The following is a 104,249-nucleotide window of genomic DNA, read 5'->3' as shown; positions in this document are numbered from 1 at the left end:
GGGAATGGGAGGAAGAATTGGCCAAATCCCAATGGTATACCTCAAAGTCAGTTTAAAAAGAAAGAAAAAGAAAGAAAGAAAGAAAGAAAGAAAGAAAGAAAGAAAGAAAGAAAGAAAGAAAGAAAGAAAGAAAGAAAAGAAAAAAAGAAAGAAAGAAAGAGAAAGAAAAAGAAAGAAAGAAAGAAAGAAAGAAAGAAAGAAAGAAAGAAAGAAAGAACGAACGAACAAACTTGCCTCTCAGACCAGATACATTTTTTTTTTCAGCTGCAAATTACTAAGCATCGGCTGTAAGGCTACAGATATGATTAAGACAAGTAGATGTTGTCTACAAAGTATTGCAAGTTCAAATGCCCACCTGGACTAGGCATGTAATACAAATGACTGAAGTGGCCCAAAAAACAAACTGGGGTGGTCCCTATGAGCTCCACCATATTGTTTCTATCTGGACCAAATATTTCCAAGGGAAGCCATACATTTATATTTATGTCTTTTGTATGAAACAAGTATGTGGGCCAAGCAAAATTCATCTGCAAACTGGATTTAGCTCATAGGCTACCAGGTTGAGATCTCTGGCTTAAGCAATAACACACATAAATAAGGATAATATGAGGTAAACAAGACTGTAATTACCATGCAAAGATTGTCCATATTCAGAGAAGTCAGAGATAATTTCCAGCTGGAGCATCAGAAAAGACTCTGTGGAGGAAGTCACCTTTGAGTTTATCTTCCAAAATCGGTCAGCTTTGGAGCCACTATGATGGGTAGGAATGCTGCTTCAGCTGCCAGAAACTAGGAATGAAAATCTGCAGATGGGAAATGATGGGTCAAGGTCAGGAACCTCTGAGTTACATTACACTCTACTATGTTTTTTGTTTTGCTTCATTTTTAGTTTCTGACTGAAAAAAATGTACACGTCATCTACAGTCATCAAACTTAGGAAAACTTTTGTGTGTTTTCAATAAGCACAGTTAGCACAGAGGAGATATGGAGGCTGGACATTGTTAGGGTCCATAAATTAATGGAGATTTTTGAGGCAAAGGAACTCTCACTGCTTGTAGTCTTCTGCATGGTGTGTGGTAGGACATGAAGCTTAAAAGAATATCTGAGTCTTGGAAGGGGTCCAGCAAAGGCACCAGGACTAATTTGGGAGATGAAGGGTATGTCTTATGAGAGGAGGCTTAGAGAGCTTAACATGCTTCTGCTTTAAAATAAGGCGGGTGAGCAGAGTTCTATTGATAGCCTGCAAGGCTTCCAGCATGAACTTGTACTTGGTGTGAGATGAAATTCAAAGTCACACTAAGGAATGTCAAGAAGGCAGGTTTCTTTCTTTCTCGTTTCAAGAATGATGAGTCCAGGAACATTTTGTGCAAGAAAGTTTTTAAAAACGGAATAGATTCCCATTGAGTATTTGGGGGGGGAATCTTTCATTTTATAACCATCTATTCATTAGCAAGCTAAATTTAAAGATCGGTTATTCATAATATCAATTTATGATGTCGTGGGTAGAAATATCACTGTCCTGGTAGCTTTAAGGGCACATAGAACAAACCTCACACACACACACACACACACACACACACACACACACACACACACACGGAAAGAAAGAAATAAAATTCACTTTAGTTATTGCTTTGCAAAACTGCTGAAATTTTGCAAATTCGCCAAACTTTTATCACCTTTGCCACTTATTCCTTCTTGTTTCTCATACAATGAAGCAGTTTATAATTGGGAGAATTGATAGACCTGAGAATGTCAGTAATAATTCTGTGGGATCAAGCTTCACATTTTAAATTACTAGGTAACCTGCTTTCTGTTATATTTTGACTCATCTCATTTTGGATCCTGGACCTGTGCTTTTCACGACTTAGTTAAAACTCAAAACTCTCCGTAAAATATGCATGGGAAGAAAATGGAAGGAAATATAACAATTTTAGTAATTATTACATCTTTAATGGGTTAAATTTTTAATATTCAATACACATGGTTGGTTCAGAAGTAGAACTGGGGAATGAGGTCAGAGATGGGTTCTGGGAGTCTTTCACAAGTAATAGCTGAGGATGCAAGAGTGGATTAGCTCACCAAGGGAGAGAATGTACATAGAGAGCAGAGGGCCAGCAACAGAATCTTGGGGAAAAACCCCCACCTCAAAACCCCAAGGGGCCAGGCAAAGGAAGAGAGGAAAATCAGGGGGAGAGGTAGGGTCTGTTTCTGCCACTTAGATCTATGGGCCCCTTCTTCCTAACCACTGTCCTCTTCTGAAATTTAAACAAAGCCCTGAAGCTATTTTGTTCACATACCTTTTGCTATGAACTGAGTCGTGTGCCTCCAAAATTCATATGCTAAGTCCTAAGCCTAAATTGTTGGTATTTGGAGACTGGGCCTTTGGGAAGTAGTTAGGTTTAGATGAGGTCATGAGGATGGGATCCTCATGATGGGATTAGTGCCCTTATAAGAAGAGGCACCAGAGGGACACCTGGATGGCTCAGTTAGTTAAGCATCCAACCCTTGATTTCGGCTCAGGTCATGATCTCATGGTCATGAGATGGAGCCCCATGTCTGCTCTGTGCTCAGCAGGGAGTCTGTTTGAGGATTCTCTCTCTTCTTCTGCCCCTCACCCACTCTAAAATAAATAAATCTTAAAAAAAAAAAAAAAAGTGGCACCAGAGAGCTTGCTCTCTGTCTCTCACTGCTATGTGAGGACACAATGAGAAAGTACTTGTCTGAAGGTAGGGGAGAGGGCCTTCACCAGCACCTGACCATGCTGGTACTCTGATCTAGACTTCCAGCCTCCAGACTTTGAGAAATAAATGTCTGCTATTTAAGACACGCAATCTACGGCATTTTGAATTGGCAGCCTGAGCTGACTAATGCACCTTCAAAGAAAATTTTGGATGATCTTAACAGATTTTCAAAGTGCTTTTTTTTTTTTTAAGTAGGTCCACACCCAGCGTAGAATCCAACACCAGGCTTGAATTCATGACCTTAAGATCAAGTCCTGAGCTGAGATCAAGAGTCATACACTTAGAGGCACCTAGGTGGTTCAATGATCAAGGGTCAAACACTTACGGTGGTTCAGTCCGGCAAGTGTCCTGACTCTTGATTTTGGCTTAGGTCATGATCTCAGGGGTGTGAGATCGAGCCCTGAGTTGGGCCCCACACTGAGTGTGGAGCCTGCTTAGGATTCTTTCTCTCTCCCTCTCCCTCTGCCCTGACCCCTGGCCCCCCGCACACACATGCACTTTCTCTCTCTCTCTAAAAAAACAAAGGGGGGGGGGTCAGATGCTTAACTGACTGAGCCACCCAGGCACCCCTTTCCAGTTGCTATTTAAAACTTTCTGTCATAAGCTTAAATAGTTGCAAAGAATGCATTTCCAACCTTCTATAAAAGTTGGCATCAAAAATAAAAATAAATCTGTAACCTCATTATTTTAAATATCTCCATGGAATAAAAGTGTCAGTGATATAATACCTATGATAATGTCTTCAAAACGTGTAAGTAAGTTCTTTAACCCCTGGAAATATAACATTATTCCTTTTCTCCCTGAGTAAATATTTTCATTCTATAGGATTCTATTCCCACTTAATAGAATTTCTTACCTTTCATTTTTAAAAATATTTATTTATTTATTTGAGAGAGAGAGAGAGAGATCATGAGTGAGAGGGGCAGAAGGAGAGGGAGAGAGAATCTCAAGCAGACTCTGCGCTGAACGCTGAGCACAGAGCCCGATGTGGGGCTCAATGTGGGGCTCGATCTCATGACCCTGAGAGCCAAAATCAAGATTTGGACACTTAACCTACTGCACCATCCAGGCGCCCTACCTTAAGTTTTAAAAAATTTTTTATCTTATATTTCTCTGCCTCAAAAGTTATATTAGAAATTTTTAAAAACTTTTTTTCTGTGACCACAGGTCTTTAGAGTGTTAGCAATGTATTTGGAATTAAGTTATTGTTACGAGTATTATTTATATACAATTAATTAAAGTAACATAAAAGATATTACTAGATAATTATTAAGCACAAAGTAATATTTTATTGGAAATGTATCCTGTAGGTGAAAAATACTTTTTTCCCCCAATTAATTTATTTGTTCATGGTTGGAGATTATTTGTTGTCAGAAAGGGACGGAATTCAGTATGAATTTCAGAGAGAATACCCCATCCACAAAAGGTCACATACTGTATGATTCCATTTATATAAAATATTCGCAGGATAGGTAAATCCACAGAGACAGAAAACAAATTGTTGGTTGCCGAGGTTGAACAGAGAGGTAAACAGGGAGTAATTGCTTAATGGGTTTATTTATTTATTTATTTATTTATTTATTTATTAAAGATTTTATTTATTTATTTGTCAGAGAGAGAGAGAGCGTGAGAGCACAAGCAGGGGGAGCTGCAGAGGCAGAGGCAGAGGGAGAAGCAGGCTTCCCGCTGAGCAAGAAGCCTGATGTGGGACTCGATCCCAGGACCCTGGGATCATGACCTGAGCCGAAGGCAGACGTTTAACTGACTGAGCCACCCAGGCGTCCCTGTTTAATGGGTTTAATAAAGAGAAAACACACCAACAAGTAAAAAATGTATGCCGCATCTATGAATAGATTCAAGTTTATGTGGGACTTAACATAGACTCTAGGTAACATTTCAAGTCAGTGGTAAAGTAACAGTGAAATGGTGCTGGCATGAGTCCCTGTTAAGCTGGGGGGAGGGAACTCAAACAGATTTATAGCCCCTAATTCATACAATAAAATATTTTATATTTTAAAAAATTTGAAGAAAATTTATAAGAGTATTTGAATAATCCTGGGTGGAGAGACTTTTTTTTAAAAAAGTAAGACAGGAAATCCAGAAGCCATAGAGGAAAAGACAGATTTGAATAAATACAAATTTTAAAAATTTGTTTTAGCAAAAGACATCATAAAATCAAAAGGCAAAAAAGGGGAAAGTATTTGAAACATACGACAGAGTTCCTATCACTAATAAAAACTAAAGGATTTGAAAAAAGCAATTCACAGAAAAAGAAACAGATCACCAATAAACATGAAACTCAAATAATGAATAATAATTTCTTATGCATTGAGTTGACAAGTTTTTTTTTTAAAGATTTTGTTTATTTATTTGACAGAGAGACACAGTGAGAGGGAACACAAGCAGGGGGAGTGGGAGAGGGAAAAGCAGGCTTCCGGGGGATCCCAATGCGGGGCTCAATCCCAGGACCCTGGGATCATGACCTGAGCTGAAGGCAGATGCTTAATGACTAAGCCACCCAGGCGCCCCAAGTTTTTGGTTTTTTTAATGATAACATCCAGGGTATGAGAAAATAAGCAATCTTCTATATTGCTGATTAACCTGTTGCATAGGCAACCTTTTTTGGGGAGCGTATTCTAGTAAAAATCTATTAAGATGCAAATTAGGCATCTGAACCAGCAAGCTCACTATTAAGAATCTATCCTACTAATTTGAAAGTATCAATATATAAGGTTATATTCTACGATGTTTACTACAGTGTTAATTGTGGTGATGAAACACTGAAAACAACCTAAATGTCCATCAAAAGGGAAGTTAATTGAAAAAATAAGGCACACAATGGCATATCCATACCATGAATGATTATTCAGCTATTAAAAAGATTATGTGTGTGCGTGCATATATTTACATATGTGTGTATGTATATATGTAAATATATGCACGCACACACACATATATTAGCATGAAGGGATGTCTATGACAGGTTAAATGGAAAAAGCAAGTTGAAGAGTAATGTAAACAAAAAATAGATGAATAACTCCCTGTATATGAATATATAAGTTTGTACTTTTATATGCAAGGAAATTTAGACCTTTAGTCACACCATGGAGTGAGAACAAGGTTGGACAGAGGGTGAGGCTTATATTTATACTTCTCTGTATTCTCTGGTTGGGGCACGGAACATTATTGCTTTTGTTTTGGAAGACATGGCAGAGATTGATATTTGCTTGTCCAACAGCCATTCTCTTCATTCTCTTTAGCAATAAACGTCCATTGGCACTGAGAATAAAAAACTATATTTCCCAGCTTCTTTTGTAGCCAAATGTGGCCATATAATCAAGTTCTAGCTAATAGAATGTATTAGATGTTTTGTGTAGAGCTTCAAAAAAGTCTTCTTAAAATGGAGAAAGTGAGACTTTTTTTCTTTTTCTCTGCTGCCTGGAATGTGGACATAATGGCCAGAGCACTAGTAGCCACACTAGGGCCATGAAGTTACCTGGAGGATGGTGGAGAAAGAAGAAGGAGCCTGGATTTCTGATGACACTGTGGAACCACTATAAATACTCTAAACTAGTTACTTTTGGATTTGCTTTAATGTGAGCAAGAAATGGCTTTATCTTGATTTAACTGTTGTTATTTTAGGGCTATATTCACCCAAATATAACCCTAAGTAATAAAAAAGGAAAAACCCAAAACGCACAGTGAAAGAAAAAAAGAGCCTTGTTGACCATTTTCCCCACTTCCTGACAGTGATGTTGGAGTGAAGTCTGTAACCTACTAGATGGATATGTAAGATCTGAAAGAAGGGTTATGTGTTCCTAAAACAATACAGTCCTGGAAAAATTACACATAATCTACTTATTATTCTAATTTAAATCTTACTTCCACCATCTTATACACTTCACAACCATTTATCCTAGAATTTGTCCATAATTCCAATTCCTCCAATAAGTTTTTTGTCTTTTTATAATCAAGTCCTGTATCACTAAAAGTTTTCCAGGTCATAAAATATTTTCTCCATGGGTTGCAATATATCCTGGCATTAGCTCACTTCAGTAAAATGATCAGTGCATTAAAGACCCAATGGAGTTTCTGCAGAAGCCAATGTGGCATGGCACCTCTTTTGTGGCATGTGTGAAATCTGTCCATCACTATAGACATTCTTCTGCAATATGACACTTTATCCTTATGTCCATTTCATATGTGGTGTTCAGTGTGCTGGGAATGTTGGCGGAAAAAAGGATTCTTTTTTAGGGACCACTCATATAGAATCATGATGTTAAACCTAGAAAGGGCTTCAGAAGTCATTTTTTTTTTCAGCCCCTCATTTTACACAGAAGGAAACTGAGGCCTAGAAAGGCCACCTGACTTTCTTAGAGTAACTCAGCTGGTTAATGGTAGGTTGAAAAATAGAACCCAAGGGTCTGACTTCTGATTCTAGCCTCTTTAATTTGTTTCAGCTGTGAATTGATACTATCATGGTAGACTCAGGGAAAAAAGTTACTGTATCTTTCAAGGCACTTCTAACTTTGTATTATAGAATCTGCTGTTTCCTGGCTGACATTTAGCTGTTTCATGTCTAAAAGCATAAGAATATAGTAAAAAGCAGAACAATGTGCCCAGTCTCGCTATGTGGTTGAAAAAAAATCTTTCGTTGTAGAAGATGTTCACCGACCTTCCGAACTGGCTTTCCTCCCCCTCCCCACCACATAGCTAAAGCATGATGCTATTGAGTTCTAAGTTGAGTTTCCATCCTTACATGAAAAGTTAGCTTGGCACAGAGTTTGGTAGAGCTAAGTCTGACCAGCTGCACTCTCAGCCACAAGGGAAATTAAATGAGACAGTGTGGCTGGTTCAGTACAAATCAATCAAAGTCCCTTGAAGATAATCTCAAAAACACATACCAGTAAACATACGTGAACAGGCATCTTGTCACATAAACTAATTTTAGTCCTGGTCTTTGAGGTGCCATGCATGTAGACAAAGAAAGCAAGGTGTCTTTTTTAGTTTGACCATGGGGCGGTTCATATTTCTTTGTCAGTTCCATGAGAGTTTTGGGAGAAAGTGGCCAAATCTGATATAGTCTGCCAATATGTGAGGTTACATTTGTGTGTCTGTTTGGCATCCTGAAGCAAGACAATGGCTACTGGTCTATCTGACTGTCTTTTCTCACAGTCCATATATTTTTAAGTGTACAATTCCATGGCTTTTAATATATCCACAAAGTTGTACAACCATCACTACCTAATTCTAGAACACATTTTCATCATCCCCCAAAGAAATTCCATATCCATTAACAGTGACTCCCAATTCCAGCTCCCTTCAGCCTCTGGCAACCACTAATTGACTTTCTGACTCTACAGATTTGCCTAACATGGACATTTCATATCAGTGGAATTGTACGCTGTGGTCTTTTGCACCTGGTTTCTCTCACTTAGCGTATCGCTCTTAAGCCTCACCCATGTTGTAGCATAGATCACTACTTCATTCTTTTATATGCCCTGTAATTTTTTTAAAGGACATTTCTTGAAAAAAGGTAAATGCTAAGTATTTCTCAACAGAAAGACTTGCTATTCTTGGAAAAGAAAATGAGACAGGATCATCAGTATAATTTGGCTTGACAGGGACCCTGGGTGGCTCAGTCTGTTAAGTGTCTAACTTCAGCTCAGGTCGTGATCTCAGGGTCCTGGGATGGAGCCCCAAGTGGGGCTCTCTGTTTAGCAGCGATTCTGCTTCTCCCTCTGCCCCTCCCCCTATTTGTGCACTCTCTCTCTCTCTAATAAATAAATAAAATCTTAAAAAAAAGAAATTTGGCTTGACAAATTAATATTAGCATGTTAATAAAAATAGAAAAGAAAATTAAAACCAGAGCACCTGGGTAGCTCAGTCAGTTAAGCGTCTGCCTTCAGCTCAGGTCATGATCCCAGGGTCCTGGGATCTAGCCCCTCACAGGCTCCCTGCTCCGCGGGAAGCCTGCTTCTCCCTCTCCCTCTGCCCCCCCTCCCCACTCATGCTTTCTCTCACTCTACTCTCTCTCTCTCAAATAAACAAATTAAAAATCTTTTAAAAAAGAAAATTAAAACCAATAATTAAGAACAGGTGAATACGGAAAGCTAATGGGAGCATAAAATTGTTCTCTAAACACAGAGATTTTTTTTCCCTTTATAATCTTAGTGAAAATTAGGGTGTATGTTGAATTAGCATATTATGATTTTTAACTTAATTTTTTGTCATCTGACAAACATTCTGCGCTCCTGAGTTGACACATGCCTCTGTTAGACAGAAAGAGAAAAGTAAGAAGGAACACGACGCTGCAGCTGAATTTAGAAAGTTAGAGGTGTTCTCATAGCCACATGAGATGGACAGGAGATTCCTTCCAGTAGGCGAGAGAGCAGACAACAAATGTGAGAAAGGTCCTCATAGCTGTCAAGTTCCAGCATCCCTGTGTTGAAGAAAGGGCGGTGCCAACATGATTGCTGTGCGGAGTATAAAAGCCCTGGACTTCTCCCCAGCTGCTTGTCACGCTGACCTGCACCATCTCTGACTGCTTGTGGGGTTTCTGTCAGCCGGTGTCAGAGGGGAACAAACTCTTTGGAGAATAACGTTTCTTTTGGTCATGCCAGAACCCACTAAGAAAGAGGGTAAGACTCATCCATAAATCTCTTTGTTGTGCTTTTTAATAAAATATGTTTATTTCTTAAACAGACTATAAGATAATAGAATCACTGTGATTTAAGGAAAAGATCCTTTAGAATAAACAGACCAGAGGCAAAATATAGGAAGAGCATAAGCGATTGAAATATATCTGATACAGATAGTTTATGAAGGTATATTGACTAAAATGATCAAATTATAATTTTATCATTCAGTTGAAAAGGATCCTCACAACGTCATGTAAAGATGTTAATTGCTCATGATGAACAGATTGCATTTTCAAGTCTATTCTCTTAGATTCAGTCACAAATTTTTCAATATGTATTTGTAATTCGTGGGTGGTGGGAGGGGCTTGCAGTGCTTTCTTAGTTAATAAATTTGATCAAGATTTCAAAAAAGAATTTATGACAATATCTCCAGATTTGCTATAGTTTTTCATGGAAAGACATTTAAAATATACAGATATACAGATGCAGGTATTTTTTGTTTTTATCGGTGCTTTTGAAACTTCATTACTTATTATGTTGCTAAATTCTTGCATGCAAAAAAAAAATCAGACAACTGGGTAAAAGAGAATGTCTTTGAATATCACTGCTAGATTGTGTTCTTTAATGAGTTTTGTTGTAGAATTATTCATAATATACAGCCTTTTAAAAATAATTACACTGAAAATGTTATAATATTCTTCTCTAGAAGAATGCTTCCTCCAATAAGTAGTTTCTCCTTTCTATGAAAAAATCAATATTTGAAAACTAATTAGCAACATAAATAAATTGGAATTAGAAATTACTAAAATAAATAATGAAAAACACAAATTAACAGCACAAGTACATTGAGTTTAATTTTTAATGGAAATATCTTTTTAAAATATTATTTCATTCATGTTAGTCTTCATTAGTGCTTACTGAATCTTTATTTTTGACTTCTGCAAATAAAAGCAAAAAAAAAAAGATGAGCAGGAAGCATAAAAATGGTATTTAGTATTTTCAATTTTAATTCTTAAAACTGCTTTTAAGCATTGTTTTGAAGAACCTTGAAAAAGATGCTAGACATTGAACCTAAAGTTGAAATACTACCCAAATTACCAAAAGTCTTTGAAATATATTTTCTTTATGTAATTAAGTAACCAGTGTTGACAGGCTGTGGTGATCAGTTTACAGGTTGGCTTTACTTAGTGGTGGAGGGCATTGATGGATGAAGTCTTCCACCCGAAATAACCACACCAAATGCATGCATTAATATGGGAACTTAATCCCAACTATCAGGCAGTGAGTCCAACCCCTGCTAAAGTGTCTTATTTGTAATGCAAATGATTTACATGTGTATTAAGTGTCCTTTTTATTTGATCTGTCACTTGACTAGCCTTTTCAGGGCTTATTTGGATGAAATGCATTCTATGTTTCCTGACTAAGGACAGAATATTGTTTTAATTATCCTGCATTTAATGGATGAATTTGCATGTGTTATTTTAATGCTCCATTGAAAATGACAAGCTGAAAAACTAATAAATAAGATGACAGACTGTAGAGCCTATAAAGCTAATTAACTTATTTTGGTTGCTAGATGTGATGAAGTTTTACTCTTGGTCTGACAGCTGAATCTGACCCACTCTGCTTTTATTTTATTTTATTTAAGATTTTATTTATTTATCTGACAGAGAGAGACAGAGTGAGAGAGGGAACACAAGCAGGGGGAGTGGGAGAGGGAGAAGAAGGCTTCCCGCGGAGCAGGGAGCCCGATGCGGGGCTCGATCCCAGGACCCCGGGATCATGACCTGAGCCGAAGGCAGACACTTAACGACTGAGCCACCCAGGCAGCCCCTGACTCTGCTTTTAGAGACAATGAAATTTTAGAGCTACAAAGAGGAAGATCTATCTTTAACTTCAGCATCCCCCCCCCCAGTTTTTTTTTATTTTTTCCTTTTGAATAAATCAATACAGATGCCAAAGTCCCCATGATCGTCTTTTGCCATAAAAGCACTGTTGATATTCTGTGTTAGAGTCCCCCCCACCCCAGGACAGTAATTTTATACTCATAGATTCTTCAATTAGTTTAAATTTGGACGGTGGGGACTGCAGGTAAAAAGAGGGTTACTGATATATTTAAAATCTTTCGAGGAAGGACAAGGATTTTGTTTGTTTGTTTATTTCCTTATCAGCAGAACTGATTCTTAAAGGAACTGCCCCTTACACAATATTCCTGGTGAAATCATTGCCTTTTAATAGTGTTTCCTTTAAGGACTAAGGAGTATGGCAATTCAAGAACTATTCTGGTCCTCATACCTTCTCCTAACTGATTTCATTTTCACCGGGGTGGTTTTGTTCCATAAAAACATCCCTCTGGAAGACAGCCCCAAGAATAAAACATGCCACCAAATCAATTCTTCAGAGACATTGTATTTTATTTTTTTTATTTTTATTTTTATTAACATATAGTATATTATTTGTTTCGGGAGTACAGTCTGTGATTCATCAGTCTTGCACAGTTCACAGCGCTCACCACAGCACATACCCTCCCCAGTGTCCATCACCAGCCACCCCATCCCTCCCACCCCCCACCACTCCAGCAACCCTCAGTTTGTTTCCTGAGATTAAGAATCAGAGACATTTTAAACTATGGGCAGAAACACTCCCAGGGGACAGGTTCCTCCAGTCCCTATAGATCTCCTTACATCTCCTCTCCAGCTGGGAGAACCATGCCCAGGAAGGACATTATTACTTGCGGGGAATCTTGATAGGATACATGCCTAGGATCCAGGAGGACATGGCAACTTGTCAAAAGAGGCTCAGCTTTCAGCACCTGTAAAGATGTCTCTCTTAACCGCCTCCCAACCTACAGCGGCCGAATTCTGGGAGCTTCATGTTAGGTCTTGCGAGAACTAAAATCTTCTGAGGAGGTGGAGGAAGGGCAAGTGTAAATTTGGACATCAAGGAGGAAGTCTAATGGAAGTCACTAGTCAACAGTCCTGACTTAGACTCTTGAAAATATTCTGGATGGTTCAGTAACCCCTTTTGGAAAAAGAAAGCCTTATTTTTGAGGAGTAACCACTTCCCATTGCCCTCCTTTCCACCTTCATCAATTGTATATTTATTCATTAGAGAACTACAGTATCTGTACTGTCAGTTTGAAATAAAAGACCTGTCTTACACTGCGGATTCATGCAGAACCTGAGGCCTAGCAAAATTAAGTTATTCTAACCAAAGAGTAACAGGATGTGGGTGGAAGTTTCAGATTTGTGGGAATCTCCCAGAATGCCTTACCGATACATGTATTTATATATGAACTATTAATTGGGCACTTAATGTTACCTAGTCTCTGGGATTCTGTTCTAAAAGCCCTCATGGTTAGTTGCCTCTGGGTTCTACTATGTAAAGGAATCACTTTTCACTAGAAATTCCTCCTTTCCTGTCAAAAAGTGATTTTTATCCACATGAAATCAGAAATTTCTAATTAGAAATTAGAAAATTCTTCTGAGGTAGAATCTCCTGGTTTAAAAATATTATGAATGGCTTTTCAACCCACAAAAATGATTTCCTCAGAATTCTATCTCTGCAGTATGTGATCATTAAAATCTGGTTCTTTAATACACTTAGACGGTTGTTAACTGTCAGAATCTATAGGACTTAGAAAAATTATCTTCTAAAAAAACACTAAGTTGAGGCCTTAACACGAATTTCACTTTTTGTTCTGTGATATATCAGGCCCTATTATACTTCATGTATTTCACTTATAAGGAAAAGGCCTAAGTTCTCCTTGGTGCTTGGGTGTGACTCATAAAACCTTGGGAGAGACACTGTAGCCTTCTCATCTTCCATGTAAGATCTCTTCTTGAAAACTCAAACATATGACAAAACATAGGTTCATTTATGACCGTGACTTTAAGGGACCATTCTGATAACTCCAGGAATCAAAGGTATGGCATCGTTGCTACAGACTCTTTTGTCACGTCAACATACAAGATCTATCTGTCAAAACTATCTTGGCTTTTTTCAGTAGGAATGGATGGGAACATGGTAATGGAGGAAAACTTTCTTTCAGTCCATAGGAGTTTTTCCCTTGCTTTATCTTCCTTCTTGGTCCCTAGAGATTTCATCACACTTTAAACTTCTGCCCCAAACCTATCTGAATATAGAGCAGGATTCATTACCTCTTGCTTATTCCTCAGCATCGCCCAAGCCTTAGTCATCAACAGAAAAGGTGACCTGGTGATGGCAAACCTCCCTCTCAGATTTGCTCCTTGACCTTCAAGTTCTACCAGCATGAGACTAGATGGCCTATTTCAAAGAGCAAAATAAATTTTGGGAGGGGAAATGTCATCTCACAAAAAGAATACGAACTTTCATTCAAATTGGGGGAAAGTTAATTTGGAGGAAGAAAGGGAAAGAATGGGAAAAGAGGGAGGAGCTATCTGATCAAAGGCAACGATTTTCCTCCAAATTTGAAATGGTTCATTTAGGCCAAGTTGTAGATTTGGATGAGGAATAAAGAAGTTGTATGAATGAATACCATGATGTTTTTCCCCCTGAAAAAATTTTGCCACACTCTACAGGAGATAAGCGGGGCAGATCCGAGCTCTCTGCTGTGAGTAGGGGAATGAGTGAGTGAGGAATGATTGAGAAGGAATACTCTGGGGCAAATGCACACCAGAGAGGCTTAATACTTGGCAAAATCATTCTTTTTCAGTAGCCTGCTTTTATGACTGCCTGGGCTGCACCTGTTAGGAAGATAAATAAAGGACTGGCCAATTCTTTCCTCTCAAGCGCCCTAAATATATCGCTTTAAAAGAACTTTAGAAAAACAAGTTGTATCCTTGCTTATCCAGTAAATCTGAAGACGTCTTCCCCAGGCCTTTCAAAGCCCAGCAAAGTCAGTGGTAAGAGAGTTCCTGAAATGAACAAAGGAAAATGCTGGGCTCTCCAGTGGGTCTGAGGGACCTAAGACAAAAGAAGAAGGAAAGCACTTACAAGCCTCCATTCCCTCAATGACTCCCTTTATTTTGGACACAAGACATGGCCTTGAAACATTTTATTTTAGGCCCCTTATGGACACACAATTCACACTTTCCTTATTTATAGCAATTTCAAAGGATCTCTGAATCCGCCATGAACGCTGAAGAAACCACCCAGGCTGAAGTCACTTTTAGAAATGCACGGGCACAATAACTAAACAAATGGTCTTTTTAGAAAGTTGAACAAATATGAAAACAATGTTTTTGCAATACTTTTGTAAGCAAATATATCCTTTTTTAAAATGTTAGAGAGCTGTGGGATGAAACTGCCATGAAACAAAATAAGTATTGTGGTTTTTTACTGCCCTAGAAAGCTTTTTTGTTATTTTTGCTGAAATTTCTTATAATTATTTTCTCTAAAATTTACTTCTAGGCTCTTTATGCACACACAGAGAAGAATTTTTATTATTGTTAATAATTACTATTTTTATCTGCACTCCTCCTTAATTAGTCTTTGAAACCTATATTAAGAGACACAAAATATTCTTGGCAACCTATGACTTCTGGTAATTCTAGACCTCATCTCTAGACATACTTGGGTATGTTAGGTAATAAAGAACAGGATTAAAGAAAGCTCGAGCAATCAAAAATAAGCAGAAAACTTTTATTTTATTACCTGAGGGGATATGGCCATGTCTTCTTTCTTTGTTTTTATTCCATGTCAGTTCTTGACAGGAACAGATGTCTTTTCTGGAGTCCTTGTTGGTCCAGCCCTATGACACCCGAGGAAAACCCAAAAAACATGTAGAAAGGCAATGCCTGATTTACAGTGTTCCTGGTTAGGGTAATCAGGAAGTAGCCATTGTTTACTTGAGAGCAGTTTCCTCAAATTTGAAAGTGTAGTAATTAAAGAATATGAAACTGTGAAAAAGACTTTACCACTTCCTCTAAATAGGCAAATTGTCTCATAACCAGAGAGAACAGGGCTTCGGTCCCCACGGCTTTTTACAGAGATGGGCCCAAACTATCAAAGTGACAATATTGTCTTCCCTCCTCTGCGTGGCTAGGACCAGGTTTAATTTATGAAAAGTACATTTGTTTTGGACAGCCTCACCGATAGACAACAAGCCGAATTTCAGGATGTTCCCATTCACGGGGCAGATTATTTATGGGCTTTCCACTCCTATGTTATGGGCAATGCATTCTTTATGCATTTCCAGAGTAAAATTTTAGATTCCATCAGACTGGGGTGGGGAGTGGTTGATTTGGCAAACCAGGATCATTTAATCACACACTTACTTCTCTCTCTAAAATGAGTTCATAAAAAGCTAACTGTAATCTGACTTTCGTTATGCCTTTCAAGTCTGAAATCCACTTTGATAAGTCTTTTGCCCTTTGACACTCCTCCCTTAGGAATCTTTTTATGGGCCAATTTGGCACATCAATACAACACCTAAAGTTATGTTTAATATTATGTCAGATGTTAGATCTTACAATTTTGTTTTATTCATTTTTTTGACTTGTACTGTAGATATTTACAAGAACCAAGGCTAGAAAATGGGTGTTTTTTTCCCCCTCCAAAATCATCCAATTCTCCCTCTAAATAATATCAAATCTCTTTTTAAACTCCTCAGGAATTCTTTGCTTTATCAAATATCAGCTTTTGCATGTAATAAAATTTCTATATCTTGCAACAGAATGTTTACTTATAACTAAAAATTAGTCTATTTGTATATTCTTCATTTTAGTTTCTCAGTTTTTTAAAAATTAGATGTCCTTAGAATTGTTCTGCATACAGTCTGCATTTTGGCTTTTTCCTTATGCATATTAACTAATATTCATTATTAAGTGTAGTGACATAAAGTGTACTATTCACAGAACATTCTAGACTGTTCCAATTCCTGCTGCACCATGTATTGAGTTAGTTACATTTCATACGCCTCAGCTTCCTCCTCTGTGAAATATGAATAATAATAGTACCTAACCCATTAGGTCTTTGCACGAAGGAAATAAGTATATTCCTTCTAAAACAGCAAACTCAGAATATAGCGTAAGGTGTTAAATGTCTTCCTCTTCACCTAAACTTTGAGGGCATTTCCACCAACCCGAAACAACCACTGTAAGGTACCTAATAACGCCTGCTCTTTTCCTTAATATTTATTTAATAAATATGGTCAATATTTAGAATGCATTCCCAAACAGTTGCTGTTATTATACTAGCCATCATCACCAATAACATGAGTATTTCCTTTTTTTACTTGTGAATCATCTTTGCTTTCCCCCACAGAAGCCCAGATCAAATAAGAGGTCTGTACTCCAGAGACTCTGTTGTGTTCCCCCTGAAATGTGCCATGTCCAGCTGGGGGTCTCCAGTTGTTAAACAGATGAAGATAACCAGTTGTTTCTTCACTGTCCCATTGTGGGAGCATGGCCTTTCCCACTTAGATGAAAGAGTCACCCTGCACAGTTGACCGTGTAACTATATCTACCCCCAAAGGTTGAAAGGCTTGGGTTTGTGGAACATTAAGATTTCTCTCCCCACCAGGGGTGCTTTTAGCAGGTGGGGTCTTCCTCAGGTCTGAATATTTCTGGGATATCCACATAAAGAACTCTCCAAGACCACATATGGATGTGATTGATTGACTGCCACTGTGTTTACTGCTGTGGAATTTTATTTTTATGACCCCACCTGGCAGCAGGCCTGTCCTTCCTCTATTTTTAAAAAGTCACCCAATGTGAGGCCCAGCAATGCCTTGGAGCAAAGCCTTTAAGGGATTTATCTGATAACCATAGAACCACATAAGAGTGGTGTGATTGTGGTGATGGTCTGCCCAGGAACAGACCCCTGGGAGAGGCATAATCAGGTACTAAAAGGGGACATTGTTAACAATTCGAATCACTTTTGCAATAATTTCCTTGTGACCTGTGCTAAATTTTTAAACTTTTTCATTTGAGTAAAGATTTTCCCACACCACCACCCACATCTATGCTGCTCCAACCCCTGTTTGATTCTTACTTCAAGATATGGTAAGAATAATGCAAAAGAGACAATTCATCAGATCTTAGCAAGCCCCATGTTAACAGTGAGAAGCTGTCTGTTGCTATGCAATACTAACCATATCTTAATCCTCTTCCTGTGTGGAATGACATCTGGAAGTTGAAACATGTGTAATTAGAAAGACATAAGAACAATTTGACTAGGAGGCGGAAAAAATCCTGTGGGTTCAGGGAAATTCCATCAAGCTGAATAATGAGTCATTGAAAATTTGCATACTTGACGCACAATTGGACTTCATCTCTTCAGAACCTTAAAATACGGTGTGGCAATATTTAGCCACAGTAAATGAATATGGATTTAACTGACTGAAGAATTCTGAAACAGCTGGTTTCCTTGGATATCTAAGAGTTTATTTCGCTCTTGAACCTTATTATTTCAACCAATTTGGATAGAAACATACCGAAAATACAACATATTACTACTTACTTTTAAAAACAAAGGACAGTCGCCTATAACTTAACTGTGTCTTAAATTATAAATGTCAGTTAGTGTATCCCGAGAGCCCAAATTATTTGCTTTTGTATTAAATGAGCTTATATTACTTGTATTTTGAATTTGTGTCCAGTTTTTCATAGCCCTCCTGTTTCATCCCTTGCTATAAGTCTGCCGTCTTCTTTTATTACTCTTGTCAGTATGTGAAGCTGCCCTCTCTTTTCTTTGTTGTTTGTTGTGGACCCAAGGCCAGGTCTTTAATCCCCCTGAGTGGGGCTGCACTATGGAGTGTCCATGGGGCACCTGCAGCATCATGTTTAAGGAGGCACTCACTCTCAGGGTCCTGCAAGTGCTGGCTTGGCACTTATGAGTGAGTGCTTCCTTAAATCTGGCCCCTGGCCTGCCTCACCCTAGTCCCAGTTCCCAGGCTTGCTGAGGACCTGGGTGGGCTCTCTTATGAGAAAAGCACTTGCACTCTCAGTGCACAGGGCTTGGGGAGCTGGAGACAAATCCAAATTTGCATTTTGGAGACCCTTCTAAATTGGCTGGTCAGCAGCTGTTATCTGGACAAGTGAGGTTGCTAGATAGCTGAATTCTGAGTAGGGGCGGTGGTACTAGACAATATTGCCCTTTTGTCTGGTACTGTACACAAAGGAAAATAAGTTATATTTCAGCCCACCAAATCAGTTTATGGCTTTTATTTTGACTGCTTCATTCGTTTTATTAATCAAGGCTACAGATTTTTCCTAAATGAAGCATGTGACATGAGTTTATTTTTTCTGAAGTGCACAAACACAAAATAATTTTTTAAGAAGATTTACTATAAATTCTAAATGTTTCTCAAACTTGTTGGTCTCAGATACATTGGCACTTAATAATTATTGAGAAACTAAAATGTGTTTTTTTACACGCATTATATCCATCAATTTTACTATATTAAAATTAAAATTGATAAATTTTTTAAAACATAAAAATACACAGTACCCGGTCTATTAACTTTCAGAGCACTGATGTCATCACACATTATATATCCTCTGCATATTCATGAGAGAATATGAGTGAAAAAGGCAAATAATGTCTTAGCATTATTATGAAAAGAGTTTTGACCTTATAGACTCCCCAGAAAAGTCTCAGGAGCTCTTGAGGATCCCAGACCATACTTTAGGAATCACTATTATAAATCAGTAAAGAATTGCCTCTAAAAATATGTCTAATTTCCTAAATCCCAAGGTATAAGATATCCACACCCACAGCCTATAATGAATAGAATAGGGGACAAATTAAGCCTATAACTATGAAAATGTTACATTAAACATTCATTTATGTCCAAAATCTAGATTCTGATGCATAAGAAATATGACCAGTACAAATGCATCGTCATTGTGTTTGCTGATATTTTTGGTGACGCTTATAATTCATATAACCAAAACCCCTCCTAAGCATTATTAACACCTCCATGCAAATAATATTTTATATTAAAGCAGTTTCCATTGTGCTGGGCCTATGAGGTCTAGACTGCCACACGCACACAGTGCCAAACCCCACTATCAACAGGGGATATGCCAGACAGTGTTTAGCCTATTTAACCTACGAAGAAGGATAATTTGCGGTACTACCAAAAATGACAAAAACAAGAGTTGGCCAGATACAGCCTTATTCACCACAATGTTCACAATATATAAAGGATTCACGTAGTTTATTTCAAACCACGAGTGCGACTTTGAGAATAAATAACAGTTAGGAACAACAGTCTTCTCCTGCACACCAAATCACCAAAGCATGCCTTTCGTACATTTATTTTATCCCAAGAAAGCGACAAGAAGAAAGCCACAAAAAAAGGCCTATAATCCTACCACTCAGTGATAACAACCATTATTATATGTTCTTCCTGTCTGTTCCATGCCTATACAACATATTCATATGTTGTAATTATGCTCTCCAAGCTAGCAAAAGGCTAAAATTACATTGCACCTGAGGGCCCATAAAATATTTTTAAGTAGGTCAAACAATGTATTATATGAGCCCGTGAGCCCAAGGGAAGGAGAGAGCTGGGATGTTTATATCATTTTGGTGTGGAGACACATACAGGTTTATTAATGCCTCCTAAGACTGAAGATTTTTTTTTTTCTCCTTCAATTTACTCACCGTGGAACCCTTGATCGTGGAAAATAGGAATGGACTGCATCGGAGAAAGCCGAACCATTTATGGAGTTCCTGGGTTCCTGGTCTTCCGGCAGAGCACCAAGGCCACATAGGGGCTGTCTGTTTGCTAGCTGCCACCAGCGCCTGTCAGCTAGAATACCTTGGCACTCGGTGCAGGCATGCCATTGGTAGCATACCTGTGCTTCTTACAGTAGGTGGTCATAGGAAAAACCCACCATAAATAGATCAAGCCCTTTGAACGCGTTTCAGTGTTGCAGAGGGAGAGAAAGTCTATATCTGTGAACTAGAAAGGATCAAAGAACAGCCGTCCTTGCCTAAGGAGGAAGGAGGTAGCTTCACTTGCTGGTTCAGAATCTAGTTAGTTTTTATGTTGTCCATAAAAATATTTCCTTGGGCTTATTATTTTCTGGGTTTCCGAGTTTCTTCCTTTTATTAAAAAGAAGTTTAAAACAGCAATTTATATATCCTTTAGTCCATCCTTTCTGTGTGTTTCCTAATCAAGACCATGGGGGAGGATGGAAGAGGGAGACAAAAACCCGACTTTACTCACCTGGCACAAAAGTCTTACAAAATTTGCCTTGGGGTTTTTGAATAAGCACAAGCATAGAAGGGCCTCCATTCAATAAACAACCTTTTGCTCTAAATGTAAAGACGTGGAGAGCTTCCCAAGGCCGGGTGCTTCCGGAGGGCTAAGCCAGTTGACCGTGGGTGGAGCTGGCAGGGCTGATTGAGGATTATTTGCTAAGAAATGCAGCTCAGATTTTGAAAGGGGGAATTCCTTAGAAAGGCAAGAGTTGTATGCGCACTGAGGGCCAAAACTCCAGCCTGATCGCTCTCCTGCCCTTGTTAGAAATGATGGGGTGGGGCGGATGCCTCTCAGCATTCAGCCAGCAGGAGGGTCGCCAATGGAAGACATAGTGTTCCCTGTGGGTAACGCAGATGAAGAAAGCCGCCCCGGGAGAGCCAGCGGATGGCTCTTGATTTCTTGGCAGCGAGGAGGAGGGGCTTTTGTGCGGGTAGGAACAGCCTGCCAGTCAACTATATTTATAGAGCACCTGCTGTGCGGATTCTGAAAAAGGAGGAGGAGACAGGCCTTGTCCTCAAGAAGCTTGTGATCGGAGAGAAGTGCCCATGTACTGTAGACCCTTCACCATTCACAGTCACGTTTGAAATGGGACAGCATTAGGTGATATTTAGGGCATAGTCTGAGCCTACCTGCTCAAAGTGTGGGCTGTGGACTGGCAACATCAGTATCACCTGGGAGCCTGTTAGAAACGCAGAAACTTGAGGGCGCCTGGGTGGCTCAGTTGGTTAAGCGACTGCCTTCGGCTCAGGTCATGATCCTGGAGTCCCGCGATCGAGTCCCGCATCGGGCTCCCTGCTCGGCAGGGAGTCTGCTTCTCCCTCCGACCGTCTTCCCTCTCGTGTTCTCCACCTCTTATTCTCTCTCTCTCGAATAAATAAATAAAATCTTAAAAAAAAAGAACCTTTAAAAAAAAAAAGAAATGCAGAAACTTGAACGCTGCCACAGACCCCCAGGATCAGAATCTGCACTTGACTAAATACCCAGGTGATTCCGATGCGCACAGCAATTTCAGAGGCACTAGAGGAACTACAAATGTTGTGAGTCTCGAATGTTTTGAGAGTGCAAAGCCACCTGGTTTCATGACTAACTTGATAGAAAAGAATAGTTAATTTACCTGTGAGCTTCTTTTTTTTTTTTTTAAGTAATCTCTATACCCAACGAGCGGTTTGAACTCACAACCCCAAGATCGAGAGTTGCCTGGCACTGAGCCATCCAGGCGCCCCAACCTGTGAGCTTCTTAAACACAGGCATCTTATCTTATAAATGCCCACTCTTGTGGGATTTATAATGGATTTATGCTCAATGAATCCCGTTGCCTGGGACCTTCTTCCACAGTCCCCATTCAGTGGGGACTGTGGAAATCGTTACGAATGAATCATTGTCATAGAAGCAGCTAATGAATCTGGGGAACATGCAAATGCTCTTAGAGGCGTGGGTGAAGCTGGGCATGGCAGAACTTGTCGGTGACAAAAGATGCCTTGGAGTAAGAGAAATGCAAGAGCAGTTCCTTTAAGGCAAAAGGAGATGCTTTGGGGTCCTGAGACATACCTGCAATTGTGCATTTTCAGTCTAATTCCTTTAATGCATGGCCTTTACCTTTCCAGTTTTCCCATTTCTCCAGGTTTAGGACAGCTGGAATTCTTTGTTTCAAATGCCTTGAAAACTATTGCGGGTTCATCTTTTTACTGGCTGGTCAATTTATCTAAGTTGTACAGACTCTGCAGTGTATGTAAATTTCATCAAACATCAATTATTATTACCATTTTACAGTAGGAGAGTGAGGGGCCTACCTCCTCTGCTTCCTCAGCCCACACCCCAATTCCAAACATGTTCTAACATGATGCAGCCACAGACCTAGAAATAAAGCAAATCCCTAGTGAGTGGCGTGTGGAAAGACAGGAGTGTCATTCTCCCAGGTGTGTCAGAGTAAAATGGTGACAGTAACGATGATAACCATAGAAAGAGAGATTAAAGTGTATATAGTGTCTACCACATTCCCTACTCCCACAGGAATTCATCCATTTCTGCCAACAACTCTTAAAAGACAGGTTATGCTATTGTTTCCACTGCATAGGAAAGGAACTTGAGGCACATACCACTCCTACAGATAGGACAACGTCCTTTGGAGGTTATGTGGCCATGGCGATAAGACCAACCAATTCTGAAAAGTCCATCTATCCACTTCTGCCTCCACCAAGTATGAAAGCTGTGAAGGGAAATGCAGCCCCATGTGGCAAAGCCCAGTTTCGGACAGGCAGACTGGGGGCAGAGCCTGGCTCCACCCTTCATGGGCTGTGGGACCTCGAAGGGCCTCACTTCCCATCTGCAAAATGGGGATGATTAAAGCACTGATTTCAGAGAGTAGTAAGGATGATAAGAATGAACATACATCAACAGACACTGTGCCCTTCATGCAGTGGGTGCCAAAAATAGTTGTTACCTATATATTCCTCCGCTAGCTATAAAGAAACAGGGTTTTTATGATTTTAAGAAGGAAAAGTTCTGGCTCTGCCTCCATACTAGGCAGGCATGTATTTTCCTACTTCCACTTTCTGCAAACATTCTAAAAATACCAGCATTAATATCCTATAATATTTCTGTAGTTCTGACTATAATACAGTTGGCTGTTAATGATCGAAGTTCTGTGGATTTCTTGGAAGTTGAACTAAGCCCTTTAAGTTCTCATTTTGTTTTGATTTGGGGGCTTTTACTTAGAACACTGGGGCTACAAACACAATGGAAATGGACAATTCACATTCAGAACACATTTACAGTTTCAGTATCCAGAATAATTCTCTTTTATTTATTTGATTAGATTTCACCCTTGGCCTTACTTCCAAAACAGGATTTTAAGTAACCACAGCTCCCCTTACAAAAAATGGACTTTTGGGCGCCTGGGTGGCTCAGTTGGTTAAGCGTCTGCCTTCGGCTCAGGTCATGATCCGGAGTCCTGGGATCGAGTCCCATATCGGGCTCCCCCTTCTCTGTGGGGAGCCTGCTTCTCCCTCTGCCTCTGCCTGCCGCTCCCCCTGCTTGTGTTCACTCTGTCTGTCTCTCTCTCTCTATGTCAAATAAATGAATAAAATCTTAAAAAAAAATGGGCTTTTGTTTACATAGATGCTGAGAAAGCATGGCCAATGTGATAGTCCCTACATGATCATCAATGAAGCCCTTTGAATTCTTTTTTATCAATTCACTATGCATTTAATGTGTTTTCAACAATAAAGTGAGGTGCTTGGGAGATAGGAAAAGAAATGAAAAATCCCTGTCCTTCCCTACTCATTTGGGAGGGAAAAGAAACATAATACACTGAGATAAATGGAAAATAATTTTAAAATAATCAGTGAATAAAGAGTATATTATCATGTGGTCCAGAATGCCAAGAGAATAAGGAGGGGAACAGAAGGGAAAATTAGCTTCGGGAATCCTCAGAGAAATATCAAAAAGATAGACCAAGACTGACAAAATAACAGTAGTAGTTATTGCTGTAAATTATAGAGCCCTGTCTAAGTGCAGGAGCTGTGCTTACACTTTACTTAGATTAGCACCTTGCTTTTATTTCACACATGAGGACACCAAGGCTGACAGAGATTAAGGAATTGCCCCAGATTACCCAACTAATAAGGTGTAGAGTCAGGATTCAAACTGAGGTCTACCTGACACAACCACATTCAGAGAATAAACAAAAGGTCTGTTGAGAAGAAGATCATCACTCTTCTCAGGGGTAGAAAGGTCAGAAGTTGAAAAGAGAAACTAGCTCTAGAACAGAGGGGGCCACTAGGGTGGGCTAAGGAGAGGGAAGGAGGAAGTGCCCACTGGCAATGGCTTTGAATGTGAACCTCAAGAGTGTAGACCTAACCAAATAGGTAAGAGAGACCCTCTCTGGTAGAATAACAGGATGAAACACAGTTGTGGCATTAAGTAATCCTTGCAGCTGTGGGGAAAAAGAGGCTGCAGGGCAGAGAAACTTGTTTGCAGGGAGAGCCAGGCAGAGGTCCTCAGGCATTAGGCAACAATGACACTGTCCAAAAGATAGTATGCCAAAGAAGTTGGCTTCTTGCTCTCTGTATTCTGATATCCGTGTGCTGCAACAACTCACCCAAAGCCAAGGGGTCAACATTAGATTTCCATTTCTGCACTCAGATCTCTGAAAATAAAATGCTTTGGCCCAGGGTTTTGTCTTCTGGTTGACTTGGCACTACAGATCCTTTCCATGACGTGGTGAAGAAACTAAGGCATTTCCCTCGATGCCATCCAAGGGACACTTGTTTCACTATATCTTCAAACTAATTGCTCCTCCCACGTTACCTTCTGCCATAAGGTTATATGTTTTCTCTCCTTTAGTTTTGTATTTTTCTCCCTCTTTAGTAAATAGCAACATATTTATGGTCATCTGAATGAAAATAGTTTGTTGTTTTTTTTTAATTTGGAGTTTATACCCAGCACACACAAAAAAATTGTGATGGAAGGAGACATTGTGGCATCCTGACAATCTTGTGTTCCTCCTTTCTTGATTTCTGTTGGGGTGCAGTCAATTCTTTCTTTTATGTTCATTCCAGCCTGCCTGGACTACGCATAGTGATGACCTTTGGGCTAAACTGTTTGTTGTGAGCTATTTTCCTCTTTGCTTGGAAAGAGCCAGCTGTGGGGAAAATAAGTAGAAAATCCTAGATCTGGACAAAGACAAACCTCCTGGGATCCCACATGTGCTTATAATATGAAAACTTTTCTTTGATATTTATTTATCAAGCAGAAAATAAGTTTAAAAGAGATTACCTTCATTAACTGTCCTAGAGTAGGAGAAGCTGATTCACATACAGGTCACTAATTCCCAGTTCAGGGAATCCATGGGGATTCAACAGGGGAAATTCCATGCCTTTTGGTCATGGGATATGCCTTTAGCTACTTGGACATAGTATATTCTTTTTTTTTTTAGATTTTATTTATTTATTTGAGAGAGAGAATGAGAGAGAGAGAGAGCATGAGAGGGGGTTGGGTCAGAGGGAGAAGCAGGCTCCCTGCTGAGCAGGAAGCCCGATGTGGGACTCGATCCCTGGACTCCAGGATCATGACCTAAGCCGAAGGCAGTCGCTTAACCAACTGAGCCACCCAGGCGCCCCTGGACATAGTATATTCTTTAACAGAAGTTTCTTTAACAGAATTCACTGCCAGACTGCTCTATAATTCTGGATATCCAAAGCCAGATATAAAACCTCAAAACCAAAACTCTCAAAAATTTGGATAAGTGTGGATAGAAATCTACTCCAGGGAGTGTCTGGGAGACTCAGTCGGTTAAGCTTCTGAATCTTGATTTCCGCTCAGGTCACGATCTCAGGGTCGTGCAGTCAAGCCGTGCACTGGGCTCCGTGCTGGGCATGGAGCCTGCTTGAGATTCTCTCCTTCTCCCTCTGCCTCTCCCCTCACTGTCTCATGCACTCTCTCTCTCAAATAAATAAAATATTTTAAAAAAAGGAAAGAAATCTACTCCAGGTATGTGCACTCCCAGAAATGACTGGGAGAGGGTTGATTGTGTTTCCCAATGAGCAGTGGTTGGCCTCATGATAAGAGGAAACTCTGCAGAGCCAGAAGACTTTGGTCTCAGCACCATTCAGGAAGTATGTCTCATGAGGGTAGGATGATGTCAGAGATGCTGCAGTGTCCTTGCTCTCTGGGGAAAGCGGGCTCTCATTACCGAGCACCATCCTCACCTCAGGCTCTACAGGATGTGAGTACTTTGCAACCTATGCATCATCCTCTTTGCAACCTATGCATATGGGATGGGTGTCGTGTCCACTTTTCCAGAAGAGGAAAACAGGCTCAGTGCCATTAAATGCTCTGCCTGCTGCCTGAGGTGATAACTAACTGGCAGGGACACCCCAGATCCCCATTTTATCTATGCTCTGTCCATCAGTACACCATGGACGTCTACAGAATACCATTTAGATCCTCACCTCACACCATACACCAAAAGGCAGTGTGACTTGGTCACAGGTTGATGCTTTTCCTGCTTCATCCATCTTGTCAGTACAGGTGAGTTGCTGCCTGCAGTTGAGTGCAGCCTAGGGCTGTGGAAAATAGCTTTTGCCTGTGAGAAGTAAGACTAACACTTCCATTATTCTTTTCGTTTCCAGAAAATGAAGTGTCTGCCCCAGCCCCAGCCCCAGCCCCAGCCCCAGCCCCAGCCCCAGCCCCAGGTGAGTAAAAATACCACTTCACGTGTTTGGACCGCAAATACAGAACGTCCATCCCAGCATGATCTGGCCTCCACTGAAGCTGTGAGTTTTAACTTAACTCCTATGGAGAAGTTGGATGACCACACTTGTCATAAGTTTATAATAATAATAACAGTAGTAATAATAACAATAATGCATTGTGTTTATATAGCCCTCTCATGTTAACTGATTTGGATAGCATGTCATATACTTATGAAACCCTTCTAGTGATGCCAAAGTTGTTGTTATGCCCATGTTTTAGCATTGTGGAGCCTGAGCCTCCAAAGGGATGAAGGATTTGCAGCACTTTCTCACATAGAGCTAAAGGCAAACAAAGTCCACATCTTTCTTGTGAGAGTAGGGAACGCTTTCGAGCTCAGTCCTGGAAGATGAGCAGTCCTCTGCCCACTCGAACTATGTCACCATCAAGCACCTGGAGAAACAGTTTCCAGGACAGTTTGGTGGCCTCTTAGGCTCCACTCCTCCAGTTCTTAGTACCCTGTTGTCCACCAGATGGTAACAAAAAAGCAAGGCATAAGGAGTTGTAGGGAACTCCTGGGCGGTAGAGGGAATGCTCAGCGACAGTGGGCATTACCACTTTGCACAGCAGGTGAAGCCCTATGGAAGCCCTTCCATAGACCTAAGGAGGAGAACAGTATTGGAACTCTAAGTGGAAAACATTTCCCTGGATTCTGTTTGCTTACAACCAAGTAGAAGATAAAATACAGCCTGGAGAACACCTCAGTATAATACAACCACCATATTGAAACACAAGACAATACTAGGAGAACCTTACAAGGCCATCTGTGATTTAATGCAGATTTCTTGAATTGACAATATGATGTGATGAAAAGGGTTGAGAGGTCACTGTGGACCACAGTCTAGCTGAAAGCAGAAACTAACTAGGCCTCATTTGCTGGTGATCTTTTTGCATGGACATTTATAAGGGGATTATGAAGCTTTTCCATCCTGGAGATCATTTTCAGGAGGGCACTTTGAGAAATCTGACTGTTCACAGGAGCCCCTTTGTCCAGCTAAGAATACTAGATTCACACATTCAAAAACCCTTAAACAATATAGAAGAATATTGAATGTGTCAAAATGTGTCAAAATAAATGAATGAATGAGGCTCAGCACCATGTGAGTTCAAACAAGGACAAGCTCAGTTTAGTTTCCCTTTAGCCAATATAGATGTGTGACATTCTTCTTAGGGTGTTCTTTGGTATGTTTTCTCCTTGCACATACCAATTTATTTTTGACAATATTGAGTACACTGAGAACCTACAGGCCATTACAGACATAACCTTTCCCTTCTATTCTTCAGATCAGTTGCTGTCATTGGGCCACTCTAAAGTTTCCCTTATTATGGCATAGGCATATTTCATATTCATTGTATAATACTGACCTCCTGTTGCTAAAACAAGTCTCCTCCCAAACTCTGCTAAAATAGTTATTAGTTAACTGAGATTCAGACCTCTGTTCATCAATCCAAGAAAGAGAGAGAATTCATGCTTAAAATAATTATTTTCCTACATATATCACAAGTCAGATGCCATTTGCAGGCATCTAAATTAATATGATTCTGGACAGAGAGAAGTGAGCTAGATGGTCTGTCTCAGCTGATGAAATCGGATGTTACTGCTCTCAGGTTGCATTTATTGCCACTCAACTCAACCTAGAAGATTAGTACTTGCACCAAAATATTTTCCTTGAAACTACTGGACAATTACAGATTTTATACCCTGGTTCATTACTATAATATTAACTAGAAGTCCAAACAATTGGAATCATTACATGGATCAAGCTTCCTTAAAAAGTCAGTCCCTTTTGGGGTCTAAAATGAAGTAATCCACATTTTATAATCACTTCCACACCAGTGTGTTTAACATAATCCCACATAGCTAAGTATATTTTAACAAAATCTGTATTGCATGTTTCTATGTATACTTTTTTCAAAAGTGATCAGATTTATTCATTGCTTTTATTAAAAGTTTAATGTGATTCTACATTATCATTCCCAAATTCATAACCCATGTATAGCATAATGAATGAATATGTAGCATCATTTATGATCTCTTCTGTTGTCATTAATTTCTTCTCTCCCACCCTCCACCCATTGCTCATCATACAATAAAATGCTTCCTTGAAGACACTTTTAAAAATGTGCTTGTACTTTCCACACAGAACCAAATAAAGAGAAGGAGGCTGGAACTACACCAGCAAAAGGTGAGTTGGAGGGAGGGAAAACAAGCTGAATTCAACAAAATTAGAAGCAGAAAGAGGTCAGTAATGATTGCCATTGTGGTCCCATAGAACTTGTCTGCATTACCTTTCATCAGTGTGGTTTAGAGTTCTTTGTTTGCATCTTATCTGCATGACCAGTCAGCATAATGAATGTATCAGTTTTCATGATACACATTTTGAAAAGAAAAATGACAATGATAAAAATATCACAAGCATTTGTTGAGACGTCAGCAAATTAACTGGTAGTTTGCAAGTTACGTGCATGTGAAGGAAAAGAGGTGTCTGGTCTTTTGGGGATTACACCAATTTGGAAAGTTATCTGGATTACACATAATTTTTTTTAAAATGAACTGTTTTTGTGTTACTGTGTGAACTCATCCAGGTTTCACTAGTAATTTGGAAGGCTAGCATCTCATTTTGTAGCACTGTGTATTTGCATAGACTTACATAATGGCTTATATGAATTGACAGTACAACCTTAAGCAAACATTATGTTGTTCCTTATAGAATTGGAAAACTCATTTATCACTATAATATTATCCTATTTTTACTTTATATGAAGATAGTCCAATCTGAAAAAATGAATAATCTTTATCATGTACTGCTGTGGATCCATGAAATACTCATTCCTTTGTCTCCCCATGGAGGAAGTCACTGTCATTACTGACCAACTGTTCTAAGCTGAGGAGCATTACTCTTCCACAAAAGAAAGTTTTCACAGAGGTAGATTTGACAATTCTGCCTATGTGTTTGTATCATCATTTGTAAGCGTTCGTCTTTTATTTGTGAATTGAATCACATAGTTTAAATTTTGGAATAACCAATTTTTTCCTGATTGCAATAAGATGTTTCTCTGTGTTTTGGATGCTACTCAAAATTATGCTAAGTATTTCTTTGTTCTTACTATGTCATATTCCATTACCTAATTCCTATGGTATTATTGTCTCCTATACATTAGTAAATACTTTTTTTTTCTTTCAGTACACTGGACCTCTTTTCTTTAGCTACCTTGAACTTACATTTTCATAAATGAACACATAATGTTAGTGCACTTACTTTGTCCTTGACCTTCAGTGGCTCCCATGGATAGTAACATGAATACTAATCCTGGCCATGTGGGCTACAGTCTGAAGATTATTTGCTTATGGAATGCAGACAGTGCAAACTCCTAGAACTCCTTCCATGAGATGGGCTCAAGGATGTTTAGGCATCCTGACTGAAGCTATTGTAACATTATTCTCTACAAGGCCAATGGCATACACCTCTGTTTCCAAATTTGGAAAGGTGGTTGGACTAGGCTGTAAGGCTCAACCAACAAAGTAGATGATTTAATCCCAGAGGGCAAGTTGTGGGTTTAAACAAAGCCTGCGCCTGACCCGTAATGTGAAAAGTCAACATATTATATTTGTATGCTTAAATGAGAAAATGGTTAAAATCAACCAGTCAGCCAATCAAGAAAATCTCTTTTCTATATGCAGAACACAATATGATGAAAGAGCAAGGCTAGATGACTAGGGAATCCTGAAATTAGCCTCACTTTTTCTGACATTTGCAGAAGTTAAGCAAGGCCATGGCCACATGTAGTCATGTGCCCAACCACATAAACCACCATGTTTATATTTGCTCTGCAAGACTAGGAAGCCAATCAGTTTATGATACAAAGTGACATCCCTAAATAAAGAAAGTAAGTGGTTGGAAGTTATTTCCTAATACACAGTCCTCTTCAACTATTTCTCACTTTTATCAAGGTTAGGGAAATTTCAAAGAAAATGCTTAAGTAAAAGGTAGACACAATAATCATGGCTGTATGTATTTCCCTGGCTGAGAAAGAAAGCTTGCATGAGCATAGACAAGATTGACAGGTGCAGTAAGAGCTGCTCTCTAGCACTGACCAGAGTGTCCCTCCCTGCCCTTCACCCTCCCGCAGCCCTCAGCCCATCTCATCGTTCTTTAACCAGTCAATTCAGGTTCCACTCCTCTGTGCAGCTTCCACCTGACTGTTTTAGCTCACTTTCATGTGCCCTTCCTCTTCCTAATTTCTCTTGGACCTATTGCTTCTGTTACTAAATCACTCTTTTCTCCACTTAATCACGTATTAGTGGTTCACGCCTTTCCCTAACAGGTTGTAAGTTTTCTGACCGTCAGGCACCATGTCTTAACACCTCTTTGGTCCCCTTAGCTCATTGCTTCCAGTGTTTGGCAGAGAGCTGCGTGTGGTAATCTCCTAATAAATACTTGTAGAATGAACAACTGAATTTCCAGGCGGGCTTAGCTGTTGATCATATAGACAGTGGTCATCTACATAGACTTGTATTTCCATTTACCATGTTTGCTGGACAGGAATATGAATATCCCATGCATACTCTTAGTCAATGAGATTGAGGATGAGACGTTGGTGCTGTGCATTCTGAGTGTTCTTCTTCAGAACAGAGGGATGATTTTTACTGTAAGGCTAACTCACTTAAAACTATTGAAAATGGTCATGCCTGGATGTTAGTACATTTTCAGCACTTTAATTAGTCCTCTATCGAGTTAGCTGAAGTATATTCAGTTAATAGCTCCAAGACAATCACCAGTAAGAACATTATTCACAGCAATGTAGCCTTAATATTTTTCTCAGATTGCCCGAATTTTTCTGCAACAATCTGGAAATGTTCTGAAAACTTTTTTTTATAGCTGCAGAACGTTGTTTGGTTCCTATATCAATCTTATAAGTAGTGTTTGTGGTTAGATTTGCCAAATTTTTCACATTTACTAAAGGTCTCTATCTGGTAAATAGCTGATTTCCCAGGAAGGGGTTTTAATATGTGTTTGTTTATTTGCTTGCTTGCCTCTGGAGTTGTCTATCCAGCTACCCTGCTCCCTAGTACTGCCAACTTTGTCCTGGAATTGAAGCAATAGAGATGACGATATAGAAATGTGTGTAACCAAACAGCAATACTAGAAATTAGATGCACAAATCTCTTTTAGAGTAATCATACTGGGAAGCAATGTCCTCATAAAAACAATGCTGCCATGGCTTAGAATTCCTCCAAATAATACAGGTGGCAATCAATGGAGAACTAAGTATCGGTTCTTCTTTTCTATATGCTCAGGGGGACCAAAGTTCTGTCTTTTATTTGAATGTCTGTTTATTCAGCAAGTTTTCACCAAGTGTTGGCTCTGTGCCAGGCACAGTTCTGGCTGCTGGGTCCTGTGGTCCTGAAGCCAACTTTAGGGAGTTTTGGAGGGGAGATCGACCATCATTAGAGGACAGTTTTGAAAGCAGACAATTGTCACGGAGGGCTATGTGTAGAGAATAATGTGGGTGATCAAGTAGGATCATACTTCCTTTAGTCAGCCAACCTTGGTACATGTGAACACAGGGTAATGAGATTGGGTCTCTTCTCTACCTTAACAATTGGCCCTAAGGGAAGTTCAAAACTGGTCTTGGGAATACTTCCAGATGTGTCAGAACATTAGAATCAGAGACCACTTTGAAGAGCAGTATTCATTTCAATGCCTAACTTCTGACATTTAAAAACAAATTTTTTGTTTTTGCATCTAAATAGTTTATAGTCTGTCTATATTTTGGTAAGCTCAACTGGGATATTTACTGCCTCTTTTTATTTTTCTTCCAGAAAAATATTTGGTTTTGGTAATCACTGCAAGTGAATAAAGTCTTATTTTCTTTTTCCAGGCATTAACATTAATATTACCACATAAACTATCATGAATGAACTTTGTACATATTAAAGATCTCACATAACTTGAGATGAACAATCTTTCATTTGGCACGAATGTGGTTGGCAGATGAGGAAGTGAATCAGCACAAGTTCCAGCAAGTTTTCTCCTAAATGATATGAAAACTTTTAAATTAAAAAAATGATTAAACTTTTTTTCTTCATTTAGATCCCTTTTCTGCAATAACTTTATTATTCTGGTGCTTTTTATTCACATGCCAAAATTTTTTTCGTGCAATTTTACCTTTAGGTATCAGACAACCAGCCATCTCATGGACTTTCTCTATGCTTTCTAATTACATTACTTTTTTGTAATGATCTTTGTTAAAAGCTAATATTACCACACTTTTCAAATCTGGGACACAACCATTGTAAGTTGCAACATTGATTTAATAGATTTGGAGGAGAAAAAACTCATCAAATTTATGTATTTACTGTAGGATGAATTCTGATTTTAGAAGCATCAAGGTGTGAAGGCATGTGCCTTTTCATTAAGAAACTATGATAAATTAATCAAATGCCTCCAAACATGATGAATTCATGTTAGCTGTTGATGCTATTGCCTACCATACATGGTTGTTTGCCGCTGTTGTTATTTTGGTCATGGGAGCCAACGTTTTCCACAACTGATTTCTCTGCTTGAGGATTCAAAACTTGGTCGCAATCAAACAAGGTATCATATCAGCAGTTAAGTGAGGTTTGTTGAGAGTCACATATATTTTAATTTTGTGTGCTTTTGGTCTTTTCAAAACTCTCATCAATTGTTCCAAGTTTGTATGACTTAAAATTAATTTAGAAAGGCAACTTAAATCAACCATAGGTAGAAGTTATTTTATGCCAAAGAGAGTATGTAGAATCATAAGAATCTATATATTCTACTGTCTCTGCAGTTTTCTCCCTGCATTCCAGATTTCCTGCGTGCCCCCCTAAAATCCCAGGCTTGTAATATGAGACTGAGTTTCTTCTCTACTCTCCAGGCCTTCTTCTCTGGGAACTTCAGTTATTTCAAGAATCATTTTTATGGTTTTACAATTGCTATTTTCCCATGACTTAAAGACAAGTAAAATTCTGCTTTGGTAAATTTCCGTTCCATGAGCTAGGGGAGAGAGTCTGCTGCTCTGGTCTGTGGTCTTCAGATATACTATATACTAAGGAGCCAAAAACAGATGTTTTTCATCATCACGATAGTCACTTGGAAATAGAAAAAAAGAAAATATGACTTACATATTGTATTTTTTGTTTTGTTTGAAAATATTTTTTGTATGATGCCATGCCTTTCATATATGTGTTGTTGAATTAGGCACAACCCAGAAAAGTTGGATATTCGGTTTCCCTTCTAGCAGTAGAACCTGTTTTCCCACAGTAAATAAGAACAATTAGACCTTTCATTCTTATCCAATTCAACCAAATTCAAGCAGGCAACTTTTCAAGAATTTAAGGTCAGGATCCAATATCTTAACTACATTTCCCGATCTAATGGGACGCCAGGACCAAAGCTACTTTTGAAAGGGAATCAAAAACTTTGCCCCTGGCCAATTATATTTTCTAGCACTTCAGTATATTTGAAAATGTATGCACAATGAATCGCCAGTTGAGAAGTAATTGCTGTTTGGAAGTAATTTGGATCATCCAGAGTATCATTTCATGATACCTTGAAGCACTGCTTTAATATGTGGTGCATTAATAGTCTAAAATAATTGGGCATGTCCCTCCAAAAGTTTTTTTTTGTTTGTTTTGAGTTTTTATTTAAATTCTAGTTAGTTAACATATAGGGTAATACTGGTTTGAAGAGCAGGATTTAGTGATTCATCACTTCCATCTAACACCCAGTGCTCATCACAATAAGTGCTCTCCTTAATGCCCAACTCCCATCTAGCCCATCCCCCTGCCCACCTTCCTCCATCATTTAGTGGACTTTGAAACTACTCACCTATCAAATTTTTGCCCAACAAGTGGATTCTCCTTTCATATGAGTCTTATGAAAGTATGTAAATACTCTTTTCTCAGTCATTTTGCATTCCAAACCATTAATTCACTATGTGCAGAGCACAAAGCAAACAAGCAACCACAAAACCTGCCTAAAATGAAGTGATCATTTGACTCAAAATGGTTCTAGCTTCTACTTTACATATAATAAAGAAGCTCCTTTTTAGGATTTGCTTGAGGTTTAAAACTTCATTTTCAAGAATTTTGACAGGACTTTAAATCAAGATTCTTTACATATTTCAGTAAATAAAAGCCTCTGGATAGGTTACAAGAATAAAATATTAAACACTGAATTAAATGCATGGCAAATAATATAGAAAAATCTCAAGATATTTTATTTTTGGTTATGTAAAATTGTGATTTTTTTTTTAAAGATTTTATTTGTTCATGAGAGATAGAGAGAGAGAGGCAGAGGGAGAAGCAGGCCCCCCAAGGAGCAGAGAGCCCAATGCAGGACTAGATCCCAGGACCCCAGGATCATGACCTGAGCCGAAGGCAGATGCTTAACCATCTGAGCCACCCAGGTGCCCAAAATTGTGATTATTTAACAGGGTTCTGGAATAGCTCAGATATACCTATACTTCCCTAAATGCACAGTTTTGTGGAATGTTAGTGGATGTTCCAGGAGAAAAGGATTGAAAAATGAACAAAGTTTGGGAAAGGCTAACTGCTGGATCATTTTTTGTCTCTACCCCTCAGTGTCAGTGCCCATTAGCACAAGGCAGTCTTCGTGATTCCCTTCAGTAAGGGCACACCCATACAATACAGCAAGATACATGCATTTAACTTTATTTAGTTTAGCATTTTCCAAGCTTCCTTGACCCCAGAGAATTTCCTCTGAAGAATCCTAAATCTCACAGTGTTCAGTGAATCCCCTCTTGGATTTCATAGATATGACATTAAATTTCTTTACATGTTACATTCGTTATTTTGTTAAAAAGTAATAAAACATATTCCTGGGTGGCATTTTTAGAAAAGAAACTTCAGGCTAGTAAATAATCTTTGTAGTAACTATTCTAATAGATTATATAAAAATGTGCTATTTTAACTCTTGGGAATTTTTTAAAGCACTTTAAAATTAACAGCTGTGTGCGTATGTTTTCTGTATCCTATTTTATATAGTCATATAGGTTTGTGCTTTGAAATTCACAACTATTCTAGTATTTTAAGTACAAAGATTAATTTTTATGCTTTGGGAAATGAGGGGCAGAGATTCAGATAACACCAAATGCCTATTTAAGCATCTAAAATTGTAAAGACACTTTGAAATTCAGACATTTTGGAAACAGAGAATATTCGGTTCCTCTGCACATAAATACTATAAGGCATATTTTGAATTTTACAAACCTGCATTCATAAAGATTAAAAAAGTATACAGCATTGGCCAACACCAATATAATCATGGGAAAATGCTCTCAAATTTCCTAAAATAAGTATTGGTAAATTTAGCAAGTATGACAAATTTATTTATCTTAGTTAATGTAGTCAACGTTGCTTTTTGTCTCCTAAATATAAAAAGGGGAATTAATCACAAGGTTTTCAGGGGCAGGGGAGAATGAGTTCTCATTCATTTATGCTTTTTTATGTCTATGTCCAAATGACTGTGGTATATGAATTATATCTGACATTGACTTTAGTTGCAAAATAAGAACTTGAAAACACCTCTATTGACGGCTTTGTCAAGGGTTTTTTTTTTTTTACAAGAGAACAAATCTACACCTTTATTTACTTTTCATTAAATTTAAATCCTCGAGGGGTACAGCATCACACGGATTCTGTGGCCAATGGCTTTAGCAGGAAGGTTGCTTTGGAATTTGGCACAAACCGTGCCACTGTTTCCATGAGCTCGAGTTACTTTTCCCCAGATTACTCTGGTTTTGTTTGGTTTGCCACCAGGAGTCACTGTGTTGTTCTTTGCTTTGTACACATAAGCACATCTCTTGCCTAGATAGAATTCCGTTTCATCTCGAGCATAAACACCTTCGATTTTAAGAAGAGCTGTGTGCTCCCTCTGGTTCCGGAGACCCCGCTTATAGCCTGCAAAAATGGCCTTGGACCACAGCCTTCCAGACATTATTTGGCGTTATAGGAGTCCTGTTCCCAGCAGGCCTCCACAGACTCCAAGATGGCAGAAAAAGCAAGGTTTGGTTTTTAGCATTAATTTTTTTCCTAATGTACAGTTACGTGAGACATTTGCACAGAGTTTCATTTCTCAATCTACACTTTCATTGGATTTCTCTATTCTCTCACCCATTTACTTACTTATTTTTCTCTTTGGTCTGAAATATTGAGTTTAATCTTTCAGGTACCGAGTCTTCTAAGGCTTACTTATCAGTTCAAAGTGTTTTGTGTGTTCTCTTCTTTTTCAGCTTTCTCTTTTTGCAGGCTACTCAGGACAAAGTCCTTTTCTTCTTGACTTTTTATTCCTATTTCTTGTTTCAGATGAAGAGGAAGCCTCCCCGCCTAGTGCCCTGCCTCCAGGTTAGGATGAGTCCAACCCCTTACCCCCACATTGTAATTATTGTTAACTGACAGTAAAGAAAAAGAAAAGGCAGAGAAACTTGATAAGACAGTGTGCAGAACAGGGGCACCAGGTTTTGCCCCTGCCAGGAGGGAAAACCTTGGCTTTAACGGTGATTTTTTTTTTTTAACAAAAGGAGAATTTCTTTGTGAAATAAATAAGATTAGTAAATCTTGGATATAAATTTTAGGGACAAAAATGTTTGTCTTCTATTTCTAGCTATATGCCATTATCCCCTGTTCTTTAGACATTTGACTTCTTTTACTTTATTATTGTTTCTTAAATAAGACACATACTTTTTTTTTTAAAGATTTTATTTATTTATTTGAGATAGAGAGAATGGGAGATAGAGAGCACGAGAGGGAAGAGGGTCAGAGGGAGAAACAGACTCCCCGCCAAGCAGGGAGCCCGATGCGGGACTCGATCGCGGGACTCCAGGATCATGACCTGAGCCGAAGGCAGTCGCTTAACCAACTGAGCCACTCAGGCGCCCAAGACACATACTTTTTATAGATGCTTTCAGAGTTGAAGCTCTACTGATTTTCCACCCAAGCTGACTCTAGTTCTTTCTCCCCATTATGAGGGGAGACGGGGTTTGGGGGAATCCAGGAAGGTTGAAGTCAGCTTTCCATTTTCACTCCTTGCCCTTGTATCATCCAAATCACGCTTTCCTTTCAGGTATGGGTAGTCGGGCCCTCGAAAGAAAAGATTCAGGTGAGCACTCGCCTGGAGTAAGGCATCCTGACCCTATCCTAATATAGTCACTAATGACCTCATTTCTTGAAGCTGTTTTGATTCTAATCTTTGTTTTATTCGGTTTGTAGCTTTTTTTTTTTTTTAGCACTCTTTCATTATGTATCCTCTTACAAGAAAACTAATGTATTGAGAAATAATTAATTTTGCATGACACACACACAAATACAGGAACTTAACCATATATACCACAGATTTGTGGTCATTATAACTATCTTTTTTAACATTAGCAAATACACAGAGATTAAGAAACTGAAAATCTCCACTTTGGGGATGTGCTAAAGTTAGAGAATAATTCACATTTCCATAGAACTTTATTACATTTTCTAAAAGCCTCCAAATTCTTGTCAGCAATCACTACAATTCATTCAACAAATTCATGTTTAGGCCTAGTACAATCCTACTGTGGGCCTTATGGGCCAGGCACTTTTGCAGGTACTTGTAGGTATAAAAAGGAAAAACAATACAAGCTCCTGCCCTGGTGTTACAAATACAAGTGGCCACAATTCATTGTTACTCTGAATTTCACAGATATACACATACCCCAACCCTTCCCCCGCTCACACATAATCATGTGACTACATTGTATAACTTCATTATGAAAATGATGATCTCCATGGATAGTATGATTGATACATAAAACTAAAATAACTAAATGTATTTTCCTTCTTTTCAAGAAACATTAACAGAGAGCTGGCACCCATGCATTTTTTTCCCAGTTACTAAGTGGCTGAAACTGAACTTCTCTACATTTAGCTCTTGGAGACAGAGGGAATGTCTACAGTTCTCTCTCCTGCCCTCCTCAATGAAGTTGACTGCTGATTAATACCAGCTAAGCACCTGGAGGCAGCCTAGACAATGAAAATAAACTTCACTTTCAGCTTCACTCTCTTCACGGGAAAGCCTCAAAGAGTTGACTTTTCTTTTTCTGTTTCTCCCCTCTTGCAGGATGCACCTAGTATTCTTGAAATTTGTGCCTGCAGGTCATGATCTGTTACTTAATTGTCGAACTATGGCCTTATTTATACAACCCTAATGGAATCATCCAATTATATAACAGCAAGGAATCTAGAAATACCAGGCCAGGTTTGGCTGTCTGACCCTTCCCAGTTGATCAGCAAACTGACTTATTCCTTTAGTCTTTTCCAGTTCTGTTGTTGTATAGATGTGGCACGCTATAGTCATTTACCTAATATGACATTGTACTGCCTTAATATACTTCCCACCTTGTTTATCTGTTAAGGGACAGACAGAATGGGGAAACAAAGAAACCATGGCTGGCAACAAACACAGAGTAACAATCTACGTGGAAAGTTCTACTATTTCTAGGAATAGAAAATGTTCTTTATCCTGTCATGAAAGAGGCATCCCTATAAGAGTGGGAATCTGTCACTCTCTACTGATGGCTGCAGGGGAGATGGATGGAGAGAATGATGTTATATTTATCCAGGTTTATTAGACAAAGGAAAGCTTCAGCGTTGACGAGAACAACAAACCCAGGTAAGTCTGCCTAAGAAGAACTTGGTCCTGAAATGATCCTTTTCCTCCCTTCTGCTCATTAGAATGGTCTCTTGGTGAATCACCTGCTGCGGAGGAACAAGACAAGCAGAATGCCAATTCCCAGCTGTCCACCCTGTTCGTGGAAAAGCCTCAAACAGGATCAGTGAAAGTTGGTGAGTGCCACGCATTAAGTCTTGCTTTTCTTTTTAAATGGAAGTGAAATTCACATTGCATAAACTTTACCAATTTAAAGTGAACAACCAGTGGTTATTAGTGATGTGCAACCGCCACCTCTATCCAGTCCCCAAACATTTTCATCACCCCAAACAGGAACCATGTACCCCCCTACACCATTACTCCCCACTCTCCCCCCCCAACCCCTGGCAATCACTAATCTGCTTTGTTTCTATGGATTTCCCTATTCTGTATATTTGGTATAAATGGAATCACACAATATATGACTTTTGAGTCTGGCTCCTTTCCCTTAGCATAATGTTTTCGAGGTCCCTCCAAGCTGTAGCATGAGTTGGTACCTCATTCTTTTTTATGGCTGAATACTATTCTACTGTATTTACATACTAAATCCTGCTTTTTAAAACCTGAAAAGGAGAGTGACAGCTATCACTTCAGGAACCCTTAGTACATAGTAGTTGAATGCCTGGACCCTGGAGCCAGATTGAGTTCAAATCAGTTTCTTCATCTGTAAAATTGGGATCCTACCTGTGAAGTACTTTGAACAGCACCTGGCATATCTTAAAGCTCTGAGGCAGTGTTTGCTGTCATTATGACATGCTCATTCCATAAGATGATTACAAATCTGTGTACACACTGTATAATAACGTGTAGTATCTCAGAGGAAACTAGCGGGACAGGGGTTCAACTTTGGAGCTACTAATTAAAAAAATATTGATTACACACCCTATTTTAGGCACTGTGCTGAACACTGAGTATAGCCTGTGAGCATTCAGAACTTACCGTCTTAATGGGAGGAGAAGAAAACAAGAAATTAAACAAACAGATAATCACAAAAGCCAAGTGCCATGAAGGATATAAACAGGGTGGTAAGTTAGAGAGGACTTGGGGGTCCAGGAATTTTGGTGAAATAAATTTTTTTAAAAAAGTTTATTTATTTATCTGACACAGAGAGAGCACAAGTAGGGGGAGCAGCAGAGGGAGCGGGAGGAGCAGGCTCCCCGCTGAGCAGGGAGCCTATTGGGGGGGGGGCTCTATCCCAGGACCCTGGGATCATGACCTGAGCCAAAGGCAGATGCTTAACCAACCAACCAGGTACCCTGTGAAATAAATTTTTATAAGGAAAATATTGTGATCAGAACAAATGAGCACAAAGCTGACTGACTATATTCTAAAATTATTCTTTCAGGTCTAGAATATAGAAGCACACTGCAGGTAGATGGAAATATTTGCTCCCTTGTGTTTCTGGAAGACACCAAAGTGCTGGGCTAGAGTTTTGGTGTCCTTAGGGTCCAGTCAGTCAATACAAACAGATAGGCAGGTTGATTTCAAAAAGATTAGTTTCATTTAATCATAGTTAGTCATGTAAGTCTAGACTTCCCATCATCCTACCTAATAAGGATAGAAAAAAATCCATACATTTGTGAGGCTTCCTATTTTTATTTCATATATATATGACAAAGTCAAACAGAAACTATTTCCACTGATTAACCCGTTTCTCCTTTTCTGCCTCATAAACTTCAAAAGCAGAACAAGCTGGAGTATCCTAAGGACTCCTAGGACATGCATAAAAAATTCAGGGCACAACTCCAGGGGCACCAGGCACATCATAGTCTATACAGTGTAATCCTCTGTAACTCCTTTCAAAACAAATAGCAATTTTTAAGCCACAGTCTGTATCACTTGTGCTTTTTCTAGGTGAAAATATCACCTTTATAGCCAAAGTCAAGGCTGAAGATCTTCTTAGAAAACCCACCATCAAATGGTTCAAAGGGAAATGGATGGACCTGGCCAGCAAAGCTGGCAAGCACCTCCAGCTGAAGGAAACCTTCGAAAGGCAAACTCGGGTATGGCCCTTAACTCCTGGCACAGGGGCTTGGCTAGATCGTTTCTTCTGTGTGGAGAAAAGGTCATTTTCAGGTTCAGCTTTGAGAGATTTCAGTCCCAGAAAACTCTCTAGAATTACCATTCCTGGTGTCTACACTCAAGCATGGTTGCCCTGCTGTGCCCAGGAGCTGAGAAGCACATTGACCCCTCCTATGCTGAGAAAGCTGGGCTGGAATGCCCAGATATAGACACAAATTTAAGCCAATGCTGAGGAATTTTGAAAATCATCAAAATGTGATAGCTTCTTTCTGTCGGCAAGGTGGGGCTGAAATGCGCCTGATGCGTTTCATTGCAGATGTACACATTCGAGATGCAGATCATTAAGGCCAAAGAGAACTATGCAGGAAACTACAGGTGTGAGGTCACCTATAAGGATAAGTTTGACAGCTGCACATTTGATCTTGAAGTACACGGTAAGAGAGTCTTCTTGTCTGGATAGATGCGGCTTTTTTTCATGGTGTGTGAGGGGATAGAGGAGAAGAAGGCATTTAATACTATGAGATTTTGAAAATAAAGTTTTCTTTCAAACTGGGTGTTTCTGATTGTGGTAGCCTCAGGAAGCCTGCTGAGTTAAATTGTTTTTTTTTTTTTTTAAAGATTTTATTTATTTGAGACAGAATGAGAGAGAGAGAGCACATGAGAGGGGGGAGGGTCAGAGGGAGAAGCAGACTCCCCGCCGAGCAGGGAGCCCGATGTGGGACTCGATCCTGGGACTCCAGGATCATGACCTGAGCCGAAGGCAGTTGCTTAACCAACTGAGCCACCCAGGCTCCCTGCTGAGTTAAATTGTTATGAAGTGATTTTAAAGTGGAATTTCAGGGATTTTACTGCTAAGTATCTCTTCTCCATGCTATCTATATTCCTTCAATCTCCGAAATAAGGCCTGGGGCCATTTTTTCTTCTACTGAACATGCCTTGTTTCATTGGGTCCACTTATTCCCACCCCAGTTTGGGAATAATTTCATATGGTACAAGGATGTCAAGATATCCAGGTGGAAGGGAGGATTTCTTTTATAAGGACTAATGTCAGATGGGGAAGTTCTCCATCCATATGTGCTGTGTACTGTCCAGAGTGAATTTAATAGGAGTAAATGTAAAGGTGTACATGTAGATTGGGGAGGGGGAGAAACAGTTCTATAAGTATACAAAGGGAAAGTTGACTTGGCAGCAAAGTGCATAAACTTAAGGTGAATCTGAAGTGTGATAAACCTACAAGAAACAAAGCTGATATAATTTAATCCTGGGCTATTACAAGTGGTATAGGACCTAGGTTTAGGAAATAACACTACTCTCTGCAACATGCTACTTGTTCCACATTTGGAGTAATGTCTATGGGCATGGTCACCACACATCAACCTGGATCTCTTCTGGAGTACGGTACCCAGGAGGCTGAAGAATGCAGAAACCACACCCTAGTCAGCTGAATGCGAAGGAGGCCAGGCATACACAACTCATAAATAGGGGAAGTGCTGTCACACAAAAGTGTTTCAGACAAATTAGAATCTAAAGGTAAGAATTATGAGGAGCTGAATTTTTTGTCTTAACTTTAGCATGAGCTCTTTCATTAAAGCTCTGTGAACAGCCTGGGAAAGGTGTGAGTGAGAGCCCCATCTCAAGAGATGTCAAATAAAGGCTGGGTGATCCTGGAGGTACTGTAGAGATTTCTGTATTGAGTGGGAACATGGTGTTAAGCGGTACCTCTTCAACCTGACCAGGCATCTCTGAGAATCACCTAAAAGGCTTTTGAGGAATATTGACTTCTTGGTGCCCGTCGCTGATCTGGTGAATCAAAATCTCCAACAAGGAGATCAAGAAGCTGATTTTTTTTAGAGTTCTTCAGATGATTCTAGTGGGAAGGCAGGTGGAGTGACAACTGGATATGGTAACTACTGCAGTCCCCACATTGATTCTGTGTAAGGGAGGATGAGGTATGAGACCTCAGCAGCTCAACCATCCAGGAGCAGAGCCATCCCCTCGCTCCTTTCACCTGGCGTTCCTTCCATCCAAAGAATCCCCACAGCCTGGAAAGGAACTGAGCACAAAATTGCCTACTTAATGGGTATTTATTTTGTTGTTTTCTTTCCTTTCAAAGAATCTACGGGGACTACTCCAAACATTGACATCAGATCTGCTTTCAAGAGAAGGTAACTTCAAAAGGGGAATCTAGGTAGCTTTTGTATAATGTGCAAGTGGAGAGTTTTCAAAGCACACATTCCCTTCCTCCACACTCTGTATTTCAGAGAGAGCACTTCTTCACTGTAGTCAAACATACTCTGTACCCAAAGGTTAGTGTTCTAGAAAAGCCATAAGTTTAATGTCAAATCAAGCATATACTGATCATTTTTTAGAATATTCTTGTCATGGTGAAGCTCCCCTTTTTTCAGGTTTCACAGTTGTCTTATAAAAACATACTCTTAATGTCTTCATATGTGGCTTTTTCCTTAATTGCATTATTTTTCACCAGCTGGCCAAGAAAGATATAAAATAATATAGCATTAGTTAAGTAATGTCAGAAAACTTTTATTTATATTGCTTTTCATCTAGAAATTATTTATAGAGTTATTTAACCATGTGTCCAGAAAAACCACAATTAAGTAGCTATTTACTGAAGTTAGCACTATTTAAATATTGGATTACTAAATGAAAGACCACTGAGTCTGCCAGAATAAAGAACACTATAGAAAGACAAAATATAGATACCTATTTGATTTATTTTGCAATTGCCTAAGTTGAAAAAAAGGGGCAGGGGAACAAGGAAGAAAAATGAAAAAAATTTTCTAGACTATGAGAAATGTAACTAGCCCCTTCCTGACATTATTTTACTCTCTGCACTTAATTTTTCCATAATATAAGTTCATTAATGAGAACAGATATTTTGTTCTTCTTAAGACTGAATCTACTTAGTTTTGTTGAATAAGGAAAGTCATCCCAAACTATTATAAAGCAATGATTTAGTCTGTTAATAAAAGGCATATTTCTCTCCTAAATTATGAATAAATGAAAAGTTTAATTACTTAAAAATATATGTAATATTACCTGATCAATCAGTTGATATTTTTAAGTCATAACCTTAATTCCTATAACTTTCCTTCCACCTTCCCTTCACCCCATGTTCAGCAAATGCAAAGGGTCCAAAAGTTTGCTCATCCAATGTACAAGCATATTCTAAGAGAGGGAGATGTAATCTACTAAGTTTTGTGCTTTAAAAGAATAGAAATGGGTTTACTTCAAAAGGTCTTCTCTATATACCTGCTATTAAAGAAATTTTGATAAAACACATTATTTGAGTTTAATTCTTATAACTTACGTGTTATACACACTGTTTTTAAACCTGCAGACTCTTTTTTTAGAAACCATAAGTAACATTTGTAAAGAGCAGGAAACAAAATTAAACATGTAAGTAAATATGTAGTGCCACTGAAATGTCAGCTCCATAACTTCTATTTAGAGTTTATATGAAATCATGAAGGTGGCAGCATGCCTAATTTAAGATGCATTTCTCGATAGGAAAGTACTCCTAGTAAAGGGCTCATCAATAACTCAAAGACAAATTTTTGAAAAATACATTTTAAAAGGTATAAATATTAACACGAGAATGAAAAGCTTGTAATGAAATCCCTTCAAAACAGAAAGGAATGCATCTTTTAAAAAGCTCTGCACTAGCTCCATTTTTATGTTATGTTGGTATCACATTATCTGATTCAACTACTGATGGACACAAAGAAGTTACCTTTGAATATAAGCTTTGAACTTATATATTTGACACTGGTATACTTCGTCCTCCAAGCCAATCTCTGACCTGAATAACAGAGATCAGCAAAAGTCCTTTGCTTTTTACATAGGTAGGTTTCTAGAGCCCCCAACTTGGAAAAACAAAGTACTTTGTGTTGCTTGGCTTAAGTGCATTTGTGTTACTCTGTTTTAACACAAATCCAAGCAGTTTTATATATGCAATCTACAAAAATGTGTCTTCTGAAGTCGTAGAGTAACACAAGCTCCTCACATTTACTTTTCCACAAGTACATACTCCAAAACTTAAAATGTCACTTGTGTGAAAAGAAATAGTTTGTGTTGATTTAGTCCCATGACTTGTGTGCCAGTACAAAATTGCATATACGTTATATGTACAGTGTTTGGGGGAAACTCTTGTGTATATGTCTCAGCATTAAACCCAGATTTGCTTTTCTTTTGTTAATGACAGTGGCGATGGTCAAGACGATGCAGGGGAACTTGACTTTAGTGGTCTCCTGAAACGTAGGTGAGAACCGAGCGATGGAGTGAGGCTCTGTGGCCTGGAAATCTTTTAGACACCCACTCAGAGAAGTCAAGTTTAAATGGATGTTTTTCGAAGAATTTCTCATTTCTTAAAATGTGTTTCGCTTATAGAATATAACACAGAGTCAACTAAGAAAGAGACAGGAAATCACTACATACTAATCTGCTGAAGATTTTAGCTGATGCTTTTTAACCTTCTTTTTAAAATTTTTCATGAGTCTTCACATATTTTCTTAGTTGGGGATGAGGAGATCTGAAAACTGAAGCAAAAGACCTAAATACCTAGAAGTCTCTGATTTCTCTGATGATTTCTATCATTTCAATCATGATTCCTTGTCATGATCAAATAAAAAAAGCCTCTATTGTCCTGCCTTTGATATTTTACCAAAAAATCAATTTCACAATTTTGGTAAAAGTCTCTGCAGGCGTATGTGTGTGTGTGTGTGTGTGTGTGTGTGTGTGTGTGTATGGCAGATCAACTTTAAAATAGTATTTATGATTAACTATATTATATCAAATCTAAGACACAATTCATTTGAATATATATCTGTATTTCATAAGTCACTAAGCAATGAAAAAAATTGCTCCAAAGAGTTTATTATGACACACTATTGATTATAAGATACAACCTTATTTAAAATGTTTAAAATGTCAAAAAATATGCATTTTAGAAAAGATAAAATATAGTAGTAAAATGGAAATAAATATTTAGTATTATCACTCACACTCCCTTAACATTGTTCTCTTACAATAAAATTTATAGATTTCATTATGGATATTCAGTACATAACCATCTTACAGGATTTCTGCCCATATATGCATATATAAAATCACATAATATATATATGTGTTACATATAAAGCTATACATATCCAGGTATTTACTATAGTGCAACAAAAAGAACTTGATTTTTGCTGGGATTTTATTTAAATACCAAATTTGTAAATAAATAATAAAATTATGATTCTAAAATAATAATATATAATATTGATATTAGTTTTCATTTAGCTTTTCAGGTTCACTTTTTATTACTTTTAGTGCTTTCCATGGTTACGAAAGAAACATTAAGTATAAATATGCTTCACAACAAATTACAAGTAGTAATAAGCTGGACTTGCATTCATTCTCAGTTTAGTTGGATGGCTTTATCCAAGTCCCTATGAATAAAAAGTTCCCCCAGCTCTAAATATTTAGGTTGAGAATAGAAATATTAACAGGTGCAGTTTATTAATTATCAATGGATATTAGCCAATCAAGAGAACTTGGCAGTATCAAACACATCTTTCACTCTTTGGATACTTCAAATAATCATTAGTTTCAATAATATTTATTAAGTTCCCAAATTTATTTAAAGCAATAGTATATGAAGTGACCCTCAGTGAGAACATTCTACAGATGAGAAACCAAAGAACGGAGAAGTCAGGTGACTTACCCCGAGTCACACACACACGAATTAGAGACAGGGCAGGGACCTAAATCTAAGTTTCCCTCTGAGTCAGCTCATTTCCTGTGACTTCCCGTAAGAAATACCACTCTGAATTTGCCTTGGAAGTTGGTGATTTGGCTTATAACACAAATTGACACTTTGAGAAGAGAACAGTTTTTTCCTCCTGCGATCATTTACTCAACCAGGAAAACACTAAATGCTTTCTTTGTGCCTGGATACACATTTGTGGGAAGAAAAAGGTAGTGGTAAAAACATGGATGTAGGTCTCAACTCTCATAGTTACTAACCGCATAACTTTGGTCAAATTACACGTCCTCTCTGAGATTGTTTTCCACATCTATAAATGTGGCGAACAAAAACTAGTTAAATCAGTTATGTAAGAGGCTGGCTCACAGCAGGTGTCAAATATTCACTCCCACCAAAAATGTGACACTTCCCTTGAAGAGCCTATGTTCATAAAAAGACATAATAATACACACGCGTGCACACACACACACACACAAATCAATCAAGATGTGACACAATCGATTATTAAACCCCATGCTTTGATTAGGAAGGAAAAAAGAAAGAAAAAAGAACAGATTGCCAGTAGTTTTCTGAGTAAAAGAAATCTAATGAATGATCAAAATGAATAAAGAAAAAATTATTAGAAAAAAATGGGTAGCCAACAGGTCTCCAGTTCTCATTTTCTTTACATCCCCTAATTATGATTTTGACTCATAATTAAATCATTTTTAGCAAAAGACTATATTCATTTAATATACTATACTAATCTACCAGTATAACTTTAGAAATCATTGTGTTTCCCTACTAATTCATGAATTGCATGTGTTTTCATTGTGGTAATGGCAACATTTCTACTCCTCCAAGAATGTGTGGCAAAATCCCTACAACCAAAATCTTTACAACCAACATTTCTCTACAGCAGCAGATCTCCCTGACCTGAACAAAGCCAGAGTATTTCAAATAGACATTAACTAAATCAGATTAAATCTATTAGGCAGTATCTTGTTATGGGATTTGACATATATAAATATATATATATTATATATATATATTTGAAAGTTTTATTCTATGTAAAATTTCTATAATTGCTTTGTACTTTACTAGGACCATAAAGTTACAGAAATTTTGATGTAGATGAAAGTACTGTGAATGTTATATAGGTCTATCCCAATGCTTGAAAAGGCATCAGTGGTGCCTACAGAATTTGAATTTTTCTCCCTACTGTAATTTAACATAACCATGCAGATAGGGCCATGTGCAGCCACATGGTAAGTAAAGATATGTTCTGGATGAGTTAAGGTAATGCTACAGGTGGGAGCCTTGACCTCACATTCTAGTAAAAAATAATGAATACTTCTTGCAATTTGGAATTGAATTAAGTAATGGAGAGAAAAAGAAGGAATAAGCAAGAAGCCACTGGTATGTATATACCACGTTTGATAAGATTAAGAACATGGTAGAGTGAAGTGTATTTTAGTGTTTTAATGAAAAAAATGGTGAGGATGATCAGTTTTATGAATCTGCCAATAAAACTGACTTAAGAAATCACACTGAAAATGATGATCTTTATATTGGCTTCCCTTATATAAATATTCACCTCATGGATCTAGGTATGTCTCAGTGTTTGACTTGTGCTTCTTGCTATCTATTTAATCTAGTTTGGTATCTGAATCCTTTTACCAGTGTCAGGAGGATGGTTGAAATGTGTACATAATTCTTCTTCGTTAAAATACAAATTTAACACAATGTAATATGGCATATTTTTACAGTTTGGGAACTATATTTGAATTGGAATATGACAAAAATAGAGCATTAATAAAGTGGCTAAAGAAACATCTACACAGACTATATATAGGTACACACAGACACATTTTAACTGCAATTCTCCAAGACTTCCTACAAAATATTTAAAGGATGTATTTGAAATTTAGACTGCTTTCAGGCAGTAGACCTATTAGATCTGGCAAGTTATTACCAATATGCCAACTTCAGGACAATTTTCTTAAACTTTTCAATTTACCTGTGTCAATAGAGGGTGTAGTTATTATTTCAGTGACATATGAAGATAATGCATGTTTCTCGAGTTTTAAAAAATTAATTTATTATTTATTTATTTTTAAGTGGGTGCCACACCCAACATGGTGCTCAAACTCATGACCCTGAAATTAACGGTCCTGTGCTCTACTGAGACATCCAGGTGCCCTGTGTCTTGAGTTTTAAGAGTTAACATTTCTCTAATGGTGTTCCCCAGTCCTTCCCATAAAGGTTACTAATGGACCAATGACCTCTCACTTCCTTCCATTTTTCCAGGAGATTTGCCTCAGCATCCTCCTCCACCGGGCAAAAAGACTTCCATGACAGTGTAAATTAGATATTCAGAAGTCATCCTTGCCTAACTCCACCCTAAATTCTATGTTAATATTTATATTCTCCTCCCCTTCCCTGTGATTACAGTCTGGTATTTCCTTAAAGAAATGCAGAAACAGGTGTAATTTTGCTAACATGATAGCATGAATCTGTTTTCACACTGGTGTTTAAGATGTGTTGACCAGTTTTCCTGGAAAATCATATCCAAACCAGCATTATTCACAATAAGTAGTCACTATAACATTTCCAAATTAACATGATAAAAACAGTCAACTAAATCTTAAAAAAAAAAAATCAGGACTATTTAGCCAACAAAGGAAATCAATTTAAATTACATTTTTCATTTACATTAGGGCTCTTTCCCTCAAGAGTGTTTATTCTTGAGTTTTTCTTTCATTTATTGGTTTTTTTTTTTTTTTAAAGATTTTATTTATTTATTTGGCAGACAGAGAGATAGCGAGAGAGGGAACACAAGCAGGAGGAGTGGGAGAGGGAGAAGCAGGCTTCCCGCTGAGCAGGGAGCCCGATGTGGGGCTCGATCCCAGGACCCCGGGATCATGACCTGAGCCGAAGGCAGACGCTTAACGACTGAGCCACCCAGGCGCCCTCATTTATTGGTTTTAAAAATAAGGACAGACAAGTATATTTTAAATCTTATATTTTCCTATTCCTGTATGTTCTTTGTATTTTCTGTATGTTCTTTAGTCAGTGATCAAAATTTGGGGTCATAATTTTGATAATTACACTAAGAAGTTACTTTCCCCTTGTTCATTGGAACTTAGCCATTTGCTTTACAGTTTAATATTTATATTTTTATAATTCATACCCAACCTGCTTTCAAAAAGTTCAAGATAGTGCTTTAAGATAAAATATGAATGAATTTTTTGCTTCATTTTCCTTTTCCCCTGCCAATTTAGAAAAAAAATTCTTTTAAAAAGTGAATGTGTCAACAAAAATCATATTTAAAACAAAATAAAAAAAACCTACTGCAGTTTCAAAAATTTTTTTGCATAAAAAACAGCAAAATATGATTGGTGTGCACATTTACTAATATGGTAGGGAAAATGCTATTTGCAAAATCCTAAGATTTGAAATACTTATTCGTACTGTCTTCATATAACAATAATGAAGGTAGAAAGAGATCGTTTTTCTTTCATAAACCAGTATTTAAATCTTCTCATTCTCGACCCACTTTTCGAAATTATTTCAGTATCTATATCCTAGATGACAACCGATCTTAAATTCCTCAAAATCTCACCTTCTCTTTAAACTTTCGAGTGAAAATAAAAACATATTCAGAATATTTTGTTATTTTTCTCTCTTCCTAATATTCTATTTTTAACCAGGAAAACGAGAGTGCTAATATAAGTGCCTACATCTGATCTTTAACTGCCTGGAAGTTTCCTTGAGACTGTGGGCTTCTAAGTACTCAGGCTTTAAAAACAGGGCTTTTAACACTGAACCGAGAAATCCGTACCATACTCCGACCTTCTTTGTCCTTAAGGGCCGGTGGGCGGCTACTAAACTAGGAAATGGTTTTCCCGGGTTAGGGAGGTGAAGCAGCAGGAGGAAGAACCCGAGGTAGACGTGTGGGAGCTGCTGAAGAACGCGAACCCCAACGAGTATGAAAAAATCGCCTTCCAGTATGGAATCACCGACCTGCGTGGCATGCTCAAACGGCTCAAGCGCATGCGCAGGGTGGAGAAGAAGAGCGCAGGTGAGCCCCCCGGGGGGGGCGTGGCTGCGGGGGCCGCCTCCTCTATGGACCACATCTTCATATCTCTGGCTGGTTTGGGGTGGGAATGGATGGGATGGAAATTTGCAGGCGCTAAGCTTCTCTTCCTTACCTTTGGCTTCAGGAGAAGTAGTTCGCTGCTCTGCACATCAGTAGCTATGAGGGTAGTCGACAGCTAGTGAAGGTTTAAGGTAATGGAGATTTACTTTGCAAGTAACACATAGAACACGTAATGGAACATCACATACCTTCGCTGTCACTGGGAATTTCTCAGTGGCCCCTTTCTCCAGCCTCCACATCTCCCTCCCTCTCAAATTCTTGATTCTTACTTAGGCAGAGTAGATTCGATGTTTCTTTGTTTTACCATACCCATCATATTCTTCCACCCATTTAATGGGGAGTGGGGAATTCACTTATCACACCCAGTGCAGGTATCAGAATATTTCGTAAAACAGTTATGCTGTTCTGCATAGGGATCTGAAGTGACTGCATTTTGTTGTGGTTTTAAATATGTTTTTAAAAATGCTTTAAGATGTTGCGATTTAAATTTTAAAAAAAATACATTTTAAATTGATCATAAGCTCTTCAAAATTTCCTGTACTTGGTCATCATCAGTTATCCGTTTTGTGACACATCAAGGTAACATATCAATCCTATTATTGTTTATTGTTTGTTAAGGTCCAAATAGAAATTATTTATTTATTTATTTAGGCACCTAACCTGGGTATCCAAATAGAATTTAAAGTCTCTCACCACCTCTTTAAAAAAACCTGCCCTTTATTTCTAAACCTCATGGTAAACTTGTTGAGCAATTGGACCCAGAGAAATATAGAAGTGCTTTGTTTATGCTGTGTTTACAAAACTCAGCCATTCCCACTATTTCCAAACTTCAAAGCTTTTAGAAGTTTTATTCTTGAGAGGTGTCTGAGATGGTACAGTCACAAACATGTGAACATCTCTTTTCCCCACACTGGCCTAATTCTTATCGCTTAGCTCTGAATTGATGTCTTGAGGTATATGATAGATAACTTTTTTTAAAAAAGATTTTATTTATTTATTTGACAGAGAGAGATACAGCGAGAGAGGGAACACAAGCAGGGGGAGTGGGAGAGGGAGACAGGGAGCCGGATGCGGGGCTCGATTTCAGGACCCTGGGATCATGACCTGAGCCGAAGGCAGACCCTTAACAGACTGAGCCACCCAGACATCCCGATAGATAACTTTTTTAAAGTTAGTGTTTACCATGTTAAAATATGAAGAAGTGAGCTTATTTAAGCAAGTATAACAAAATTGGAATGATGGAAATGCAAGCATAAAAATTCCATGAGGCATTCCATACTTGTTTGTATTTTCCAAACTGTCTAAATGAGTATTATAATTAAAATCAGGGAAAGATTATTAAATTAAGAAAAGAGGTTAATATCTGCTTAGGACCTTTCAAAGACAATATTTTTTTAAACTACTATGTTCTCTGTTATTTAAAATGTTTTGAAATCCTGAGTTCCTAACCGTATATAGGTAAGGAGTGTTTTAAATGTGTCATTATTTGGGCAAGTTTCCACAGTACAAAAACTTTGACAAGCCCACTATTTCAATTAGTCAAAGGCATTTAATTTAATCTTATGAGTCATTGAATTTATCTCATAAACTCTGTGATAAAAAACTGTCTGTGACATACAAGAAGTACAAAGATAATGCCAATAATCCTGATAGTAATCATGCCAGAAGAATAGGCATGTTCTTCAAGTTTAGTTTCATTTGGAGGCTTTATAATTTCCTGAAGAATTAGGACAGTCACTTTTAAAGGCTCTTCAATAATTCTTTTCTCTTTTCTTTCTTCCATTTTTAAACTTAAATTCAATTAACCAACATATAGTACATCACTAGTTTCAAATGTAGAGTTCAGTAATTCATCAGTTGCATATAACACCCAGTGCTCATCACATCACATGCCCTCCTTAATGCCCATCACCCAGTTACCCCATGTCCCCACCAACCTCCCCTCCAGCAACCCTTAGTTTCTTTGTTCTTCAATAATTCTTATGTTTCTTTCAAAAACACATGGATTCTCTTCAAATTTTTAAAGCATCTTATCATATATAAATTAACACAGAATTCTAAAATATAGAGGATAATTCGGAAGATTCTTATTTTTTTCTACTTCAAGTCTCAATTTTTCATTTAGTTTTAGGTTCTTATACATACATTGACTATTTAAGTTCATAGCGTATGTTTGCACATATTGACATAGTTTTTGCTTTTTCTCTCTACCAGCTTTTGCAAAAATTCTTGATCCTGCATATCAGGTTGATAAAGGAGGCAGAGTAAGGTTTGCTGTGGAACTGGCCGACCCAAAGTTGGAAGTGAAATGGTATAAAAATGGTCAAGAAATTCGACCCAGTACAAAGTAAGTGGGCTTTGCAAATAATCAGTAATAGCTATATAAATCTAACAATAGTTTGACTCAATTTTCTGTGAATAAAAACACATTTTAGTTATATCTTTTTAATGCAAAATCACATGGAGGGAGAGTAAAAACTTTTCATATATTTTGGAACCATTAAAATTATAATGCTATATAAATAAAACCTTTTTTATGTTTTAATTCTATACAAACCATTTTTGAGTGATTCCATTTCCAGTTTTGTGTCAATATAGGTCATATGTGATTATTTCAGAGCATTGTCAAACTTCTCCCAATTTTTAAAATAAAATTTTGAAATACATATTTGATATACCAACTGGAAATAACACCTTATAATCAGAGAACTTTTGTTTTTCTGGAAGAGCATCTAAAGCCTCTGTTTTATTTTTTGGCCCTCTCTCAAATGAAGGAAACAGACTAATCCCTGATGTCTGATGGTATCACTAGTCTATTATGAAACTACTTGACGGAGATCCTTCTCAGCCTGAGAGATTTTCAATTCCAGTATATTTTTTTAAGTTAACAGGAGTCACACGCACATTTATAAAAGACTTTAATCCTGAAAATCTATCGCTTCTGGAGTACAATTAGGTGGTTTCCAATTTCTTAATGGGGCCATGCCTACAGAGTGACTTTGTGCTGATAATGTTTAGTCTGATAAAAATCTCTTGAAAGTGGCTTGAATTTACCAAAAACATAATTTTCATCAGTTTCCTTTATCTAGAAAATGTTGTGTAATGCTTTATTCTTGAAGTCTTCAATTTGAGAATTTTCCAAATGAGAATTTTTTTCCTTAGTCTGTTTTAATGCCCTAATATACTCATCCATAATTCAGATCACAGACAATTAAATTTTGTGATATTCCTGGCTTTTATTTTTTTGTGTCCAAATGCTCAATTTCTTTTTTAGTAGGTGGTTACTGTGATATGATAACACTAGTTCTTAAGCTCATTTAAAAGACCATCACATTCTATAAAATTACTGCCTATATTAGTGATTAAGTTCATATTATTTCTTAAACTGTATAATCACTTATTCACCTAACAAAATCTGTTGTGACACTGCACTAGGCAATGAGTGGAATCAGTGAATCAATGAGTAAATTTGAGTCCCTGTCTACCTATAAACTAGACGAACTGGTCGTTTAAAAAAATGTACAGAGTTCTAAATCTCTCTGACAACCTCAGCCAGCCCCATTTTCCAACAATGGGTTAAAAAAATTAAATAGCAAATATATGAGTACTAACTTATAGATGAAATGAAAACCTTCTATAAAAATACAGAAACTACATATTATGTGTAAATATGCATATGTATTACATTATGCATTAGAAAGATAACAATTGGCCTCATGTTTTGTGTTAAGTAAACTAGATAAGGTGTGCTACATAAATTGCAGATCAAAATTATATCCCTGACTTTCAAACATTACTGAATTATAAGCCAGATATGCTGGTAATAAAGAATAAAATCAAGTTCACAGACTGTTATCTCTCTCCTATTTAAAACAGATACATCTTTGAACATAAAGGATGTGAAAGAATCATGTTTATCAATAATTGTGGGCTGACGGATGATTCAGAGTATTACGTGACAGCTGGTGATGAGAAATGTTCCACCGAGCTCTTTGTGAGAGGTAAGGTGAAATCTCTTACTGTAGTTTTCAACAGCCTTGAGCACTCTTCCTCCCAAGGGTAGTAATCAAAATGAATATGACAGGTTGAGCTCTTGAGCTCTAGAGCAGAGGTAATAGTACCTCTAGAAATGGGTTAGCCTGGGTGTTAGATTGGCTCTGCATGGGAGCTCCTCTACACTGGCAGTTATTGTATATCCTAATTCATTATGAAGTTTGTTGAAGACTAGAAAAGCTGAGGGGAGAAAAAAAAAAAACAGGTGAGTCAGAATGCCTCATGCTTTTGACTCAAGCAAGCAGTATATAATTATTCTGGTTATAGTTTCTGAAACCCAACAAACTCTAGTTTGGATAGTTCTCATTTCACACATTCAGCTGGTCACAGATAGATTTCTCTTGAAACCAGCTTCATTAATAAAAGGGTATCAATGGTTGACACTGAGGGTGCTGAAGATGATCATTGACTAAAACATTATGAAAGAGCCAGAGGGTGTCCATGAGCCCTCTGAATACAGACAGCTCTGCAATATCTATCATCCGTCTAGAACCAGAATCAAAGAATCATACTGTTACAGATTCTCCTTCATCAGAAAAGTATGCCACATGGTTTCCCATTTGCCAAAAGAAGGATATTTGACACATGTTTTCTCTGCTCTCCAGAACAGTAATTTATTTGATTTGAAGAGTTCTGAGAAAATTGGGAAAACCTACACAGGGTTACCAGCTATCTATTTTGCCAAAAGAGGTGTAAAAAAACCCACCTACTATCTACCACCATCTAACCATAGCCCTATGGTAGATAATACTTTCTTGCTGTTGGTCTTTCGTCTGTGAACAAATCTGTGGTCCTGAGCAGGTTTTGGACATTTAATGATTCTGATTCTCCTTTTTTTCACACTAGAGCCTCCAGTTATAGTAACCAAACAGCTGGAAGATACAAATGCTTACTGTGGGGAAAGAGTGGAATTAGAATGTGAAGTGTCTGAAGACGATGCCAATGTGAAATGGTAAATAGCTTTCCTGAGGTCTGTCCATTTTTAATAGATTAAAAAAATGTGCCTTCATAGATTGGAGAACAGAAAATGGCTTTTACACATATTAAAAAAGAATAGCAACCTCATTCCTGTTAGTAGAAATGGTATCTAAAACTGTGAAGATACTGGGGGTTTTTTCACCTATGAAACTAGAAATCAATCCAGAAATCTAAATTGATAAATGTAGGGAAGTAGGCACTTACTAAGAAATGGGTGACTCACGGTTGCCCAGGTCTGTTAGACTCCAGATCCCGTGGATGTTCTTAACTTCTACACCTGCTTACTCTCACTATGCCATGCTGGCAACTTACTTACATATATATTTTTCATTTAATCCCCAGTTACCTTATTGTTATAGTACCACAGGAAAATATTTTAGACTAAGAATCACCAATTACTTTAAAAAATAAAGGCTTTTTTTGGGGGGGGGTCTGGATAGGGAGTGTTTTCTCAAGTTCTATGTGAGTAACCTCAAAATTAAAGCTAAGAGATTCAGAATCCTAAAATGAAATGCTTTGTTGAGAAGTATAGTAAATTACACAGCATGTATCTGTGGTAATTCATACAGAGTAGAATGTTCATTCTAATCTAGAATCATAGCTAACTTTAGAACATATTAAATGATGCTATTCTTACTAGTGTGGGTCAAGAGGTAATACCCGCTCTTAGCATCTTCATTGGATTGATCTTGAATGGGAAGAAGAGGCTTATGTGTTCTTCTAATGTAATTTTTCAGACAATACTTGTTACATCACTAATCCATTTGATATAATGATCCATATGTTCTTTAATTCAACAAATAGTTCATAGATTCCAGGATATAGCAAAAAAACAAGACCAATAATGTCCATCTTCTGAAGGGTCTTTTATAAAACTCTTTTTATAATCTATTTTATAATCTGTTTTAACTCAGGTTTAAGAATGGTGAGGAGATTATCCCTGGTCCAAAATCAAGATACCGAGTTAAAGTTGAGGGCAAAAAACATATTTTGATCATAGAAGAAGCAACGAAGGCTGACAGTGCCGAATATTCTGTAATGACAACGGGAGGACAGTCGTCTGCTAAGCTTAGTGTCGACTGTAAGTAAGATTTCCTTGGGTGTCTTCCAAGTTGGCTAACTATTGATGTTGCATTTGTTAATTCAATTTTAGTTTCAATCTATTTGATTTCTACTTGTGGCAATTTTAAATATGTAAAATTGGATTCCATTCTAACTAAGTGTCTATGTCATATCAGTCAGGGTCTCTGAGATAGAAACCGACTACTCAATTTAATAGTAAAACGCAGTAGTGGGGAGTATAAAAATCACCTGTCAGAGAAATTATCCAAATAGTTAAGAATACTTTAATCCCAAGACCACATAAATAGATGGGTAAATACTTAGATAGGATATAAAATCCTGATGTTTGTGTAACCCAGGGGTGAATTTGCTATCTATTCATTAAATAAACATTCAACATTCTGCAATTACATTTGGAGTATGAAGGAAGTTGCTCAAACCAAGGAGGCTCAAATGAGAACATTGTAAGAACTCATTTGCTACCAGAATCCAGAGGCATAAGAGAATATATGTACTTCCCCAAATGCCCCTGAATAGTAGTTAGTCCTCATCAGCAGAGTCTGTCTCTTCCAGTTAGCCATGAAAATTAAAATAGCAAATCTCACAGGAAGTTTGGTAATACATGCAGAGCAGAAATCTTGCTTCCTTACTTCTTTCTTAGTCCAATTGTGATCCATAAGATCACTGAATTATTCAGAGGTTATCTCAGTTACACTCCTTATGCTTCACAGAACTGTGGCCATTTTAGTTTAATATCAAAAAAGTGTTTCAACCATAGGCAGATCCTTACCTTATATTTGTATTCATTTAAAGCAATTACAGTCAGTTCTGCTATAATGCAATATATGCATTTCTAAAATCACTGTGCTCTACAAAGTCATGCAATAAAACCACAAGACTAATGGGGAAAGTGAGGTTATGGGCACAACACTCAAAAATTCTGTCAGCCACACGTTAAAAAAAATAAGAACCTAATAAAAAAAAAACAGTATCACAGTTTTACACAGGTCAAATAGTTAATAAATATGGCACTTTATGTTAAATGAGACCTCAAATTTTCTTGTGTAAGTGGTGTGGGAAGTGTTGCAGCGAGTGAGCCACTGTGAAGTGACAGAAAGAGGTTATTTGAAATTGAATGGACAGTGGTAATCTCAGATGTGCATGAGTGTGGCCATACCACGTGGGTGAATTCAGGTAGCTGGTAGATGTTTGACGTGTGTGTGTGTGTATGTGTGTGTGCATTTTGTGCAGTCCTACCTGGCTCAATCAGCTGGGTGCCATTTTCTCTTTTTCATGAATTAAATTATGCATCATCAAACACAAAATCTGTGTTATGTTCCAGTTGTCCCCAACTTATCAATTGCACTGGAACAAATTCTCATTTTCAAAACAAGATACCATCTTGGCCTGTCTGGAGTTTGAGTTTGGCACCTATAATTATTTATTTTTCTCTAGTGAAACCTCTGAAGATTTTGACACCTCTGACTGATCAAACTGTAAACCTTGGAAAAGAAATCTACTTGAAATGTGAAATCTCTGAAAACATATCAGGAAAATGGACTAAAAATGGCCTACCTATTCAGGAAAGTGACCGTCTAAAGGTTGTTCACAAGGGAAGGTAAGCAAGTTAGGTGGCCCGTAAGGGAGGGCTGGTCCCCATATCCACTTTCTCCACTTTCTCCACTTCCTAAAGTACATATTTGGTGAGGAGTGTTGGAGAGTAGTCATAAAGAGAGGATCTGTGTCTGGTTCTTTGCTTCCAAATAGCAAGAACATATGATTTCTCTGTTCTACATGCTGTTCTACCAGTGATCCTTTATCTGCACCTCATGGCATGGTACTTTGTCTATTCAAAAGCCATCAACTGATTCTTTCCATCTAAACATGAGGTTAAAGGGTTGATATTGAATCCTAGTTAAGGAATGAATCAAAATGGATTAACGGTCCTTAACTAATATGTGTCATGTGACCTCCCACAATTTTTTGGGTGGACATAATACCTTAGAATCTAGCAAAGATCTAAGGCAAGAGTTCTTAACCTTGGATCTGTGAATCCTAGGAGATCATGAATGAACTTCAGGGGGCCCCATAAATCTCTGAAGCTGTAAGCAAGGTCTGTGTATACAAAAATACACATTTTTCTCTAGAGAGAGGATCCATGGTGTCTATCAGATATTCACTGACCTCCAAAAAGTTAAGAACTACTGCTTTTAGATTTGGCATATAAAGCCAAAGTCAAGATTATTCTTGGTAATTTCTTAAATCTTAAAGTATGGTACTAGTGAGATGTTGTATTTTAGGGTTTTTTTAAAGCTGTATGATGAGAAAGGAATAATAGACTCTTGCATGCATAATAAGCAGGCTGTATTTGAACAGATAATTCCATATACTCCAAAATGAATATTTAGTGTAGGTCAATAAATAGGATAATTAAGCCTTCACATTCATATTCTCTCTGTTTCCTGATCTTTCTCTCCAGCCGGCACTAAAGTTAATCAGATAAAGGCCGGATGTTTCTTCACTTGGGCCATAAACAATCTAAATCTCTGTAAGTTCTTAGACATGTTTTTCTTGTTTCCTTAGAATCCACAAGTTAGTGATAGCCAATGCTCTCATTGAGGATGAAGGTGATTATGTATTTGCACCAGATGCCTACTCTGTTACTTTGCCTGCCAAAGTTCATGTTATTGGTGAGTAGATGAATCATTGCAGAGTTTTGTGTTCTTGCTTTGTTGTTGTTGTTGTTTGCTTATCTTGGAAATATAACACATTCAAAACTGTGATATTTAAAGAAAAAGTACATGAATTGGTATGTCATTAATTATAATAGTTGATTATTAAGAAGTCTTATAGTGAATTTGTTTTGCAAGGTGCCAGGCACCAACTTCTTTGACTTCTCTTATTTTCTTTTTGGCCAGATAAAATGTTGGTTACTACCAATATTTAGCACTAGCAAAGTACTAGCCTAGATATTCACATGGAAATGATTGTCCGATAACAAAGGCCATGTTTAATATTCTAGATCCTCCTAAGATCATCTTGGATGGTCTTGATGCTGACAATACAGTGACAGTAATTGCAGGAAACAAGCTTCGTCTTGAGATTCCCATCACTGGAGAGCCACCTCCCAAAGCCATGTGGAGCCGAGCAGATAAGGTTTGTTTTACTTACACACACACACTGCCCATCCCACTTCCTGCGTTCTATTAGTCAGATAAAAAAAGAAAGGAAATATATGTACAGGGGTTCAGTGTAGATATAATTCCTTTTATTAAGAAAGATCACTGATTTTCAGGCAAATATAATCATCATTCATTTACTTTTCATATTCCTAACTACTTACTATGTGACCAGGCAAGTGTGTGTGTGTGTGTGCGCGCGTGCATGTGTGTGTGTGTTGCTGTTTGTTTTTTCACCAGGCAAGTTTTTATGTACAGTAAACAAGATCGTTTTTCATTATTTTTTAAATTTTTTTAAGTTCAATTAATTAACTAATAATGTATTATTAGTTTTAGAGGTATTTCAGTCTTATATAATACCCAGTGCTCATTATATCATGTGCCCCCCCAATGTTCATCACCCAGTTACCCCATCCCCCCACCCATCTCCCCTCCAGCAACCCTCAGTTTATTTCCTATGACTAAGAGTATCTTATGGTTTATCTCCCTCTCTGATTTTGTCTTGTTTTATCTTTCCCTCTCTTCCTCTATGATCCTCTGTTTTATTTATTAAATTCCACATATTAGTGAGATCATATGATAATTGTCTTTCTCTGATTGACTTATTTCACTTAGCATAATACCCTCTAGTTCCATCTGTGTCATTGCAAATGGCAAGATTTCATTTTTTTTATGGCTGGGTAGTAGTCCATTGTGTATATATATACACCACATCTTCTTTATCCATTTATCTGTTGGATCTGGGCTCTTTCCATAGTTTGGCTCTTGCAGACATTGCTGCTATAAACATTGGGGTGCAGGTGCCCCTTCAGATCACTACATTTGTATCTTTAGGATAAATACCTAGAGGTACAATTGCTGGGTTTTGGGTAGCTCTATTTTCTACTTTTTGAGGAACCTCCATATTGTTTTCCAGAGTGGCTGCACCAGCTTGCATTCCCACCAACAGTGTAAGAGGGTTCCCCTTTCTCCACATCCTCGCAAACATCTTGTTAATTTTAGCCATTCTGACTGGTGTGAGGTGGTATCTCATTGTGGTTTTGATTTATATTTCCCTGATGCCAAGTGATATTGAGCATTTTTCATGTGTCTCTTGGCCATTTGTCTTCTTTGGAGAAATGTCTGTTCATGTCTTCTGCCCATTTCTTAATTGGATTATTTGTTCTTTGGGTACCAAGTTTGATAAGCTCTTTATAGATTTTGGATACTAGCCATTTATCTGATATGTCATTTGCAAGTATCTTCTCCCATTCTGTCAGGGTAGTCTTTTGGTTTTGTTGACTGTTGCCTTTTGCTGTGCAGAAGCTTTTTATCTTGATTAAGTCCCAATAGTTCATTTTTGCCTTTGTTTCCCTTGCCTTTGGCGATGGATCTAGTAAGAAGTTGTTGAGGCCGAGGAGGAAGAGGTTGCTGCCTGGGTTCTTCTCTAGGATTTTGATGGATTCCTGTCTCACATTTAGGTCTTTCATCCATTTTAAGTCTATTTTTGTGTATGGTGTAAAGAAATGGTCCAGGTTCATTCTTCTGTGTGTGGCCCATTTTTCATTCTAATAGGTTCAGAGAATGAGGTGGAAGAGAAATAGACAATAAATTATTAAATAAATAAATGAGCAAAATCACTTTGGATAGTAATAAGTGCTATGAAGACTTTTTAAAAACAGGGTAATGTAATTAGCATGTGATTGGGAGGTAAATAACAAGAGTCTCTGTGAAATACAAGGAAACCATTATGTGAAGATTAAAGAAAAAAGATTTCCAGGTAAAGTCAATGCAAGTGCAAAGGACAAGATGAGAGGAGAAAATGAGCTTGATGTGTTGAAGGAGTTGAAAAAAAAGCCAGCATGCCTGGGTCAGAGTGAATGAGGAGGAGAAAAATAAATAAGGTTGGACTGGTAGAGTAGTACAAGCTCAAGTGTCACTCTGTGGCTCCCTATATAAAATGTATTATGGGCAGTAAAACTATTCCATATGATATTATAATTATGGACACCTGTCGTTATAGATCTGGCAAAACCCACAGAATGTATTACACAAGAGTGAACCCTTATGTAAATGTAGACTTTGAATGATGATGTGTCATTGTACGTTCATCAGCTGTAACAAATATACCACTCTGATGTGGGATGTCAGCTGTGGAGGAGGTTGTGCATGTGTGGGGAAGGGTATATATGAGAACTCTCTGTACTTTCCAGTCAATTTTTCAGTGAGTCTAAATCTGCTTCAAAAAATAATTTATTAGGGCACCTGGGTGGCCCAGTCAGTTAAGCATCCAACTCTTGATTTCAGCTCAGTTCATGGTCTCAGGGTTGTGAGATTGAGCCCTGTGTTAGGCTCCATTCTGGACGTGGAGCCTGCTTAAGATTCTCTTTCTCCCTCTGCCCCTCAACCCCACTCTCTCTCTTTAAAAACAAAAATAATAATAACTTATTAACCAAAAAAATGAGTTTCCGTTTTCTGGAGGGAAAAAAAAAAGGACGTCATTGAGCTTTGGGACAACTTCACCAGGAAAATATATGTGTATTTGGAGTTCCCAAAGAGGACAGAAGAATATATAAAGAAATAAGGGTCAAAATTTTTCCAAATTTTATAAAAAATAAAATTTCAGATACAAGAAGCCCAATAAAATCTAAGCACAAGGAACATCAATAAAACCACACCAAGACCCACTATAATCAAATTGTTCAAAACCTGTGATTAAGAAAAAAAGATTTTTGGGTGCCTGGGTGGCTCAGTCGGTTAAGCATCTGCCTTTGGTTCAGGTCATGATCCTGGAGTCCTAGGATCAAGTCCCACGTAGGCCTCTCTGCTCCGTAGGGAGTCTGCTTCTCCCCCTGCCCCTACCCCCACTTGTTCTCTCAATCTCTCTCTCGCTCTCTCTCTCAAATAAATAAAATCTTTTTTAAAAAAGAAAGAAGAAAAGATTTTTAAGCAGACAGAGAAAAAAGTCACATTAAATATACAGAAACAAAGACAAGAGTGATAGCAGATCTCTCTAGAAGCAAGGCAAGTGAGAAAACAGTGAAGGAACATCTTTAAGGACAAAACTGTCAACCTCGATTTTGATGAATTCTAAAAAATTCTACAAATTCTAAAGAAAATCAACCTAGAATTCTATACTAAGTAAAAAATAATTTTCAGAAATGAAGGCAAAATAAAATTATTTTCAGATATATAAAAGCTGAAAGAAATCATCACTGGTAGGCCTGCACTACAAGGAATGCTAAAAGAAGTCCTTAAGTCAGACGGAAAATGATGCCAGATGGAAACATTTTCACAGAGGAACAAAAAGCATCAGAAATGATAATTACATGGATAAACATAAGAGTTTTTTCTTATTATTTAAATCTCTTAAAAAGATAATTAACTGATTAAGCAAAAATAATAACTATGCACTGTGGTGTTTGTAACAAAAGTGTAAGTAAAATTTATGACAATAGAAACATAAGGTCAAGAGGGAAGAAATGGAAAGTAAGAACTAGGAGGGTCAAAAGGGAGGTGTGCTATTGTAATATCACGTGATGGCAGGCTGAAAAATTAAAGATGTGTACTATAAGCCCTAAAGGAACCACTAAAATAATAAACAAAAAGTTATAGCTAATAAGCCAACAAAGGACATAATATGAAATCACAAAAAAATATTTAATTAATCTAAAAGAAAAGAGGCATAAAGAAGAGATGAGACAAGGAGAAAACAAATAGCAAGATAATAGAATTGCAAAGAAAAATAGATAAATTAAAGATTTCAGTACTCTTCTCTCAGTAGTTGATAGAAGAAGAAGACAGGGACACCTGGGTGGCTCAGTTGGTTAAGCGTCTGCCTTCGGCTCAGGTCATGATCAAGGGTCCTGGGATCAAGTCCTGCATCAGGCTCCTTGTTCAGTGGGGAGTCTGCTTCTACCTCTGCCAGCCAGCCCCTCTGCTGGTGCTCTCTCTCTCTCTGACAAATAAATAAAATCTTTTTTTAAAAAAAGAAAATCAATTAATGTATTTCACCATATTAACAAACCAGGAAAAAATAAGCATGATCATCTCAATAGACACAGAAAAACATTTGACAAAACCCAACATCCATTCCTAATAAATATCTCTCAGAAAACTAGGAAGTGAAAGGAACTTCCTCAACATGAAAAAAAAAAAAATCTGTGAAGATCCTACAATGATCATTATACTTAATGGTGAAAGACTGAATGCTTTCCCCTCTCAGATCAGGAGCAAAAGAGAGATGTCCATCCTCACAACTTTTTTTTTTTAAAGATTTTCTTTATTTATTTGAGAGAGAGAGAGAGAGCAGGCATGCAAGAGAGCACAAGAAGGGAAGAGGGAAAAGCAGCACTCCACCCTCGACATGAGGCGGGGGCTCAATCTCAGGACCCTGTGATCATGACCTGAGTCAAAGGCAGCCACTTAATGGACTGAGCCACCCAGATGCCCACCATCCTCACCACTTCTATTCAACATTGTACTAGAGGTTCTAGCCAGGGCAATCAGGCAAGAAAAAGAAATAACAGATATCTATATTGGAAAGGAAAAAATAAAACTGTGCTTTTTGTTATTATAGTTGACATAATCATAGATGTAGAAAATTCAATGTAACCTACAAAAAATCTACTGTCACAAATCTTCACAGTAGCCTTATTTATAATTTATTTTTTTTAAGATTTTATTTATTTATTTGACAGTGAGAGAGACAGCAAGTGAGTACAAGCAGGGGAAGCAGCAGAGAGAGAGGGAGAAGAAAGAAACAGGCTCCCTGCTGAGTAGGGAGCCCAACACGGGGCTCGATCTCAGGACCCCGGGATCATGACCTGAGCCGAAGGTAGATGCTTATCCGACTAGCCACCCAGGAGCCCCAGGAGTCCCAGGAGCCTTATTTATAATATCCAGAAACTGCAAACAACACAAATGTCCATCAATAGGTGAATAGATAAGCAAATTATAGGATATTCACACAATGGAATGCTACTAGCAATAAAAAGGAATGGATTATTGATGTATGCAACAACTTAGATGAATAATTATGCTGAATGAAAGAAGCTGAACAGCAACAACAAAAATATTTCTAGGGCGCCTGGGTGGCTCAGTTGGTTAAGCGACTGCCTTTGGCTCAGGTCATGATCCTGGAGTCCCGGGATCGAGTCCCACATCGGGCTCCCTGCTCAGCAGGGAGTCTGCTTCTCCCTCTGACCCTCTTCCCTCTCATGCTCTCTGTCTCTCATTCTCTCTCTCAAATAAATAAATAAAATCTTTAAAAAAATATTTCTAAAAACTGACAATACCAAATGCTTACAAGGATATGGAACAACTAAAGACTCACACATCACTGATGGGAATGCAAAATAGTACACCCACTTTGGAAAACAGTTTGGTAGTTTTTTTTATAAAGGTAAACATGCACTTACCATACAACTCTACAGTGAAATTCCTAGGTATTTACCCTAGAGAAATGAAGACATAAGTCTGCACAAAAACTTGTACATGAATGTTTATAACAATTTATTTATAATTGTCAAAACTTGGAAACAACCCAGAAGTCCAATTGTACAAACATACAGTTTGTACATGCATAAACCAACTGCCCATGGAATACAGAATAGGTTACTATTCAACAGTGAAAAGGAAGGTACTAGTAATACATGCAGTAACATGGATGAATCTAAAGAGCATCATGCTAAGTGAAACAGGATAGATCCAAAAGGGCTACGTACAGGTTGAGTCCTTTATATGACATTCTAGAAAAAGGAAAACTAGAGAGACAACTAATAGATTGGTGGTTGCCAGGAACCAAAGTGTGGAGTGAGTGAGTTGACTGTGAAGGAACATGGGGATACTGTTGGGGGTCACAGAAATGGTCTGTATCTTGATTGTGGTGGTAGTTACATAATCACACATATTTGTCAAAATTCATAGAACTCTATGTCTAAAAAGTGTGAATTTTACTCTATGTAAATGCTAGCACAATAGATAAGCAAACAAAATATAGAAAACTAAAGAAAATAATATAATACTACCCTAAATAAATATTTTTCTCTTCACATTAAAAAGAAAGCAGAACATCTTTTATAATCTTAAGATTAGAATTTAGCTAGTCTGAGGAAATTTTGTTCCATTATAAAACAGAAGAATTATGAGAACTATAAACTATCACAGGTATTCTTATTGTTGTCACAATCTTTTGTTATTGAAGATGTATGAGTCCTAATCCAGACCCAAAAGAGTAAAGAGTTAATTTAATAGTTATTAGAAAATTACCCAGGTTCTATGGCTCAGTTGGTTAAGCGACTGCCTTTGGCTCAGGTCATGATCCTGGAGTCCCGGGATCGAGTCCCGCATCGGGCTCCCTATTCAGCAGGGAGTCTGCTTCTCCCTCTGACCCTCCCCCCCTCATGTTCTCTCTCTCTATCTCATTCTCTCTCTCAAATAAATAAATAAATCTTAAAAAAATAGAAAATTACCCAGTTTCTAAATTACCTTGACCTTCTCTGTTTTTTCTCTTTGTATACTGGCTGTTCGTTGTCATGTAAGAGATATGACCTAGGAATCAGAACATTGGAATGCTGTTTTAAATTTCTGGTTTAAGAAAGAAAGAAGGAAAGAAGTGAGGGGGGAGAAGGAGGAAGAGGAGGAGGAGAAAAAAAAAGAAAGAAAATATAATGGAAGGCCCAACCTACCCTGTCTTTACTTTGGGATTTAGATGTTCATTCTTTCATGTCCTATTAGAAGGGAAAAATCAATACTCAACAACTTGTATGGAAAATCAGCATTGTGGTCTTCTTCAACCCTTTTCAGTATTTCTAAATTTTCAAACCATAATAAGGAAATAAGCAAATCATGATTAGTTCCTGATATAAATTTAAGTGTTCTAATTTCACGTCCAAAGAGACTCCTCTCCTAAAATAACACTTCTGCCGTCATATTTTTAGTCCTCCAACTTTCTCCTTGGTGAGTTCATAGTTAGTGGGCTTTGAGACAAATCCCACAGATTTCTGCTGTGTAATATGGAATGTTAATACTTTTGTCCTTAGGACTGGTGGAGGATCACACTAAGAACATGTATTTTAGGCATTAGCACCACATCCAGCTTAAGTTCTAAGGCACTCTGGAGTAGTCCTTGTCATATAGGTCATGCCATATTTTGTTTCTCTTCTTCTTAGGCTATTACGGAGGGCAGCAGCCGGATAAGAGCAGAATCTTACCCTGACAGCAGTACTCTGGTCATTGATGTCGCTGAAAGAGATGACTCCGGTGTTTACCACATAAATCTGAAAAATGAAGCTGGGGAAGCACATGCAAGCATCAAGATTAAAGTTGTGGGTAAGTCCTCTGGGTCAAAAACTTCTAGAATCAAGTTGACACGTCCATATCCAGAGTAGACTTTGGCAGCTCTTGGTTCTCTTGGCTCTTCTGGGTAGCCAACAAAGAAAAACACAGTATAGCTATATTTTATAAATCACCATCTTTCTACCTTTGCCACTCATTTTCTTTTCTTTCCTTTCCTTTTTTAAAAATGTCCTTCCTGGGGCCCTGGGTGGCTCAGATGGTTAAGCATCTGCCTTCTGCTCAGGTAGATCCAGGGTCCTGGGATCTACCCCCACGTCGGGCTCTCAGCTCAGTGGGGAGTTTACTTCTCCCTCTCCCTCTGTGTCTGCCCCTGCTTGTGCGCTCTCTGTCTCTCTCTTTCAAATGAATAAATAAAAATCTTTAAAATTTCCTTCCCTTCCCTTCCTGCCCTTCCCTTCCCTTTTCTTTCTCTTCTTTCTTCTTGCCTCGAGGTCCAATTGCAGGAATGCATAACTAAGGTTAGCCATTTGGGGCTGTTGGTCATTAGCTCTCCACAGTTATATTCCCTTTTGGTGCCCTCTAAATTCACTGAAACACAATTGCTAAACAATTCCCATCATCACAATCATCATAGAAGAGTAAGGTCTTTATCAGTCCTTAGATGACCTCCTGAGTACATTATTCCTAAGCCTGAAACCAAGTGAAATGAGTCCAGCAGATTATTGATGGACCCAGTTTCTCAAGGTCTCTTCATCTCACTTTATTTTTCCCTTAAGAAATATATTTCAAATGGACCAAAAACTAGGGTCATTTTATCAGGCACTGAACTATGTTAACAAGACATGGTCACTTGCCATTTTTGACTTGGATTTCTACCAGTCAACATCTTGATTCTTCCAACTGATTTACAACAATTAGTCCTTGACTCAGTTCTGCTGAAAGTTCACTTTGTAGTTAAAAAAAAAAAACAAAACACAAAACAAAATCACATCTGATATTTAGGCAATAATTTCTTAGTTGCCATTTTCAAAGTAAAGGACAAGTGTCTTGAGTTCCATATGGGGCTTGTTCTCTAATGTTGTGACACTAGTTTAAAGGACTAGCATACATCATTATTTTTATCTTTATTGGGCTCACCTTCCCTTATCTCATATGGAACATGACTTTTTGCCTAAATTAGTTACTATGTGCATTTCAGTAAGAATGGAAAAGTACTCAGAAAAGAATGCTTCAATGATTATCATAAAAAATCTATTTTCCAATTAACATTTTTATTTGCGCTCTCATATACTCTTATTTTATTTTTTTATTCTATTCTATTCTATTCCATTTTTTGTTTGCTACAGACATCCCTGATCCTCCAGTGGCACCAAATGTGACAGATGTGGGGGATGATTGGTGCATCATGACCTGGGAGCCTCCTGCTTATGATGGAGGGTCCCCAATCTTAGGTAACTACATGTTTGTCTGTGGAACTGCCAGTGGAGTTGGAATCCTCTTTATGCTCATTAGTGTAGAGCACATTTTTTAAAATATTGCATTTAGAAGAAAACCTACCATTCGGTGACTTTAAATATCCATTCAAATTGAAATACATTTTGGAATTCTCTGTATTTGAGATTTAAATAACTCTGATGAGTATCATCTAACTGCCTGTTCTCTTTTTTTATTTGACATTTACATTTAATATCTAATTTTACAATATCTATAAGTCTAACTTTAAATTGTCCAGTCAGTAAATGTCTAGTTCCATAGATCTATGTCTATGAAGAAATTTCTTTTAGAGGTAAATACTTAGAAGAATTTGCTTCCCCTATGGAACAAGAATTTTTTCTACTTGAAACTCACAAAACTAGTTATTTCCCTCTTCTTATCTATATTGTTGGGACTCAGAGCCAAATCTATTTCTCAACTGTAGAAAAGGTATAAGTTTCTACAGTCTACATATCTATGATTTATTTTTCTCTCTTCTCTTCCTGTACAATTTTATTGTATTATTTTTAATATTTTAATATTATATTCTTTTTATCTATATCCTATGACATTAATATTTGTATTCCCTATAATCTCTCTCAAACAACTGATGGAATAGGTGGCTTAAAAATATATGCATACCTGACTATTTCACTTAGAGTGCTAAGAATATGGGAAATTTTAAGAATTCTAACACCTGACAAAGTTTAATTTTGGAGACCATGGAAAAACCTCAGTTTCCATTTTGTGTCACTTGCAGGATACTTTATTGAGCGGAAGAAGAAACAAAGCTCCAGATGGATGAGGCTAAATTTTGATCTCTGCAAAGAAACAACTTTTGAGCCCAAGAAGATGATTGAAGGTGTGGCCTATGAGGTCCGCATCTTTGCGGTCAATGCCATTGGCATCTCCAAGCCCAGTATGCCCTCCAGGCCTTTTGTTCCTTTGGGTGAGTCAAGAGAGATGCACCTCTGTCATGCAAATCATTGCCTTGGCTTGTGACTGTTACCTTCCAACCTCTAACTGGAGCAGACCTGGAGGCTTCTTGGAGTGGTGGGTGAGCAGAAGGTTGGAGGCAGGGGCAATTTTCTAAGAAACTGAAAAACAACTTTGGTAGAGTTGAGTGTCTTCATAATGTAGAACCTGGAATTTATTACCAGAATTCCAATGAGAGCCGTAGGTGGTTCTGGTTGCTATTTCCAGCTTAAAGCACTTAGCTGAGCCCACTGACACATGACCACTCCCCATTCGTCCTTCTGAAGGTATAACCCAGCACCTAGGTGTAATCATTATAACCAACACAGAGACCACTACAACAAAGCACGCTTGAAAACTAGTCTCTTCGCTTTACAATCACACTTTAAATGTTATCTAGTGATCCAAAGCAGTCAGTTGGTAAAGACAAAGAAACCAAGATAAGATGTCTCTTTTTTTGATAGTGAAGTACTTTTTTCAGTAGAAAGAAGATTTAGTACAAGAGTTTGCACTTTAAAGTTAGAAGGTTAATGGGAAATTTACTCCGGCTTATTAGATCTCAAACTTTGACTCTTTTCAACTTCCTTGGCCCTCCCAGCCTCCGACACCAACCTCCCGAACCGGAGGGAAAGTGTGGCAGTGTTTCTAAAATTTTCTGTGCCTAGCAGATCTTTGCCTTCCACACAGAATATGCTTGAGGAGTATTCACTGAATTTTATTAAGACATGGGCCTGCTGTGTATGTTTTTATTTGTATCCTAGTTTGTTTTATCACCGCTTGTGCTGTAACACCACAGTTAATGATGTCTTCTGTTTCTCTCTCTCTCTCTTTTTTTTTATCTTTGAAGCTGTAACCAGCCCTCCTACGCTTCTGACCGTTGACTCTGTAACTGACACTACTGTCACGATGAAGTGGCGGCCCCCAGACCAGATTGGTGCAGCAGGTTTAGATGGCTATGTGCTAGAGTATTGCTTTGAAGGATGTAAGTACAATTGGTAGTTAAAATGAATACTAGCATCAATAGGTGAGATACGCCCCCGCCCTTCTTTTGTTGCTCATGCTTGGGAAATCTCCTTCCAACCGAAAATGACAACAAGCAAAGGTCATCCTTACAAGGTGGTTAAAAACTTAGCCTTTCTTTGGTACCTGATGCTAACAAATGGAGATCTCAAAAATATCCAAGCTAGTCTGCCAGATCAGACAACATGATAGTTCTAAGACATAGGAGGAAGGGAGTCTGACAAAACTTCAGAGATTTCCACTTCTTGAATTGGTGGAACAAAATTGTACCAAGCAACATAAGTCTAGTTAGAATGAGGCAATTGGAAATTCTAAACTCTATACTCAACAGAGGTCAGTTATCAAAAGTACTGCTTATTTCTGGGTAATAAAGAGAGTCTATATATTTGGTTAGCTGGTGATCATCCCCTGCCTTCCTAAAGGAAAAAAAGAAGAAGAATTAAGGACAACTTGCAGTGCTTAAAGAAAGCAGAATTCAATCCCAGAGGGTGCTTGTGATAGGTTTGACATGTGATGGAACTTGTCTCAGTATAGAAAAATTTAATCACTTAAATTTAAGAGGAGAAGAGAAACAGGCAAAAAAAAAAAAAAAAAAAGTTAATAGAAAAAGAGAAACGACACAAGAAAATATTGGCCAGAGTGTACCTAAAACCAAAAACGATGTGAAGTTCACTGAAAGCCTCTTGTGTTTTTTGATTTCCTGCTTGACGTGATTTGAAAATCGGCGAATAAAACTGCCCCAGTTTGAACTCAGGCTCCACTCTAGATGACGGTAGGTAAACAGTCCACCGGGGAAACTTGTTCCTATCTCCACAAATGATAGGCCACCATTTAACCTCAAAGAAAACTCTTTGGACCCCAAACTTTAACGTGGATCTTACATGAAGGAAAGAGGCTACTGAGCACATTTGAGAAATCAGAAATGTGAACACAAAGGCACCTTTCCAGGAGGAAAACTTCTACAGAAAAGAAACTTCGTATGAAGAAAAAAACTGCTGAAAAGGAAATCCCAGGCCCTTGGATTGGGGCATCCCTGGAAACGACCACCATTGGTGTCAGTTGTGGTTGCAAGGGAACAAGAAGGGGATGGGTGTGCGGGGCAAGGCATCCTGGTAACAGTTCCATTTTCATGTGCTCAGCTCACAGAACACTCTGCTTGATTTCTCCAGGGCTTAGAAAGCCACTAACCAAAACGAGTGGGGACATTATGAGAAAGTTCCCAGGTATCCCAACACGGGAGGGAGGTAGTATCACTAACACAACAGGTAAATTCTTGAGTGCTTCAAAATATAGTGTATTCCCATTCCATTCCTCCTCCCCCTATTTCAAAAAGTCCTGAGTATTCCACTCTGTTATTTATATCACCCCACCAGCAAAATCTCCCAATCTTACATGTGATGTGGCTGCTGAGCACGAACATTTGTATATGTATGAAACAGAGCAAATTCTTTACTCTTTTCTTTCTGATAGGTTTAAAAAGTAAGAAGATACAGCAAAATGATAGATGGCTGTCATTTTGATGTTACCCACCTTAGATAAAATACAACGAAGTGTATTTTACATAATTTTGTGTGTGGTCTGTGTAGATATATATGTATATGCCTATATACATATATATATATGTACACAGTCATTATTATGTATATATTTTGCCACATAACGTTTTGGAATTAGCTTTCTATGGAAGTTCTTTCATAACGTGTATATCTTTCTTCTTGCAGTCTTTTCTTTCTTTATGTGGCTGCCCTATTCTTCATTCTTTTTAATGGCTGTTGTCCTCCAGACTAATTTTCTGTAGTGTTTAATGCTTTTAGATATGTCAGGTTTTATTCTGTAAGAAAATTCTTTCTTTTATAAGATAGTGTGTTGGTTTTGACTCTGCCTTTCTCTTGTTTTTGTTTTTTGGTTTTTGGGTTTTTTAATGCCTGCAGCACATTACTCTTCTTTGTTGTCTTCCTTCACTCTAGCTCTTTCTTTTCTTTCTTAAAAATTTTCCTCGTGTATCAAATAACTTTCGTATTCCTTCCCCGTCCCTCAGACACCATTTTCTTTCTCCTGTTTTCCTCAGTTAAAGTGGTTCAGAGGTGAAGGGATAGGCTATTTTTTGTTCCCCTCTGATCTTGTTTCATCCTGTTTTCTCTTGCAACTTCTCCTTTACTAGCTCTTCACTCTTTCAAGCAGGTTTTCTGTCTCCTATTTTCACTTTCTCATCAACTGCCTCTTCATTACGAAAATATCAGCACGGTAGCTCCCAATCTGACCATTGGCTTAGAGACATATCTCTTTTTTGATGTCCTATTGAAATTTTTCAATTTTTATCAATCCTCATGCCCTCTCAGCCACCAGGATATTCTGGCTCCCTGTTTCTTCTCCCTGATACTCCTAGAAGGGATGGAATAAGAGGAGAAGGTTCCAGGGGTTTCCACTCCCCTGCTCCTCTCCTGAGAACCTAGAAAGGCATCATCCTAAACCAGTGGGGTATACCCACGACCAGCCCATGAACCAGCAACATTCCCTCCACCCCATGTGGAACGCAGTGACCCAGGCAGGCTCAATTTGTTTTCTTGACTGCAGAACTCATTGCCGTGGCAACAGTGGGCTGCTTCCAGAGCTGCTGGGAAGACAGGGCTGGCTTTATCGTGAGTGCCCTCACTCCCAGCCTGTGAGGATTGAATCCCATAGTGGGAGCACTATGTTCCCTGGGTACCTGGGAGAACCCTCCCAGGCAGAGGGGGCAAGGACCTGTCAAAGGATAGACTGTTCCACTGTGTGCTGCTTCTCTGTGGAGTCCAAGACCTGCTCCTCCTTTCTCTTCAGGGTCTTGCTTTGTTCCTCTCTACCTCTTGTTCCCACAGCTGGAAGTGCCCAACCTCTTTTCTCCTCCTCTTCTCTGTGGCAGATGACTCAGGTCAAAAACCACAGTCTGAACAGAGCAGGCTGTGGCTCTCCTGAGGAACTCCCCCTCTCCCTAATGTGTTTGGTCTCTTCCGTCCCTGCTCTGAAGACAAATATCTTTGCATACTTTGCATACTTTACTAACAGAGAATGCTGACTACTGATACGATATTCTTCTGGTGTGAAAGTGGGTGTCTTTAATTAATTTTAATGACGGATTCTCAAAGGTACATCAGCAAATCAGTCTGATGAAAATGGGGAGGCTGCATATGATCTACCAGGTAAAGTATTCTGTGAAAGCTTTCAAACTTTCTTATTATATGATAAAAGTTTCTGGGAATGTTTCATGACCAAGCATGAAGTACACCCACTACCCACACACACAAAAAGCCCTTAGAGATCAAGGGGGTGGGCGGGCAGTGAGCTAATAATGTGGAAAGCAAGCTTTCCCCCTCCCCCACCCAGGGCATAATGCATACAAACTTTTCTAAGAAGTTGAAATATTTGCAAACCCCTCTCTTGATGTTATAGACAAAGCTACCAAAACCTTTTTTAAAAATATCAACATTTTTTATCAAGGTAATAGAATTATGCCAATTCCTTATGAGGTCTTGGCTCCTGAGCTGTGTTTCCTCTTTGCCATGGATATTAACTTCTTGTTTCATAAATGGGAGCATGATCTGACTCCCTGGGCCCATAATAGTGCCTCATAATAAAAAACCAGCTAAGATAAAACAGAGATTATATGACTATAAAGGTCTGTGTCTCTCATTCATAAGAATAGCGTTTTCCTGTTCTGAAGTTTAACATATTTTGGTGGCTAAATGTCATGATTATGTCAATCCTTATAAAACTGAATTGGAATAAAACTGCTACAAAATTCCTGGGGACAGTTACTGTGATTCAGGATACTCCAGTGTCACTTTAGTTTCCTGAATCACAGTAACTCTCCCCAAGAATTCAGATACTCTAGTATTATAGTATCCTGAATAACCTAAGAGGTTTTTCAGAAATAGCAGAATCTGATTATCCTTCTTCCTGTCATTTACATTAGCCATTCTAGACCATTTTTCATTTAATATGAAAAATGCTCACCCATGTAGTATGACTCCAGATCAAAATCATATTTCCTCCAACTGATTTAATTATGAGTCAAATACTAGTTTGGAGCCGACTGTACCAGTTAGGATGATTTCTTTCTCTAAACACAATTTCTCCTTCTTTTCTTTTTCTTTTGTGGATTTTAGCTGAAAATTGGATAGTTGCAAACAAAGAGCTGATTGACAAGACCAAGTTCACCATCACAGATCTGCCTACAGATTCAAGGATCTTTGTGCGTGTGAAGGCTGTGAACAAGGCAGGTGCCAGTGAGCCGAAGTACTACTCCCAGCCCATTCTGGTGAAAGAAATCATAGGTAGGTGGCAAGACTTTCAAAATTTTGTCTCCATTTCCAACATTATTTGGTTTTATGTTTTAACCCCCTTTTTTTTTTCTCAAACTTTCTAATTTGCTGTCACTCCTTTGATGTATTGTCAATGCCCCTGGGAGTTAGGAACGTACAAAAGAGCTCCTTTCCACCAGTGTGGAGGTCAGCTCAGGGTTTGTAACTGGGTATGAGGACCAGTTAGTTAACCTCACCGGGTTCCGCGAGCTATCTCTGGCTGGGCTGCCAATTCCCATTGAAGAGAGGGAGCATGAATGCATCCGTGCAAACAAACAGCTGCAACATGGCTCCAATGGGTCTGCAAGGCCAGAACCATCTTCATAATGAAATGAACACATTAGTTGCCCTTTTCAATGTTTGACATCTGCACTGATGGTGCACAAGTGATGCTGAATAAAACTGCAGGTGCCTCAGCACAGAGCCAGTCAGTGCCACCAAACTATGCTAGTTATTTCTGTCTTCCTCACCACCTTGCACTCACAGTTAAAATAAATGGGCCAGCTTTGCCTCGGCATGTTCTTTTTTTTCTTTTTAATGATTTTATTTATTTATTTGAGAGAGAGAGAGCAAGTGAGACAGCATGAGCAGGGGGAGGGGTAGAGGGAGAGAGAGAAGTAGACTCCCTGCTGAGCAGGGAGCCCGATGTGGGGCTCCATCCCAGGACCCTGAGATCATGACCTGAGCCGAAGGCAGACACTTAACGGACTGAACCACCCAGGTGCCCCACCTCGGCATGTTCTTCTTCTTCTTTTTTTTTTTTTTTAGATTTTACTTATTTATTTGACGGAGAAAGACACAGCGAGAGAAGGAACACAAGCAGGGGGAGTGGGAGAGGGAAAAGCAGGCTTCCCACCCAGCAGGGAACCCGATGTGGGGCTCAATCCCAGGACCCTGGGATCATGACCTGAGCTGAAGGCAGACGCTTAATGACTGAGCCACCCAGTCACCCCTCGGCATGTTCTTGATGAAGCATAAACATTATTAATTTTATTAAACCTTGGTCCTTGAGTACACATTTTTCCTATGTCTATGTGGCAATGAAATGCAAAGTATGTACAGAGGCCTTACACTGCATACTGCAGTGCAATGGTTGTCTCTAGAAATAGCACGTGTGCAACTGAGTGAGAGGCTGAACTAGTGACCTTTTTCAGAAAATTCCATTTTTACTTGAAAAAAAATGGCTATTTGGCAGGAATTTTGTAGAAAATGAAAACAATAAGCCTGTCACTTCAAAGAAAACAACTTATAGTATTTGTTGTCAGCATTTCAATGAAAAAAATGTGAGCTTCCAAGCAAAAATTAAGATTTTGGAAAACTTATATCCACCCCTGTGGACTTGACAGCTCTCAACACATAACTGTTCTCATTAAATAGGCAGTGATAGTAATGAATGTAATTTTTTGATAATGAATAATGGAATGTGTCAACATTTGGAAGATCTACATAATTTGGTGAAATAATATTTTCCAAATGACAAATACATGTTAAAAATATGCATGGGTAAAATATATATTAAAAATGTAAGCTAGACCAGTGGATTTTAATGTAACAAGGTATGAAGAGTTAATTGAAATGGTTTCAGATTCCACATTGCAGCTCACCTTTAAGAAATTACAATTTATCATGTTTTAGTGTAGAAGCAAAAAGGAATATCCAAAATTGTCTAAAAAGTTTATTAAAATATTTCTTCTGTCTGTGTGAAGCCGGATTTTCTTCATTTAAATGACTTCAACCTATATAACATATTATAAGAGATTGAAGGCAGGAACAAATAGGAGACTCCAGATATCCTCTATTAAGTCAGACATTAAGTAGATTTGCAAAAATATAAACTAATGCCATTAAAATGGTATTTGTGTTTTTATTTTTAAATGAGTAACTAAATATTTCAAATGTCTTGCTTTAATTTCTAATATGGTAAATATTGATAGATACAGCCCACATAAACAATAGCTGAGCAATTGCTTTTTGGGGAGGGGTCCTTGTTAATTTTTAAGAGTGTGATAAAATACTGAGACCAAAATGTTTGAGAGTTGCTGCTCCAGGGGAAAGAACACTGGACTGGGAGCCTGGATATCTGGGTTCTAGACCATGTTCTACCAGTCTCATGTTGTGGCTGCCTGAAACCTTTTGGAAGTGAGTTGTGGGATGGATGGATGGATGAAAGAAAGCATGAAGCTTGCACATTTTCTTAGTAGATTCTGGAGACAGCCTTTATAAGTTGAATCCTGTTTTTATTAGGTATTAGCCATGTGACCTCAGGCAAGAGACTTGATCTTCCTGAGCCTTAATTTCTTCATCTGCAAAATGGAGATAATAATAATACCTGACCCATCAAGAGGCTGTGAGGGTTAAATACATTGATCCATGTTGCTGCTTAACAGAATGCTTGCCACATAATAAGCTCTCTATATGTGTTAGCTTTTATTATGATAATGGTTTAGTTTACTACAGAATCTGGCTGAGTTTCTTTTTCCTCATATATAAAGTGAGGGAGCTGGGGGATCTCCAAGTTCTCTTCCAGCCCCAACATTCAGTAATCATCATCATCATCTCCTAAAGTTTATTGAGCACATATTATGCTCAGCCATTATGCTAAATGCTTTACATGGATAACCTTATTTAATCCTCACAACAATTGTACAAACTAGATGCTTTCATCATTCTGATTTTATGGAAGAGTCTGAAACCAGAGCTCCTATATATCAGATCTAGGACTCAAACCCAGATCTTTGATCTGAAGTCCATGCTTCTGATCATAGGCACTCAAGGCTAACTCTAGCTTCTAATCCTGGCTGTGTCACCAAGGGCAAGTTACTTAACCTCCTATGCTCCTGTTTCTTTATCATGAAGTAAAACTGTACCTATCCTACAAGGTGGCCTTGAGGTTTAAATTAGTCCCCTCATGAAATGTATTTAGTGCAGTGTCTGTCACATACTAAGCACTCAAATGATGAGAACTGCTTCATCCCTGTGAGCCTCTGAGCCTTTGACTCCCTGCTTCTGATGGGTTTGCAACAACATGTTCTAGTATCTTTATGGTGTTTAATTAATGAATGTCAATACATAGTGGGCTAGGGCCACCTATTACGTACCTCATAGCCACACAGGGAGAAAGTTACTATCCAGTTCTGACGGAATTACCTAAATAACAAGTGCTAGGTGCAAAAACTTTTTTTGTTTTGTTTTTTTCTGGTGAGAAAAAATGAGCAGTCATACCAGCTAATGTGCTGCCTGTAGATCTTTTGTGGAATGTTCACTGGAGAATACACTTGCTGTTAGAAACTATGAAAAATATATGTAAGGTCCTAAGAGAAAATTTGGTGTTTTTCTATAAAGTTGCTTTAGACTTCTAATGACTATAAAAATAGGAAGTTTCCATAAAATCAAGGAGGTCAAGGATAGATTCTGTTGAGTCAAACTGTGAAAACATCTCTGCTTGAAGAAAATGTTTGGAACCAAAGTTACTGTACATTATCTGGTAATGGCACATCTAAGATTTTACTGTAGAGACATCAGCACAAGGATATCCCAGTAAGTATCATGCCAGTGTGCTTATGTAAGGCTATTTCCAGTGTACTCTACTGATCACAAAATTATGCTATTCTACCCTCACTCAGAGCCTCCAAAGATTCGCATCCCAAGGCACCTGAAGCAAACTTATGTCCGCAGAGTTGGAGAAGCTGTCAATCTGGTTATACCTTTCCAGGTAATAATTTAGGGTCACTTATTTTCTCTTTCCAGTGCTGAGGTGTTTAAGAACTAGAAACAGGTACTCTAGCACTTCAGCTCATCATGATTCAGGATTTCCTCAGAGGAAAAGTGGATAAATAATGCAAGAGATTTGGGGAGTGAGTAAACAATCTTGTGCTTGCTGAGGAATCTATTAAACTGATAGATTTTCCTTCTGCATGAGATGAATGACACCTAGGTTGGACTGGTCTGAAGCTCAGGGACTATGGATGGGCAGAAAGGAAATACCAAGGAGATGCCAAAACAAGAAATGCTTAAAGATTCTGGCCCTGCACATCTATAGTAAAACTAGTCTTCATTTTAAGTGAAGCTCTTGGTGTAACATTCAGGAAAACAACATGTACGTACTTCCCACAATCACCCCAAGCCAAAGGAAGAGGGATAACTGAATGTTGAAATCTTGATGCTACTAACTAAAAGATGCAAACGTTGTTAAACATTGCTCCAGCAAAAGAATCTGTTGTTTACAAGATTAACCAGGCTTCACCTACAGTAATCAACTTTGGTCTCATACACACAAACACACACACACACACACACACACACACACACACACACTGCACCACCACCCCATTACTTGCTGGACTCTTTATGCCTCTAGATAGCACTTTTCAATATAACTTTCTACAATGATGGAAATGTTTTATAGCATCAAAGTCCAATATGGTAGCCACCAGCCAAATATGACCATTGAGCACTTGAAATGTGATACTTGGAATCAGTGCAACTGGGGAGATTAATTTTTCATTTTCCTTAATTTAAATTAGTTTTAGTTTAAATAGCTATGTGTAGCTTGTGGCTCTTATCTCAGCATGGCTCTAGAATTAAAACTTAGGTCTCTGTACACATTTGAACACACACAGAGCTCATTCAAACCCAGGCTCCCATGCATGACAAGCAAGCTAAAGGACAGCCAGTTCAGATCACCCTCATTGCACTTGGGACCTACAGCTTAAAAGAGGCAGTTACCTTCTACATACAGTGTGTGAAATCAGAAGGAAAGCCAAGGAGGATGCAAGTATAAACACAGCAGAGGAGGAAGGAGATAGCTTGGCAAGGTTCCTCCCACTTCTCTCTCCCCACAGCCTCAACTAAAACCAGGAGCTGGCACTAGGCAAGCACTCAGGGTGGACTGGGGCTGCCGAATCTGCCCTCCAGTTTTCCCACCTTGTCTACTGCTGGTACTAATCCCAGTTCCCACATTTTGGGGGCCTGTGTGTCCAGCTTCTGTCACTTCAATCTTTATAACCATCCTGTGAGATAGGTGCTACCATTGTTCTCATTTTACAGATTGGGAAATCGAGGCACAGAGGAGTTAAGTAACTTGACCAAGGTGACACAGCTATTAAGAGGTCACAGCATCCAAATACAGATTCCAGGGCCCCAGAGCCCGTGTTCTTAACCATTACGCTGTGTTGCACCAGGTTTGGAGCTAGAGAGACCCGGCTGTAAGACCTGGTTCCAACACTTACTTAAGCTGCGAGGCCTTGGGCAAGTCATTTAATTCCTTTATCCAAAAATGAGGATAATGATACTTATTATCTTGATGTGAAGATTAAAAGAAATAGTAAACATGTACCTAATGGAGTGCCTTGCACAAAGAATGCAGTCAACAGGAAATGTGAGTACCGCTGTTTCTGCCATAGTTGCTGACCACCAGACGGTCTCCAGCTTTGCCTAGAATGGGGTAAGCAACTGTCATTTTTTTTTTTAAGATTTTATTTATTTGACAGAGAGAGACACAGCGAGAGAGGGAACACAAGCAGGGGGAGTGGGAGAGGGAGAAGCAGACTCCCGGCTGAGCAGGGAGCCCAATGCGGGGCTTGATCCCAGGACCCTAGGATCATGACCTGAGCCACAGGCAGCCTCTTAATGACTGAGCCACCCAGGCGCCCCGCAAATGTCATTTTTTTGTAATGCTGAAAATAAAATCTTAAGACCATCTGATTTCCCTCCCTCTCTACTTTTTCTGTCTTTTTAGGGAAAACCAAGACCAGAATTAACTTGGAAGAAAGATGGTGTAGAAATTGATAAGAATCAAATAAACATTCGCAACTCTGAGACTGATACAATCATATTTATCAGAAAAGCAGAGAGGAGCCACTCTGGGAAATACGATCTGCAAGTCAAAGTGGAAAAATTTGTGGAAACTGCATCAATCGATATCCAGATCGTTGGTAGGTTTGGAAGAGGGAACTAGAATGTTCTCTCAAAGCAGTATTTGGACTAATTGTCCTTATCATTAAGGCAAGAGTAAGAATTTTTGTTAAATTCTTTTTTTAGAATTAAAAAAATATAAATTAGTAAGACTTGTTAAAATAATTTTTTACTGACTAAAAAGACTAATCATTGGAGACTTAGGGTATACATGTTTAAGAAAATTAATGTATATACTTTTAGTGCAAACTCTTTGTACTGCTTTATAATCCACTTCTCTCTTATTCTGTTTCTCAACTCCTTGGTGATGAAATATTTCCTGTTTTGAATGCTTGCATAAAAAACATAGTAGATTCTAGACATAATTTAACATGTTTCCTACTACACCTAAAATTTGCTAATAATAAAGTTTTAATGGAGATGGAAAGTTTTTATTAAGTGTAAGGAAGATTACCTAAACAGTTAAACTAAAATGGTTGATCCTGTAGGGCTAGATACTCACTCACCTGTCCAAACAATAAATAAATGTAGTTCTTACTTCTCTACTGTCTAGAGTTAGGGGAATAGAGGAGGCTGTCTAACAGATGGACTCCTCTCCCTTGCTATAACTTTTGCCATGTCAAGAAATACATTTAAGAGCAGAGCCACAGAACCCTTGTTTCCAGTCATTTTTATTATTGTATTTCAACAAATTTGCTGAAACTAGGGGTTTTCTCACCAAAGGAGCAACTTCCTATGGCAGATTGGATAAAAGTTCATGCCCTTTAAATTAAGTACTCTTCCTACTGGCTAAACCTTCTTGATTTTTGTTAAGTTGAACAGTGTTGAGGCTACCCTGTGCCCTTGGATCTGGTGGGGCTCCATTGTAATGGGAGCCCCCATGGGAGGGTCTGGAAGAGCACTGCCCTCTGAAACATACAAAAGAACTTTTCTTTTCTTCTTGGACACGTAGTTACTTTATCAGGTAGTTCTAAGTGCCTGGGCCATTGCTTACACACTCAAATAAATCATGATTATCATTCTAGTTATTTTACTAGTTCCAAATTTATGTTGGCAGAGAGCTAAAACAAGTTTTCCTCATGCCTACTAAAGGTGTCTTTTGGGTACAACAGAGGAACCCACTCATGGGATGTGGCCTCCGTGCCTCTCACCAAAAGCTAGAGATGCTTGACCCAGATGGGCTCTATGATTTGGAGTCCGAGGTCAGCTTTCATGTCCCATTAGGCAGGGTAGCCTTGTGCTTCATTGCCAGTAGCCTGCCTTTGGAGGGTTGGCTAATGAGGTTTGAAGTTTCATTTAAATTTCCTTTTCAAAGTCCTTTTCATTCCACGAAGATGAAAGTCAAGAGTTTCCATATAAGCTTAGCTGGAGTGCATTGCACTTCTCTGATGTTTAAGAATGGTGAAAGAAACGTGGGAAGAAATGCAGGGAAGGAAGGACATTTCAAATATCCTCCTGTAATGAGGTACAGCGGTCCCCTTTATCGATGGAGACATGTTCCCAGATGTCTGAAACCACAGGTAGTACCAAACCCTATATATGCTATATTTTGTTTTATACATCCATACCGGTGATAAAGTTCAATTTATAAATTAGGCACAGGAAGAGATTAACAACAATAACTGACAATAAAACAGATCAAGTATAACCATATACTGTAATAAAGTTACTGTAGTCGCTCTCACAAAGTATCTCATTGTACTATACTCACCCTTCTGATGATGGTAATGTGAGACAATAAAATGCCTATGTGATGACATGAAGTGAGGTGAATGATGCAGGCATTGTGACATAGCGTTAGGCTACCATTGACCTTCTGACACTATGTCAGAAGGAGGAGCATCTGCTTCTGGACCTCAGTTGCCCACAGAAAGCAAAACTGCTATTAAGGAGGAGACCACCACATAGGTTGGGAGGGAAGGTGATCTCACAGTGATGCCATGAATTCATCTTATAGACCGTCCAGGTCCACCTCAGCTGGTGAAGATTGAGGATGTCTGGGGCGAGAATGTTGCTCTATCTTGGATGCCACCAAAGGATGATGGAAATGCAGCCATCACAGGGTACACGATCCAGAAGGCTGACAAGAAGAGCATGGTAAGTTCTGGCTTACTCTGGTTCAGCAGCAGCAAAATCACATTTTATCAGAGGTAAAGGTGGGGCATGAGGTCCTCTGTGGTGGGGAATGCATGGGGGAGGGGCATGGGTAAATAATGTGGCCTCATGGAAAGGCAAAGGCATTGGACTTGAATCCCCGCATTGCTACTTAAGAGCACGTGTACATGGACAGTCATTTAACTTCCTTGATCTCCATTTTCCTCATCTGTAAAATAGGGATACGAATACTTTGCTTGGTTATCATGAGGCTAAAACTATATAAAGCAGCTGGCACAATGCGCAATGGAATTTAATAAATTCATTTGTTCACCAAATATTTACTCACTCTGGGTTCTAACTCAAATTTAATCCATGCAACTCTTTCTCCTTATAAAATAAATGTTGGGTAACATGGACAGAAAGACACCAGTTAGAAAAGAAGGATTCTAAGGGAACAGCATGTGCAAAGGTCCTGAAGAGGGGAGGAGCTTAGTGTGTTCCAGAAGCAACCCAGTCAGAGTATGAATTGTTATTACCTATATTTTATCACTGAGGAAGCTGAGGCTCAGAAAGGACAAAATGACTTGCTCAAGATCACCACATTTTAAATGTTAAAGTCTACGTGTTCCTGCATCAGAATCCATCCACTACACCGTACTACTGCCCTACCTGTAAGTGAATGAATGAATAAATGACTGTTTGGACACACAATGACATAGAGCCATTTTTCATTCTCACAGGAAGAGTAAAACATCATATTTGATGATATTGATAGGAAATCCTTAGGCATTTTTGCTGGTAGATCTCAGTAAGAACTTCAGTTATGAAATCACATCAGATTGTAATTTCATGCCCTAAGTTATGAAGGGGAGAGGGTTGGAAAGGGCAGGCTAGGTAACAAGAATGAACTTCGAGCCTCTCCTTTCCATAAACTATTTCTAGCATGTCCTTTTTGTTTTTTGTTTTTGTTTCCTGAGTGGGTATTACATGACTAAGTAAGATTTGACACTTAAAGCAGCATTTTCCTGCTAAACCTGGATAGCTTCAGAGCAAGATGAGTGGATTGCTTTGCAAGGGAAGTATCTGAACACCTTGGATTTCCTCAGCAAGTAGGGCTCTTGTTTTGATCTTGGCCCAGATATTGGCAGTGAATCCAGGGTACCATGGTTCTTATAGAGGGTCCTTCTGGCGCCCCCCCCATTTTTCCACCCCCAGCATACTTGCCTGATGTTTGTCTTCTGAGATATCCAGTCAAGTCCAGATGAACCAGGACTTTCCCAATGCTTCATGTAACTGAGTTCTACTTGGTGACAGGGGCTGATCCTTAACACATGCACCCCTGTGTTTCTGTTGCATTTCAACAGGGACAGACCTATAGACCAAAAGATGCTTCCTCTGCCCAGTGTAAGTCCCAGGAGATCACCCACCATTGTCTCGTTGTGGCTACAGGTGCTATTCTTCCCTTAAATTCCTATTGTCATTCATAATTTCATAAGCATCGTTTTCATTATGTGCACAACACATTAATTTATTCATTCATTTACTATGTGTTGAGCACTATTCTAGCTGCTGGATCAGAAAAAAAGAAAGGAGCACTCACAATCTAGGCAAGAAGAAAGACATCATAAAACCAAATGATAGCACAAGACACTAAATGTTGGAATAAAGTGCTTTGGGAATAAAGGAGAGCATAACTTCATTTGTCTAGTGCCTTAAAAATATCCAAAATACAGAGATAATGATGGCCCCTAAAAATTCTAAGAAAAATCCTTTTCCTTTATGAACTTTTTGTCAGAAAACGTATTTTCTCAATTAGTGGTACTAAACATACATGGTGCAATATGGTTCTTTACTTGTTTCAAGACAAACTATGAGACCACTATGTTTCTCAGTATGGTGAGGAAAAAACTGAAAAGAAAATTACTTGTTTTAGCTTCTCATTCATTCATTCAAGTATCCAATAAACATTTATTTTTTGCATAGTACCTATTATGTGCCAGGTATTATAATAGGCATTGGAGATACAGGGGTGAGAAGAAAAGTCTGTCTTTACCATCATAGTATGTCCATTTCAGTGAAGGAGATAGAGAGTAAACCAGTAAAATAGTAAATATAAAATGTAATTTATTTTTTTAATTTTTTTTATTTATTCATTTGAGACAGAGATAGAGCAGGAGCAGTGGGTAGAGGCAGAGGAAGAGGCAGACTCCCTGCTGAGTAGGGAGCCCGTTGCGGGGCCCGATGCGGGGCTTGATGCGGGGCTTGATCCCAGGACCCAGAGATCATAACCTGAGCTGAAGGCAGACACTTAACCATCTGAGCCACCCAGGAGCCCCTATATAATGTAATTTAAAGTAGCAAGTTCTGTGGCGCCTGGGTGGCTCAGTCATTAAGCATCTGCCTTTGGCTCAGGTCATGATCCCGGGGTCCTGGGATCAAGCCCCACATCAGGCTCCCTGCTCAGCAGGAAGCTTGCTTCTCCCTCTCCCACTCCCCCTGCTTGTGTTCCTGCTCTTGCTATCTCTCTCTGTGAAATAAATAAATAAAATCTTTACAAAAAAAAAATAAAGTAGAAAGTTTTGTAAAAAAAAAAAAAAAAACCTAGCCAGGTTAAGGTGATAGAGTATGACCAGCCTAGAGTGGTGGGAAGGTAAACAATTAAGAAGGAGGTAATATCTGAGCAAAGACCTGGAAAAACCTACATTAATATCAATAATATTAATATTAATGAGCGTATTAATATTAATAATATTAGGCAAATTTATTGGGTGATATTAATTTTTCTCTAGTGATTTAACACTATCTCTTCCTCAGAATAGATAAGTTTAAATTAAAATTCTGTAATTGGACTTTGTTATACAAAAGATAGGTGACAGACACTATATACTTATGAAGAAAATATAAAGGTAGGGGTTGACATCTAGGATATATGAATCTAATGTGTAAATGAAGATTAAATTATCCATAGTCAAGTATAAGTTTATTGTAAAGTATTAAACAAATTAAATGTACATTGTTACTACTCTCAATATAAAAATCAGCACTATTTTTCTTTTAGTTAATGAAACATCCCTATTATTTATTCTAATCAACAGTGGGAATAGTTGTGTATTTTTGATGATTTTTCTCAAAAAAAATTTTTTTTCAAATAGGAATGGTTCACTGTCATTGAGCATTATCACCGAACCAGTGCCACCATTACCGAACTGGTCATAGGAAATGAATATTATTTCCGGGTCTTTGCTGAGAACATGTGTGGCCTCAGTGAGGATGCAACAATGACTAAGGAGAGCGCTGTGATTGCCAAGGATGGTGAGTTAGCAGTGGACTGGTATAAAGGGGGTTCTGCACTCACCAGTATGTGGGGGTGGGAGGGGTTTCCATTTTTTTTTTTTTTTTAGTAGAGGCTTCAGTACATGGGCACGGTTAATTAAATCACTGGCCTTTGTGATTGAACGCAAGCTCCAGCCCCTCTCCCCTCCCTGGAGGTCTGGGGATGGGGCTGAAGGTTTGAACCCACTAATCACAAGGTTGATTTCCCTGGCAACTGATCCCCATCCTTGGGTCCAAAGGTCACCTCATTAATGTAAAAAAGACCCCTTTACACCTCCCCTCACTTAGGAAATTTCAAGGATTTTAGGAGCGCTCTGTGCCAGAAATGTGGCCAGGAAGACCAAATATCTACTTCTTATTATAAATCACAATATCACAACTGGATATCTGGAAACCTCAGTTTTCCATGACTAGATGGAGAGGCCTGGAAGAAGAGATGTGATGAATGGGAATTCAGAAATTGTTAGACACACATTTTTAAATTGTGGTAAAAATTTTTGAGTAAAATGTTCATTTTACCAGTAAAAATTTTTTATTTTTAATATTGCATTTTTTTAAAATGTAAGCTTTAACTCATTCCAATTTCTGGGCTATGGGTCTAGAAATGGCTCAGGTCATAGGCATAGGAATTTCATTTCAAATAAGCCACTTTCCTTTAAAGCTCTTGCTCCTTGCTTTCACATTAAAGCACACTGTTGATCAAAATACTCAGACACCAAATTCTTCTCAATATTTCTTTCAATCACAGAAGACCACGCTAGCTTTCTGTCCCAGGTGAGATTGGCTGTCCCTTTGTACCCTTCGGAATGAATGTCGGTGGTGTTCATCCATGTTTTTACAAGTTTTTCTAAAGTCAGGGGAATTTTAATCATGAGTAAAGTATGCCAAGAATAATATATTCTCAAGCCAACTTGTATATTTCTAATGCTTGTTTCTAAGGTAAAATCTACAAAAATCCAGTGTATGAAGATTTTGATTTCACAGAGGCGCCCATGTTTACTCAGCCTTTGGTTAATACCTATGCTGTAGCTGGTTACAATGCCACCCTGAACTGCAGTGTGAGAGGAAATCCTAAGGTACCATTTTTTTTATCACATTAGTTAAATTTAAGAATTAGTCCCAAATTCCCTTTTTTATATTAGACACATTATTATTGTGGATAATAATATAAACTGACCTTCCAAGTGCTACTGTGTCTTTCTCTGGGATAGGAAGAAGGGTGCAGTGTTATAGTGTTGGTGGATAATTAGGGCCACCATTTAAATAGAGTAATAAAACATGCTTATATTTCTTTATTAACTAAAGGGTACCTACTAAGGAAAAATCAAAACACCTAGTCTTAAAATAGCTGAGAGCTAAGGAGATGGAAATAATATCGTTTCACCTGAAAAATTAGGTGGTAATATTAATTCATCAAATTTTCTGAAACATATCAAAGCAAATAATGATGATATTATAATACAAGGCAGAATTTAAAATGTGCTGGGATAAGGGTACAGAGTACTAGGAAGGAAGAAATTGCATCTGATTGAAGAGATTCAGAAAGGTTTTAAAGTTTCTTGTTGGCATTTGAAAAGAAAAATGAATTAACAAATGTTGCCCATAGTGGTATCTATTCCTGGGTGGCACTGTGGGATAAGTGCCCTAGGATTTGGAAAAATTGCCAAGTGGTATTTTTCCTGCATTATACCATGAGCAGGAACAGAGTCAAGGGAGAAGGTACACTAAGGATGAGAGGAAGATCCTGAATTCATATTTAGTTGGAAATGACATCGGTATATCCAAATGGGAATGACCAGGAGGGAGAGGAGCGGTTCACCAGAGCTTATAGGAGAAAGGCCAGGGCTGTGACTCTTGATTTGGAAGCCCCGGGCATGGGAGTGCTATGTTTCACCTCTTGGAGCCAAAGCTCTAGAAAGGAATATCATCGAGGAAAGACAGTGGTGAGTGAAAAGCCAAAGTCCAAGGTGTAAGCCTCAGGGAATGGTCCCATTTGAAAGGAGGAAGGAGGACGGTGATGGTATGAAGGAGACAGAGAAGCAAGTCTCTAGGGTCTGAGCAAGGCAAAAGCATATGAGAGGTGGAAGAGAGAATGTGGAGAGCACATATTTACCAAAGGGAGGAGAAGACAATATGGGAAGGAAGGGGAGGGTCAAGGGTATCGAATATAATTCAGAGGCCAAGGAGAATAAAGTCATCTTCCTGGGTGACTGACTGGTCATTACTGATCTTGCATTATCTGAAGTGGACCCATTCCACTGAAAGAGAGATGAAATGGTGGGGAAGCATAAGCAACACATAAAGAATTAGAAAAGACAGAAAAAGGAAGTGAAGAAAAGCAGATAGTTATGACACCTTATTGGGATTCTCTGAAAAATGCCCAGCAGTATACATTCTCCAGGACGAGCTGACCTCAGGGACCTGTAGATCAAATTGGAATGGGTCTGAATCTGGGAAGAGAGCCCCCAGAGCTGTCCTCTGAACAAGTCTGGCTTGCTTCTTCAGAACTGCTCATTTGTCCTCTTGCCAAGCACTAAGTAGAGTTTAATTTGAACGAAACAGTGCTCAAACAGATGTGGATTCTTCTTAGGATGTACTTTATTTCTAAGCCACGCTTTAAAATCTGGTCACTGGTTTTAATGGTCTATTATTATGCTAGGTACTGATATGTTTTGATCTATTTACTTCAATCTTCAGCCCAAAATAACCTGGATGAAAAACAAAGTTGCTATTGTGGATGACCCAAGGTACAGGATGTTCAGCAACCAAGGGGTCTGTACTCTGGAGATTCGCAAGCCCAGCCCCTATGACGGAGGCACTTACTGCTGCAAAGCAGTCAATGACCTTGGGGCTGTGGAGATCGAATGCAAACTGGAGGTGAAAGGTATGACATCGAAGATCTCATGTATAGACTAAAATGAAAGAAAATCATTTGATTGTTGCCCTTACTGCAAAATCCAAATTGTTTTCTAAAATGTCTGGGGGTGGTGGGGGAAGGGGAGAGAGAATTCTGGGAGAGAAGACATTATTCTATTCTGCATTTATTCTGATTTATTTAAGTAGACTTATTCTCATCTCTTGCAATTCTTGTTAACTAGAGGAATATTAATTTCAGTGGAATGCTAGTATGTGTATAACACAGTGGGAATGAATAAAGTCAGGGGGATATGACTTTGGTGATATCCATTTATTAGGAAAAAAGCCTAGTGCAAAAGTTCATCTAATGAAACTGCAATTAAGGAATTTATACTATTTTTAATAAGTTTACTATTCTGTGAAACTTCTAATATATATATGGGTAAGTTTGCTAATTTAGTGTTTACTATTGCACATATAGAATATAACATATCCATATGATAATCAGTTGCTTTTAAAATCTCATTAGAGAATTTCCATTTAGATATGCATTTCATTTATACTAGTTTTTAGAAGTGTTGCAACTAATGTAAACCAAGAAAACATGTAAGGATTTACGTGGTAGAAAAGTCTCAGAATAATACCCTGTCATCTTAATCAGTTTTTCTAGTAATTGAGTATAATTTTTATACTGAAGTTTTTTCTTGACAATCAAAACCTATTTTGGGATACTGTGAGAACTCTACAGATGTCAGAGTCACTGTTATGAGATAATGGGTGACATGATCCAAATGCCTTTTCTCTTTTTCTTCTTATATTATATTGCCTTTACCAAAATCTTTATTTTTTCTACCTCTTTGTATTGAAGAAATTATGATCCAAAAATCAGAAAGATAACTTTGTAAATATCTACTTAGAAAAAAACATAGTAAATACTTAAGATACTAATACAAAAAGAGGTTTTAGTCCTAAATCTAGTATAAAATACAGTAAAGATACTTCCTGAAAAAAAATTTTTATAACTTAAAAAGAAACCAGTATTCTTTCTGCTATGATTTCTGTCCATCCTCAAGTAATACAGAATAATAGATTCATAACTGAACAAGAGGAAATTTTTTTTCCTCAAATATAAAACAAAAATACTCTTAGAAAATGTCAAATGTGACTATTGACTGTTTACAAGTTTAAATATTATTTTAGCTGTTTACTAGCTCTAATGCAGGCTAAGTTAACAGTTGCAAATATATCTGATTTCTCAACTCCTAGCTTTATTATTATCAAAGTATTGTTGGTACTTATGTCTCAATATCCAGTAAAGAACAACAACAAAAACCCAGTACCACATCTGCATGCTTTGAAAATAAACAAATGTTGCTAATGATATAAAATGATTATTTCACAAATGGTTCAACATTTGGGGTCCTCCATAGAAGCAAATAATATTGTACATATGGATGATATATCCTTTACAGTAATTGTATAGTAAGTTGTATAGTGATTGCATTTAATAATACAAGTAATGTACACTAGTATGTAAGTTCATAATAAGGTACCAACTGTGCTGTATTGGTGAAAACTTTTGGTCCTAAGAGTAAAGCCAAGATTGTTGAACATCAGATTGCTATCTGATAATAGGTGACTTGAATCAAGTTAAGCTGTGAAAAAAAAAGGTAAGAATGTCAACTGAGAATAAATAAATACTGGTACAAATATTCTAATTCTACAGTGATATATCAAGGAGTAAATACCCCTGGACAACCAGTCTTCCTGGAGGGGCAGCAACAGGTTTTAAAAGTTCATATCCCACTGGATATCTCTACTTTCTGTTCCATTCCTCTTACATGAAATCGCACTTTGCATGTAAAGCTTGACTTTTTCATTTGCTTTTCATTGTATTTCTTAGCAGCTCATGGCATACAGTATTTATGCCATGAACAGGAAGGCCAAATTATTCAAGGATATTAATTAATGTAGGCATTATGTTTTGTCAGAAAACTAAGAACCATACCACACATCCCCATAAATAAAGCCAGAGAGCTACATTTGAAGATAACCTCATGGTAGACATCAAATGATTAAAACTTGGGACTCAGTGACAGTTCTTTAATATTTTCATTTTTTAAATGTAGAGAAATATGATTTTCCTTTAAGATAGTTTCCACCATAGTTTCCTTAGATTCATGTTGAAATTCAGAAGACTGAACGTTTTTAAATTGCTAAGTTATAGAAAAAGTGTTCTGGACATTTTTGATGGAGTGAGGACACAAATAAAAATATTAAAAATCTTTGGATCCAATATTTAGAAACTTTCATATTTAAGATTTCCAATGAAAAACTTACTAGTAGAATATGTGTGAGCCATCTATCTGTTGGGCACTTTGGATATTTTCATAGGATCAAAATTATTTCAAATATTTATGAACTTGAAGGAAAATTCCAGGCCCCATTACTAAGTGTATTAAGCAATAAATGAGTCCCATCCCATATGTATAATGCACCCCCATTTGGAAGAATGAAGTTCTTTGGGCCTGGGTAAGCAACCTGATGTAAACTCTAATGATGTAAATCTATGCCTGAGTTTACAATTCCCAGAGATAATGTCAGCTTGCAAAAGATGACAGAATTAGGGCTCTTTCTTTAAGGTTTTTAGATTATGCATAGAGTCACTTTCTAGTCTAAGTTTGTTTAAGCCTTGTGTTTATTTAGATCAGTCATATATAATCAGTTCAGAATACAATATTATAGAATACACTAGTCTAAAATTACATCTACTTGATAATTTTGCCTTTTAGAATTTCAACATATATATATGTACACTAATGCTTTGTCTATTGTCTCTGTTTTTCTTTTGTTGAAAAACACAATATATATATGTTGTAGGTTTTTTTTTTTTTAAGCTAATGGTTTGGAAGCTCTTACCATAAATATTCACTGTACAATCAGATTGGCTTTGCCACCTGTTCAGGCAAAGCGGTTGTGCATATTAATAAATGTTTTACATATTAATGATCCTTTTGAAGTGACTGGATCCCTGCCCTTCATTCCATGCGCTTCTATTTTCTTCCATCTTTCACTTGACTAAGGATTAATGAAATCACCTCATCATAATCGTGACTATAATTTCATCCAACAAGTACTCAACTTTGGTTTTAGCACTTTATTAATGCTTACAACTTCTCTCTCTCTCTCTCTTTCCCTTAGTCGTAGCACAGTAAGGATTTTTGAATGTATATTATCATCTAAGGTAAGCTTTCATATGGTTTTGGCATATGAAGCTTATGACTGTCATAAGCCATACAAAGCCTGTGGAGTATGGCATGATTTTCATTATGTAATCCAATGAAAATAGACTATTTAAAATCTCTAACTTTGTAGTTTTAATTTGTATTTAAGTATCTTGAAATTAACCGCTAGTACTTATTCATCACAACAATCTCCTGTTGACATGAAGCAAGTTGTTGAATGCAGTAGAGCATGAATTAAAGTATTTAATGTAGATGAAAATGATACCCAAGCATTCTGAACGCTTTGCATCAAGGAATGGACATGTACATAAGTGGCATCATTTCTACCAATATGTGACTTGATATTTTTTTTTAAAAAAGGAGAATGACTTTCCCAAATTTGCATTAAATAAGTTTTAAGAATGTTCAAATGGCATGCTGTTTTTGCCTGGACGTGACTTTATTAGCAAGTAGTGAAACACTTCCTTAAAGGACCATGATTTTTTATGGTTTCATGGGTTCTCTTGTGAGGAGTATTTTTATTTTTTTAAATATAATTCAGAAACCTGGAAGGTAAGTTTGAAATATTAGTAGGTGTTTCACCTTCAGAAAGTATTGGATGGGTTTTACTCTTTTTTAACAAAATCTTTCCAATTTTTGCAGTTTTGACAGGGTATAAATAGCCAAAGTTAAAGGAGTGGTCCCTTTTTTCTTCTCTAATGTGCTTGAATAGGAATTCTTTGTGCTTAATTAAAAAGAATATTAACAAGGGGCACTGGGTGGCTCAGTCAGTTAAGCGTCTGACTCTTGATTTCCATTCAGGTCATGATCTCAGGGTTGTGAGATTGAGCCCCATGTCCAACTCCGCACTCAGCGCAGTCTGCTTGAGATTCTCTCTTTCTCCCTCTGCCCCTCCCCCTGCTCATGCTCTAAAATAAATAAATAAAATCTTAAAAAAAAAAAAAGAACATTAACAAACAGGAAACAGCTCTTCCCACTGATTCATAACATGACTTGCATTTATCTGCCATTCAGTCAGAAGGCTTAAATCATCTGTAGAAGAATCCCCAAATCTCTCCAAGAGCAATAGATGCTTTCCAACCTGTCAGGAATTTCAACTAAGATTGAATAATAACAGGGAAAAAAAAAACTGCTATGGGTCTGCCGAGAACTCGAGAACTCGTTTTTCCTTCTAGAAGATTTCCAAGGAGGGACTGAATGAATCTTTGTAACTAACTGGAACATAATTAGTCACATTTCTAGGCAGCTAGTCAGGAAGTAGTATTTGAGTAATCTTTCACATGGACGGTTTTGACTTTGCCTTTTCCTCTTTGTCCTCTCTAGGTGGGCTTTCCTTCTGCAGGCTCCTCTTGCAAGGTGTGCCTCCTAACATAATTGATTCATATTTGCGAGACTTGCAATCAAGCAATCCCGAGGAATACTAAGGGCCTGGGCCCTGCCTCCCTACACTCCACTGCTTTGAAATCTGGTTGCAATGAGAAAGCATTTTCTGTTTTTCCACCAGGCACTCAAGTGTGGTCGTTTTCTTTCCTCCTGATGTTGAAGAAAAAAAAATGTTTGCACGGATTGCTTAATTAAAAATTGCATACAAAATTTCATTTGAAGTCAGTTTTTTTGGTCATAATTGTCTGTGCTTGGTCACTGCACTTTACAAAAAAAAAGCAAGCTATAGAATTAGCAAAAGCAGTTGTTTTAGTTTAAAATAGTAGGCTGTAAATGCTTTCTTTTTTCCAGAATAAAAACACATCGTACAATATAGCACCGTCAGATCCTGAAAACCCATCTTTCTCTTGAAAACCCACTCTTTTCTTGATCTTAAGGATTTTTCTAAGCAAAGCAGGGCTGTTTATTTCTGCTTAACCCCAGTGGATCTGTACTCTTTTTCCCATTTGAATTCACTGTAAGACCTCATAAAATCTCTCAGATGAGTTTTCTCAATGGAAGGGAAAATGTATTCAATAAATGGTACAGTAAATTTGAAGTGCTTATGATGAGGTGACACAGTGCTCACTTATGCGTCTGGGGTTGTGTGCTCAGACAGAACTGAGGACAAAAGGCTGGGAGCTGGGATGCTACCCAACTTGGGCCTGACCTTCATTGGTCTCTGGTGCAGTCTCCTGGCCGAATGCACCAGGGCTCCTGCCAAAACAGCTAGTCATGGTGACAGAGAGATATTGAAGACTACAGAGAAATTACACATTTAGAGTTTGCTGATGGCATCCTTTCCAATCGATGGAGACCATCAAAATCTGGAAGCTGAGAAACATTTGTAGGAGCTCCCCATCTTCTTGGTGCTTTCCTCTCACTCTGACGTTCTAGAGAAAGTTTCAGTTCAGGGAGTGGAGTGAAGTGTGAGTAGGTCACCTCACCACTATTGTTTACTCCTTCACCTCCCTCCATTTCTTCCTTTCGGTCTTTTGTCCTAGGAGCTAAATACATTGTGACCTGCAGATGGGCCCATAGCATCCTGGGACAGCATTTTAAAAAATCTGCTCTGCTTCCTTTCCAGATTAGGGCTGGGAAGTTGTGGTGGTCATGCTCCTGGGTTGATGTGGGTTTCATCAAGGGAAGGAGCGGATGATCTAGGTAGTTGTAGTACCTTTGGGAACAGCAAGGGAAAACTCGTGTTCTCGTCCAAACTCTGGCTTCTTCTGTTCTGATGGATTGGTGATCTTGCCTTACTGGTGGTTAAGAGTATTGGCTACCATCCCATATCCTCAATAATTGTGAAATAGCAATGTGTGCAACCCCTATGTAAATGCCCATTTTAATCAGAAAATATATTTACACATTATTTTATGTAAGAGAAGTCTGGTGCATCTATAAAGTCAAGAAGATCATATCTCTGTGTGCAAACCCAATAAATGACTATTTGGCAAAACCAATCAGTGTGGCCCCCGCAGTTTGGCTACTGGGGTCAGAACCCCAGGACCCCAGCAACTGAGCTGGTTGCTTAATTCAAACCCTCATTGACTGATTTTGCCAAGTCAGGGTCAAATTTGTTAGGCTTTTTATAAACATTGCCTAAAAGTGACTGTAAAGTATCCTTACAAAATATTGGTTCTCCAGTCATGACTTATGCTCTCAAAAATATTTTGTACTAGATAATGTTATTTTTCTACATATGATCTCTTCTCTTATTAAGGGTGCTCTTGCACCACAAAGTTCCAAAAAGGAAGAAAAAGTCTATTTTGAAACTACAAAGAGCAAAAAGTGCCTGAAGCTATCATTGCTATTAGCTTTCCTACAACTTTGTCCTAATTTTGTTTGAATTTCACTTTATTTGAGAAAAAAATATATATCACAGGAATTTACCAAGAATTCTTTTTGGAAACTAAACATTTATAAAATGTTTTAAAGGATCACACTTACTTACTTTAAAAGCTTAATGAATACTTCATCTAAATTAATACAGAAATAGAAAAAAACCCCACTAATTCCAAGAAATATTGGAATAAAATAATATTTCCTTAGCCACTCATTTTTAATAATTCTGAAATATTCTATTCAGCTCAACAGGTGAGTTATTGAATATCTGATGTGTGCACATCCAGAACCCAATGATGAATAAGCATCTTCATGCTTTCAAGGAGTTTATAAGGTAGAAGACTAGTAAACAAAGGGAAACACATAAACAGGGCAGAGAGAGCACTATAAGGATTCAGAAGTTGGATAATGTGGCTTGTGATTTGTTATTATCCATGTATGTATCACACTAGGATGAAGTACAAGACATGCCGTGTGATTTTATTTTTCTAAGTCAAATTAAAATATGAGCTCTCCACTAGGCAGGGAGGTTGAGAAATTCTCTCTGTCCTGTTTGGAGGTCCTACCTCAGATTCTGGGTCAGCTGGAATACTTTTGTGCCTAGAAAATGGAGAGAAGGAAGGTCCCTCCGTTTCTTTTTTAATTTTTTTATTGTTATGTTAATCACCATATATTACATCATTAGTTTTTGGTGCAGTGTTCCATGATTCATTGTTTGTTCATAACACCCAGTGCTCCATGCAGAATGTGCCCTCCTCAATACCCATCACCAGGATAACCCATCCCCCCCTCCCCTCTAGAACCGTCAGTTTGTTTTTCAGAGGGTCCCTCCATTTCAAACCACACTGATGACTACCGAGATGTCTGTGTCCAGCCCACTACGGTCCACTCAAAGACAAGTGACTCCGAAACTTCCCGGATAAGTGTGGACCTGGGGTCTTTCAACCTCCAAAGCCATAGCTTGGCTCTTTACCTGCTACTTTTAAAGGTGTTCCTTGTGGGAACACTGGAGAGTTCTACCACTTAGTACTAGCCTTAGAGCTGGGCAAGAGGGACCCCTCTACTTTCAAGAGCCTCACGCTGGCCCTCCTCCACCTGTATCTCCCTCCACACGGCAGGAAGGCCATGAAGCCAAGGGGATATGCCTACTTCGAACCCTTCCCACACCTCCTTCTTATAGACTGAACCCAACCTCACTTTTAGGGACTTTACAGGCCTTTTCCCTGAGTTCAAACCCCCAAGAAAGAAATACATCACCAGTTTATGCACCCTGAGGGCCAAGGGTTGGCCTAGAGATGCCTGTTTGTCAGGAGGTTGGAGTGTGGGGAATGTGACTAGAGCTTGTGCTTGAGGCTGGGACATCTGCGCATGTGTGCCTGAGTACCCTCGTGGTGTGGTGCAAGAAGGAGCTAGGATATAAAAAGCAGGGAAACTGGAGACTGGCCGTGGGTCACAATATTTTGGCAAGTATCTCTGAAGAATCTGATAATTCTACAATTCAAACCTGGCCTTCCAAGTCATTATGGATTCAGCTCATGAAGACTAGAGGATACTACTATTTTATTAACTATGTGTTAGCTTGATTTATAATAACTATTTATGTATATGAGTTTTTAAAGTTAGGGGTCAGCCAGCCCTCCACCTGTTTCCTTCCCTGTATCCCCATCCAACATCTCTCCCACCCCACCCCCAAACTCTTCCCCTTTTCACCAAACTCCATGTCTGACCTTCCTTCTCCTTCCTCACTTAAGTTCCCTAGAAGGGAGTCTAGAAATACAAGTTTGGCCTCTTTTTCCTGGGAGTAGGAATAGAATCAGGAATAACAATACCAGACAGTCTTCTTACCAATTGTCCTCTAATATTAATTGATTCTAGATTGAACTCTACATTTGTTTTATTTCCTATTTTAGCTAGGCCACTAATTACCATCCTTGTACCAAAGGTTCAAGTGGTTGCTACATGCAGATATTTATAAAATCCTTTGGAATTAAACTTTGATAACTTAGAATGGATGAGAGAAACAAACCACCTAATGGAACAACCAGTTCTCCTGATTATAAGGTCTGTCATCACCCTCTTAACATCACCTGATGATCTCTCTCTGTCCCTAAATGCACTGGCCTGAGCTATCTATGGCCTAGCTGAATATTTTTTCTTCTATCTGGAGTAGATTACTAGGAACAAAATACCAGAGAGGCAGCAAGACAGCTAAACATTCCCAGAGGGGTCATTCAGTATGACTTGGGGCACAGGCTGACTCAAGTCATGAAAGGAAAAAAATGTTGCACTCAAGTGCACAATCCAGCATAACTTCTTTCATTCCCAAGCAATAACTTTAGAAAGCATCTTTCTGTTCTTTGTAGATAGGCACTTACTGTTATCCACGGGCAAGAGTATCCCACCTTTATTACTGTACTCTCACCTTCGTCCTAGACGTGGAGCCCAAGAAAACATTTTAAAGACATTATATACCAATTTTAAAATCTTGACTCAAAGTTTTTTAGTTAAATAAATAAATAAATAAATAAATAAATAAATAAATAAATAAAAACTAGGGGTTACCAGCAACACCATGGCAAGTAAGGAACCATTATTCGGACTTTGTAAGGCATACCTCTTGAATGATTGGGAAAAGGGGTAATTGGAAAGGAACCATGTTGCAAAATAAACCAAAGCTGATTGGGAGTCATACAGTTACTGGAAAATTCCAGGCACTAGAGAGCCAAGTAATGTATCCCCTGTAGGCTATGGGATAAAGTGCCTCCCTGCATGGGGAGGCACCACTGAGCTGGAGGGAGGTGGGGTGGTAGTGCAGGTTGCCAAGAAGAGGCAGAGTATCTCTGCACAGGGTTATTTTTATGCACTTCTTAATAGTTCATACTTAGGGCTCAATAAACCTTAGCTAGCAATAGTAGGAGCTCATTGTTGAGATAAGTTTTTCCATGATTGTCAAGTCCTCACAATGGCAAGCATGGACTCTGACCCAAAGTCTGCCATTAGTAACTCCACTCTCTGAGGAAGTTAAGCAAGAGTGATGGACAGACCAGCAGGAGATGGCAAGAAGGGGCTCAGTGAAGGCCAAGACCAAGAACCAACATCAAACAAGAGGGAGAAAAGGAGGACAGACTAGCACATATTATTTGTACAGAGGGAAGGGAAGTCAAGAGCAGTGAGATAGAAATGAATCCAGAAATAACCTCAGGAGGTAAGAACTAAAGAAAGAGGAAATGGCATTGAGAAAATCAACAATAAAAAAAAAAAGAGCACACCACCTATGTGCTTTACAGGCATTATCTCAGTCGTGATTTCTTAACTTGTCCACCACTGCCCTATTCCTCTTTGCAGAAGAAAGGAAAACCTTGGACAGAACCTGAGAGCATAGCCTGAAGCTATGACCACAACTCCTGGTATGCTTACCCACTGAAGTTCATCCAAATGTTGTATTCTTCCCCATGATATAGGAGTTTATTTTAATAGAAAACATTTTTTTTTTCTTCCCGGATTTTCTAATGGATGTTGTTCCAGACATACTGTCAGGGAGCTAAAGGTGTCCTTTAGCTTAATAATAATCTTAGATAAGCCTCATCAACAACCAACACCCAACACCTTCACCAGGGACCAACAAGTAGATTTCAATTCCAATGGAGAGAGTATTATGTAATGAGATTTAAATAAATAGATATATATAATATAAAATCAGAAATATAAAATAAAATACAAAATCTTAAGTATCTATCTATCAAACTCCTCTTTGCCCTGGAAAGAGCAGCTTTTTTAAAAAAGATTTTATTTATTTATTTGACAGAGGGGTGGGGGAGAGAGAGCAAGCACAAGCAGGGAGAGCGGCAGGCAGGGGAGAAGCAGTCTCCCCACTGAGCAAGGAGCCTGATGTGGGGTTTGATCTCAGGACCCTGGGATCATGACCTGAGCAGAAGGCAGACACTTAACTGACTGAGCCACCCAGGAAAGAATAGCTTTAAGCAAAGTCAAGTGAACCAAACAAGTCTTTCTCGACCCTCAACTGCCCTGAGTGCTTTCTCTCTGTTCTGCTCCAGCCCCATTCCACTTGGGGCTCAAGGGTCTTCTTCAGAGCAGTGCCTCCACCCAAGCTTTCTAAGACTGAATGTTTCAGTCCCTCCTCATCCAAAATGTGGGGTCTTATGACCAGCAGCATTGGCATCACCTGGCAGCTTGTTAGGAGAGAAAACTCTCAGCACCACTCACTCTCCACATGCAGAACCTGCATTGTAACAGGATCTCCAGGTGAGTCCTGTACGTGTCCATGCTGGTGCAGTTCCAACCCTCTTTCTGGTTCCTTGCATCGATCTTTACTTGGGGCCATTCTCTCTCACCTGTCCAAAGGAAAGATATTCTGATAAAAGTGTCCCTCCTATGATATTCTTGGTAATGACCTAACTTAACACTGAAATGTGATCCAACCCCAGCATATAAAATCAATACACAGAAATCAGTTGCATTTCTACACACTAACATGACAGAAGAAAGAGAAATTAAGGAGTTGATCGCATTTACAATCACACCCCAAACCATAAGATACCAAGAATAAACCTAACCAAAGAGGCAAAGGATCTGTACTCAGAAAATTATAGAACACTCATGAAAGAAACTGAGGAAGAATGGTCCATACTCATGGATTGGAAGAACAAATATTGTTAAAATGTCTATGCTACCTAGAGCAATCTATACATTCAATGCAATCCTTATCAAAATACCATCAACTTTTTTCACAGAGCTGGAACAAATATTCCTAAAATTTGTATGGAACCATAAAAGACCCTGAATAGCCAAAGGAATGTTGAAAAAGAAAACCAAAACTGGTAGCATCACAATTACAGACTTCAAGCTCTACCACAAAGCTGTCATCATCAAGACAGTATGGTACTGGCACAAAAACAGACACATAGATCAATGGAACAGAATAGAGAGCCCAGAAATGGACCCTCACCTCTATGGTCAACTAAGCTTCAACAAAGCAGGAAAGAATATCCAGTGGAAAAAAGACAGTCTCTTCAATGAATGGTGTTGGGAAAATTGGACAGCCACGTGCAGAAGAATGAAACTAGACCATTTCCTTATACCACACACAAAAATAGACTCAAAATGGATGAAAGACCTAAATCTGAGACTGAATTCCTTCAAAATCCCAGAGGAGAACACAGGCAGCAACTTCTGTGACCTTGGCTGCAGCAACTTCTGGCTAGAGACACGTCTCCAGAAGCAAGGGAAGCAAAGGCAAAAGTGAACTGTTGGGACTTAATCAAGATAATAAGCTTTTACACAGCAAAGGAAACAGTCAACAAAGCCAAAGGACAACTGACAGAATGGGAGAAGATATTTGCAAATGACATATCAGATAAAGAGCTAGCATCCAAGATCTATAAAGAACTTATCAAACTGAACAACCAAAGAACAAATAATCCAATTAAGAAGTGGGCAGAAGATATGAACAGACATTTCTCCAAAGAAGATATACAAATGGCTAACAGACACATGAAAAAATATTCAACATCACTAGCCAGCAGGGAAATACAAATCAAAACCACCATGAGATACAACCTCACACCAGTCAGAATGGCTAAAATTAACAACACAGGAAACAACAAAAGTTGGTGAGGATGTGGAGAAAGGGGAACACTCTTACACTGTTGGTGGGAATGTAAGCTGGTGTAGCCACTCTGGAATACAGTATGGAGGTTCCTCAAAAAGTTGAAAATAGAGCTACCGCATGACCCAGCAATTGCACTACTGGGTATTTACCCCAAAGATACAAATGTAGTGATCTGAAGGGGTAACTGCACCCTAATGTTTATAGCAGCAATGTCCACAATAGCCAAACTATGGAAAGAACCCAGATGTCTATCATTAGATGAATGTATAAGAAGATGTGGTACACACACACACACACACACACACTCATACACACACAGGAATATTATGCAGCCATCAAAAAATGAAACCTTGCCATTTGCAATGATATGGATGGAACTAGAGGGTATTATGCTAAGTGAAATAGGTCAATCAGAGAAAGGCAATTATCATATGATCTCACTCATATGTGGAAATTAAGAAACAAAACAGGATCATAGGAAAAGGGAGGGAAAAATAAAACAAGATGAAATCGAAGAAGGAGACAAACCATAAGAGGCTCTTAATCATAGGAAACAAACTGAGGGTTGCTGGAGGGGCGAGAGGTGGGGGGATGAATAACTGGGTGATAGACATTAAGGAGGGCACATGATGTAATGAGCACTGGGTATTATATAAGACAGATGAATCACTAATCTCTACCTCTGAAACTAACACAGTATATGTTAATTAATTGAATTTAAATTTTAAAAATGGGAAAAAATGTTATAAAAATTAAATAGTAACAATTGTTTATTGAGTGCCTACCATGCCAGGTACTGTGCTAATTGCTTTCCAAACATTATGTCATTTAATCCTCACATGATATTATGAGGAAGGTATTGTTTATAAGAAAATGAAATCATAAATACAATTACATATAAATAAAATCTGACCTCTTTACCAAAAAAATAAAAAAGAAAATTAAAGAAAGAAATGTGACCTAACCTGTCACTCCTAAATGCCCTAATCTGAACAAAAGAATAACTCTTGGGATTTCAGGCCCTCTGGACTGCTGAAGAAGGAATTTTTGAGTAAAGACATTCCCCTCTCATGCTCCTCAAATCATACTGTGGAAAAAATTTTAAAGCAGCACTATGTGAACTCAGAAAAGGATAATAAAAAAAGGTTAAAGGATATTAAAAAAGAGTGCTAAGAACTGTCTCTGAGGGAAATCAGTTTCCTTAATCCTAAATTGCTTTCGCAATTTCAGATAAAAAGTACAATTACAACATTTCAGGGACAGTATTGTGAAATTTTGTTTTCTGATCTCGTCCAGGAAATCAAGCATTTGTAAAAGAGGAGAGCAAAGGTTTTTGGCAATCTATTAGTAAACACTGCATGTCTATGCATATATTTTGTAAGGTATCATAGTTCTATAAAATTTGTGGACTTTACGTCTCAAAGTACAGGAAGGAAGTAAATGAAAAAAGGAATTAGATCAAAGGAAGTAAATGAAACAAGGTGAGTCTTCACACTGCAGAACCATTCTAATCTTTAGAAATACTCCAGCCTATGAGTCTAAACCTCTAAACACACAGAGAACTTGATTCCCTAAAGGATAACATTCTGCTACACCAAAAATCCAGCCAGTGGATTTCTTGATGCAACCCATGCCTTTTCCCAAAACCAATAAAAGTCAGTGTCTTTTTGGAGTGGTTATATCACAACAGATGCACCTAATTTGGCTGTGTGAGACTACTGTGTCACATTTCGTGGGAAGTTCGCTGAGATGTTGAGGATGCTGAGGAAGGAGTTTTGAAATGTGAGTGAAAGTGACATACACCAAGAGAACCAGTGGTAAAACCAAGATATCCTTTGTCTTTGGGGAAAGAAATTCAATTCAGCTAAACAAGCAAATTAAAAGTTTATGGACCTATTGTACTATGAATATGTTAAGATGTTACCATTGGGGGTGGTTGGGTGAAGAGTACAAGAGATCTCTCTGTATTATTTTTGCAACTTTCTGAGTCTATAATTATTTCAAAATTAAAATTTTTTAAAAGTATGGATGTCTACTGAATGTCAGGCATTGAGAAACACTC

The 104,249-nt window shown here is 38.2% G+C and overlaps 1 protein-coding gene and 1 pseudogene across 1 annotated transcript; one reads left to right on the top strand and one right to left on the bottom strand.

The window, feature by feature from the left end:
* Nucleotides 1–36,475: 36,475 nt before the first annotated feature.
* Nucleotides 36,476–36,868, bottom strand: LOC112831993 (large ribosomal subunit protein eL33 pseudogene; annotated as a pseudogene).
* Nucleotides 36,869–39,554: 2,686 nt separating this feature from the next.
* MYBPC1 (myosin binding protein C1) lies at nt 39,555–94,889 on the top strand (the record flags this gene model as incomplete). The annotated part of the gene is made up of 25 exons (XM_073900878.1): nt 39,555–39,696; nt 41,414–41,562; nt 41,898–42,015; nt 43,695–43,746; nt 45,804–45,860; nt 51,248–51,414; nt 53,707–53,839; nt 55,369–55,493; nt 56,392–56,497; nt 57,438–57,604; nt 59,041–59,203; nt 60,169–60,275; nt 60,608–60,741; nt 67,916–68,075; nt 69,389–69,493; nt 70,276–70,464; nt 71,338–71,472; nt 75,653–75,820; nt 79,471–79,559; nt 81,585–81,780; nt 83,718–83,857; nt 87,010–87,169; nt 88,130–88,266; nt 89,888–90,074; nt 94,615–94,889. Coding segments are annotated over 25 exons (3,387 nt in total), but the record flags the coding sequence as incomplete, so codon positions are not given.
* Nucleotides 94,890–104,249: the final 9,360 nt, after the last annotated feature.

This window comes from Callorhinus ursinus, unplaced genomic scaffold, assembly GCF_003265705.2.
Source record: "Callorhinus ursinus isolate GAN/ISIS: 27379988/994484 unplaced genomic scaffold, GSC_fseal_2.0 scaffold14, whole genome shotgun sequence".
Classification (NCBI taxonomy): Eukaryota; Metazoa; Chordata; class Mammalia; order Carnivora; family Otariidae; genus Callorhinus; species Callorhinus ursinus.
Note: the sequence above shows the minus strand (reverse complement) of the source record. Positions and strands in the feature narration are given on the sequence as shown.